The 101,234-nt window shown below is 45.8% G+C and overlaps 2 protein-coding genes across 2 annotated transcripts; both read left to right on the forward strand.

Moving 5' to 3' along the window:
• Nucleotides 1–23,048: 23,048 nt before the first annotated feature.
• On the forward strand, nucleotides 23,049–29,045 carry ACTB (actin beta). Its single transcript, XM_077827671.1, has 6 exons — nucleotides 23,049–23,169; nucleotides 25,549–25,677; nucleotides 26,033–26,272; nucleotides 26,861–27,299; nucleotides 27,617–27,798; nucleotides 28,328–29,045. Exons 2-6 carry the CDS (start codon nucleotides 25,555–25,557, stop codon nucleotides 28,469–28,471), a joined length of 1,128 nt encoding a protein of 375 aa, XP_077683797.1. The 5' UTR covers nucleotides 23,049–23,169; nucleotides 25,549–25,554; the 3' UTR covers nucleotides 28,472–29,045.
• An 18,005-nt stretch (nucleotides 29,046–47,050) lies between these two features.
• FBXL18 (F-box and leucine rich repeat protein 18) lies at nucleotides 47,051–71,161 on the forward strand. Its single transcript, XM_077829090.1, has 5 exons — nucleotides 47,051–47,144; nucleotides 49,970–50,170; nucleotides 51,379–52,925; nucleotides 56,680–56,898; nucleotides 71,005–71,161. Exons 1-5 carry the CDS (start codon nucleotides 47,127–47,129, stop codon nucleotides 71,159–71,161), a joined length of 2,142 nt encoding a protein of 713 aa, XP_077685216.1. The 5' UTR covers nucleotides 47,051–47,126.
• Nucleotides 71,162–101,234: the final 30,073 nt, after the last annotated feature.

Below are 101,234 nucleotides of genomic sequence, written 5' to 3' on the forward strand. Positions count from 1 at the left end.
ACTGCCTTCTCCTAGTGTTGGGCCTGAGCGTGGGGTGGGGAACGGGGATTTCACCCCCTGGCTCCTTCACACTGGATCTCAGTGCCCCCGGCTTTCCTCCTTCCGGAGACGGGCTCTTTTCTTTGTTGGCTTTTCACCCCGTCTCTCAAACCTAGCAGGAGGGAGTGAACGTTCCCCAGTCTCTCCGGTTGCCCTGGCCCGGTTCACGGGTCCCAGTGAGAGTGGACAGGGGAGGGGGGAGAAAAAAAGAAAACATTCCAGAAATGGAGAGAGGGGAGCTAGAGCCAGGCAGAGCCAGGGGGAGAGCGAGCGTGAGCTGAATGTGTAGGCAGGGGGAGATAGCACCGCAGGGAGAGCACAGGAGAGAGAGCAGCCCGGCTCTGGAAAGTCCCAGGGAGATCAGAAAGGAAAGAGAAAGAGAAATGAAAGGTGCACGGTTTCACTGGGCCTCGCGGGGCACCTGAAACCCTCCCCACCCCCAGCCCAGGATGCTGCTCTCCCTTGCCTGCCTCTGGGGTGGTGCGTGGACTTTTCCCTCCCTATCTTTCCCCCCTGCAGGCTTGTGAGTTGGGACCATGCTCCTCATGTTGTGTCCTGCATTCCTCGCATTCCCCTCCCCTCCTCCTCCTCCCCCCCCCCACCCCGGGAAGCTCTCACAAATGTATCCATTTATGGCCAGGAGGTTAGGTCAAGTGGGCAGGGTTAAAGGAGAGCAGGGATCCTAGGGGAGTTGGGAGCCAGGAGGGGGGTGGGGAGCTGCTTTACTGGGGAAGACCGAGAAACTGGAGGGATACTGGTAGAAGAGGGAGGAAAACAATTAGCTACTCAAGGGCAGACAAGAAACGCCCCCCCCACCTCGCACCCCAGGTGATTTGAATACAAGGCATGTCAAGGGGATGACCCAGAGCCAGGACTTGCCAGCCAGTTTATCACCAGCAATAAAAACCCAGATTAGCTGTCGAACCAAAGGCCAGCTCAAAGTCCCCCTCCCCGCCTGCAGGTCATGTGAATATGCCACATGCAAATCTACAGGCACCACCCAAAACTGGGCCAGCTCAGGCCTTGCCTGCGCTGTGATCCCAGCCGCTGGGGTAGCTGCACCTTGTGTAGACATGAGTGACACCTGTGCTGTGTGTCTTGCCCTGGTGAGCTACCCCCGTGCACAGGGTGGCTACACTAGGTGCAGCTAACACGCCGGCTGAGGTCCAGATCCTCAAAGGTGTTTAGGCACCTATCTCCCATTGCTATCAATAAAAGCCTCGTGTAGACAAAACCTGGCAGGCAGTAGCTTAATGCCTCGGTCTTAACGCCTTAGGGAAGGCTGTCACTGTGGCTTCTGCCTTCCTATTCCTTGAATGATGGAGGCTAAGCTGGCTGTGGACTGTGCTAGACAGTCTGCCCCTGACAGAGAGCATGACCCGCCTCCTCTGGGACCCTGTTTGTGCCTGGAGAAGCACGAGGTTAATGACTAGTAACAGAACAGCGCTAAAAGACAATCAAATACCCGTGCCTGCTGGAAGGGCCCATGCTAGCTGGCCTAGCCCAAAGTGGCGTTTGAGCTAATGCTGGGGAACCAGCCACTCAGGAAATGGATTCTGGATTTTATTCAGTTTAATCCCACCCATTCCAAGCCAGTTCCTCTAACGCTCAAGTAGGGTCAGTGCTCCAAAGCCACAGAGAAGCAGTAGCTTCCTGCCCACATGGTTTGCAATCTGCAGGAGCGCAGACACCCAGCAGTGACCATTTTCCAGCGGCTCCCATTAACTTGGGGGTGGGTGGGGAGAGACGGTGCACTGGTGTAAGGGAGGGTCACATTTGACCCCACGGCTCTGGCATGGGCACAGGGAAGATATGCACAGGATAAGATGAATCAAAGGTGGCTTCCCATGATGAAAGGTCCTGATTAATTTGAATCCTTATAAAAATGATTCACCCAGTAGTACCCAGCCCTTGTGAGGATTCAGCCGTTGCTCAGGGTGCCTGATTTTGGCTTGACTTATACATACCCTGGGGTATCACTAAAGGAAGCTGGCCTGAAATAATCCCAGTAATGTAGACCATGGGCAGATAAAAAGGGTTCAGAAATGACTTCAATGGGCTGAATTTGGCCCCTGATTCTTATCCTCGTTGCTCTCTGCAGTTTGTTTAATTATCTATGGATGCTCGAATACATGGTGTGCGAGGAGGGGAGCCGAAATGGGCTAGCCGAGGCCTTGTCCACGTTGCAGCTGCCCCAGTGCAAACCCTCATGTAGACACGACTGACAGCAGGGCTCCAAACTGTGCTGCAAGCGATGGCTATATAAGGGTGTTGGGCTAGTGGTGAAAATCCCAGGGCCTGGTTCTCCTGTCCCTCACACGGCTGTACTATGGGAGCACAAGCCCAGGAGCTGCTTGGCCAGAGCATTCACTTCAGCCATGGCCTTTCAGTCCCCTTCAGTGCTTCAGTTTCATTAGCCCTTTTTGCCAGTGTTGCACTGAGAGCTCATGTTAAAGTGACCTATGCCCCCCCACCCCCACCCCGGTTCCTTCCAGTGTGACCAGGTGGTTCACATCATTCTGTAACAATAACCTGTCTCTTCATTATTCACTACTCCACCAGCCTTTCTGTCATCTACAAATTTTACCAGCAAAGAAGTGGTGGTTCTCAACCTGGGCAAGCGGCCCAATCAGCACATAGCACATGCAGCCCATGTGACATCCTCAGGGCCATACAGGTAGTATTGGATGTAGCCAACAATGGTAAATAGGTTGAGAACCACTGGTAGATCACTGATAAAAGTATTAATTAGTGTTGGACCAAGAACCAATCCCTGGGGGACCCCATTAGAAGCCACCTCACTCATTGATACCTCCCTGTAAACAACTTCATTTTGAGATCTATCAGTGAGCCATCTTTAATCCAGATAACATGTGTTTTTGAATTAAACCATCACTGGTAGTAAGTCAGATGCCTTGGAGAAATCCAGATGAACAATATCAACACAGGTTTCAGAGTAGCAGCCGTGTTAGTCTGTATCCGCAAAAAGAAAAGGAGGACTTGTGGCACCTTGGAGACTAACAAATTTATTTGAGTGTAAGCTTTCGTGAGCTACGGCTCACTTCATCAGATGCATCTGATGAAGTGAGCTGTAGCTCATGAAAGCTTATGCTCAAATAAATTTGTTAGTCTCTAAGGTGCCACAGGTACTCCTTAATATCAACACAGTTGTCTTTATCAACCGGACGTGTTAAAAACAGACAACCAGGTTTTTCTAACAAAACCATGAGGACCAGGGGGGTCTTCAAGCTATCACTTGATCCCTCATTTCACTCCACCATCTGGGAGGCAGCTGGTCAGTCACAGATGAGCGCTCTGCCCAGCTCCCACCCTGTGACGGGGGTAACTCCATTGAAGTCAATGACATTACACTGGGGTGAGTGAGAGAAGAATCAGACTACCAGAGGAGATAAAACCTGAGCCACAGACTTTGGTCCTTAACTTTCACACGGTTTGGAGGTGCTTCGATCTGGGGTTCTGATTCAGGCCCCTCCCTCGCTAAATCATGCTCAACTCAAAGTCCTCTTAATAAACACCTGCTACAGAAGCAACCTCTGCACTAGATTCTCATAGCTGGACTGTGCTGAGTGACTCTGATGTTTTGGATTCCCAAGGCTTCCCTAGACACCATAGGTCAAGATACTGAAATAAATAAGGAAAAGGTTCAATAATCCCAGTAATTAGTGTGTGCTAATTACAGACCAGCCTCATGAGAATCAATTATTCACTGGGTGTCCTTAATCAGGGTATATCCCTTTCATAAGACACTGCACTGCTCCTCCTTCAAGAAGGTGAAGGTTTCCAATACAGGGGATTATGGGCAAGGCATGACCGTGTTTACAGAAAGGGCACCAAGCAATCACTAGGCACCTTCATTAGCACATGGCTTTGTACAGCTGCTGATGTGAGTGTTTTGCTTGAGGGCAGGGCTTGGTTATCCATAGGTAAAGAAAGAGGGAGTCAGGGAAAGACTGAACCTGAGCAAATGATGCTCTTATGAAACTGACAGAGGAATAATACGACCCAGCCTTCTAAACCTCAGAGCGGCTCCTGGGAGCCGCCAATTGAAAAATAAAACTAAGGCAGAGTAGCTATTAGTCATTTTCGACTATATGATTGCATTCCTCAGGCGGGGAAAAGGATCTCTTTTGTTCTTGCACATGAAACTTGCCCATTAGTGGCTCCCTGCATTTCCATTGCTCCATCATAACTGATAATCTGTGGACCACATCCTCAGCCCTGGTCTTTCACGTGCCATTGGTTTGTCTTCAAAAACGCATGCTCATTTTGCAGGTGCAAAGATTTATCTGCCTATGTGCATCAGCTGCCCGCTTTACAAGTGCAAACACAGGGTCACGCCCACTTTTGTGGGCATGATCAAATGTCAGTGCTAAACTGGAAAATGTGGTTCTAGAACCTCCCAGTAGGAGGAGTGGGGGCAAACAGCCTCGTTAGTTTTAAGATGCAGGTTAATGAGTCTATAAATGGGATTGTATGACAGGGTAGCCTGCGATAGCAGGGGAGTGGAATTGATGACCCTGTAGGTCCTGTCCAGTCCTCTAAGTCCAGCTTTCCCGAGCATTTCTTGCTAGTGAAAACTAGACAGGAAAAGCGCCAGGCACACTGTGTCCCTAGAAAACTAACACAACACTTACAAGTCACAGGAATGGCCCTTCGTCATTAAGGACTTTGGCAAGGGTCCAAGCCTTTGGTTTCATGTCACCAAGATTGGCTGTTGCACCCTTTTTGTAATGGAAAGATCACTGCAGTCCTGATACTGTTGATGTCAGGTTGATCAAAGATCTGTTTTTCAGTATATATGGTCCCTCGCTGTGCCTGATCCACAGAGGAGATTTGTCTCCCAGAGCTGTCAATGAGGGGAGTTAGTCGTTTGGCTCAAGCTGTAAAAGTTCATGCCTTTAACTCTGGAGGTCCTGAGTTCAGTTCCCACTGATGGGCAGGATGATGGTGGTTACACTCATTCCAATGTGCTGGCACACAGCTCTGGTGTATTAATAGTAGTGCAATGATCTGTTCAGGACCATTGCTAGTCCTCATTCTGGTGTCTCCATGGCCATCACTCTGGTGTATAAATGGAGCTAACACCAGCGTATCAATTCTCTCAGATGTATCAATGGAGCCAAGTCTGGTGTATTAACCAGAGCACCGATGACGCTCATTTGGGTCTATCAACGGCGATCTCATCTGTCCCATTGTGTGAAATATCTTGCTGAGAAAAATAGGTCCTGGAAAAGAATGTTGAGAGAATGATTCAGTTCCTTTGGCTGGAGATGTATTGTAATTGAAAGCCATGGTACAGTAATTTTTCATACAAATGGGTGAAACAGTTCAGATGAAATAAGAAGTGGTCTGAACCTTCACCCGAAGCTCAAACTGAACCTGGGTTGAACTTTTTTTTTTTTTTGATGGTGGAAAAAGTTTGTGCAATGTTTATTTCATGCTTACTTTTCAGTTTTCTGCCTCACTGAACTGGAGGTGCCCAAATACCTCCAGAAAGACTGGCATGGGCGGGAGCATTTCTTGATGGGAGAGAGAGCACGGTCTAGTAGCTAGAAATAAGATAGAGTGGGGAGGAGAGCTGAGTCATTGTTGTATTGATCTTCAGTGATAAAATGCTTCCACTTCCATGCAATGAGATGTTCCATTTAAGATTCACCTTTCATTTCCTACACCAGGTAGGGTCCCCAGAATACAGAATGAAGTTGACTGGAAAGTCCTCTTCCCGGGGCTGCTGTTTGGAGTACAGACATTTTCATGTCCATTATCATGACAGATTTAATTAGTGCTAAAGGGAGGCATCTGTCTGCCACAGGCCGTTTAGTTGAGTGTTTTAAAAATAATCTCAGCTTTATTGTGATTTTTCATCTCTTGTTTCCTTTTTTATCCTGGTTTTCCTTTTCTCCCTCTAGCAAGGGGAATAATTGTATTCGTAGCCCTAAGTAGGCAGATCCTGTCCAATCAATTTTCAGTCACTTCCTTCAATACCTGTCTATCCTACCCCAGCATTTGATCCAGTACAGTGCAAAAACTAACTAAATCCAAAAATCCAAAAATATTTGGCAAAGAGGTTGACTTTGATCATTTTCATGCTCCCTTGTATGTTTGCTTTACTCATGTGTCCCAGAGAATGAGTTTACTGCAAGAATGTCCACAGAAACGACACATTTTAAGACAATATTGGAGAATGGTCACAAAATGCAAATTTCAACTTTGGGATCACAGGTATTCGCACTGGACAGCTGATTCTAAGAGTTATATTAATCCAATCAGGCACCAGAAGAAATACAGTCTGATCTATGTATCCAGTCAGAAGAGATTAATTTCTGAATATCCAATACTTATAGTGAACAGCTTGCGAACCATCTATTGACCAATAATTATTCAGTGACACTATCCACTTAGTTTTGAATAATGAGGAAGTGCAAGAAATTTGTGTACAGAAAAAGAGACCGAAGATGACAAGGAAATGACCCTTTGTGATTAGTTCACCCACCCCTAGTTTGGATCCTCAACTTATCGCTATAAGAGCTCCATTATGGCTGGATGCTAAGGCCTCTGGGAAATCCAGATCTAGGTCTTCTGCTTCCATGGAGTCCTCTCTTTCAGCTTCTCCTTATTCCAGCTGAGTATCAGACTGCAGGAGCCCTATGCTTCTCAGACACTGTTATAAGCAGAATCCTTTTTGTGCCCATATGAACTGGGCTCAGGCTAGAAAAACTGAGCATCCTGTCCCCTCCTAAAAGACCCTACCACACCTGGCTCCTCCCTACCTCTGAGTAGTTATTACTGGTTATTGGTAACAATTCATGAAGACAGGGGATTAGGCTATATTGATGTGGGGGATGCAAAATGGCGGACATTGGTTTTACTGGCTGGCTGTTTCCCAGCCTTTAGATTTTCATGCTCTCACATTTGGACTGTTGTTGTGGTTTTGGATTACATCAGGCGATTCTCAACCTGAGGGCAGGGAGTTGTGAACAGGTTTAAGGAGCTCACAATCACTTTCTTTATGGGAGAGGCACCCGGGAACCTATTGGAGAGGGATGGTCCCAAACCTGTTCTCAGTTGTAACATAGGGTCACAATACGGAAAAGACTGGGGAGCACTGAATTGTGCTAATTATTGAGTAGATAACGTTACTCTGAAAATGAAAACTGGCCTGACAACCAGTCACCCAAGCCAATAGCACCCAATATTTTCCTGTTGTCCCCTTCCTCCTCCACCAAACTTAGAGTTTATCCACAGAGTAACCTAGGAGAGAAATTGCCCCAGCCCCCCACTCCGCCATCTCCCCCGGAGTCATGGTAAAACCATGAGGGCAGAAGGAACGAGCTCATATTGTGCAGTTCATGCAACAAAGTGAGGGGCGGGGGGAATCCACCAGCCAATTCTGAGAGGGGAAAAGGAGGAAGAGGTGTATTTTTAATGTCGATTCTTGGCAAATGTACAGGCTTGTCAAGCAAGAAAGGGAGGGGAAGCTTCAGCCGCTCTCTGGTTTCCGGTTTCCGTTAACCCATTCGCTGAGAGAAGCTCAACGTCAGAACCTATTGGCCAAGCAGGGCTGTAACCAGGTTTTGCCATTTAAGGCTTATTTCCCGGACCAGTTAGGAAACAGGCTCCTGGCTGTGCTGACAGAGCTGCTGGTTTGGTTTGTCAACTGGTGGCAGCTCGCATCAATTTAGACTCATGCTCATAATGATGCAACTGTAGGTCAAAGCAAAGGGACCCCTGATCTCTGTTAAACACTCCTGAATGCTGTCTGCAATACATTAAAATGGAGGAATTGCTACCTGATTCCTCTGGCGACAGCCATGGTTTTAAAAAAGCGGGGGAGGGGTGGAATTTATTTTCTCTTGTGATGGGCTGGAATGGACCTGAGACACTTTTCCATAGCCTGCCAAAACACAACAGAACAAAGCTTTGCTCTGCCTAAACATTCCCGAATCCAGGCACGGAGCTGTGATACAAGCTGGGGGTGGCAGAGTCGAGCCACCGGCCCAAAGAGGCGAAGCTCTGACACTCTTCCTGTAGCTCTTGTCAGTTGCCTTTGCACTTAATCCCTGGCAAATATTAAGTAGCTGGGTCTGAATTAGGCCTGGGTAATTGGCTGCTGCTGAGATAGGCATGGCTAAGGTTGGGAAGGAGGAGGGAGAGGAAGCAGCAGGATTATCTCTGGGAACCACCATCAAAGTAAGGCCAAGGCACGTGCTGTGGCTCTATTCCCTGCCCTTCTGATGGGACTGGGCCAGGTCTAGTTACACTAATATTCCAGGCAGCAACTAGGCTGCTGTGGTCCATTGAGAATAAGGAACTGGGCTGGACTTTAAAAATAGACAGACAAGAACCAGCTTGTCTTGTTTACCCCTTGGTCACACCCTGTGTTGCCTTTACAAACCGTTGGGAAGCCTCAGAGGCACCAAAACCTCTGGGCGGATGGTCCTGTGGCCCAGTGCTTCTCTTCACGCCCTCCAGCTGAGGGGATCTGGCCTCTCTCTTGCTCCTTCTCCTATCTGTCGTTTTCTAGAGCTGTTTCTCTGTCTTGGCCTTAATACTGGCTGAGGCCATCACAGTGGCCTGTGGCCACCTCTTTCTGTTAGATACCACCTCTAACATGGGGTTAGCTAACCAACCCATGGAAGTTGTGGTTCAGGGCCCTCGTCTGTAGGGAGGACATACCGAGCGTGGGAGCCCTAATGCACAAGGTGGAACGGAGGAGGGTTAACAGCTGCCGCAAAAGCCACTGCAGGTATGTGGGATAACTGGAATGCAGGTGAAGCTATACAGGGACCACAGAGTGTGCACCTGGGGGTTGTGAATGTGCTACCCCAAGTCACCTTGAACCTTCATCCATCAGCAATGCAGTGTTTGTTCCACAGAACAGGCAGGACGTGTGAGAGCCAGAGTCCATTGTAGAGACATGGGGCATGACCGCCTCAGCTCGCAGCTGAGACTTCCTAGGGCAATAGCTTAGGAACTCCCTAGCCGCAGCCTCCAAGGACCTGCTCACTCACAGCACCATCGAGTGTGACTGCTTTGTGTCTTCCTCCTCCTCAGTCCTGCTGAGAACTAGGTAGGTTTTTTTCCCTTCATATTGAACAAGTCAAGGGAAAAGCATTTACAGTGAGTGCGCGTACTGTCCTCAGCAGTGGACGGTACACTGGGACCACACCATGCAGACAACAGCTGCCGGTTTTGCCAAGGGCTTTGTTGAACTTGGCTGGGCAGACACACACGCGCGCAGGTGCCCAGTAGCTGGAATCACTGGCTGTTACTACCCTAGGATGGCGACTGTAATGTCAATGGGACTGAAGGATTCTGACCAGTAGGTTTCTCTTCTGTGCTCAGATCCTGCCCAATTATTATCTACATGATGTTTGGCCTTCTGGAGCTGCACAGCTTCCTCAACTACCGGGGCTGTGTTGCTGACTTCAGCAATACGGACCCTAGCTGCAGAACAAAGGAAGAGGCCTGGAGCGCCGATAAGGCGCCAAGGGGAGGGAGTATCATCTGAGCACACAAATGCCTCCTCTTCACTTTCTCTGGGTCTCTGAATCCTGCTGGGGAAGTGGCTGCATTAGCCATCTAGACACTCAATACTCCCCACTGTGATGTGTACACACCAGCGTGAAATAACTAGAAAACAGCACCCATCCTTGGAGAGTCACAGCCCCGGCCACTGGAGAGGAGTGACTGCAAAGGGGAGGAGAAAGAACTGGCACTTTTAGACAGGAGGAGCAATGGGCGGGGGCGGGGAGATGAGGGCAGAGCCGGGAGGCAGGTGCAGGACAGTATGCCAGCCTGGACAGGTTCATGCCGTCGTGCAGTTAATCTCGGAGCGTGCCCATTGGGGCTGGGTTCTTTTGTCGCTGACATTCAACATGAAAATCAAAGGTGCAACCCCACCAGGCACATCTAAGGTGCATTTCTCCCCTCCCCAGCTCCCCTGGCTCCAGGGTATTAGTTCAGCTCTAGCCCAGGTCTGAAAGGAGCGCGTCTCCGAGAGCTGTGCAGAGACTGTGGGGAAGGAGCTGGTGATCTCAGTCCCATTCTGAGTGGCTATTGACACTCACAAGTCCCTCTTGCTGGTGGTCTGGGCAGAAAGGGTCGAGGGCTAAATGCCCGGGGGTGACTGAACTCTCCTTTCCAGGTCAGGACTGAGTCCCATTAGCAGGGCAGCACGGGGGAAGCTTGCACAGCTGCTGTCCATGCTGTGCATAAGGGGGCCTCTCTCTCCACTGCTGTCAAGCTGGCAGTTTGGGGCTCTCCCCAAGGAGCCCTCCCTGTGCAGAAAGCCAGCACAAGGTCAATGCCCAGAGGGTTACCTAGCTCCACATTGAAAGCAGCGTCTGCCAGATGCGAAAGCAAGCCGCTCTGATACCATGGAGGTGCTCCCATGCCTCTCTGGGTATATCTACATGGCAGTAAGCTACAGTGAGATGGTGTTTTACTGCAGTGTAGAGACACCCTCAGATGAGTTTAGGCAAACAGCTCTGGAGATTGAAGCCCCCCGGGCTTAAGTAGAATTTAACTGCTGCTGGCCCTCTCCCCTGTGGTAAAGTTCACCCTGTGTACACACACAAGGCATATCTTTGGATCATTCTCTCCTGGCCCACAAATGATGGGACTTTATCACACATGTGTGCAGGGGGCATAATTGACACACACGGACCTCATCCCCTGTGTGTACAGATTATAGCATCTGTGCACGCAGGTATTGGTGCAGAAAACTGTGCACCGTAGTGGGGTTGTGCAAAGTTGCCTTTGCACAAATGGAGGCTGGGTCAAGGCCCTGTCTTAGGGCAGAGTGACTCTAAAACTCACTAGATACATTTATCTGAACCTCTACAATTTAAAATCAAGTGGTGAATTTGTTGGGAAAGCTTGTGCTTTCTCCTTCTGTGTGTGTGCGTGTGTGTATGTATGTGTGTGTATATATATAAAGACTCTTATTTATAACTGTTTGTTATCTGAGTATGAGGGCCTCTTTACGAATCCCAAAATGAAAAAATTAGACTCATATCTGGTGGAGAACAGGACATAATATGCTAATGGATCAAGGGAGTGTTGATCAACTCAAGATGTTAACTGGTTTTGTTTAGCTTTCTACTAAGATCTTATCTTCTGCCAGAAAGAATGCATGGAATAAGCCAAAGTGGGGTCTAAACAAAGTGGAAGATAGGAACTTCTGGGGACATGATCTGGGATGAATGATAATAAAATGCAATTGTTTTGGTTTAGCAACCCAATATTGATGTCTAGACACACACAATCTGTAATAGGACAGATTTATTTAATCCCAGAATTTGTTTGCTAAATGGACCATTAGATTATCTTGGATGGCATTCAAATACACAGCAGGCCCACCATGCTCCCATTGAAGTCCATGGGAGTTTTGCAGTTGACTTCAATTGGAGCAACATTGGGCTCTTCTTTGGTGCAGTGTTGCCTAGAGAGAGATCAGGCCTGATTCTCTTCTCACTAGTAAAAAGAAAAGGAGTACTTGTGGCACCTTAGAGACTAACCAATTTATCTGAGCGTAAGCTTTCGTGAGCTACAGCTTACTTCATCGGATGCATCCGATGCTTATACTCAAATAAATTGGTTAGTCTCCAAGGTGCCACAAGTCCTCCTTTTCTTTTTGCCAGTACAGACTAACACGGCTGTTACTCTGAAATCTTCTCTCTAGTGTAGCTCCACTGATTTCAGTGAGTTACACCTGATGTACACTGGTTTAAGAAAAATGCCCCCATACCTGGCATTGGGTGAAGGTCCCACTGCTCTCCTAGATTTCAGAGTAACAGAGTAACTTCATCCGATGAAGTGAGCTGTAGCTCCTAAAAGCTCATGCTCAAATAAATTGGTTAGTCTCTAAGGTGCCACAAGTCCTCCTGTTCTTTTTGCTCTCCTAGAGTGAGTCATAGTGTGTGTACTGCTTATAGGAAACAAGTTACTGGCATTAAAGGGTGTTAGGTGGAGTTCAGTGTCATTGGTTCCAGTAAAGAGACGAGTTGGTGCACACTGAATTGTCCCAAAGGATTTCTTTCAATAGGGGACTGAATGCAGGACTGGGACACAACACTTCCATTCCATTCCTCTGCCACTGACTCTGCGGCCTCAGGCAAGTCACTTAAGGGGGAATTTTCAAAGGCACAAAGAGAGTTAGGCACTTAACTCCCATTGACTGTTAAGTGCGAGTTGGGAACCTGCCTGCCCTTTGTACCTTTGTTATCCTCCCCTCTTTAACCCCTCTGTGCCTTGATTTCCCCATCTGTAAAATGGGGATAACAACAATGCTCTGCTCCACAGGGCTGTGACTAAGTGAATAGGTTTTCATGGCAGTTGAGTACTTGCAGCTCCACTGTGTTCAGCACCTCTGGAAATCACTCCGCGTAGTCAGGCGCCTCAGTATAGATTGAGATGCCTAGCTGTGGGCACTCAGATTTGAAAAGGTGGGTAGTAGTCACTTGCCCAAAGACAATGGCAGGGCCAGGAAGAGAGCCAAGCTATCCCAAGTCCCTGTCTTTTGTACAAACCACTAAGCCATCCTTCCCTCCCCTAGCCCGAGTTAATTTGAGATTAAAACCACCACATCAAAATCACAATAGTGCTTAGCAGTTATACAGCCTTGTGTATTTTCAGGGCACTTCACAACTCTCAGAACACCTTGAGATGTACGTTTTCAAATGCTGGCTTCAACCCCTCTGCACCTCCATTTCCCCATCTGTAAAATGAAGATAATGCTCTGTCCCTAAGCCTGCCAACAGTCCTGTGAGGTCATCCTGTCATCTTTGCAAGGGGCTTTAAGATCCTGGGAGGGAAAGTGCTAAAACCCTGGTTATTGTCAGCAAGTTGAGAGGAGATTAGACTGAATCCAATTTTGAATATTCCAGTATCTGTTTCATTTCCCATGTACACTGATAGCCAGCAGAGAATTCCATAGAGCATTATAATGCTTTTTACAACACAATTTGCAAAGTAATTAGAAAAAAAAAGATGTAAAAGATACTGTGTGGGATGAAAGAATCAATTTTCACTGTTTCAGAGTAACAGCCGTGTTAGTCTGTATTCGCAAAAAGAAAAGGAGTACTTGTGGCACCTTAGAGACTAACCAATTTATTTGAGCATACGCTTTCGTGAGCTACAGCTCACTTCATCGGATGCATACTGTGGAAAGTGTAGAAGATCTTTTATACACACAAAGCATGAAAAAATGGGTGTTTACCACTACAAAAGGTTTTCTCTCCCCCCACCCCACTCTCCTGCTGGTAATAGCTTATCTAAAGTGATCACTCTCCTTGCAATGTGTATGATAATCAAGGTGGGCCACTTTCACTGTAACAGGTTGGATCACAGAAACGCCCTGGGAGCTGCCACCTGATGTGCCAAGACCACTTCTGCTCCTGCTTTCCTGCCCTGGCAGCTTAGGACATCAGTGTCCTGCCTGGTTTGAGCCAGACCCCCTAGCCTACTGCAAACCCAGACCCAGGTCTGAACCATGTCCCCTAACAGCTGTAGGCTTAACTGAAAGCAGCTTACAGAAGTGTTCCTGTCTTTAACACTCAGATGCCCAACTCCCAATGGAGTCAAAACCCCAAATAAATCAGTTTTACCCTGTATAAAGCTTATACAGGGTAAACTCATAAATTGTTCACCCTCTATAACACTGATAGAGAGATATGCACAGCTGTTTGTTCCCTTCCCCCCCCCCCCAGGTATTAATACATACTCTGGGTTAATTACTAAGTAAAAAGTGATTTTATTAAATACAGAAAGTAGGATTTAAGTGGTTCCAAGTAGTAACAGACAGAACAAAGTGAATTACCAAACAAAATAAAACACGCAATTCTAAGTCTAGTACAGTAATAAAACTGAATACAGATAAAATCTCACCATTAGAGATGTTTCAATAAGTTTCTTTCACAGACTGGACGCCTTCCTAGTCTGGGCACAATCCTTTCCTCTGGTACAGCCCTTGTTCCAGCTCAGGTGGTAGCTAGGGGATTCCTCATGATGGCTCCCTCCCTTGTTCTGTTCCACCCCCTTATATGGCTTTGGCACAAGGCGGGAATCTTTTGTCTCTCTGGGTCCCCTCCAAAATGGAAAAGCACCAGGTTTAAGATGGATTTCAGTACCCGGTGACATGGTCACATTTCCTGTGAGACCCCAAGCCTTCATTTTTCCCAGCCTGACTCACAGGAAGGCCTGCGTGCAAACAGAGCCATCCACAGCCAGTTGTCCTGGTTAGTGGGAACATCAAGATTCCAAAGCACCATTAGTGGCCCACACTTTGCATAATTACAATAGGCCCTCAGAGTTATATATCATATTTCTAGTTTCAGATACAAGAGTGATACATTTATACAAATAGGATGACCACGCTCAGTAGATTATAAGCTTTGTAATGATACCTTACAAGAGGCCTTTTGCATGAAGCATATTTTAGTTACATTATATTCACACTCATCAACATACTTTTATAAAATCATATAGAGTGCGTCACATTCACATCTTTGTGATACGTTTTATGGGCCACGTAACAAATCCATGGAGAACATACTGTGTGAGAAAGTTTCCAAGCAACTACGACACTGCTGTGGCAGATTGTTGTTTAATCCTGACTGGGGAGATGCAGGGTTTGAGTTTCAGGCTGAATCACTGGGGTGATGAATGGTTCCAGGGAGCTGACACATTTCAAAAGAAGCCGGGGTGCCTGCTATTTAGTATTACCCTCTTGTTCTCTCATTCCCCCTATTTCTAGATGGAGGGATGTCCCCTGAAACTTGGACTCAGGCTAGTGTGAGGGGAAATTTATCAGCATAATTATACTGGACTAGGAGGGCCTTTTTCTGATCTAGCTCAGTGGTTCTCAACCAGCGGTCCGCGGCCCCCTGGAGGGCTGTGAGCAGGTTTCAGGGGGTTCGCCAAGCATGGCCGGCATTAGACTCACTAGGGCCCAAGGCATAAAGCCAAATCCCCGCCGTGCAGGACTGCAGCCTGGGGCCCTGAGCTACAGAACCCAGGGCTGAAGCTGAAGCCTGAGCACTTAGCTTTGCGGTGCTCTTGTGGCATGGGGCCCTGGGCAATTGCCCTGCTTCCGACCCCTTAACACCAGCCCTTGCTTTTATATTGGTTGGAATGAGAGGGAAAGAGCAAATAATGGTATCCCCAAGTTCTAACTGTGTTAGGAGGAGAAAGTCTGTAAGCAAAACATACATACATACAAAACCCTTCCTTTTTTCTAAAAAGGGATACAGATAAAAAACATGTATGCGACGGGGACTCCTCTCCTGTGAGAATGCTGCTCTCCTGAATTGAGTGAATGGCTGTCACACTTGACCAAACATTTGTTGTTCCCCCGTCTTTATTAATGAGCTGGAAATAAGGGGTAAACAGCGCAGTGATGAAATTCACAGATGGAACTAACCTGAGAGGAGCTACAAACCCCAGACGGGACAGAGAAGCTGTGCCTAGAGAGATTTGAAATGGGGGCAGCAAGAGACAAAATGAGTCTTAGCTCGGGAATATACAAGCTATTACATCTAGGGGGGGTTAACACAAATGCAGAGGATCTGCTCTCATATTGGTGCAAATCAGGAGTGACTCCACTGGAGTCAAGAGTATTTCACTGGTGTGAAACCGATTTAAGTGAAAGAAGAGTCAGGCCCATCTCTTCTATGGGAAAAAGAAACCAATGATGCCTTACTGCTGAAAGAAACATGGGATGGAGGATAGTGAGTTAGACATGAGCTTTCAAATGTGGTATTGAAGCCAAAAGGCCAAACAATTTTGGGCTGTAGATGGAGTATACACCTGTTGCAATTTTAAACCTACCCATGCAGAAGCATCAGGTCACAGAGGGGATGGCCCCCGCTGCATACAGCTCTGCAAGGGTAGCTGCATACAACTCATTACCACAAAGGCACTGATCAATTGGAGCGGCTTCTCAGAGGATCATACTGAGGCACTGATGTTTGAATATATAAAGCTCAAGGCAAAGATAATAGTCTACAAATACTAGAAGGGGAGGAGTTGTCTGCGGTGGCACAGGGGAGACACTTAAATTAATAAGGAAAAATGTGACTGTCCCTACAAAGCTTCAGGCTAGAGAGACTTCTTAACACCTGCGGGTGCGATGGAAGCCCCACTGCCTGGGATATTTCAAATAGGTGGGACGACCCTGTCAGAGATACACTGTCGGGAACAATCCCATGCTGGCTTGACAAGAGGAAGGACTAGCTGGAGTGACCAAATCTCTCCCATCTCTAATGCCCATGGACCAAACCCGGAGGTCCTTGCTGAGATGCCCATTGAAGATGATGGAAGTTTTGCGGGACTGAGGACTACTAAAAGTGAAGTAAGGAACTCAGGATCTGGGCCTGCAAATCTATGAACTAAGATGTCATGGGCTGGGCCTTCCCTTCCGCCCCACGAGCACAAGAGGAGGGAAAAGCCAATGCTAGAAAAAAAGCTCTTTGAGGGGATTTTATTAAAAACCCCACTTGTTCATTTCAAAAGTTTCCAGGGGTTTCTTAGCATCTTTTGGCTCAGTGTCACCATCTCTCTTCCTCATTGTGGCTAGAGGGTGGAAAGTGAGAGAGCGAATGAGCGTCCGTGTAGGGAAGGGGCGGAGGAGAGGACTCCAGAATGCATCTCCTCAGAAGGGGCAGGGGTGGGCTAGAACAAGTCCGTCTCATGTCACCCCCTGTCACGAACCCCCTGCAACAGTTTGGGAAAGGAAGAGTCTGAAGGAATCCTTGCATGGGACACAGCTTCGTTTGGGTTCTTGCTCCGAGGTTCTTCTATTGGGCATGGGGGGAGGGGTCGGAGCTCGCCCTCAGGGGTCTTTCTCTCACATAATAAACCGGAAAGTTCCATGGAGGCACTGCCTGGCGGGGAGGAGGGAGAGAGTGCGATCTGGAGGTTTTGAGAAGGCTAATGGCCAGAGCACATGATGAGGGAAAGCAAGCTCTGATTATGGGAATGGAAGGGACAAGCTGAAAACAAAGTGGATGCAGTGTCCTATGAGTGAGGCTGCCCGGGTGTGACATTTCTTTTAAAAAGAGCAAGAGATGGAGATGAAGGCAGAGCCGTAGAATATAGTTCCTGAGAACTAGGCCCCAGCTGTATCAACCACAGCAGGGCACAGAGCATCCTCCTACGGATGAGTTCACCATGAGCCAGGGAGATCCAACGCTGCAGAGCAGGCCAAGGGGAAGTCAAGGAAAAGTGAACTGAAACAAAGAAAACTCCTAAAGCCTACATTGACGGTTTCACAATGCCTGCTCATGGGAGGAACTTGTGCCTTCAACTGCCATTGGCTTTGACAGACCTCATTGTAAAGCCTGTTCTGGTATTTAACCTGTATCTTTCTTGGCTTCTCACAGCAGCACATCTCAGATGTCAAGGGCCTGGCTGGACATAGACAGGTTGGTCCCCTATCCCGAAGAATAACAAAATCCCAAAGTGAATGTGAGTAGGAAACTGACCCTCCATTGCATTTTCAGGACAAGATCCAGCCTTTTCTGTTGCTCCACGTCCAATTTCAAATTGTGGCTCGCTCTCTGCTATATCCCTAAACTCACCCTTGAAAACGTTCCCACCTCGCCCCTCTTTGTGTTACTTCCTTGCAGGTGCAGATAGTGATGGGCAATCTAGTCCAGGTGCAATCCGAACCGTCCATGGAGCTTTGCCTCAAGCCAGCATGGAGGTGGGTGTGAAGTTCAGATCAGAATGGGAGCCTTTGACACCCACTATCTACTCACCTGGCCCACGTGTAAATGATGATGCAATGGAGACCCAGGCCCTACAACTCTGCTCTGACCTGCTGCAGAATGTGCCCATCGCATTCCGTTTGCCTGGTCTCTTCTGTTTAGGTTCCTGTGCCACCCCCATCGCCATGGTAGATGAGCGCCTTACACACGCCACCAAAAGCTATTGGGTTCGTTTATGTGCTCGCTGATATTAACCTGGAGTCTCTGGCCAGTCCCTTCCTTGGCAGTACACGTAGTACTAGTCAGTCTGGCGTGGAGAGGACCTTGCTATCTGTCTGTGATCAGCAGCCTCAGTAAAGAATCCACTTTGTATTCAGGAGACTTGAACCCTGGCTTTTCTCTACCTCAAAGGAAATGACCGAAGCCATGCTGCTAACTACTTATTATGGGCCCACTCCTTGTGCAGGCAAAATTCCCATTGCATGAAAAGGATTTAAGGTTCAGGGGTTTTGTTATTGTTTTTCCAGTGTTTCCAAATTGCTTTATGATTTGCTCCAATATTCCTGGATGTTAGGTGATTCTATCTGGCAGGTATTTCCCCTTCCTTCTAAATGATCCAACCTACATCTGCCATCCCCCATCACACCTCGCCCTCTCAGCATGACTCCCCAAATACAGGGGAGCTTGGTGACTCCTCTGCTCAATCCCTCTGCAGGGCTGATGAATTGCATCTGGCCTGCTGACTGATACACTTCTTATCTCAGGAGTCTTTCACTTGCCTCTTATGAATCCTGATGTTTCTAGTGCCCCATTAACATTTATCTGCCTGAGCCCCCTGCTCCTTTCATCCTTTGTTGCTGAGAACAGCAACAAAGCAGATGTTGACCATGTCAGCCTCCTTTAGAGTCCCTACTATGGGAGTTCTCTGTTCCCTTCCCCCAACAAATGGTAGTGCTTTTTCTGGTCCCTTATCAACTCTCCCATGTAACCTTTCCCCTTGCCTCATTTACTCCTTGGCAGCCATCATTCATCCAGGCTGTGGAACATCTCCTATTTGACAGATAGTACTCACCAAGCAGTCTTTTCAAAGCAGTGCATTAATTATTCCCTTAGGAGGTAGGGAATTAACCAATTAGCCCCATTTTACTGATGAGGAAGATGAGACACAGACAGATTAAGGGACTTGCCTAAGGTCACAGAGAAAGTCAATGGCAGAGTCAGGCTTTGAGCTCAGGAGTGCCTGGTCCTTAAATTCCTATGCTCAGCCCCCTCTTTCCCCTCTCCACCCCTCCTTAAGGAAAACCCTGAGGTTTTTAAGTAACCTTTATTTCATTCCTTATAGCTGGACATTTTTGGCAAGGTGCTTTTGCACTCACCAGGCTGTATTCTGTATGGTCATAAGAGGAGATCTAGGGTAGGTTTGTAAGAACATTATCAGTGTAAGCGGAGTGCCTCTTTGCACGTGTATGTGATCACAGTATCATTTAAGAGCCCATCCATAGTGCATACACCAGTGGTCTATTGTGGCTTATGGGTTCCCCTGCATAGCGTAATTAACAGAGCACATTCATGGTGCAATATGCATGGAATGTGGTTGTCAGGTTCATGTGGCATACTCATGTTCCTTTAGGCAGGTTCTTGATACCATATGAGTTCTCCTGGATAGGGTGCACACTGTGTGTATCTTCAGAGCCTAACAAAGCTAGTACGGACCCAGGGGAACCCCCTCATAGCTAAGAGCACAGTAATAACACAAAGGGCCACATTCTGCTCTCAATGACACCCGCGTAAATCTGGAGGCGCTCCATTGATTGCCCTGGAATTACTCTGGATTTGCACCAGCGAAGCCGAGGGCAGAGTCTGGTCCAACCTTTCTACATGGCAATGTGACCCAAGCCAGCACAGAGTTTGGAACAGAGCATCTGCCGTGTGGTGGAGCAGGATGGTCCTTTCACAGCTATGAGACAAAGATACCCTCCTCTCAGCCCCCACCTTCCTCCTACCCACGATGGCTGTTGGTGGCAGCAGCAGCAGTTCTCCTGGTGCTACCTGGGGCGGACGCAGCCCTTTCCACCCCTGTCTTAAGAAAAGAGCTCCCTCAAAACAAGGGGCTCCATGCACTGTGAGTGTGGGGGGCACACTGCCCATTTACCAGGAACCTGAGCTTGCTTAATATTTTCTCCTGGCTATCATGCCCTTGACACATGACTAGAAATCGCTTGTGGCTTGAGTTCACCAGCAATACAATCCTGCAGTGGATCAGTGTGTCTTCCCCCCTCTTAGGAAGCCATTGGCCCCACAGGCTGTTCTCTGGGCACCTCAGCACTAAGCCACAGGAAGAAGAAAGGAACCAAGGCCTGATGCCACCAGCCCTTCCCAACTCCTCTGAGAATCCTGCAGGATTCTGGATTCTGGCCCCATACAGGGCTACTGCTGGGCACAGACCCTCTGCACAGGGTGAATTCAAAGAAATAGAACATAGGAAAGCAACATAGGAAATGATAGGATGGGAACAAGATCCTGGCCCAATCCATAAATGGGTTGATACAGTTGTTACATCCCATGGTATCCCCCTCCCCAGGCAACTACAGAGCTCTGTTTTGAAGCTGTTTACACAGCTTTCCCTGCTGCTTTCTTCCCTTGTTTGTTCCACATAGCAGAGATGCCATGATACATCTTACCTGGGGAGATAATGTACTTACCCCTCCCCCACCAAAAAAAACAAAACAAAACCCTCAGCCTGCAGGATCAACGTTAAATGGCCGGAACAGCAATTCCCTTCAGGCATCCTGTTAATTGAATGAAGGCCCAGTGCTGCACACCTCTACTCAGGTAGTCTTTATTCACCTGAGTAATCTCCTTGACTTTCCTGTGACAAAGGGCTTTCAAGGAACAGGCTGTAAAACTGTCCCAGCAGCCCTTCCCATGACGTGGTACCCCATCACCCCGTTGTCCCTCTGCACCTGAGCCTCACCTAACCATATGATCAGGGCCACGCTCCTTTGGGGCATCCCGGCTTAAAGGTACCAGTTGGAGGTGTCTGATAAATAGCACACATTGTTAGCATTTTCCAGGGGATTTTGTGTTTTAAACCACTGGGATTAAATCTGAAAGGACCTACATTTAAGTAACAGTAAGTCTGTGCTGCCAACTGCAACAGATTGTGAGTTGAGGCTGACACTTTACTTACGCTACTGTTTAATTAACTTGATTAATTACTTAAAGTTTGTACAGTGCTTTGAAGATGCAAAGTGCTATGTAATTGCTGGGTATTGTTACTGTTATGATGGCCTAACCTGTATTTTGAAATGATGTTTTATTATAATAATGAAACCCAGAACTGCAGAAATACAATGCAGTGAGGAACGGTTCACACAAAGACACGTTTAGCTCGGCACCAAACAGCTAAATGGAAAAGGAACAAGAACTCCCAAGATCCAGCTAAGTCTGATCCTACAATGATCTGTGTGCAAATGAGTGGCTGCAGGCCTCCATCTGCAGAGAGCTCAGGCCAGGATCAAGGCCTAAGACAACAATCACTAAGCACTACTCAGGCCAGGCCTGCACTATACACGCCCTGAGCAACAATCATGCCAACCTATCCCCAGTATAGACACTGCTATGCCGATGGGGGGGCTTCTCCCATTGACATAAGTGACTGTCTCTCGCGGAGGTGGATTCATTACACAGACTGGAGAAGCTCTCTTGTTGACATAGTATCATATTCACTGAAGCACTCCAATGGTATAGCCTCACCGGTGCAGATTTTTACGTGTAGACCTGCCCCCAGTGGGTGGGATTCACAAAGGTATTTAGAAAAAAGAAAAGGAGTACTTGTGGCATCCGATGAAGTGAGCTGTAGCTCACGAAAGCTTGTGCTCAAATAAATTTGTTAGTCTCTATGGTGCCACAAGTCCTCCTTTTCTTTTTGCAAATACAGACTAACATGGCTGCTACTCTGAAAGATATTTAGGTGCCTAACTCCCACTGTGACACAGGGAGCAAGCAGATCAGGTGCTGGTACCATATCGCACATTTACAGCAAATTCAATCTTAATACAAAGACCTTTCACAGTTTTTGTAAGTTACCGTAATACTCCTTGGGTGGGTGAGTTAAAGGGCCACCTTTACCAATGATGGCAGCAAGAGCAGCTCCATTATGTCCACTGCCTTGTGGGGGTGAATTTGCCCCTTAAATTCAATTTTAAATTGGAATCTGTTCTGGATGATTATTACTTGCCTGGTGCCAAAGGCACGTTAACAGTCCAGCATATGGACAATAGGGTCCAATTTTCCTTTGCCCTATGACCTCTTGGTGCTGCTTTCCCAGCATAAATGGGCCATAAAGTCAGCAGCTCTGCCCACTAGGAGTACCCCTAGTATAAGCGGATATAACCAGCTGTAGGCCATGCCTTTTCACAGCTTGGGGTGTAGGGGATATTCCAGGGGTACAGTTGGGGACAGGAACTCTGCTGCTGCCTGAGGCTACTCTAATTTAGCCTGGGGGACCAGGAAGGCCCATTGGACATCCCCAGAGTAAGCCGCCTTGGCCTTTAACCCCTTCCTGCACTGAGGGGGACCTCAGCTAGGCCAGAGAAGTGGCTCTAAGGTTCCGGTCCAGAAGACCTTGCAGTCTCAGGGCCCATTCGCAGCTGAGTGGCGTGTGGCCCAGTGAAGGCCAGGCATTTCTTCCAGTAGCCAGCCCCCTGCAGCGTTCGCAGGCTCAGGCTCTAGATAACCTCTTTTTCACTGGAGTGCGGAGGCGGGGAGGTGATTTGAAGGGGACACCTGTGGGGCACCGGGCGCCACACGACCAAGCACGCCACGCTCCGTCGAGGGCGGCCAGGGATCGGTAGCAGGCGGGTGGGGTGGGAGACAGTAAGACCCCCAGGCCCTGGAGAGCCACAGTGGCCTGGGCCACTAGAACCCTTCCCCCCCAGGAAAGAGGCTGGTGCACGGGCAGGGCAGCAAGGCAGCCTCTGCCTGCACGTTTCGTTATGAATCCACCCTGCATTGCTATGGCACTGAGCGTGGGCTCAAGCCTGGAAAGGAGCAGCCTGGGTACTGCACCCACAGGCAGCCAGGAGCAGCCCTCCCCCACCCCTCCTGCTTCTCTCTCTCTTTTTTTTTTTTTTTTTTCAAGAGGGGAGGAAAAAAAAAAAAAAAGCCCTGCTGCAATGTGCAAAGCGGCTCGGGAGAGGCAGCGGCCCGGCCAATCAGAAGGGCTAGCTCCGAAAGTTGCCTTTTATGGCTAGGGCGCTACCGCTCTGGCCCCATAAAACCCGGCTCGCGAGGCGGGCTGGAGTCGCTGTGAGCTCCTTCTGCACGCGCCGCGTTCCCCCCCAGCCAGCTGAGCCGCCTCTCCTCGCCTAGGGTTTAAACTTGCAACTTCCTCCAGGTAAGGGAAGGGGGGCAGGAGCCCTCCTCAGAGCCGCTTTCCTTGGGGGGGGGCACACAGAGGACGGGCTGGGTTTCTGAGGGCCCCCTTCTTAGCTAGAGGCGAGAGGGGACTCGATTTCATTGCTCTTGCCCCATCGAAAAGCCCCCCAAGAGGGGCTGAATGCGGATGGCTTCCAGCTAAACGCTGCGGCTGTCTAATGCTGGCCCCCCCCAAGGGAAAGCCCTTGGAAGGCTGTTGTGGGGTTGCTTTGGTTTTTTTTTTCTTGCAAGATTTATGTAGGGGCTGCTCCTTTTCTGGGGAGAGGCTCGCTCTTGGTGTGCAAAGCTAAAGTGCCCAAACCAAAATGGGAAGGGCTGAGCATGGAGGGGCGCGATCTTCCTTGTCCATGGCCGTAGCTGGAAGTGGGGATGGACTGCATGGTGAGCTTGCACAAAGGGGGGATGGATCCACGGATTCTTTTGCATGGCTGTGACCAGGGGAGGTTGGGGGGGGGGTGCGGTGGAGTTTGCCTCCAGTTAATCTGAGTTTGTGGGTGTAGAGTGTCTCTTGGCTTGCAGTGTTGCTGACACGGCTCTGGGGCTGTGATCTGGTTTGCTTGCTTCGGTGCCTAAGAGGGCTTTGATGTTGGACTAGAGGCTGGAGGAGGAAGGGAGTCCAAAGCTTTACATGGTTTAAGAAGTGGTGGGTTTGGTGGGCCACTGTTGCTGCCCAAAAGAGGGGCTTGGGCGAGTGCCTCTCAGCCCCTTCCCCCCCCAGGATTTGTCCAACCCCCTTTGGAAAGGGAGATCTGTTCGCTGCCCCATAGAGCTGGTAGGGTGTGACTCCAGAGCTGCTGCTTCCGGTGGCAGAAAGCCGGTACTCCTATTGTATCAGCTCAGCACATGCTGGGTGAGGGTGGGGGAGGCAGAGGGAGGATCCTCCCTGCACAGGATGGGGAGGGGGGAAAGCCATGAATCAGTCTCCTGGCCCATAGGCGGGGAGGAGGGGGTCTCTTTGTCTTGTTGAAGGCACACTGGCTCTTTCTGAGAGGTGGCTGCCTCTTCTCTTCCCCCCCCCGCACCATCCATCCTATGCGGTGGTTACACTGGAGACTCCTTTTTCTTAGGGGGCTCTAAGGGGTCGGTAGATCCAGGAAGAATGATCTGAAACCTGATTCTGCTGAGGGCATTGTCCCTAGTGTCTGAGAAGGAGTGGGGTCCCAGTGGGTCCAGATGGCTAGTGTCTCTGGCCTTGGAGCCCAGATCAAGGGTTATTCTGCCTGAGAATAGGGGGAAGAGATGTGGTGTTTTATTGCTAGTTTGGTTTAAAATACATTTTAAAAAAAACCAGGGACTCATCCCTGCCAAGCCTTGCTTCCCTCCCCAGACAGTGGGGTGAAGGAACTAGGTTCCCAGACCAACCTTGTTAGGTTGGTACAAGGGGGTGGGGGGCAGGCACAGGTGGGGAGAATCTGAGTCTTCAGTTAACTGGTGCAGCTGCTGCTCTAAACCTGGCACTTTGGTCTCAGTACTTACTGAGTTCTCCTTGCCAGAGTGTGTGTGAATTGCATAATAGCAGTGTCTTAATCCTCTGGCATTGGCATATTCATCAGTGTCTGAAATGTAAAGGGTTTTGAGGCTGGTGGGGAACCTGCAATTAAACTTGGCTAGCTAATTAAATGTATATAAAGCAGGCTTCTTTCTTAGGGTTAGGTCAGTGGGAGACTATTTCAAAATGATCTGTGAAAGCTAATGCAATTGCTTGCATGACTGGTCTAACTAGTCATAGAGCCAGTGTGCCCAACAGGGTGGGATCCAGGGACATGCTGCTTCTCTGAAGCAGGGTGTGGGTAACTTCCCCTTTTTAAACTGGTTCAGTTGTCCTCTTAACCCTGTGCTTCAGACACCCCTAGTGCTGGTACCAGGCACACTCCCTCTTGCAGGGAGTGGCCACAGCCATATGCCTCATTTGAAAAGGGAGGGGAGTGGCTTGTCTCCTTAATCAGTACACCAAAAGCTGGCTACATACTGCACTACTGGCTTCTTGCAAAGCTTGCTCTAACCATTGCCTTTTATGGTAATAATGTGAGACTAGAGCAGGGACTTCCTTTGTCCCAAATCTGTGCAAAGGCAAAATATGCAGTGCTTTGCACCATCTAGTGGCTGAAAGGGAGAAGTCCAGCAGCTTGCAAACAGGAAGTGAGAAAGGAAATGGGTGGTGCACAAGCAAATGGCTTAATCTTACTGCATGGGGTTTTCCTCCCAAACCATGAGACACTCGCTGCTATTACAAGTTTATTTTCCAGAAACCCTGGAGCATAGGGAGACTTCAATAAACTAAAGGGCAACGTCTGTTACCCAGCTAATCAAGCTTGCTGACATTCTCATTCCTTTACAGTTCGCCATGGACGATGATATTGCTGCGCTTGTTGTTGACAATGGCTCCGGTATGTGCAAAGCCGGTTTTGCTGGGGATGATGCCCCTCGCGCTGTCTTTCCATCCATTGTTGGTCGCCCCAGACATCAGGTATGTAATGGAGTAGCACCTTGCCTGTCTTGTGCAATGAATCCTAAAGCTCAGAAGAAAACACTGCATAGTGTCTCTGATCTCTGTCCTCTGTGTACACACAGATGCATGGCTGTGTAGGGTCGAAAAGGAATGACCTAGCTTGGTTCATCTTACTGTCAGCCAGTAAAACGTCCCATCTCTACTGGGATGGGGAAGTTTTGTACCTATGGCCTGGCTTCCTAGGTCCTGTAACCTAAAGAGAACGCTAGCTGCCATGGCTGAGGAACAGGCCTGGGGTTTAGTCAGCCAATGGATTGTCTTCAGAGTTGGTGGATCAAGTTTGACTAATCGGCTCTGACTTTTCTCTCTCCAGGGTGTGATGGTTGGTATGGGCCAGAAAGACAGCTATGTTGGTGATGAAGCCCAAAGTAAAAGAGGTATCCTGACCCTGAAATACCCCATCGAACACGGTATCGTCACCAACTGGGATGACATGGAGAAGATCTGGCACCACACCTTCTACAATGAACTCAGAGTTGCCCCTGAGGAGCACCCTGTGCTGCTCACAGAGGCTCCCCTGAACCCCAAGGCCAACAGAGAGAAGATGACACAGGTGTGTAAGAGGGCTTTGGTCCCCAGTCTCCATCATTTGGCTCCAGCTGACGAGATCCGCTGGCCAGCATTCCTCCCTTGCGTGCTTTCATCTTTTTTCCTTTGCCATTCTCTACAGGGTTTTCCTTTCCTGACCTGAGTCTTCTCTTTGCTGGATCTTGACAGGTTTTATTTGCTCTTCCTAAGCTGGTTTTTCCTCTTGCTGACTCTAAACTAGCAACTCATTTAACTGCTGTTTCTAACGTGACACTAACCCATTCACCTGCCCTGAGTGACTTCTGTAACATAGCTTTCTAGAGCTTGTGAGAAAGCTAAGATGTGGATAGCAACAGTTGCTGTGTTGCAGCTGCATTAGTCCATATTTTCCATTCATCTTTCCAAGGTTTGAGCTTGGGTTGGTGGGTTTGCTGTGAGCTCAGAGCTGATTGGTACGGTCTCCTATTCCAGAAGACCAAATCCTGAGTCTGCAGACGCCACACTCTGCAGCATAAGGACATTTGCATGACTTGCTGCAAACTGTTTCTTGTGAGTGCTGATTGAGCCTCTTGGTCACGTCCTGTCAACTTAACCTCTTCTCTTATGTCCACAGATCATGTTTGAGACCTTCAACACCCCAGCCATGTACGTAGCCATTCAGGCTGTGTTGTCCCTGTACGCCTCTGGTCGTACCACTGGTATTGTGATGGACTCTGGTGATGGTGTCACCCACACTGTGCCCATCTATGAAGGTTATGCCCTCCCCCACGCCATCCTCCGTCTGGATCTGGCTGGCCGTGATCTGACGGACTACCTCATGAAGATCCTGACAGAGAGAGGCTACAGTTTCACCACCACAGCCGAAAGGGAAATCGTGCGTGACATCAAGGAAAAGCTGTGCTACGTTGCTCTGGACTTCGAACAGGAGATGGCCACTGCTGCGTCTAGCTCTTCCCTGGAGAAGAGCTATGAACTCCCTGACGGTCAGGTGATCACCATTGGCAACGAGAGGTTCAGGTGCCCAGAAGCCCTCTTCCAACCATCTTTCTTGGGTAAGTCTCCATTGTGTAGGAGAGGGTGGGATGGGCAAATTATACCCACAAAGCTTTAGTGGTGAAGTCCTCCTCCCCATGAAGTGACTCTGAATGGCCCATAGCTTACCACACAATGGGTCTAGAATAATTGTAAGTGTTGTGAAGCCAAGCAAGAGTTCTCTTTTTGGCTGAAAGGAGCACTTGCCTCTATCCAGTGCAGGATTCTGCGTGATGTATGCTTGAGGCAGTCTTAGTGCATGCTAAATTACACTATTTTAGGCTGTGATTAGCTAGTTGGTATCTTACTGACCTTACTATTGCCTCCTTCCTCTTAGGTATGGAATCCTGTGGCATCCATGAAACTACCTTCAACTCCATCATGAAGTGCGATGTGGATATCCGTAAAGACCTGTACGCCAACACCGTGCTGTCTGGTGGTACCACCATGTACCCAGGCATTGCTGACAGAATGCAGAAGGAGATCACAGCCCTGGCACCTAGCACAATGAAAATTAAGGTATGTTGGAGACTACAGAACTTATGCTCTCTGCTCATGTTCCAGCAGTGGGTGGGGTTGTCCTAATTAAGAGTTAAGTCCCTGGGATGGAAGAAGCAACGAGTTCAAATTATAGATATCTTAGATGGTATTTTGTTGACAGTGGTACCACAATTTCTGGGGCAGGTGATGTTAGTACCACCATGTGAATAGTCTTCCTTGGCCAGAAGCCCTGGTGCAAATGGGCTGACAAAGAATACTGTTCCGAACTTGAACATATGTGGGATGTTGCCACTCAAACATTGTTCACCATTAATGCCATATGGTGGTGAAAAGTGAATTCAGGCTACTGTGGGTCTTTTAATGTGGCAAATCTAGTGGCTTGCAACAGGCCTGGTCTTAATCGTTATTTAGTGAACCAAAGGTTTTCATTAAGTTGCGGAAGCACTTCGGAAGGGGTGTGTCCTGTTGGATATCACCCAAACTGATTCAGCATCAGTGGTGGTGGTTGGCAACTGATACAAGCATCTAACTTCCTTGTCTCCTACAGATCATTGCCCCCCCTGAGCGCAAGTATTCTGTCTGGATTGGTGGCTCCATCCTTGCCTCTCTGTCCACCTTCCAGCAGATGTGGATCAGCAAGCAGGAGTACGACGAATCCGGACCATCCATTGTCCACCGCAAATGCTTTTAAACCGGACTGTTACCACATCCCACCTTTGATAAAACCCATAATTGCGCATAAAACAAGATGAGATTGGCATGGCTTTATTTGTTTTTTTTGGCGCTTGACTCAGGATTTAAAAACTGGAATGGTGAAGGTGACAGCAGCAGTCTTAACGTGTTGGCGCGAACGTCCCCAAAGTTCTACAATGCATCAGGACTTTGATTGTACATTTGTTTTTTAATAGTCATTCCAAATATTGCATAATGCATTGTTACAGGAAGTTACTTGCCTCTGTGGAGGTAGCAGCCCAGCTTGAAGGAGCTAATGCCATAATGAAGGTGTTAGAGTAATGCTTGTCGGTAAATTATGTAACCCAACAAGTGTCTTTTTGTATCTGCCGCCTTAAAACAAAACACACTTGATCCTTTCTTTGATTTTTTTGGTCAAGCAAATGGGCTGTGTTCCCCAATTCTAGATGTGAATGAAGGCTTTACAGTGCCCCTTGAGAGTCCAATGAGAAGTGGTGCCAGTATGTGGGGGAGGGGAGGGGCTATCTGTACACTGACTTAAGACCAGTTCAAATAAAAGTGCACACAATAGAGGCTTGGCTGGTGTTGACTTTTTCTCACTTCACTGCACACGTGGATCATGTCCAGCTACTGGGTTTGGGGAGAACACCCATTCCCAGCTGGAGTGAGGGTGGGTGGGAAGGCAAGCTCAAGATGTGGTGCAGAGCTCAAACGCTGGCTGCACCTACTCCAGAGCCTACAGCAAGAGCAAGTCTCTCCTGGAACCTTCTCCGCTTCATTCCTTAAATCCTACCAAAGGCCAGTCCTGAGCCATTAGGTGCCACTAGGCTAAAGCAGGCAGACTTCACCAGGGGTGACCAGTTTGTGTCCTTAAACTGTGTATGCACTCCCTGTTCTGCTTCCACTTCCATCTGCTTGCTCCTAGAAGAATCCAAGCAGAGATGGCCAATACTACTGTCATAGTGAAATTAAAGCAATCCTCCTCCTGGCTCATTGTGGGGAGGAGGAAGAAGGGTGTGGGTAGGTCTGCTACAGCCAAAAAGCAGAGGCATGTTGCTGTCACACTGAATCTCTCCTATTGTGCCCTCAGATCTGTAAGGGGCAGAATAGTTTCCTTGTGGGGTTAAAGGGCTGCTTAAACCCAGCAGCCAGGAATGGACCAGAGCTGACTTCATTTCCCTTCTGTTCACTACACTTCTCTCCACTTGCAACTCCCTAGTTGCCCTAGGACACAGATGACGGTGTAATGCAGAACTGAGCACCCACACCTCCAACTGCAGGTTGCTGAACAGCTCTGAAAATCAAGCATGGAGGTAATGACATGAGCAGGCTCCCCAGCAAGCTCATGCCAGAAGGGGGGAGAGAGGGTGGAAGAGGAGTTGCTACAGTAGCTCTCTACCTGCCCTACACTCTAGTAATAAGATGTAACCCTGGGAACTCTGATCTTGTGTGGGGTGAGATGATGTGCCCCAAGCAGAACTGAAGTCTGTCACAATGCACTTGTAAGATTAAAAATGCCATCAATTACATGCTCCTATCCATGCTAAAACTACCCAGGAATCTGGTACCTAGCATAATTAAAGCCTCATTATAAGCAAAACTGATTGATAGTAGCTACATTATCTGCAAAAGGCAGTTAGCAGAGGCATTAATCTGCTGCATACCTCTTGGCCTGGCAATGTAAGAGTAGATACATGAAGCCCCTTCATGCTTAATCCTAGCTTTAATGACTGTCCAGGCTTGCAAACACTAGTTTCCCTTTTGTCTGATGTAACCACTGCTAAGGAAGTCAATAGCAAAACTCAGGGAAGTAGGGGTTTTATTTATAGAGCAACCAAACTGGGCTAGGCATGGCCCTGCTATAAAGAGCCATCCATTTAAAAGGATGGCAGTGAGACAAGGGAGAGATATACAGGCCATGTAATTGGCTGGTATAGAGACCCTGACAGAGATCAAGCCCCAATTATTTTGGGTACTGTGCAAACAACCCCTGCGCCAAAGAACTTGCCTAGACAAACAAGACAGGCACAGAGGGTGAATTGGCTAACCCAGGGTTTCTTTAGACACTGCAGCCTCTCCACTATATACACTGTGAGGTCTATATTAACTTTTATTTTTTTTACACTATAGGTAGCCTTGAGGGATTCAAAGGAGGACATTCCAGCATGAACAATGGCACAGATCTGTGGGGTCAGGCCCTCACCTCTCTCATCCAGTTGAGAGCAACTGACTAGAAACTGAGGCTGATCTAGTCTCTGTAATGATTTTCTAAGGTTTTTATAGCCTACCAGTGCTAAAGGACTGCCAGTTGATCACCCTTTAAAACAGAATGAAGGCAGGAACCAGTTTGAGGCTAAAATTCAATCTTTATCTGGTTTCAGAGTAGCAGCCATGTTAGCCTGTATCCACAAAAAGAAAAGGCGTACTTGTGGCACCTTAGAGACTAACAAATTTATTTGAGCATAAGCTTTCTTTATCTGCTCTTTCAGCCTTAGTCCTGTTTTGCCTAGCTATCAAGCTGCCTACAATATAAACCATCTCTCAGCTTGCAGACCTATGCGTTCTGTCTCCATGAATGGCAGTGTATTAACGATGGGAGCTCAGCTTACTTTTGGGTCTGCTGGTCTTGGTCTGTCACCCTATTAATATATACTTACTTACAGAAACTCCGTTTCCAAACGTGTTCGGGGGATAGAGGATGAGCTAAACCCATGTCTCTTAGCTTGTCCTTAAAGCGTGGTGATCCCACAGAGTTCGTGTATAAAAGTCAAGCTCCTGCTTTCCTTTCTGACTGAAGAAGTTACTGTTGTGGTGGTTGTGATACAAATGGAAGATGGTGACATAAGAGGTGCAGGGGAAAGAAACAGAAGGAGGCAGCTTATTTATGAAGATCTAAGTGGCCAGGCAACTATCCTCAGCAGTAACAGACGCAGGAAGAGCATATATACATATAGCGATGTAATGAAACAGGGGAATTGTTTCACTAGAGGATGTTTTTTGTAAGGTGGCAGCACTTGTGTTTCCTGCTTCCGAGGGCTGGCCAGTGAGGTCAGGGTTAGCAAAGTGGTTTGGGAAATGCTTTTGCAAGGGCTTCTCTGATTCTTTTCCCTTGCAGCTACAGTCAACCGACCAGTGAAGTGCACATGCTTCTTACAAGGTTCTTCTGGTATGGCTTATCGCCTTGGCTACCCAAGAACTTCATGCGTTATGCCATGTCGAAGCAACATAGAATCATAGAATATCAGGTTGGAAGGGACCTCAGGAGGTCATCTAGTCCAACCCCCTGCTCAAAGCAGGATCAATCCCCAATTTTTGCCCCAGATCCCTAAATGGCCCCCTCAAGGATTGAACTCACAACCCTGGGTTTAGCAGGCCAATGCTGTATAGATTCTTATTAGGTTCCTTGGATAAGGCTTGGTAATTGTGTCTCTTAGTGATTACATGCTGGAGAAAAGAATTTTGTGTCACCCTGGGGAAAACATTACTCACTACTCAGGACTCTGAACTCCTGGGGTGTTTTCCTTTAGCGAGCAAGGGGATGTTTTTTATACATAGTCATCTCTTCCTAACGCTAATTAGTGTTGAGCTAGATCTGGGAATTTATTTCTAGCCATTTCATAGGTTTGGGGGTAATATATCTTTCCACTGACTCTAGCCTCACTGAATCACTGGCCACTGGAAAAATGCGTGTCCTTAATCAAAAGTAGTCCTGCACCGTGCACTGTTTGTGGCAGAGGCCTGGGAGTCAGGAGATGTTGACGCAATACCCTCTGCTCCCACTGACTCACTGTGACCAGGCGCAAGTTCACAATCGCTGTCCTGCTTCTCTTGGCTGTAGATTAGAGAGAACGATACCCACCGTGGTAGAGTGGCCGTGAGCTCCTTAGAAGAAAGAGGCTATGGAAGGGCAATGTGTTATTTCCATCATTGCGTGAGTTTGTTAGTGAACCACGACATGGATTCAGTGCTACATATAGTATATTTATTCATCAAATATATTTGCATTTCAAATAAGGCCCTCAGCTTCCCAGATGGGTGAGTCCCTCTTGTTCCAGTCTCTGCTTTCTCACTTTATACCTAGCTGGGCCTTCTAACCCTGGTCACTGATCAGTGAACAGGTGCTCCTCACGTAATGCTGCTGGGACTTGCTCAGCATATAGACAATACAGAATCCAAGTGAATTCCTTTTTTCTTTGGCCATTGGGTAAGTCGATTTCTCAGCCGTACCTGGTATGTGTGTCGGTATTGTGGGTGTCAGTGACTAGGATCCACCCTCATTTGGATTTTTTAGGGGATTTTTCCATATCCTTCTGGAAGGCCCAAGAATTCCCATTTGCCTTAGCTTCACCTTCCTTAACTGTCTTTGAGACACCATGTCATGGGTTTAATCCTCAGCCATCTAGCCTTAACTCAACTTCCCAGTCAATGCCACACTTCATTTGATTGGGAGAAGAAGGCTAACTGGGCCCAGACTTACCTGATCTTTCGTCCTTCTCCACTAAGAGTGTTCAACTTTCACCAGCAGCAAGATATGTGATCTGTAATCAGCTTGGGAACAAGGAAGTCACCTCACCGATCAGCTTACGGGTGCAAGCTATCAAAACAGATTAGTGATGTCCTTGGTAAAGGAGATTGTTTCTTCTTTTGGGATTTAGTTCCTGCACTAATTGATCATCAGCCTCCTTACTTTTCAATGTTTCCCAACCACCTGGAATATTATTGGGTGTCACCAGATGGCGCTGTTACAGATGGCCTTACAAGCTCTAGTTAACAGAAAGTATAGCTAGTTAGGGTGAAGGTGCAGAGCTGTTGGCTGCAGGTTAAACTCATGCAAACAAACTAAGTTATCATATGGTGTCAATGCATTATGTTAGGATATAGATATTCAGGCCTGTCTATAAAGGCCTATACTCTAAGAATTTAGGTGTATTCTTATCACTTGGCTAGTGATAGAGGTATAAAAGAAAGAATCAAAACCACTGTCTGCCAGTGTAAGGGCCTTCTCTTACTGTGACAGTTTGTGGCCCTGTGCTTAGGCTCAGGCCTTTGGCTAAGCAGCAGAGGCAGCCATAAGCTGGGAAGCGAACGGTCACATCCTCACATTCCAAACTAGTCACACTGAAATAAGGTGCTATTGGGCTGTTAGGCACTATCAGGACAGGATAGTTCCTATCACCTCCAGAGAAAGGGAAGTGCCTAGACAATGTAAAAGGAAACTTAGTTTGATAGCATCCTGTCTGGCAAGAACTCACTTATCAATAGCTGGGATGTGAAATCCTCACTTCTGTATTGTTTTGTCATTATAGTTCCCACTTTGCTGTTGTTTGTCTGTATAATCTCTGTCTGGTTCTGTGATTGTTCCTGTCTGCTGTATAATTAATTTTGCTGGGTGTAAACTAATTGAGGTGGTGGGATATAATTGGTTACATAATCATGTTACAATATGTTAGGATTGGTTAGTTAAATTTCAGGAAAATGATTGGTTAAGGTATAGCTAAGCAGAAGTCAAGTTTTACTATATAATCTGTAGTCAATGAGGAAGTGACGGGGTGTGGGTGTGGGTGGGGGTGGGCATGTGGGTGTGTGAGATGGGAACAGGGAATGGGGGTAAGAAAATTGGAATCATGTTTTGCTAAAGGGGGAAATGGGAACAGGGAATGGGAGTAAGGAAGTTGGAATCATGTTTAGCTAAGGGTAGGAATGGGAACAGGGACACAGGTGTAAGGCTCTGTGGTGTCAGAGCTGGGAAGGAGGATACTAAGGAAGGAAACTGGAATCATGCTTGCTGGAAGTTCACCCCAATAAACATCGAATTGTTTGCACCTTTGGACTTCGGGTATTGTTGCTCTCTGTTCATGCGAGAAGGACCAGGGAAGTAAGTGGGTGAAGGAATAAGCCCTCTAACATCTTGGTGCCAGTGACTCGGATGCATCGCATTGGATAGGTGAGTGGCAGCCTGTAAGTCCCCCTCCCCAACAGTCCGCGCAGCTGCTTGGAGGGGGTATCGCGAACTCTCGTGATGGTAGTTGCGGGTTCTGGCAAGCCAGGGTAAAGGATTTTTTGGATGAATGGATAAGGGAGGACCAGGGCCCATACCAGGTACAGGGGTCAACCTGGGATAAGATTAAAAAGGAAATGGAGGAAGTGTTAGGGGACCCAGAGGTATGGGGGGTGGCTGAGGAGCCCACCCTCCTTGGTATATGGGTAGGGGAAGAAGGTACCTGCCCATGGGGACTGAATGCCTCCCAGGGAAAAGAGGCACTTCAGTCTGCTTGAGAGGTTTGAAGTAAGGGCAGCATTATGGGAAGCTGCCAGTAATCTTTCAAGTTTGGTGCTGCTTCAGCAAGGGCTGCTGAAGGGTTGTAAATTAGTTAGGGGTAGTGAAAGATGATTTGGCACAAAAGGGTTTAAGGTCAAAAGCAGAGTTAACAGACCACCTTTAGAGACTGGATCTGAGACTTGGTCCTGGGGGAGTGGAGAAAAAAAAAATAAATAAAAGTTTCAAAGTGCAACCTGCCTTTCCACACTCTTTTGTTTTTCTGAAGTTTTAATGGAGGGTACTTTGGATACTTATGTGAGATGTCAAGAAGGAAGTTTTTGTTTAATGATAAAACCCAGTTATATAAATGTAACTGTATGTGCAACTCTGGGCAGTCACATTGGATGGAAGCTTGGTAATTAGATTATCCAAGGGGGTCAGGTCGAGTGGCTACTACCACCACTATGCTTCTGTCCCCAGAAGCCTTTATAGCTATTCTGAGGGGAAAATCGGCCCTTTTCCCACAGAAATGGTCTATAGGGGACTGCTGCAGGCAGCAGGCAGAGAGAGAATCTGAGCAAAATTATTTGACTATTGGGTAATGTAATCAAAATCACTAAAGGATGGAAGAGGTTTCTTTTGGAACTTAACTTGGCTGCCCCTAGTTGTGTCTAGTTGTACAAGATGGAAGTGTAATCAGGGTACAGTTGTGTAAAAAAGAGTAATCACAGTGCAAGGGATGTTAGGCAAAACAGAATTTTGTGTGTGTGTGCACAGGTAAAAGAAAAGGAAAAGGGGAGGAATGATGGGAACACTGAGCCTTGGGATGGCTCTGGGGGATTAGATTGTTGCTTTGGTGGGTGTGCATGAAAACTCTGTAGGCATGGGGGAGGCAGTTATACCTTGTGTAAAATTAATTTGGCTAATATGATGTTATGGAGGTTAAACTATATGGAAGGAATTTGCATTTTCCCAGGACATGTGCAGTGTATATTGAAAAAGGAGTAAAAGAAATGCAAATAAAACATGGTACTTCATTAAAATCCTAATAGGGCTCCGAAAGGAGCCACAATAGGTTGTGCTTTCTTTTTCAGATCGTTGTGTTTTGGAGCAGGAGATGAAAGTGGAAAGTAATCAGAACTCTGGTGGAAGTAAAATGCTTCCCTTTTAAGACAGTGTCTGAGCTGCTAACAGCTTTGGATCCAGAAGCAAGCTAGTAAGCCTCTGTGTGCAAATGCAAATTACCTAGCTGATGGGCACAAAGGAGCTGCAAATAACTGAATACATCTGGTCAGCAAACAAGCTACTAGAAGACTCAGATTATGGCCCTTCAGGAAAGGGAGGTGAAAAAAAAAAAACAAGTCAAGCCTGAAAATAAGGGGGACAGGTTAACCTTAAGGGGTGTGTGTGTGTGTGTGTGTGTGTGTACAGTGCTAAAATCTGAAGCTGTGTCTCAGCTATTACCTGAGAATAAACTTAAAGCTTGGTACAGCAGAGAAACTATTGCAAACTTGGTCTGTTGTACAAGAGGGGAAACTGAGGTACACCATCTCATGAATTTCATAAATGACCAGTGAGTGAGGTAATTCACTAGCCTGACTATAGAACAAAATAAGGACAGTCTGGAGGTAATTCTTCTGTTTTTCCTGCAAGTAGCAAGGACATTTGTAAAAGAAAGTGGTATTATTATTAAGCAATAATCTGTCCCCACCATGGGGAAGGAAATTGTTTCTTTTGTTTTTCAGACACTCTACAAGCAAGCTGGCGCCAGCGGGAAAAATAACCCAGAATACCATGGATCTATGTTTTGTGTTGTTTGTCTGTGGTGTTTGTCTTGTTGCTAGCATTGTTGTGTTTTAATGAACAGAAAACCTCATGATATGGGTGGGGGGTGGCTTCAAAAGGCTGGCCTTGGGGGGGGAAGATGTGTATGGGAATGCAAATTCTCAACTAGGAGGCCAGGACCTGTGTAATAGCTACCGTGGTACCTGGAAATGGAATGGCAACTAAGGTGGCCCCCACAAGCCCTATGGAAATAATGAAAAGGGGAGGAGCTCACTGGGAATTAATGGAGGGGTATGTAAAATAGTGTAAATCAATAGAAGATGTTTGGATGTGCCCCTCTCCTATGACTATAGAGGAGCAGGATCAATGGCCTATGCAAGGGGTGGACAATTGGGTGTACTGTGTATAAGGTGTTTTGCTGGGAATGTACGTATTACTGGGGGCACAATTACACCGGCCCATAACCAAACTACACCCATCTACATGCTGCTATATGGACTTTGGTGCACAAATGGATCTGTGAATCTTATTGCTGTGAATAAGCCAGTGCCTACTGCCTGATTCCATACCAAGTGGTCAAGCTGGTTTGGACAATATCCCATTTCTCTGTGAACATTCAATGGACTTGTGATATGGACAAAAGCATACAAAACTTGCAGGAGCAGCTTGTTGCAACTGCCAGCAACTGGACACAAGATCGTGACCCCATCGAAGGAGGAGAGGCAGTATTTTGGGGGTGTCTCGGATGTTGGACCATACTGCAGTGGTCAGGACTCGGTGTTGCTGTGGATTTTGTATTGTTAACTATACTTGTGTTACGTTGCATAGGGAGATAACCTATTAGGAATGTAATAAGCCCTCCAAACCCTGCAGTGTACTAGACAACCCGGACCCAACCTTCTCAGGCCCACTCTAATGGGAAGTCTGGAACACTAATTGGAATAAGTGTGGTATGCCCGTATGAGAGAAGGTGCAGGGCACAATACTACACAAGGGGCAGTGGGACAAATGGAATATCGACACCTTCCACCTTGATGCCTGGCCCTATCAGGAAATGTGTCGCCATATGTCCTATGCTTTTCCAGGGATACCTGGGCAGGAGGATCCCAAAAGAAAAAGAAAAAAAAAAGGGGTGGAGTGTTAGGATATAGATATTCAGGCCTGTCTATAAAGGCCTATACTCTAAGAATTTAGGTGTATTCTTATCACTTGGCTAGTGATAGAGGTATAAAAGAAAGAATCAAAACCACTGTCTGCCAGTGTAAGGGCCTTCTCTTACTGTGACAGTTTGTGGCCCTGTGCTTAGGCTCAGGCCTTTGGCTAAGCAGCAGAGGCAGCCATAAGCTGGGAAGCGAACGGTCACATCCTCACATTCCAAACTAGTCACACTGAAATAAGGTGCTATTGGGCTGTTAGGCACTATCAGGACAGGATAGTTCCTATCACCTCCAGAGAAAGGGAAGTGCCTAGACAATGTAAAAGGAAACTTAGTTTGATAGCATCCTGTCTGGCAAGAACTCACTTATCAATAGCTGGGATGTGAAATCCTCACTTCTGTATTGTTTTGTCATTATAGTTCCCACTTTGCTGTTGTTTGTCTGTATAATCTCTGTCTGGTTCTGTGATTGTTCCTGTCTGCTGTATAATTAATTTTGCTGGGTGTAAACTAATTGAGGTGGTGGGATATAATTGGTTACATAATCATGTTACAATATGTTAGGATTGGTTAGTTAAATTTCAGGAAAATGATTGGTTAAGGTATAGCTAAGCAGAAGTCAAGTTTTACTATATAATCTGTAGTCAATGAGGAAGTGACGGGGTGTGGGTGTGGGTGGGGGTGGGCATGTGGGTGTGTGAGATGGGAACAGGGAATGGGGGTAAGAAAATTGGAATCATGTTTTGCTAAAGGGGGAAATGGGAACAGGGAATGGGAGTAAGGAAGTTGGAATCATGTTTAGCTAAGGGTAGGAATGGGAACAGGGACACAGGTGTAAGGCTCTGTGGTGTCAGAGCTGGGAAGGAGGATACTAAGGAAGGAAACTGGAATCATGCTTGCTGGAAGTTCACCCCAATAAACATCGAATTGTTTGCACCTTTGGACTTCGGGTATTGTTGCTCTCTGTTCATGCGAGAAGGACCAGGGAAGTAAGTGGGTGAAGGAATAAGCCCTCTAACATCTTGGTGCCAGTGACTCGGATGCATCGCATTGGATAGGTGAGTGGCAGCCTGTAAGTCCCCCTCCCCAACAGTCCGCGCAGCTGCTTGGAGGGGGTATCGCGAACTCTCGTGATGGTAGTTGCGGGTTCTGGCAAGCCAGGGTAAAGGATTTTTTGGATGAATGGATAAGGGAGGACCAGGGCCCATACCAGGTACAGGGGTCAACCTGGGATAAGATTAAAAAGGAAATGGAGGAAGTGTTAGGGGACCCAGAGGTATGGGGGGTGGCTGAGGAGCCCACCCTCCTTGGTATATGGGTAGGGGAAGAAGGTACCTGCCCATGGGGACTGAATGCCTCCCAGGGAAAAGAGGCACTTCAGTCTGCTTGAGAGGTTTGAAGTAAGGGCAGCATTATGGGAAGCTGCCAGTAATCTTTCAAGTTTGGTGCTGCTTCAGCAAGGGCTGCTGAAGGGTTGTAAATTAGTTAGGGGTAGTGAAAGATGATTTGGCACAAAAGGGTTTAAGGTCAAAAGCAGAGTTAACAGACCACCTTTAGAGACTGGATCTGAGACTTGGTCCTGGGGGAGTGGAGAAAAAAAAAATAAATAAAAGTTTCAAAGTGCAACCTGCCTTTCCACACTCTTTTGTTTTTCTGAAGTTTTAATGGAGGGTACTTTGGATACTTATGTGAGATGTCAAGAAGGAAGTTTTTGTTTAATGATAAAACCCAGTTATATAAATGTAACTGTATGTGCAACTCTGGGCAGTCACATTGGATGGAAGCTTGGTAATTAGATTATCCAAGGGGGTCAGGTCGAGTGGCTACTACCACCACTATGCTTCTGTCCCCAGAAGCCTTTATAGCTATTCTGAGGGGAAAATCGGCCCTTTTCCCACAGAAATGGTCTATAGGGGACTGCTGCAGGCAGCAGGCAGAGAGAGAATCTGAGCAAAATTATTTGACTATTGGGTAATGTAATCAAAATCACTAAAGGATGGAAGAGGTTTCTTTTGGAACTTAACTTGGCTGCCCCTAGTTGTGTCTAGTTGTACAAGATGGAAGTGTAATCAGGGTACAGTTGTGTAAAAAAGAGTAATCACAGTGCAAGGGATGTTAGGCAAAACAGAATTTTGTGTGTGTGTGCACAGGTAAAAGAAAAGGAAAAGGGGAGGAATGATGGGAACACTGAGCCTTGGGATGGCTCTGGGGGATTAGATTGTTGCTTTGGTGGGTGTGCATGAAAACTCTGTAGGCATGGGGGAGGCAGTTATACCTTGTGTAAAATTAATTTGGCTAATATGATGTTATGGAGGTTAAACTATATGGAAGGAATTTGCATTTTCCCAGGACATGTGCAGTGTATATTGAAAAAGGAGTAAAAGAAATGCAAATAAAACATGGTACTTCATTAAAATCCTAATAGGGCTCCGAAAGGAGCCACAATAGGTTGTGCTTTCTTTTTCAGATCGTTGTGTTTTGGAGCAGGAGATGAAAGTGGAAAGTAATCAGAACTCTGGTGGAAGTAAAATGCTTCCCTTTTAAGACAGTGTCTGAGCTGCTAACAGCTTTGGATCCAGAAGCAAGCTAGTAAGCCTCTGTGTGCAAATGCAAATTACCTAGCTGATGGGCACAAAGGAGCTGCAAATAACTGAATACATCTGGTCAGCAAACAAGCTACTAGAAGACTCAGATTATGGCCCTTCAGGAAAGGGAGGTGAAAAAAAAAAAACAAGTCAAGCCTGAAAATAAGGGGGACAGGTTAACCTTAAGGGGTGTGTGTGTGTGTGTGTGTGTGTGTACAGTGCTAAAATCTGAAGCTGTGTCTCAGCTATTACCTGAGAATAAACTTAAAGCTTGGTACAGCAGAGAAACTATTGCAAACTTGGTCTGTTGTACAAGAGGGGAAACTGAGGTACACCATCTCATGAATTTCATAAATGACCAGTGAGTGAGGTAATTCACTAGCCTGACTATAGAACAAAATAAGGACAGTCTGGAGGTAATTCTTCTGTTTTTCCTGCAAGTAGCAAGGACATTTGTAAAAGAAAGTGGTATTATTATTAAGCAATAATCTGTCCCCACCATGGGGAAGGAAATTGTTTCTTTTGTTTTTCAGACACTCTACAAGCAAGCTGGCGCCAGCGGGAAAAATAACCCAGAATACCATGGATCTATGTTTTGTGTTGTTTGTCTGTGGTGTTTGTCTTGTTGCTAGCATTGTTGTGTTTTAATGAACAGAAAACCTCATGATATGGGTGGGGGGTGGCTTCAAAAGGCTGGCCTTGGGGGGGGAAGATGTGTATGGGAATGCAAATTCTCAACTAGGAGGCCAGGACCTGTGTAATAGCTACCGTGGTACCTGGAAATGGAATGGCAACTAAGGTGGCCCCCACAAGCCCTATGGAAATAATGAAAAGGGGAGGAGCTCACTGGGAATTAATGGAGGGGTATGTAAAATAGTGTAAATCAATAGAAGATGTTTGGATGTGCCCCTCTCCTATGACTATAGAGGAGCAGGATCAATGGCCTATGCAAGGGGTGGACAATTGGGTGTACTGTGTATAAGGTGTTTTGCTGGGAATGTACGTATTACTGGGGGCACAATTACACCGGCCCATAACCAAACTACACCCATCTACATGCTGCTATATGGACTTTGGTGCACAAATGGATCTGTGAATCTTATTGCTGTGAATAAGCCAGTGCCTACTGCCTGATTCCATACCAAGTGGTCAAGCTGGTTTGGACAATATCCCATTTCTCTGTGAACATTCAATGGACTTGTGATATGGACAAAAGCATACAAAACTTGCAGGAGCAGCTTGTTGCAACTGCCAGCAACTGGACACAAGATCGTGACCCCATCGAAGGAGGAGAGGCAGTATTTTGGGGGTGTCTCGGATGTTGGACCATACTGCAGTGGTCAGGACTCGGTGTTGCTGTGGATTTTGTATTGTTAACTATACTTGTGTTACGTTGCATAGGGAGATAACCTATTAGGAATGTAATAAGCCCTCCAAACCCTGCAGTGTACTAGACAACCCGGACCCAACCTTCTCAGGCCCACTCTAATGGGAAGTCTGGAACACTAATTGGAATAAGTGTGGTATGCCCGTATGAGAGAAGGTGCAGGGCACAATACTACACAAGGGGCAGTGGGACAAATGGAATATCGACACCTTCCACCTTGATGCCTGGCCCTATCAGGAAATGTGTCGCCATATGTCCTATGCTTTTCCAGGGATACCTGGGCAGGAGGATCCCAAAAGAAAAAGAAAAAAAAAAGGGGTGGAGTGTTAGGATATAGATATTCAGGCCTGTCTATAAAGGCCTATACTCTAAGAATTTAGGTGTATTCTTATCACTTGGCTAGTGATAGAGGTATAAAAGAAAGAATCAAAACCACTGTCTGCCAGTGTAAGGGCCTTCTCTTACTGTGACAGTTTGTGGCCCTGTGCTTAGGCTCAGGCCTTTGGCTAAGCAGCAGAGGCAGCCATAAGCTGGGAAGCGAACGGTCACATCCTCACATTCCAAACTAGTCACACTGAAATAAGGTGCTATTGGGCTGTTAGGCACTATCAGGACAGGATAGTTCCTATCACCTCCAGAGAAAGGGAAGTGCCTAGACAATGTAAAAGGAAACTTAGTTTGATAGCATCCTGTCTGGCAAGAACTCACTTATCAATAGCTGGGATGTGAAATCCTCACTTCTGTATTGTTTTGTCATTATAGTTCCCACTTTGCTGTTGTTTGTCTGTATAATCTCTGTCTGGTTCTGTGATTGTTCCTGTCTGCTGTATAATTAATTTTGCTGGGTGTAAACTAATTGAGGTGGTGGGATATAATTGGTTACATAATCATGTTACAATATGTTAGGATTGGTTAGTTAAATTTCAGGAAAATGATTGGTTAAGGTATAGCTAAGCAGAAGTCAAGTTTTACTATATAATCTGTAGTCAATGAGGAAGTGACGGGGTGTGGGTGTGGGTGGGGGTGGGCATGTGGGTGTGTGAGATGGGAACAGGGAATGGGGGTAAGAAAATTGGAATCATGTTTTGCTAAAGGGGGAAATGGGAACAGGGAATGGGAGTAAGGAAGTTGGAATCATGTTTAGCTAAGGGTAGGAATGGGAACAGGGACACAGGTGTAAGGCTCTGTGGTGTCAGAGCTGGGAAGGAGGATACTAAGGAAGGAAACTGGAATCATGCTTGCTGGAAGTTCACCCCAATAAACATCGAATTGTTTGCACCTTTGGACTTCGGGTATTGTTGCTCTCTGTTCATGCGAGAAGGACCAGGGAAGTAAGTGGGTGAAGGAATAAGCCCTCTAACACATTACATGCCCCCTTTGGGAAAAGTCTATTGTCAAGCAGCAGATAAAGAATGTTTTGACCGGGATTTTGTCATTGAAATGGGTTGTAAATATTCTTTGTGCTCAGAGGAAGAGTTCCATGTTCTGAAGCAAGCGGTGTCTGTTTTTTTGCAAAGTGGCTGCTAAACTACATTATAGAGTTGCTAGACATGGCATTGTGCTCTGGCTGGCCCCCTACTGCCCATAATTCCCAAGTAGTTGGCAAACTGGTGGCGAGAGGAGTGGGGCCATATCATATGCTATTATAGCTATTCCGACTTTCATTGCAATGCCTGGCCATCACCGGGGAGATTGCTGTATTTTACAGCCACACCCAGCGTGCCTAAATTACACTGGGAGCCTTAATGGTCCCTATAGCAGCCACATTCACATTCCCTCCATCTTCACCTTCTGAACAACACCTTCTGGAGGCACAGAACAGGCGCTGCCCTCCAGGTGTTTTACGCCTATCATGCTGGCCCTGTTGTTTTAGTTGTTTATTTTGCCTGTATTTTACATTGGAAATTCAGGTCTTGTCTACCCTTTTTTCCTGAAAAATTATATGGATGACTAGAGAATGGGCAGGTTAGTGATCTCACCCATACTAAGCAAGTCAATCCTGATTGAGTGGCCTGCGTGACTGTTATTTGGACTTTAAAATATCCTTTTGGTTTGGTTTTGATAACTTCTATTTAACTCCAGCACCTGCCAAACAGTGAACTTAAAACATGACTTGTAAAAGATGCTACGCTCTCTACCATCAAACAATCAAGGGTTGAAAGAGCTCTCACTCCATAGCTCTGGGCCCTCGAAGGGACACTGCTAGCAAAACAGGTATGACAAGACTTAAGGCTCCTGATATTTCTAAGTTTAAAAATAGGTGCACCCCCCAGTCTTTTAATGCCTTGTTCATGACTTCAGAGAGAAACAGAGCAACTACTCATTTTTGTCCTTTCTAGGTCATCTTTAAGGACCCCTTTATATGAAAACAAAATCTAAAATCATACATGTAGCTACAGAAAATCCATCATTTTGGTGGCTTCTGTACTTGAGATTCTGCCATCAGTACCCAGCAATGCAAATGAGGTAACTTGCACGCTCCATCTGTTTGAAACTGTAATATAACATTCCTGGGTGAGTTATCAGTCGTGGGGATTGAACCCTATAACTCTGAATCTTAAAGCGTCAGCTGCTGCACCTTGTGCTAAAGAGGTGTTTCTGTTAGCTGATGCTATAGAATATAAGAAGAGCCAATTGGGTCAGACCAATGGTCCATCTAGCCCAGTATCCTGCCTTCTGACAGTGCCAATGCCAGGTGGCTCAGAGAGAATCAACAGAATAAGGCAATTCTGAATGCTTTATCCCCTATCATCCAATTCCAGATTCTAGCAGTTGGAAGTTTAGAAACACCTTGAACATGGGCTTGCGTCCCTGATCATTTTGGCTAATAGCTGGTGATAGAAATGAACTTATCTAATTCTTTGCTGAATCCAGTTATACTTTGGCCTTCACAACATCCCCTGGCAATGAGTTCCACAGGTTGACGGTGCACTGTGTGAAGAAATGCTTCCTTATGTTTGTTTTAAACCTGCTGCCTATCGATTTCACTGGGTGACCCCTAGTTCTTGTGTTATGTGACAAGGTAAATAGCACTTCCCTATTCACTTTCTCCACACCATTCATGATTTTATAGACCTCCATCATATTTCTCTCCCCCTTAGTCATCTGTTTTCTAAACTGAACAGCTCCAGTCTTTTTAATCTCTCCTCATATGGAAGCTGTTCCATACCCTTAATCATTTTTGTTGCCCTTCTCTGTACCGTTTCCAATTCTAATATATCTTTTTTGAGATGGGGCAACCACAACAGCACACGGTATGCAAGACTTATCAACCTCTGCACGTGGCCCAGTCACCACAAGAAGGGGACAAAATGCCACACCAAGTGGGCGTGGGTTACAAAAGTAGGGTGAGCTCTACCTTAGCTTTCTTTGTTTACACTTGAGATTTGCCTCAGTGCAGCTGCTACGCTTGCTGGATCAGGGGTAATTCCAAATATTGGCAAGGCCTTTGCATTCCCTCCTGAAAATGGATCCTGATGGAAGCCATCGAATGAACAAATTCATTTGTGAAAACAAAACTGCAATGCCCTGCAAAGCTAGATGTGTTAATAGTCAAACTTCATTTGAATACACCAATCAGAACAGGAAGGAAGGGCCACCCGGTGACTCATAGGCGGAGCCGGAATTGTGCTGGAGGGATCAGTAACTGCTGCCAAGGGTCATTTTCGATGACTTCTCAGGGGGTTGATTGACATATGCAATGCTGAGTCGTGGTTTTGAATTATGCTAGGAGTTTGTGAGCAACCTCTCGGTCTGTTTGGAGCTAAAGTCTAAGACGGAGTATCACTTGTGGAACAAAGTAGAGCGAGTTGCTGCCTTGCTCAAAGCAAACCACATCAGCATGGATCCGTTGCTATGGATGGGAGACGTGGGCTTTGGGGCTCGCTTTTCAGTAGCCCAGGCGCTGTTACCTGACACTATTTAAGATATATTTTAAAATTTCACTGCCCCCCTTGCAATCTTTCTGGGCACAGATACAGTGAAATCTGTGGTTTTGTCATGGTCATTCACTATATATTTGCACAGTGCCTAACTCAATGAAGCAATGAAGTGACTGCCTCAATTGCGATAGCGGTTTCACTACATATACGTTTAATAATAATAATACATTTAGCTAAATACAGAAGAAGAAGGTTCTCTTACATGCATTGACCCATGAGGATGGATTCTTGTCTAGGTTTTACTGCTCAAAAATTGTTTTAAACAATATAAAGGTAACTAACTGAAGTCAAATTAAATCTAAAGAAACTTAACCCTACAATCAGCTGTATGCAGTCTGTATGCCCCATTTTCAGGTCATTGAGCAAAACTTGACTAAACAGATCGGTTTAATTTTTCCTATATGTCTATTTTTATTTCACTTGATATTGATTGAATGCATTCCCATTCATAATACTATTATTTTTGTGTAATGTGATAGCACATAGAGGCCACTGATGGGATCCGGGCCTCATTGTGGCTTGGCATCTCACAATTTAAGGCCACCACCCTGCTGCTTGATACACAAACTGCACGATCCGACTGCAGGATTGAGGCTTAATTAATTAATAAATGCCTGAAGTGTTGTCCTCTGTTTGCAACAGGGTACAATAAATGCTTTCAATGAGGGAGTAGCCTGTGATAGCAGATAGACAGGCCTTCAGGCAAAGTCCTATACAATTTAATAGGGCTGAATCCAATATGAAGCTGCAGAAATTTCACAGGGTTCTATAGACACGAAGCTGAAACCAGCGTTACCAACTCTTATGAGTTTATCACGAATCTCACCATATTTGCTGCTTGTCCTAAAGTCCCAGCTCTTGGAGTCATGGGATTATGCAACAACCCTGGCTTTCATTTAAAGAAAAGAGTAAATTATTAGCTGTGATAAATGCTTGAAAATGTGATTCCCTAATGGCTCAGAAACTGGAAGGGAAGTTAAAAGACCCCTTCCCCCAGGTATTACTTTAATAACATATCTTGCTTTCTAAACCAAGTTTATGGGGGTTTTTTGGCACCTGACTCATGTTGCTTGGGGTTGGCAACACTGAAAACCCTATGACTGTTGTATGGAATGATGAGATCTTTTCTACAGGGAGGTTTTGCTGGCCCAGGCTATCAGGACCTATGGCAGAGAGTCTAGAGACGATTCTCCGTGTAATCTCATATCATGGCTCGAAGAACGTTTGGAAAAATTGCCATAAAGAATCAGGGATTGCCCAGTGCCACTCCCAACATGACAGCTAGGAAGGGGGGCTAGAGCCACTGCCACACTCAAGATGGCGGCACGAATGAGCGGCCAGGCCACTCCCAATATGGCGGCAAAAGGACGGCGCCACTCCCAAGATGAAGGCGAGGGGGAGGGGGCTGGCCCAGGAGAGAGAGCGGAAGTGAGGTCAGAGGTGCGCCGGAAGTGTGGGGGTGATCCTGAAGCCGGGGAAGCGGCTTGTTTAAGCGGCTCGGCCGGGCGGGCCGGGCTCTGGAGGCGGCTGCTGGGGGACCATGTTCGACCCGGGACAGGTAACGCTGGGGGCCCGGCCCCGTAGCAACCCCCGCCCCTCCCTCTCCATCCGACTCCGCCCCCTCCTGCCTGCATCCCTCCCCACAAAGCCTCTTCCCTAGGGGCCCTGCGGCCCCGCTTCCCCGCTACCGTCCCCTCGCTTCCCCGTGTATTCCGCCTCCCCCTTCCGCTCCCCCGCCGCAGGGCCCTGTCCTGAGTGGGCCAGGGAGGCTGAGCTCTCCTAGCCCCCACTCTCTGGTGGGGGTGGGGGCGCCGCACTGATGCCCCCTTGCTCTGGCGGGGGCCCTCGAGGGCAGGCTGGCGCCTTTCCCAGCGGGACAATCCCCATTCCCCGCGTGTCATAGAATCATAGAATATCAGGGTTGGAAGGGACCCCTGAAGGTCATCTAGTCCAACCCCCTGCTCGAAACAGGACCAATTCCCAGTTAAATCATCCCAGCCAGGGCTTTGTCAAGCCTGACCTTAAAAACCTCTAAGGAAGGAGATTCCACCACCTCCCTAGGCAACGCATTCCAGTGTTTCACCACCCTCTTAGTGAAAAAGTTTTTCCTAATATCCAATCTAAACCTCCCCCACTGCAACTTGAGACCATTACTCCTCGATCTGTCATCTGCTACCATTGAGAACAGTCTAGAGCCATCCTCTTTGGAACCCCCTTTCAGGTAGTTGAAAGCAGCTATCAAATCCCCCCTCATTCTTCTCTTCTGCAGACTAAACAATCCCAGTTCCCTCAGCCTCTCCTCATAAGTCATGTGTTCTAGACCCCTAATCATTTTTGTTGCCCTTCGCTGGACTCTCTCCAATTTATCCACATCCTTCTTGTAGTGTGGGGTCCAAAACTGGACACAGTACTCCAGATGAGGCCTCACCAATGTCGAATAGAGGGGACCGGACCCCAGAGAATCTAGTGTCACTTCGTGGAGTCCCCTTCCTTGCAGACTTTTCAGAATCGGCTGAACAAACATCTGTCAGGGATGCTCTAGGTTTATCTGGGCCTGTCTCAGGGCAGGGGGCTGGACTCTTCCCTTGCGGTCCCTTGCAGCCCTACCTTTCTATGAGTCTAACCTCACGCTCCCTGCTCCCCAGTTCTTTTGATCCTATTGGTGTTGGTTTGGCTTTGTTTTCTTTTGAGACCCAAGGACTGTTGTCATACTTGTTCTTGATTAGAACAAATGAAAGCACCATGGAAGGGATTAGAATGTCAAAATGAATGGAAAGGAACCTTAGATCAAGCTAGGCTAATTCTGGGGCCTGCTAGGTGATCCTTTCACTTCCATGTTTGGCGATCAGTGCCCGGCTGTGAGTTGTTTAGTTAAACTGGAAGGGGAATTGTCTAGGATCTTACTCGTGGATGAATTCTTTCTATGAGTTAGCAGGAATGTATAAATTGTGATCTTTGCTTCATGCATCTTTCATTATCCATGAGAACTGCATAATCACGGTTTCTGAAATGATAGTTAAAGGAGTGGTTCAGCTGTTTCAGTGCTCTAGCTGTAGTGTAGTGTGTTGGTGGGATATTTGTCCATGTCTGTGCTGGGTATTTATTTTTCTGTACTGGCTTAAAATGTTTTCTCTGTAGTTTAGAAAATGTACGTCTAGACTCTTAAAACAGGTTTCAGAGTAGCAGCCGTGTTAGCCTGTATTCACAAAAAGAAAAGGAGTACTAGTGGCACCTTAGAGACTAACCAATTTATTTGAGCATAAGCTTTCGTGAGCTACAGCGTCTGATGCATCCGATGAAGTGAGCTGTAGCTCACGAAAGCTTATGCTCGGATAAATTGGTTAGTCTCTAAGGTGCCACTAGTACTCCTACTCTTAAAACAGAGTCTGACCATAGGACCAACCAAACTCATATATCATATATATTTAGGATACTGCATGGCTTTCAGTCAGTTCAGCAAACTCAGTTTGAGCTCTTTTAAAGACAGGAGAAGAAATCCTGGCCCTCATCAAAATCAGTGGCAAAACTCCCATTGATTTCAATGGGACAGGATTTCCGTGAGGGTCTTTAATGATCTAGTTTGGTTCTTATCTCTGTGTAGGCATGCTGTAAACGCCATGCACTCAGGCCTGGGTGGAGAGGGAGAATGCAGTATCACTTTGCTACAGAATCATTCCCAGTGGCTGCTGCAGTGTTGATGAGCTCTGGGATTAATAGTCTGTTACCTGGGAATTCTTGCCATGACATCTGATCTCAAGGGAGAGGATAAAAAGGAAAAACAGAGGTGAAATATGGCTTTGTACTGACCGTAGAGGGAATATGGCTCTGCAATTTCTGTAGTTTCAAATGATGTAAACATCTGATGTAAAATGTACAAATAAACTGAAGGCAGATGGTGGTATAAAAGATGAGCCAAAGTAAGAGATTCTTTCTTAGGTCAAATGTCTTGAGGGTGGGGGGAATAGAGGTGATAGCTTGCATTTCTGAAGTAGGGGAAATTCACTTTCCCAATTCCAAAGCAGGTCTTGGGCAGTACTGGGAATTAACTAGTTTAGTAACAACACCATAGCAATAAACTACAAAAGCAGAATAAGCATAAAGGGGTTTTATTCTGTTTCTAAATCAGCACTTAGAAGGAGGCTGATGAATTGGCAAAACAGGGAGAAGACATTGCAGTATTGGCAAGGCAAGAGTGCAAAATCTGATCTCAAGGAAAGTTTGGCTCTGTAGACAGTAGTAGCCGATAGCTCAATACGTGAGGCTTCATCCATTTCCACCTTGGCTTATTTTATAAATCCTGTTCTTCCCAGGTCTGTTTTTTCTCCTCTGTCTCTCATTAACTCCATGAGGCTTCTGAACTGACTTGCTGCTCTATCCTTTCAGGAGATGCTGAGTGCAGAGATTGGGGAGGACAGTAATGGCATCAACCTGATGGAGTTCTCAGATGAGATCCTTTTGCACATCCTGAGCTATGTTCCTTGCACAGACCTTGTTCTGAATGTGAGGAGAACCTGCAGGAAGCTGGCAACTCTTTGTCTTGACAAGAGTTTAACCCACACGGTGCTACTTCATAAAGAATATCAGGTAGGGAGAAGCTGGTTTTATGCCCAGATGGGGCATGGGGATTGTGGCAGGCTGCCAGAGGGGGCTGCTTCTGAGAGTATGAAGACAGATTGATTTCTCCAAGTACAAAACAAATCATAAACATAGTTATATCCTTCTAGCCCTGACTTGGAGGGAAGGGGGGGATTTCTTAAGAATTAGAACAGTTAGTATGGCTACTCCAGAGACCTAGTATCACTTGGTTTAGGATGTAATCCAGAAAGCCAATGTTACAACCACTTCTGGTTTTCCACAGTGCTGTTTTAAAAAAAATTCTTAACTAGAATGTACAGTAGAACTATTTCAGAATGTTAGTTGTATTCCAAATCACTTAACTATATTGTAAAAAACCTTAAATTGTATGTAATAGCCTGCAGGTGATAAACTAAAGGGATAGTAACAAATTGAAAACAAGTAGCTTTTAAAAAAGTTAAATGTAGATTTGATCATTTCTGTCTTCCCAGGATGATAATGTTAAGATGTCATTACAATGTTTCTTATTTCTTTAGAATTTGTTTCTCTTCGTGTTAGTGAAGCACCCACATGAACAGGGGGAAATGACTACACAAAGTGCTGTCAAATACACAAAGTAAACTAAAACCGACAAATGTATTTTTCTGTCTCTTGGTTATAGAAAATATTAAGTGTTGTAATGATAGTAGGTAGTAAAAAACTTCCAGGTAGAAGTGTGACTTTTAAGTTGACTGTCTCTCTAAGTGTAGGAAAGGGAGAAAGCATATTTCATCTAATGTGGAATGGGCTGGAAAGTGGATGAAGCAGAGAGAAGCAGCAGTTGTTCCTCTGTCAACTTGAGCTGTTCTACAGATGCATAATTCTGCAGACATAGGGCCTGAAGCTGAGAAGTGGTGAATGCCCTCAGTTCCTGTCAGTCATTGTCACTTAGCACCTGTTAGGGTCAGTCAGTAATGCAGACTCAAACTAGAAACTAAATGAAATGTAATCTTCAAGATCCTAAGTCTGAAGGGTAAAACAAACTACCAGCAGTTACAACAATATGATACTTAGTACTTATATTGTATATTTATATATATCCAAGGGTCTCAAAACACTTTAGTAGAGGGTGTGTGTGTCATTATCCCCATTGTGAGATGGGAAACTGAGGCACAGAGAAGTGAGGCAGTATAATCATCCTCTTCAATGTTACTGAAGCAGTTTGTATTTAAATACAGGTCAACAAGGACAAAGTGAAGCAGCTTATGAGGGGGATTGGAAAAGAGATCCACCAGCTGAACATGGCTGGCTGCTACTGGCTGCCCAGTTCGACAATTGACTATGTAATACGATGCAAGAACCTGGTGAAGCTGAACTTGTCTGGCTGCCATCTCACCTCCCTCCGCCTCTCCAAGATGCTCTCTGCTCTCCAGCACTTGCGCTCACTGGCAATTGATGTAAACCCTGGTTTTGATGCCAGCCAGTTGAGCAGTGAATGTAAAGCCACACTTAGTCGTGTACTGGAGCTCAAGCAGACCCTTTACACACCGTCGTATGGGGTGGTTCCATGCTGCACCAGCCTTGAGAAACTGCTGCTCTATTTTGAGATCCTAGACCGATCCCGAGAAGGCTTCATTTTGTCTGGCCAGCTGATGGTGGGTGAAAGTAATGTCCCCCACTACCAGAACCTTCGTGTCTTTTATGCTAGGTTGGCTCCTGGCTATGTCAATCAGGAGGTGGTGAGACTGTATCTGGCAGTGCTAAGTGACCGGACCCCAGAGAATCTTCATGCCTTTCTCATTTCTGCCCCTGGCAGTTTTGCAGAGAGTGGAACCACTAAAAACCTTTTGGACTCCATGGCTCGAAATGTATGTTTGGATGCTTTGCAATTGCCCAAATCCTGGATTAATGGATCTGGCCTCCTTCAGCACTTGAAGTTCAACAACCCTTTCTACTTCAGCTTCAGCCGCTGCACCTTATCTGGTGGCCACCTGATCCTGCGGGTTATTAATGGTGGGAAGGATCTCAAAAGCTTGACCAGTTTGAATCTCAGTGGCTGCATTCACTGTCTGTCTTCTGACTCCTTGTTTCGGAAGGCAGAAGATGATATTGACAGCAGCATTCTGGAGAGTCTAGTTGTTTCCTGCTGCAATCTGAGACATCTGAATCTTTCTGCTGCCCATCATCACAGCTCGGAAAGCCTAGGGAAGCATTTGTGCCAGCTCCTGGCACGGCTAAGGCACCTGCTGTCTTTGGCGCTGCCAGTTTGCTCCATCACAGATGTTCCTACAAACACAGACAAGCTACCTGTACAGTCTGTGACTAATGTGGTGTCCCCAGGCCTTGGAAAGAAAATCCGGATCGGGGTGCCAACATACGCCAAGAACTTCTTGGAGCAGTCAAATCAGAAGTCTCAATCCTCTGTGTTTTGGACTCTATTGGAGAACCTCCCATTTTTGAAAAACTTGGAGTTAATTGGGTCCAGCTTTTCCTCTGCCATGCCCCGGAATGAGCCAGCAATTCGGAACTCACTGCCCCCTTGCAGCCGGGCACAGAGTGTTGGGGATTCAGAGGTGGCTGCCATTGGCCAGTTGAACTTTTTGCAGAACCTCACTTTAGCACAGATGCCTAATATCCTGACTGGTTCTGGGCTTGTTAGCATTGGATTGCAGTGCCAGCATCTGCGGACTCTCTCGTTAGCCAATCTGGGCATGATGGGAAAAGTGGTCTATATGTCTGCCCTCATGGACATGCTGAAACACTGCAAGTGCTTGAGGGATCTCAGGTGAGGGCCTGTTGTTGATCTCCATTTTCATTCATGCGTGTCTAGAAAGGTGTGTGTGTGTGTGTGGAGAAGAGGGGGATCTTTTTGGACCAACGTAAGGAGGAGAGTATACTAGTTTCTAGGTCCCAAGGAAGGAAGCTGTGTTGGCTTGAAAATTAGAGGGTTTTCCTCCTGAATAGCAGGATTGTTGAGATGGGCGTGGATGGTGTGTCCTGTATTGTCCTTGAGAAGCAGAGGTAGTCAGTATACCCTCAAGCCCCTGTGGGCTCCAAGGAGGACATATTCCTAAGACTGCGTCTTGGCAGTGCAGAGCATTACAAGTTAACATGTTGGTCTACAAAGAGCTCTCTTATCGAACCTCTGGTTAGATCTCTTAGCTGGTGTTTGCTCTATGCTGCCCAGCATCACAGAACATTTACCCTCCAAAAGCTGTCTTCATTGCTGCTTCTGAATTGGCCTTTCTCCATAGAGTCTGAATGCTTTAACTCTCCCAAACAAAGGTAGCAAGTCTCATCCAGGTACATAAAGAAACCTCAGCTATAGCTAAATAACAGTGATGAAAATGACATGGTGTAAATTCTGTCAACATTCTCACAACAGGTTTCTTCATGAGGTCTGCAGATGGCATTTAGGTCAATAGAACTTTTTCCTTTTAAAGGTTTCAGAGTAGCAGCCATGTTAGTCTGTATTCGCAAAAAGAAAAGGAGGACTTGTGGCACCTTAGAGACTAATCAATTTATTTGAGCATGAGCTTTCATGAGCTACAGCCCACTTCATCGGATGCATACTGTGGAAACTGCAGAAGACATTTTAAAAGACATTTTTAAAAACATCTTTGTGTTGGTGAAAACTGCTGGATTCAGAGCTCTGACTGACATCTTCTGTCTGTAGCAGGTGCATACACAGCGGCAGTAGAAGACAGGAGAGCAGCTTAGCCTTTGGCTTTGTCTACACGAGGGGCTTTTGCTGGCACAAAAGACAGTGGCGTGATTGCTGGCCGACATAGTTATGTCAGCAAAAATCCCTAGCGCAGATGCAACTATACTGGCAAAGCTACAGATATAGCTTATTTCACTTGGGGGTCGGTTTTATGCCAGTACAAAGCACAATTTTGTCATTATAGCTATGTCCACAGTACGAGTGTTTTGCCAGTCTAATGTACTGGTATCCCTATACTGGTAAAGGGCTTCTAATGTAGAGCTAGCTTTTGAGAGGCTAAGCATCTCCAAAAAGAGCTAGTTGCATCGCAAAACTAATCTTTGGAGAAAACAATTTGACCTGCAGTGGTCGCTTCCATTTGGCCAGGCCCAGAGAACTTTGCATCCAGGGACTATGGTATGCCTGTGCGCCACAGACTGGCCACTCCTGAGGAGAGGGTTTGTACAGCTTCCCACAAAGGAAAAGCCTGTGTGTCTCCCATGGCAGTGCCATAAGAACACTCTACTTAAGAAAAAAGAACAGGAGTACTTGTGGCACCTTAGAGACTAACAAGTTTATTACAGCATAAGCTTTCGTGGGCTACAGCCCACTTCATCGGATGCATAGAATGGAACATATAGTAAGAAGATATATCGATATAGATATACACGTACAGATAAGTTGGAAGTTGCCATACAAACTGTGAGAGGCTAATTAGTTAAGATGAGCTTATTATCAGCAGGAGAAAAAAAAACTTTTCTAGTGATAGTCAAGATGGTCCATTTAGACAGTTGACAAGAAGGTGTGAGGATACTTAACTTTTGGGAAATTGATTCAATATGTGTAATGACCCAGCCACTCCCAGCTGGGTCATTACACATATTAAATCTATTTCCCTATGTTAAGTATCCTCACAACTTCTTGTCAACTGTCTAAATGGACCATCTTGACTATCACTAGAAAAGTTTTTTTTTCTCCTGCTGATAATAAGCTCATCTTAACTAATTAGCCTCTCACAGTTTGTATGGTAACTTCCAACGTGTGTGTATGTATAATCTTCTTACTATATGTTCTATTCTGTACATCCGATGAAGTGGGCTGTAGCCCACGAAAGCTTATACTCTAATAAATTTGTTAGTCTCTAAGGTGCCGCAAGTACTCCTGTTCTTTTTGCAGATACAGACTAACATGGCTGCTACTCTGAAACGCTACTTAAGGTGTCATAACTTTCCAAATGGAGTTGGGGAAGGTTTTATCTGGAGGGGCTGCTCAGCATTTAAAATCTGGCAATAAAGTCTGTTGAAAACCGGATTGGGTGTCATTTGGCTAATTCCACCACCACCAAGAATTTTCTGCAAGCCTAGAAATTCAGGTGATGTTACAAAGCAGCAGTGTCACCTAGTGAATAAAATAGAGTATTACTAGTATGCATTTTTCTGCCACTTTCCCTACCTGTGTTTGGAAGTTATTAACCCAGAAAATGGGAGCCAGTGTGTCTTTGTGTCAGATTCACATTAGGATGATGACATATTTTGGATAAATCAGGCAGGTTTCTGATTTTCAGTTAACACAACCGGAGAAATGAGTGTAATGCAGGATCTTCAGTGACAGCCAGGTATTGCTCACCTCTATGGTGAATTGCTGGGTAGCTATCAAATAAAAACACCATTCCACAAGCGTCCTTACTGCCAGAAAGTTCTGGACTCGCAAAACATGACTTAACAATTATCAGGACGAAGAGTTGCTCAGATATGCCCCCATTCCACGAAAGGCTGGATAGAGATTATCCAGTTCAGGGTGGGATTGCCTGCTAGTTGTCATCTAATGGATTACACATCTCCAAGCTCCTGGCTCTGCTGACCCAATGACTGAGTCTCATAACGGCTTTGAGATCCTTCTAGCAAACCTGGACTGAGCAGCCATATCTTCCAGGTGACACTGACCTTTTGCAGTGGAGATACTTTCTGTAAAATTATTATTTTGTACATGCAGAATCTGGTTAGGCTGCAAGTTACAGCATGGAAACTGATAGCTTCCAGAAACTTCCGAAAGGGAGGGGGAGGTATTTAGTACTTTCCACTGTGTATTTTCAAATTGACACATTTCTTTCTGAAATAGTCCATGTGCTGCAGACTGACTGTCAGATTCCTTTACTTAATCAAATCCAGACCAACTCTTCAGCCCATGTGAAATATAGAAGAGGTCACATAGAAGCTTGTGCTGACAGATTCTTCTCTGACCCCTCTTCTTTCTCCAGCTCCTCTCTGCTGACCTCTCAGGGCTTGAAGATGTTCAGCCGCGTGGCTCAAAAGCACTAGGTCTCCATCAGTGTCCGTCGTGAATCAGTTTTTCATACTTGGTTCGCTCTGCCTGGAGTCTTACGTTGAGGTTGTTGCCTAGAGGATGGTGACTAGCTTGCTCAGCATTTGGACCTCTGGAGCAGCAAGGCCCCATGGTCCATGCCAGCTACTAGCCTTCTGACCAGATGCCACGTAGCCAAGTCTGGGCCTGCCTCAGTCTCTGTTTGCCGCTGTCATGTAAACAGCTCATTGCTGAAGGGTAGCGCTCTGTAAGCAAGAGGGCTGAGATTGGAATATCGCCTTTGCTATGGTGCTCCCACTTAGATATGAGACTACCATGTGTACTGTGTATATAGATAGTGCCAGGCCATTCCTGATCTCTGAATCCACCAGCTGTTTTCAAGTGGGAGCAACACATGGCTAAATTGGAGACACTTATTGCACCATTCATAGCCCCATACGAATGCTGCATCCCCCACTTGTTTTAAAGCAGAATTAAAATTCATCCTCTGACTTGTTTGTGTTTTTTCTTGCAGGCTAGAACAGCCGTATTTCAGTGCTAACACCCAGTTCTTCCAGGCACTGAGTCATTGTTCTTCTCTCCAGCGCCTTTGTATCATCTCCCGGAGTGGGACTCTGCAGTCTGATGCAGTGATGTCATTCATGGCCAACTGCCTTGAGGTCATCATGTGCCACATGTTTATGGGAGAATCTCTCACAGTTTGCAAAAATCTTCAGCAGTCCATTGTACGGAGGTGAGTGAGAAAGGGGCTGAGGTGGGATTTCTGGGGCTGTTCAGGATTTATCCCCATTGCCTTTCCCTCCATCTTATATATGGGTCAAGTGTGGGAGCACTGTGTAATGTTCTCCTGGCCTTTTAGCATGCTAAGAAGCTGACAGGTGAAATTTAACTCCTTGGCACAAAGGGTGGCCTCTCATTTTAATAAGAGCCAGTCAATGAGCTACTTGTAAGTATTCTGTACGGTTTTTTTAATCCGCTTGTCCCATCGTGATTGATTTGAAGCTTCAATCATACAGTTACATGATCAAGTGACAACTTCATGTAAACAACAAAAAAAAAAACATCTGGCAGCATTTTAAGTACTGAAGATGTCCGACTTTGAGCCTTTCCTCCTTCCCCACAAGTAACTACAGCTCATTCACAGACCGCTAATCCCTTGTGAATGTCGCTTTCTGATAGTGCCCCAGTAGAGCATTTCAAAGCCTTCTGATTGGCTAAGGGGGGTTCTTTTTGGTGTAGCCCTTGCATCTTTGGCAGTTCTTAAATAAGTCTTGCCTAGCCCCTTGCAGTGTTCTGAAGCTCACATAGTGGGAAGCGTTTGTGTATGAACCGTGAACTCCTTTTGAGAATAAAGCTTTTAATTACACTTGGCATGGTGGCAGCCAGCTCACAAAATATTTCCCATTCAACAGAGACTTCACGCTATTTTCCCCTCTCCTTTTTCTTAAGGCATTAGGTGTGTTTTCTTTATTACATTTTAATAAAAATTTCAAATCAAATGGCATTATTATTATTTATTATTGCATCCTAGATGGTAGCTCTACCCCAGCCCTTCCCCAGCTTCAGACTTGTTTTCTAGGATTAAATCCAGCAGAGGCTATGACTGTGTTATCTACCTAGCAAACTATGTATGAGACTGCTTATTACTGCCTCTAGGAGCATGCCTGTTCCTTTGGGATAGTAGCTATTGGAAAACATACCAACATCTGAGTAAATAAAGTCCCTGTGATGTGTCAATCATTTTTTGTGTTTTACTGGGCTGTCATATCTGTAAAGGCATTTCTTTATCTAATTCATTTGTGTGCCATGGGGATCTTTGGAAAGATCCAAAAATCCCCTGTCCGCTTTCTCCTACATGCCTGTTTGAGATGTCATTGCAGTGTTGGCCAGAATTTTAATATCATTTTATTATGCAGAACTATGCTATTCCTCACCCGTATTGCAGATCTCCTCCTCCTCCTCTTTTCTGTGCTACATATCACTTTTGTAAATTCTGTGTCTCTTTATATTTTAACACCCAGTAATTTTCCAAAGAGCAGCTGATGCCTTGTGGAAAATGCTGAAAACTGTCTTATATTTAGAAACAATTCTGCCTGTCATATTATTATACTTCCCTTGTGTTTTATTAATAGGGATGTTTATATGAAAACAGGATCTTTGGGGGTTTTTTAAAGAGAGCATCTGCTCCTGCTGTTAATTCCCCACCTGAAGTCATAATCCTCTGACACTGTAATTGGTGGCTCTGGAAACTATTTTGATGTCACGTAAGATTATGACTTCAGGAAGAGGATAAGCAGCAGGAGCAGATGCTCTCCTAAGCAACAAAGATTCTGTTCTCGTGCAACTGTCTCTAGTAATAAAATACAAGGAAAGAAATACAGAAAATGATGTGTAAGCAGAACATGAAAGCTTCCATGCCACATCAGCGAGTCTTTAACCATGTGACTTCTCCAGTGTTACCATTTTAGTCCTTGTACAAATATGCCTTCAAATGGGGTCAATAATTGACTCTCTTGACTGTGGTTTATCCGCAGCTGCGAGGGTAAAAAGATATACAGTAAAATTGAGACGAGCTTATTTTTGCTAGCTAGTTCATTGCTAGGTCTTCGGATGATGATTGTAGCTTGCCCAGTGTAGCTCTTTAGCATGCTGGTATTGTACCCCCAAATCCAACAATCTAATACTACAGAAAACACCCAGCAAGTATGACATTAAAATATCTTTATTCCAGAGTAAGAAAATAGTGATTTTGCTTTGGAAATTATTTATATGGGCTCTGTAAGGGCAGAAAACATGAAGGGCTAGTGTGTGTGGGAACAGGGCGCGGACTCTCAAAGCTGAATGTTTCTTTTTCTTCCCTCCCTCTGAGCCATGTGGGAGTACATTGGGACTTTCTCTGTCACTGCTATGGACTAGATGATTTGGTTTGGATTCTGGAGGGTCTTGGGGTTGGCTAGTTTTGAATGGGGAGGTGCACCTTAAGTGAGATTAATTGTCGTTTTAAAGCAGGCGTGGGCAAACTTTTTGGCCCAAGGGCCACATCTGGGTATAGAAATTGTATGGCGGGCCATGAATGCTCAAAAGATTGGAGGTGGGAGGGGAGGGGAATGAGGGCTCCGGCTAGGGGAGTGGGCTCTGGGGTGGGGCTGGTGGATGAGGGAATTGGGGTGCAGAAGGCTGCTCTGGGCTGGGACTGAGGGGTTTGGAGGGTGGGAGGAGCATCAGGGCTGAGGCACCGGGGGGGTTGAGGGCTCCAGCTGGGGGTGAAGGCTTTGGGGTGGGGCTGGGGATGAGAGGTTTGGGGTACAGGAAGGTGCTCCAGGCTGGGACCAAGGGGTTTGGAGGGCAGGAGGGGGATCAAGGCTGGAGCAAGGGGCTGGGTCGGGACGGCTCAGGTGCAGGCTCTGGGCAGTGCTTACCTCAAGCAGCTCCCGGAAGCAGCAGCATGTTTCCCCTGTCCAGCTCCTATGCGGAGGCGAGGCCCATCTGCAGGCACCGCCTCTGCAGCTCCCATTGGCCCCAGTTCCCGGCCAATGGGAACTGTGTGGGGCAGCGTTTGGGGCAGAGGCAGCTTGCAGAGCCCCCTGGCTGCCCCTACATGTAGGAGCCGGAGTGGGGACATGCCGCCGCTTCCGGGAACCGTGCGGAAAGCCCCCGACTCCGCTCGCTGGCTGGAGCGCCGGAGCGGGACAACCCCCGACCTTGCTCCCCGGTGGGACCTCGAGGGCCAGATTAAAAGTTCTGATGGGCCGGATGCAGCCCGCAGGCCATAGTTTGCCCATCCCTGTTTTAAAGGGATTTGGAGACTTGAAGGGCGACTCTGGAAAAGCTTACTGTTAAAGCTGCAGAGGTGATCTTGCTGGAGCCTTTAGAGTTTGGAGTGCTCAAAAACATGGTCTAGAGCAGTGATATTTGGATGCTGGTCCATGGTCGCATGCTGGTGATCCGGGGAGAGCGGACTGGTCGTGTGGTGCTGTTTCTCTCTCCAGCTGCTGAGTTGCATTTAGAAGAAGCTGAAAATACATTATTTTTCTAATACTATTTTTCTGTGTAGGTAATTGCTGCAGCCTTCACAGGGATGTTGATTGACTGTCAGCAGGAGGGGAGGTGGCCCATAATCATAAAGAGGAATGTTGGTGTTTAGGAGACACTGTTCAAATGTCCAAAGTTTAAGAATCCTTGTCTGGTAGATGGACTGCAGGGGGAGTGGAGCCAGGAACTCTGGTGTTTCAATACCAGCTTGGTATGGCCTTGCTTTAAGTCCTCAATTAATTCTCTTCAACTTTCTCCTCATCTGTACAATGGGGATCATATTTGTGCCTAACTCGCTGATTGACTAGTGGGAGGCCCAGAAGTTTAGCTCCTGTTGGGTAGAGATGAAGAGGTTGATAATTGTGTCCTTTCAGTCTCGTGGCTACTATAGGCAAGAAGGTGTGTAGGCCCAGCTTTTCATGGACTTCGTTCTATGGTAAGGTTCCTGGATTCCGCAGCACTATGATGTGAGCTGGGAGTTCTACAGCAGGATCATCTCATTGTCTTAAGTGTAGGCTTTTAACAAATGAATTTTCATATTTAAATCAGTGCAGTACCCTCTCTGAATGCACTGGTATTCAATTCTATTTTATGTCCCAACATCTTTGTTGCACTAGAGATGTTCAGATGAACAGAACAGTTGTAACATAAAAGTTGCAGGGGTGAAGCTGAGTTTACTGGCAGTTGACGGGGGATAGTTGGGGTTTTTGTCATTAGTGAAGAAGAGGTATTACAGTGATTGGATGCTTATGCTATAATGATTAGTGAAATAGCTAACAATGTTGCAACTTAAATTATTGTCAGTCATAAGATTTGGACAGTTCACACCTCTCAGAGCTATTGTGTCAGGCTGTCTACAGAGTCAAGAAGAGATTGCTGCCTCAGTTTACATTTGGTTCATGTTTTCAAGGTTTTCTTCCCATCAGAAGGGGTAGAAACCATTTTTATTTTAAACGAAAACTTAAATTTTGGAGCACAGCTCTGTGGTAGGGGGTGCCTTCCATGGCTGTGGAATATATTGGGTCCTGACTCTTGACAACTTTATAACTGGAAGGTTTTGTGTAAATGTTGGCGTGTAGCCAGCTTCAGAAATACAGTTGTCCCAGTTGGTAGCTGAGTATTAATGGTCTCTATGCATGTAGTTTATTTCAGTCTCTAATGTAGATGCATATTTGTGAGCTTTTAAACATTGGTATGTTTGTGGTATTCGGTTCTAGCTTCCTTCACCTGTTTGCTATCCATGTGTTGGCTGTGGTGGTCACCTTTTCCTCCAGATGCCTCTGATATAATTTTGTGTCCACTGCATTGGCACACAGTAGAGATTGTAGAACTGATATGGAGCCCCCCTCCCCCCCCCCCCCGATAGTTCAGCAAACAGGATGACGAGGCCACATTCTCCTCTGAACTGCAGAGGAGACTAACTATATCACTGTAAGCAAATATGTTTGTTGGCATTTGGGGTGGGATGGGGGAAGAGGGGTGTTGTATCATTCACTTCTCATGTTGTCCAAGCACACGAGTCCCTCTTAGGAAAGGAAGGGATTAATTAGAGCATTAATCTGGGACTTGGGAAACCCAGGTTCGGTTCCCTGTGCTGCCACAGACTTCCTGTGTGTGCTTGGATAAATCACTTAGTATCTCTGTGTCTTCATTCCCCATCTGTGAAACCGGGATCGTGGCTTTGCCTTACCTCATGGAATGTTGTGAGAATAAATATATAAAAAGATTGTGGGAGGCCCAGATTCTTTGGTGATGGCGACCATCTGAGTACCTAGCTAAAAATGGAGCGAATGAGAATACTGCTGTTTCCTTTTTAGATTTGCACATTACCACAACCAGAAATACACTTTTGAAATATTTCACTCCAGATGGGCATTACATTTACTTAAGTAGGCGTTCCATTAACACTGCTCCACGTGTTAATTCTAGAACCGTACTGTAAATATTATGTTTCATGAATATGGAGCATGACGGTTTTAGATTCCAGTCTGACTAATTCTGTTGAGCAAGAAAGTTTCCTCGGGTGGCAAAATTAAATGCTTCCTTCTGGGATTTGTTTTACTAACTCTTGCTGTAGATTTTAAAAATAGTTGTACATAGCCAGTGTGTCAAATCCTATTCCAGCCAGACACTTCCATAGCGTTAGGACATTGCTTTCTTCTCCAAGCTGCTTTCCCAGAGTAGATTTTTGAATTGTAGTTCTCATAAAGCTCCACTAGATAGAGCTGTGGTATATAGTAGATCTACCACCAATGTTGACTTTTTTGTGTGTTGCGGGCCATGTAGTTCTTCACCCCAGAAATCTTGCAGAAAAGGATGGAATTCAAATCACTTTTGCATAGTACTTCTACATGGTGCCATTAATGGGCATGGTACTTCACAAATGCGGAAGAGAAGTTCCTTTTCCTGCGGAGTTTACCAGCGAAAGAATGGACTGCAGAAAGAGGTGTGGTATTAAATGTTTGGCAAATGTCTTACTGGCTCCAGAGACTTTTTCCCCCCAGTTTATTTTTAATCATTTGCAACTGGTAATACTCAGTCTTTAGAATATTACACCTATAGCACCTATCACTGCAGCAATTTTCAGCCACGCTTCAATAGTAAATAGTAGAAATCTCTGAAAAGTCCCTGACAAAACACCATAGAAATAGACTGGAAAGGCAACTATATCTCAGCGATTAAAAAGGCCTTTATCAGAGAGAAGTATCATTGAGGATTTTTGGAATATAAAGCTAAAACATCAAGGAATACATTAGAGTTATGATATTTATAGTAATGAGATCATTAAGTTAAGACTGAGATGTCAGATCAGAGCTGGACAGCTTGTGGTTTCAGACTAACTGCAGTGTTTTGAAGAGGTATGTGATGAAGGGTGGTGATTGCACTGCCTGGTACAGTTATTTGTCTCGAGAATGCATTACTGTAGTACCCTATACTTGCTGCGACTATTGAAGTCTGCTGGCTAGCGAGGGAGTGGCCAGCTACTCTAGCAGCATTAGTTACAAGGTGGTCTGGGGGACTGATGCAGGATTGGGAGCCAGACACTCCTGTTTTCCAGTCCTGGCTATATAACTGTCTTGCTGTTGGCCTGGGACAAGTCAGCCTCTCTCCCTCTGTTTTTCCATCTGTATTGGTTACCTGTCTCCATAGAGGTGTTGAAGATTGTTTATGCAGTGCTTTGTGCATTTAAAATGTTGTGTTTAGTAGTACACCAATGCTGCAAAGTGACTGACTCCACAATTCTATTCCTCTAGCCACCACTGTTCCCAGCCCCAATTGTGAATCCTAGGAACTGGAGACTGGGGAGAGAGGAGGAAAAGAAGTACCAAGTCACCTTTTCCAACCCCATGCCAGTGTAGGGTTCTTCCCAGCATTGTAAATGGAGTGCCGTGTCTAGTTTGAATGGACTTCGGCAATAGGACTCCTACCACTTCCCTGGCATGGCTATTCCACAGTCTGATTAGACCTCCCTGTTAGGAAACTTTTCTAGTATTTAGCCTAAGTCTTCCTCTGCTCACTTTCATCCTTTTCTAACCCTAAACTCTTGGATCCTCCTAAATACTTTCTCCTATGTTGACGGTTACACCCAACATTTTAAGTTTACCCAATTCCCCTCCCCCTGACTCTCCTTAGTTGTCATTTAGTCTAGCTTATGACTATTTAATTCTCACTTTCCTCAGATGTCAGTCCCTCCACCCCATTAATCATTGTAGCTGTTCTCTGAAAGTCCCAATTGGTCAACCTCTTTCTAGTGAATGCACTTTTTTGACCCAGTGGATTCTTATTCCGCATGATGCTCAGTTCCAATTTTGGTTCAAACTCTGAATGGCTCCTATGGATGTTACCTCTGACTTGCAGAGCTAAAGCTCGGGGGGGCGGGGGTGTGTGAAATCCTGTGAGGGTGAGAAGCTAGTGCAAAATTACAAATCTTCCTTGTGTATTCTGCAAAATTCTCCACCATTCTCTTCTATGCTGCCCACCTGGATGTTAGCGATTACCTTGACATTGCAAAGAGCGGGTATTACTGCCTATGGCTTATGCTAGATTGAAAGCTGAGTCTTTGCCTTCTCTTCTCTCCACTTCTTTCTGACCTTGAGAAACGACCTCCTAGTACACTGCTGTTCTTTGTGAACCCAGTGTTGGCACGTTAGCTGCCAAACCCACTTCACTAGCCTAAGTATATTGTGGACTCAGTCTCTGCCTCTGATTGCAAGAAGGCTTAATGTATCGCTAGACTGGCATAGTGAATCATTCAAACCTTGTTCCAGCTTTCATTATCTGTTTGTTTCCTGCTCTTAGAAACCCCTGAATCATCCTGTCTCAGACTGAATTAATAATAAACTGCATCCTTGTCCACTTACATTACCTGTTGGAGTGCTTGGTGAAATTTGACTGTATTCTGGGCATCATTAGTACTGCCTAGCTTCGACATGGGCCAGATATGGATATAGCTCTATGGGCAAGCTGATCTGATTTGTAGGTGCATCCCTGATGGCATTTTAATGTTTTCTTTTTGGGGGCCACCCATCTGTCCCCTTTCTGGCTGCATTCCTGTTGTTAGCCTGCACCACTCCTCCTAATTACTTGTATGCATGCTGTGGCGGGTACTCAGTTGGGGAAGTGTTAGAGGATTGCGTGGTCTGGACACAGTCTTCCTCAAATAGATCTATAGCCCTGTGGCCTGTGCAGCATGATCTCTTACTTTCTCCTGGCTATGCAGTCCTAGTGGAATCTGTGCCCTGGTGCCTCTTTGCATACATGAACGTGGGTATGAAGAGGTTTGAACAGAAACGTAGCTTTAATGTGTTTCCAAAGTAGGAAATGCACTTAATTGAGCAGCTATTGCAATAACATCTTAATCTGCGGAAGATGTTAAGAAAAAACTTCCCAATGCGTTTCAGCTTCTTCTGGCAGAGTGCAGCTCTAGGACTTGTGTGGGGTGCGCTGGCATCTTTCCTTTGGTTCTCGTCTCTTAATCTCCACTGCCCACTCATGTTTGACTGCTTGGTCTGCAGCTCAGTGGGCATAGTAACTTCCACTTCTTCAATACCCCAGAATCTCAAAGCACTCTATTGTTAAGCCTCATGGCACCCATGTGGAGTTAGTGATGTATCATCCCCATTTTACAGATGGAGAAACCTAGGCACAGAGAGATGAAGTAATTTGCCCATGCTCAGACAGTGAGTGTGACAGATCTCACTGCCTGTTCACGTTTCCTACCCACAACACTATCCTTTCCCTGCTGGGAAATGACATTGTGTCGCTGAAACCTAGGGACAAGCAGCAGGATAATCTGGCTTGTCATTACTTGACTGGCTTCCAAAGAGTCCTGTCCACACCCATTGGTCAGAGTTTGGAGGCTGTAGTTGAGTCTTAAAATGAGGGAAATTATGGGGTTCCTTAGGATGCTATTGGGGACAGCTCGGTCATAGCAGATGTGGGGATGAAGAGACCTGGCTACCAGAAAGTGCTTTCAAAACAGAGCTGTACTGTAAATGTGGCTGGTTTTGCTGAATATGAACAAATTGTGGGTATTTTAATGAACCCAAGAATCTTGCTTTCCTGTGAAGCTCTTGACTGCAACTCCTGCTCTGGGGTTATGAACTGGAGTCTGCTAATCATTGATATTCCAAAGGGTCCACAGCAAGAATGGCACGGGGGAATTGGCCCACTTTACAGTGGCTACAAACCAGCTTTGTACCCCTCTCGGGAGACTCGGTGAAGGACAGGTAGATGTAAATGGAGCTCTCTGTCTCATGAAAGAAGGCACCTTGGGGATAATTATACCAGCACGTTCCAGGGAGCCAGAGCTTTGGTACGGATGGAAATTAGCCCCATAGAAGTTATTGGGGTAGGGAGATGTGTGTGCGCACGCATGCATGTTTGTTTTGGAGACTGTCATAGCAGGATATGACGACTGACATTTCCTAGTGCCAGTGGAATGTGCTGGAAAGGACCCAAGCAGCAGACCCTAATGGTATGTATGCTTGGTGTGATTGGAAGGAGGAGAAAAATGCATATATGTCATGCCACTTAAGATGACCTGTCTAGCACTCTGGCTCGCAATCTTTTTTAATACTAAATTAATTCACTATGAACTGTGTGCCCTGCTGCTCATGTTTTCTTTGTAGCTTCTGCCATGCCGCGCATCAGGGAAGGGGATTTCAAGCCCTGGCATCGCTTATAGGCTTCAGCCCGACATTTAAATCACAAGTGTCTCTTCCAGTGAAAACAAAACTGCTGGAGTTTCTGGTTTAAGATGAAACAGCGTGCACATATGTACACATGTGGCTGAAACAAATTGATATGACCAGATATAGGGCAAAATTTGAGTTGTACTGAATTCCCCTTTCCTGGTTAATTAGCTGCTTTCTGAAGTAATGCTCCAAAGTTAGAAGTGATGTGTAAGTGCTATTACAAAATGGTAAGTGGGTGTAAAGGAGTCTAAGATTGTATAATTTACACACTGAGAGGCTGGCAGAAGGTAAACCAGAGCGTGGTAGGATTGGAAGAATAGTGGATTAATTCTAAATGGAGACTGGATCCAGTTCAACTAAAGGGTACCCTGCTCCCCCCAAATCATGGCATTCCTGGCTCCCTACCAGTACTACTTCCTCCCTAGTCTCCATGTAGGGTCCCAAAACTCCTAGATGGTATCCTCTCCCTCCCCCCGCCCCCCCCCCCCCGTGGATTTAAATTTGGTGTCTTCGTGACCCCCGTAGCCCAGGTCCTGAATTTGTGGATTCATGGATCCTGCCATAATCTTCTAGCAGAGGAGCTAGAGGAGTCGTCCTTTAGCTGCTTTTCGTGCTACACACCTCTCCTCCATCCCCTCGTTGTGTAAGTTATACCAGCTTAGCTGCCCTTACACCTACTTACGGGCATGTGTGAAGTGATGTGCCAAATTCAGAAGATGTGTAACATACAGAACCTTTGTTATATTCCTCTGGAGGTCTCTGGGAGATTTGTTTCAATGCAGGATGTCACCAAGTCCCTTCAAAGTTCCTCCTTATAACCAAGAGAAAATAAGTTGGCACAGTGCCTACCGCATTGGGGCCTTTTTCCTAATGACAGTCTCTGGGAGCTACTGCAATGCAAATAACTAAATTGAGGTTTTAATAATCTGTGCCCTAGTGTTGCATAATCTTTGCTAAACTTCGCTTGTTCTCAGCTGTCCTTTCTATGCAACTTTAGTAGGTGGAGTTTAAGGGGCTCATTCTGTTTCCACTTTAAAAGTACATCTGACAACACATCTATGGGTGTTTGCCATGAGATAATGAATTCAGCCTAGTGACTCTTTTGTCCTGCAGAAAATCAAGGAAATCTGATTGAAGTACAGATTTGCTTTCAACTTTTCCTTCCTTTTTTGACTTTGTCCATGACCTACATATTGGATCCTGCCGTGCCAGTTGGAAATAATTGAGATTGTAGTGTAGGTTATTTACCAGACTGTTCCTTTGAAAATACTCTTACTGTGCCCAGTCCACGCTCGCTCTGACATAATTTTGGGGCAGGCAACAAAGCTCCATTAACCCTTTTTGGCTAACAGCCTTTTTCAGTACATTAGGTGTAATTAAAGGACGGGATAGGAAGGCAAGGGTCCTGCTTTTGCTAATGCCAGAATGAATTTGAAGTGTGCCCTGCATCACAATCGGTGTGTCCATTTTTGAGCTCCAGGGATGACTATAGCCAATTGCAGATTTTCACATCCAAATTTACATAATCTTCAGAAACCTGCTTTTGCATAAAGTGCTACTGAGCTCTTGTTGGTTTGAGGCTAAGTATACTGGATCAGAGGCTGCTATGGAAAGCTTGTCCTTTTCTTTGTTATCCCAGAGATTTCCCCCCCGCCCCTCCCAAGGATAAATATTAAAGAGCCAGCTAGTCAATTGCATAGAAAACTTACTTTCATGTAATTAATCATGATGAGTCTAGTTTGGAGATTGATTTGTAGGAGAAAGCAAGCAACATTCACAATTTTTGGCTTGTTTTCCTTGGAATAGAACAGGGATTCAAGTCTGGAGCTGCAATTCTTTTGTCTCCCCAAATCCACGTCTCCCTCCATCTGACAGGTTTTCACTAACCACACCATAGACTTTCAGAGGTAGATCCAGTTTGAAATTCATCCAAGTGTGGAGTGAGGGAAGAATCTTCAAGAAGATTACAGCAGCTATGCTGCAACTCATTAACTCAATCTCTTCCCCTTCTCCACCCCATGCCTGGGGTCTTTTAGTGCTAGTACTAAGTGCTGTTCACTTAATCTAGCCCACCTGGACAGGTGTATGAAGAATGGAATTGCCTTCCGGCAGAGGACTGAAGGAACATACATACAGCATCTGTAGAGGAGTCTGCTTTTGGGAAATGCTAATCCCATTTTAGCATTGTGACAGCAGCTCGTTAAAAGTTGTTTTGAAATTTGCAGCTAAAGCAGCGGCTTTGCACGCACACATTGCTGAGAATAATGGTAAACAATGTGCGTTTCATTTTAAATTGTGCAAATCGAACATGGAAAGAATTCGCAGGCATAAACTGGCTGTGGTAGGCAATTTATAAGTTTCAGAGCAACATACAGTTTCCAGTTTTAAAAAAATACAAATCACAAAATTCAAAGGCATATTTTGGCTTTTTTTGCTGCAGATCAAGTTCAAAGCTCTTCAAAAAATATTTCCATAAATCCGGCTTCTTGGAAGGCATATTTAATGTGTATTTTTCCAGTACTCTGAGGCAAATTGTGTAAACTTGGTTTGAGTCCCACTTTTTAACTAATGTATAAATATAGTTTGTCGTTTGTGTGGTGGTACGGTAGCATCCAGAGACCTCAACTGAGATTGGGGCTTTGCTATGCTGGATGCTGTACAAACACAGAAATAGGAGATTTTTTTTTTTTTTCGCCATGAAGAACTTACAATCTAAGGCACCAGTCCTAAAAAGAGATCTGCCTGGGTGGGTGGACCCCTGCACTGAGCCCCAGTGAACTTGTGATGGGGGGGGAGGGAGTGAGGTTATTAACATGGTTCCTTCTTCATCAGGATTGTGGGTCTTAAATGACTACCGTATGAAGAGCTGAGGGGGGGAGAGAATATCCAATATGTTTGCTATATTCTAGAGTTCAAATTACATAAATACCAACTTTACCCAATTGCCTTTCGCCTAGCCATTATTTGTTGGCTAATTTCTTGCAAGCATTGCTGCAGAAATAGGTCCTGAGATGGGAATTGGAGGCAAGAGTGACGGGTTTATGGATTTGTTTCGGGACAAGTTTCCGTGCGTAAGAGTTGGCATGGAAGGAAGCACTAATGCGTTTGTGGGAGGTGCTCCTTAGGTCCGTCACCCAGAGAGAAATGCGAGCCTCTTGTGGATCGAACTGCAGCATGATATATCTGCCAGCATTAATCTTTAATCAGGAACAATTACTCTGAAGTTTCATGTGGGATTCTAGCACCTGAACTTACGATCACTCCTGCAGCCCTGTATCACCATGATATGGATAATAATTTTAGCGTGATGGGTGTGCTCAGAATTGTGTAGACAATAATCTTGGTCTACAGCGGACACCACTACAGTTCAGACACATGATTCACAGGCTGAATGTCAAACTAGGCTCTGCCTTAGTGGGTTTATGTTCTAACGTGGATCCAGCCTACCCTATAACAGTTAAGGAATAAACTCTGGACGCACTGCTCAGGGAGATTGCTAGCAGGGTTATAGCAATAACCCATGTGTTTTAAGATATGGTTGCATGTCTATTCTAATAACAGCAACCTAGACATGGCTCTACTCAATCAGCCAATCAATGCTAAAAGACTTACCTGTCCTCATTCTGATGGTCTTCTCTTACCCTGTAATCTGTCCTCCCTTTCCCCCCAATATCTGTGTTCTTCTGTTACTTCTCTGGGTTGCTGTCATGCATAGTACTTGCTATCTGGGCCTGCTTTAATTTCAAAAATATTGCATATGGATTTAACTTCTGCTGTTTTTCCTGCTCTGTAATTACAACCCTGCTGCTCCTGTCTCTCCTGTTGTCACACCAGTCTGCTCTCCATCGAAAGGTCTGTGATGCTCAGCGTCTGCTGAACGAGGTGGCAAAAAAATTAGGAGCAGAAGGGGCTGAGGCTAAAAAGATTGGTGTAGAAAGCAGTGGAGGTAAAGGGCTAATAGATTTAAAAAGATAGTAAACCAAAATTCTAGTGGCAAATGTGGCTGTTTGCTTTTGGGTTTCCTCAGGACTGGAACTGTGTGTATCTGTCACAGGCTGTTGTGACTTTTATTAAAAATGACACTGTTGCCAGTGTGTTATTCTAACGTGGATAAACATTGAGTATCTGCAGTAGTAGAGCTTTCCTTTTTCTCTGACCGCAGCGTTTGTCCTCCATGTGCTGTACAACTGACCCTTCAGTGATAATCCCAGGCCCAGTCCTAGGGCAAATCCCAGACAATTTAGTCCGGATTTTGCAGGCCGTACAACCTGCCATTGTTAGTGAGAGCTTAAGTGGCTACCCACCAGCATCTTACTCAGCTAAGGAATCTCTCATTCAAAGTTCTGAGGATCCTTTCCTCCTCTTGTAAGAGCTCCATGTTGTGGTTCCCAATCTCCATTTTGGATCAGGACTCCTTTCCGATGCCTCCTAAATTAGCCACATGGACCCACTGCAAGGTAATAAAGTCCCACACAGGTGGGAAAACTTGATTTCCTGTCTCGGCAAGACTCCCCTTCCCCCTCTGCCGCCTCCTACTCTACCCGTGCAAGTTTTTTCTCTTGTTGCAGAACTAGCATTTCTCCTTGGCTAATAACTTGTATCTGATTTAGTTTCCAGGCAGACCGCCCTGCATTAAATGTCATCATTTTCCCTCTACTACATGAGGACTTGACGGAGGTCATCAGAGATGTCCCCATGATGCACTTGGATGAAATTACCTTGTTTAAAAGCAGAGTGGCTGAGGAACCTCCAAACCTGTGGTGGTGATTATGCCATAGCACATGTAGAACAGTTGGGATGAACGTGTGCAACAGCTTCTTATTGGCCTGGATCCCCTTCTTGAGCTTATGGCCGCCTTATGGGATGCTGTACAATCACTTTAAATCAGTGCAATCGAAAAGCAAAAGAGCCTGGGCAAACATTGCGGTGGGCAAACAGACCTTGCACAAGAATATACAATATCAAAGCCTTTTGGAACCATATGGGGATTTCCTTGTGGTTAATAATGAATTCCTCTTTTACTTTATATTAGTTAAAGGTAAGAGAAACCAACTTAAAGAATGCTCCCTTTCTTACCCTTCTCCCCTTGTTGCTTGATATATTTCTGTAGGGGTCCTGTGTACTTTGGTGGTATGTGCTGTTGTTTCCTCAGTGATCATTCTTTGCTTGAGTCTGTTATTAATGGCAAAGTAGAGGGCCTGATTCTGTGTGAGTTAGTGTCCCTCAGTTACAATGGGCACAAAGGTGTATTGTTTGAATGAAATGCATCATAGCTCTTATTATAGATGTGTGTACATAGTTACGCACGTGTGATGAGAAGTATTTCAGGGTATTATCTTTTGAGAGAAGTACCTCAGGTTTGTTTCCGCCCCCCACCCCACCCCAGTAGCAAATCATGATTGTTAACCTTTCAAGCCCATTGCTACGTTCTTCTTGCTGTTAGTGTTTGGACCGTTTGGCTTGTGGGGAAGAATTCCTCATTTGTGTCTTGAGTTTCTCCTCTAGATTTCACAAACTCCGTGTTACCAAATCTCCAACCTGAATCCCATCTACTCTAAAAATAATAAATAAATCAGCGGTGGTCTAGAGACGTTAGAACACCGTTCCAACTTTCAGTGTAGGTGGGAGCCTAGTGGACAGCTCTATCCCCAAATCATGTGGATGAGCACACACTAATTTCAGAGATTATATGGAGCATTTTCAAAGGGTAACTTCATAAGACTTGCCTGCTCTACTGAATGTTCTTAAGAATTTGTAGTGGGCTGGATCACTTTTCAGAGTGCCTTATTGATCTAGCACTTTCTAAAGTGTCAAATCGCAGTGCCAAAAGCCAAAGTGCACGTATTTAGTACAAACGTTCTGGGTGGTGGTAGGATTTCCCTTGAAGTGGAATATTCCATGGTCAAATGTGGGGCTAATCTTTTCCTTAGAGGTTATCCATTTGAGTCTGAACAGTTTCTATCCAGTGGTATGCTAAACAGCTGTGCTGTGACATCACTGCTTGGGAACTCAGTACTTCTGTGGGTGACATCACAGAATCAGCTAGTCAGTGTTTCCTACAGCAGTGCCATAGTTTCATAAGCAGAGGTTACTGGGAACGGTGTCAAAAACATCCTGGTTTCAAAGGGTGGATTGGATCGCAGAATACATCTTTATGCAGGTTTCAGACACTATTCTCTAGTCCCCTTCCCACTGCTTAAGAATTTCCAGACTTGTTTATCCTGTCCGACACATTAAATCATGGGCCAGCCTGATGTAACCCATATGTGTACAAATAGGACATAACTACACGTGTGCTCATTGATGCTTTCTCAGCATTAGCCATTTATTAAGAGTGAGACTGCATATTACCAGATTAATCCATATGAGCACATTTGTACTCTGCTTTGCTTTAGAGCTCACCCTTACCTTTAAGAGCATCAAGTTGTTAATTTTTGCCTTATCTTTCTGTACACTTACTTTTCAGCAGCCCCTTCACTGAGTGGGACTTCCAGATCGAAGCTCTCCTTTCCTTTCCCTTCCCACGGGACGGATTGGCTAGCAAGGGTGTGGGAGTGTGAGCTGCTAGTCTTGTAGCTATTAAATAAATAAGCAGATGTGTTTTATGCTTTTACGTGAAGCAGGTGCCCTGTAGCATTTCAGCAGCTTTAGCCAGAGCCCTCACAGCTGGGCCACTGGAGGAGGTGCTTCAGAACTAAACTAGGTTTCCAAAATATCCCTGACTTGTGGGAGGTTTCCATTAAGCATGGGTGGGTCAGTAGGTAGCTGTTACCCCTTCACTGGGGTCCTACCTCTGTTTTCTATCTAGTTATCTCCAGAATCCTGTCTCTCTCTTCCAACCTCTTCTTGTATCTGTGGCTTCGTCGAGCCCCTTTCTTTGTCAGGCTAGGCTCCTTTCTCCCTCACAAATCAGATGTACTTTTTCTTTGGGGGGGGGCGTGACGGGGGGGCAGGAAAATAAGTTACTGCTTTGTCCAGGTGATGCCACTCTGTGCAGTTGCTGAGTAGATCCCTTCTCCAACACAGATTATGGGGGTTAGGCAATGAGGAGATATTGAAGCATCACTAAAGCTGCATTTCTTTTCCTCCTGAATCCTAGCAACTTCAGCGTGGAGCAGAGGGAAAGCTGAGTGGTTACAGGTCTGGAGACAGTCCTCTGCTATTCAGTCCATAATGGGAACTATCCTAGCCAATAAACAACGTCCTCAAGTAGTGCATAGTGTGGTGCCTGAATGCTATAGGTAAGAACGCTTTTGCACTTGAGCAGGGATTTCTCTTTCTAACAAGCAATGGGGCACCGTTAAGAGATGGCTCAATGGATTCTAGTCACAAGGAAACTTCCAGCTCCCATTTTCTCCCTGCCGGAAGGATCTGATTTCTGTGATATCTGCTGAAAAAAATCAATTCAGATCTGGCTCTGTTGTTCAAAAAGGTGTGTTCTAGTAGGTCAATGCTTTTCCTAGTCCTTTCTTTTAAAGACTGTGTTGGTGTGATAAGATATGCTTCATGTGGGTCAGTTCCTTTGTAAAGAGATGCTGTACTCTTTCTTACCTCTAGGTAAAATGGGAGTGGATCCCTTTATCAAGTATGTATACTACCATTATTGTATTGCCTGTGGCATGATGCTTAGACATCTGTATTCACGTGAGCAGGTCTGGGTTCTTAATGTGAACCGTAACGTTCACAATAAGGGCTAGGAAAGGCCAGCCACTCGCACCTCAGATTGTGCTAAAGGGACTGAAAAGAATCCCCATCCCCAAACAGTGGGACCGTGCTCTGCATCCCTACTACAGATCCTCCTGACTGCGAGTGAGAATTTCCACTGCTTCTGCACTCCAGGCAGGAGTCACCAGATGTTAATAATGTGCTTATTTTCTCTAAGTGCTATTTTGGCATCGGTGTTAATTACAATTTATATTCTGCAACGTTTACACTGGGAAAAGAACCCACCCTAATAGTCCCCAATTGGCAGTGCTGGGCTATTAAACGTAGCACCATATGTTCTGAGCAGAGAAGTATAAAGGATTCAAAGCATAGTCAGCATTAAGGTTCCATGTGCAGTTTTTGGGGAGGACTTTTTGTCGTCCTTGTTCTCAGTTTTTCTTTGATACAAAATGCCCTTTTTTTCTTTCCTCTCCATCCCCTCCACTGCAAAAATCCTTCCCTGCCATCTGTGGAAGTCTGGATGGGACGATCTTCTGACTGACCCCGTTCTCTTGAGCACCCTGAACCACATCAGGTGCGCTTCCCACTGGCTGCTGCAGCTGGCCAGGGAAGGAGCACCGGTTTTTCGATCAGAACTCTGACCGCTCCTCTGGCAGTGGGCTCCATTGCTAGCAAACGCACTGGGCTGGCCAAAAACTCCCGTTCTTTGCACGTGTTTGGATGGATGCATTTTGACGCTAACTGGATCGGATGCTAAAGTTATATTAAGAGTTACAGTCACAGGATCATTGATGCCAAAACATGTTTAACAAAGTGGCTTTCCATTCCTGCTGCCTGGTGGGTTCTAGGCTTTTTTTAAAGTGGTTTTATTTTTTGGTAAGGAGAAGCTGACTGGACCAAATATCACCTGAGTCGGAAAAAGGCACCTTAAAGAGGATGTAATCCTGTTAGGGTCTCCTCCTCTGCCTTTTGGCAAAGCTCAGTTTGGGCTCTCTTTTGGCACCTTGTTTAAAACCCTCCCACCCACCCACGGTACAGCAACAATACGTCACATCATCAGGTTTCCCGAGCGCAGGGAATGATGCGAACCTGTCACCATGCAGCATGGCACATCAGCGGTAAGGAAAGAGATTAAAGAGAATTGAGACAGCTTGATCTGTTGGCTGGAGAATCAGACTGGGAGCTGGTTTTCAGTTTCCTCTTTGCCACTTGCTTATTGTGTGACCTTGGGCAAGTTGTTCAACCTCTCTGTGCCTCAAGTCCCTCATCTGGCTCCCAGCTCAAACTAGGCTATTGTAAAGCTCTAAAGTGTTGTCTGTCTTGGAGGACAAACAACTGAGGACAGCGCTAATTTAGAAGGAGGGGGGAAATGGGATGAATTATAGCAGCTGTCTTGAGTTTCCTTACGTGGCCCGATGTGGAGCAGATCCCTGGTGCTGCCAGCTGCAATCCCAGTATCAATATCCTGATTGTCTCAGGTGACAGAGTTAAAAACACAGAATAAAAAGGGCATTGGGGAGCTTCCCAACAATGGAAACTGCTGTTGAACATATCCATTCCCAGTGAAAGACCACATGAACCATATACTACTAACACTCCCGTAGGCAGTCACCTTCTGTAACTGTCTATTACTGGACTTATCCTGCTGCTGGCAGCAGGCTGCCCCATGACTGCCAGTGACTATGGGCTAAAAGAATTCTCCATTGCTCTCCTCGTATTGAGAGGAAGGGATGAAAGTCTTGCAGATGAATGCTACTATAGGGCTTGCCAAGAGCCCTCAACTCTTGTTTATCCCAATGAGAATTGTGGGTGCTCAGCACCTTGTAGGTCCAGCCTTTCACCTTTTGCAGTGGGGTCTCCTAACTTCAGAAACAAAATCCCGATACTTAATTTACCAAAAAATTAATACTCCAGGTCGTGCGGTAGTTTGTCTGATCTGCTCATGGGAGACTAAATCCAGCGCTGATCCTGGCTGATGCTGTGTACAGCCAAAGCCTTTCACTCTTACCTGGAGGAGAATAAGTCTGTAAAAGGAGCAACGTGAACATGACTTGGCTGTTGCAGAGGAAAATCTCTCTCCATTGCAGGGTCTGTAGGCTGCCTCCCTGTTCGATTACATGCATAGGCAGCCAGGGCTCTCTAGCAGGAGAATCATTTCCATAGAAACCGATTGGGATGTTGTAGAGGGAATAATGATTAATAGTGAAGGGACGTTGCCTCAGGCCTTTTTCATTTTTTCGGGGGCAGCGAGGGACAAACCAGAATGAAGCAGAGCACAGGTAGGGGGAGATGCAGTCACTAATGAAAAACATCTCTTCCATTAATTTCCAGGGCAGCTCCCCTCTTCTCCCTCCCTTGGCGGCTGCTTTCCAGCTTCCTTTGAATTTTCAAAATGGCTAACCTGGTTAGAAATAATGATAAAAGGATGGATGAGGCCTGGCTATTAACATGGTTGCTGTTAGCAGCAGGATCTCAGCCATAAAACATGAAGCAAGGGAGACATTGACCTTTCTGCTGTTTTGAAATGAATGGAGACATCAATATCTATTGTTTTCAGTGGCATTGACCTCTGACACTCACTTCTCCTTCTCCCTCGGTCTTTTATTTCCCCCTGACACTTGGGGAGAGGGGTCAGTTTGTACCATCTATTGATCCTGATCTTACTTGGTGATAGGGAAATAATTAGAATTGTAAAAGATCTACAATGAACGAGAACTATCTATCTATCTATATACATACATGTGTACATCCCCCCACCCCACCCCTCATGGAAATTGAAAACTCCTAGGTCTGAAAGAAGGCCGATCAATTTAGGTTTAATTACTAAATGTTTTTTATTTTAGCTTTGTAAATGCTCAAGTGTAGCGTTTTATGTTACTGTCATCCGAGTCTGGATGCTTGGTGCCTTGTTTTATTTATTTTTTTTTGTAAGTAGCCCCTCTTATGTGAACAACTTCTCCGTACTGAGAATGTGAAATCGGGCATTGCTAATTAGCTGTATGACAATTAAGTAATGTAGCACAAAACCATTAGGACGTCGGATTTGTTTTTGAAGTTTGTCCTTTGAAGTGGAAGCTGCAACTCTGCCCAAGGCTGCTAGGGAAATGTTGTTTTGTCAGTGTAAAGTCCCTGTTCTGTTGAGAATCTCCTGTATTCACTCCTATATAAACAGAGGGTGAAACTTTGTTGTCATAATGTTAAATTAAATAAAAAAAGGACATTTAAGGAACAGTTGGTCTCTAAGTAACACCCACTTTTTTGGTGTAACTGTTACCGAAACCGTTGTTTCAGCTTGCCGTAAGAGAATTGTATTACAATGAGAGTGAAGACGTATGTTACACCAATGACATGAAAGCTAGAGGAGGCAGCCACTCCCAAAATCTGTGATGTGCTAAGTGACACCAGGAACCCAAGCAGCCGGTTTGCAAATGACTGACAAACTCAGTTTTAACAGCTCCATCTGTGCACTGGTTTTACACTTGTATTTACAGCTCGCTCTTTGTTCATAATAGTGAACCACATTCTCAATGTGCAATTTTTCATGTGCATTTGTGGCATGTAAAAGATTTCAAATAAAGAGTGAAACTGATTTTAAAACAGGTCCAGTTCATTGCCTCCTGCCTTGTTATTGTCTTCAACAACAATGAGACCGGGGAAAGAAATGTGTTGCTAAGAAGCACACTGTTGTGTTTAAAGTTAACAGAAGCTATATGGTTATGTTTAGGACCACCTTGGTACTAGCTACAGCCAAGCATGTTGTGGGTAGGAATGTTCTAAGCGTTCGGACACAGCTGTGCTAACCCACTTCAGTTTTGACTTGGAACCCCCCTACTGTTTGCAGTTAGGGGCTCAGTTATGTATTTAATGGAGACTGATGTTGGCTTGTATTTATATAGCACCTTTCCTCCCTGGATCACAAAGCACTTGACTAAATGAACTAAGCTTCACAATGCTGCCTGAGGCAGGGACTACTCTCCAGTTTACAGATGAGTAAACGGAGACATACAGAGGTGAAATGACTTGCCCAAGTTCACTCAGTCTATGGCAGAGTCTGGAGTAGAACCAGAGCTCCTGACTCCCAGACCTTTAGTCTTATGGCACAAGCCTGGATTTTCAGAATTACCTATGCAAAAATGCACCTAATCATGGTAACTTTGTGCACAAAATGACCAGTTAAACCTGTAATTGCTAACTGGTGTGTGCACTATTGCAGGGAGAACAATGGTGACATCACATGAAAATCCGGTCTTGAAAATCCTCTCCCTTGTGTCTGTCTGGCACCAAGCTGAGACTGTAACTTACATATGAACTTTGCCACCCTAAATTTGAGCCCAGGTTCTCAAGGTAGATTAAGTAATGCATTGCAGCCAGCTGGTCCCCATGCCTTAGCCAAGCTAAATAATGTGAACTTTCAGAGACCTATGTGCTTGTTACCATAGCTGGAGGGGAGAACCTCTTTGAAAAGATCTGCTTATTAATGTAGTGCCCCAGCAAGCATCCTCACCAGTACAGGAAGGAGCTGACTAATCTGACTGCAGCAAAATGTGACCCAGGGGGTATTAGGAGTCAATTTGTGTAGCTGAGTGAAATTAGACCATCTTTATTTCAGAGACTCATTTGACCTGAGATCATTGCAGTAACGGAGTGAGAGAGAAGGGAATCTAAAATTTAGTAAATAAAACCAGGAAATACAACGAAATGGTGAAAGCATTAAAAATTAATCAACTGTCTGAATCGCGACTAATCAAACCTTTTTCTGTGACCTCCCAACTGGATGAGGATTAACCTGGATCCGCACCTCTGGGTCCATAACCTCCTCTTTGCCACCTCAGATAGAATCCTGATGTCTGGTTTCATGAGGAGCCTGTGTAGGTTGTTGATGGTGTATGTTTGTGCCGTCAACTGTCTAAGGCTGATGGAGGGGTATTTTTGGAGTACTGTACCAAGTCCTCCTCATACATAGTAACAGCTGGAGTGGCGGCAGCCTCTATCTGTCTACAGTAGGACAAATAGGCTCTAACTATGGTGGTAAAAATTCTTGCATCCTCTCTATACTACAGCTTCCATCATTGTTTCTCCATTAATGACCAACGGCTATGCAGTTTGCTAGAGCAGATGTCTGAGGCCTGGTCCACAGTCAGAGTTGTGCATATTTCACTAAAGGTGTGATTTTAAATTTGAAAATGATGTAGCTACATGTTTGCACATGCTTAAATCATTGAAATTAAGTGACTTGCTAGCATGAGAGAGGCCCAGCTGGGAGCAAAGTGTATCTGGCTTACTTGAGTTTAAATGTTCCGGGGCAAGCTAAACTGAAACGTAACCCAGTGTGGACACTTGTTTAAAACTGGTATTTCACCAGTTTAACTAAACCGATGTCAATTTGTGTGTAAACAAGCTCATAGAATATTGAGCATGTTGCATGCGGTGGAATAGCACTAGGGAGTGACACAGGCAAGTCTCCTGAAAATGGCTCATGGTTTCAGTGACCTTTTTCATAGAATCTAAGGACAAAAGGAACATGTGATAATTTAGCCTGACCTCCTGCATACCACAGGCCATAGAACTTCCCCAAAATAACTTGCTTGAACTAGAGCATATCTTTTCCTTTGCTGCTTTGGCAGGTTTGACCTAAGGTGCAACCCGTGAGGAGCCTCCTCTACATTTCACTCACAAATGCTTAAGTTATGGTTTTGTTTTATCATTCCAATAACTGTTATCTAAATGTGCTTTTAGGGGAGAGGAAAGAGATAAGAGAGGAGGAGGCTGAGGAAGGAATGTGCTGTCTGAGTCTATTATAGAATGCCAAACGTTATTGCTGAGGTTTGCTGCATTGTTTCAGCATTAATAATCTGAGAGGAGGAATTGGGGAAAAATGACAAACGTTTTAGCCTGCAACTCTAGCATCAGATGTATTGGCAGATGAGGGGGGAGTCCCACTAGGATGGAATGTAAAGGAAACATATGCCTAGAGACAACTAGCCTTCAAATCTTTTACTGGTAATAGTGCCTTTCAGCAGACTATCTAGGAATGCTTTACCAAGATGGCAAAAAGAAAAGGAGTACTTGGGGCACCTTAGAGACTAGCAAATTTATTTGAGCATAAGCTATTTCCCCATGTTTATTCCCTCCTCCTCCCTTCTCCCCCCCCCCCGCCCCACGACGTTCTTGTCAACTGCTGGAAATGGCCCATCTTGATTATCACTACAAAAGATTTCCCCCCCCCCTCCTGCTGATAATAGCTCACCTTACCTGATCACTCTCCTTACAGTGTATATGGTAACACCCATTGTTTCATGTTCTCTGTGTATATAAATCTCTCCCCTGTATTTTCCACTGAATGCATCCGATGAAGTGAGCTGTAGCTCACGAAAGCTTCTGCTCAAATAAATTGGTTAGTCTCTAAGGTGCCACAAGTCCTCCTTTTCTTTTTGTGGCTATAGACTAACATGGCTGCTACTCTGTAACCTGTTACCAAGATGGGGTGGTATTCCCATTTTCCAGATAGAGAAACATGCACAGAAATTAAGGGACTTGCCTAGTATGAGAGAGGCCCACCTGGGAGCTGAACTGTTCTAACCTTTGACTATCTTTCCATTCTATCCAGTCACTTCTGTGCTACTAAGTTTCTTAGCTGTCCCGTAACTTGGGCAAGGGAGATAAAGAGGCTCTGCAGCTACTTTTGGAGAAAAGGGGAACGTGGTAGTTGTATAATAGCTCTCATCAGTCATCCAGCTGTTTAGGACACGGAATAATATTCCGGAAGGCTACCGATTCACCCCTTGAGTCTGATGCCAAGTGAAGGCCGGGTGAAAGGTGAACTCTGCGCTAGATTCCAGCACTAGGTAAAGATCATCATGTAACTGGTTCATTGCCCACCTATCCGCCCTAAGAAGCGTGTCAAAGAAAGCTCCCTTTGCGAATGATAGAGAAGGAATGTGTGAGTCTCTAGGTACAGCTACTCGGAGTGAAGCCTCCAAGAACTCTCATCGCTCTCCAAATGAAGTAGCAGGAGGACAGGTTGGTATGTTGCAAGCTGTAGGGTAGAGTGGGAGAAGATGGTTGTGCCTCTTTCATAAAATTTCCAGACAGGAAAAGTTGTTGTGCCTGCCAGGCAGGGGCTCACCTTAATTGTTATTTTTTTTTTTTAAATAATCTGAGGCTGATGTGCCTTTGCCCATGCAGATTAACAGCAGCCTGTCCGCATGCTCCACCCCCACCCCTCCGCTTTTCTTTGTAATTACTCCTTTGTGTGAAGTGTAAACATTTCCAGATGTGGAGGTCTGTCTTGTTTGTTCAGTCTCACTGGACTGGGACCATTGGCTGGCTCAGAAATAGGCACTGTCCCTAGCAAGATGATAGATCAGGGCTGCCATTCTCAGGCCAAGGGAAAGTCAGGGTGTCAGGCACAAGGAATGGGCCTGCACAAATATTTACTGACAGAGCTTTGTTTGGAAGGAGACCTGAACATTCAGAAAGTCATCTGCAGACAAGATAATGAATCTAAGTATCGAAAAGAAATCACCTGGCAATGAAAGCAGCCTGGACTATGCACAAAGAAACTCAGCTTCTTATCAATGGCTGTGCAAGGTAGGGAACAATCCCTCATGGGTGAGAAGATGGAGGAGATGAACGAAATCTCTTCCATCCCTGTCTTCCGTGAGATCATCTCCCAGTCTCCATACTGTTGAATTGGCTTCTTGTGTTGTCATGCACTCTGAGAAACAGATCTGCTCTCTCAAGAGTGCAGTGAGGCTGTGGGGCTTGCATTGGTGCAGGGAATGGCTCCTGTAGACTGCATGTGTTAACTTCCTGTTGTTTCAATTTGTGTAGCCCTGGTTACCCACCATGGCAGATTCAAACAGAAAATTAAGGAGGCAACAAAACTAGAATTTAGAGCTACTGAAACAAATGTCTTGCATCCTGGCTTGAATATTGGAAGACATGGGCTCTGGTGGACCCTCAAAGACAGTGAATTTCTAAGACAGGATTCTTTGGCTAAGAGCACCCATATTTGATAGTTCAATGGTTCCCAAACTGGGGGTCACAATCCCAAATGGGGTCGCACCACTAGCACATGGGGTCATGGCAATCCTTAGTGTGTGGAGGACACCATTTTGCTCCGCACACCACGACCTTGCATGTACAGTGTGTGTGAGGTCACAATGCAGGGAGGATGCCATTTTGCTCTACAACATGGGGTCCTCTGCACAGTATGACCTCGCATGCACCACATGTATGAGGTCACACGGTGCGGAGGGTGCAGTTTGGCTCTTCTAAATGGCATACTCCATGCTAGCTGGAGTCCCCGCAGGAAATACTTCATTTAAATGGGCTGGTGCTGGTAAAAGTTTTGGGACTCCCTGCCATAGATGGAGGTCAGTGCAATCAGTGGAGTTACACCAGGGCTGAATTTGGCCCAAGATGTTTAAACGAGGAACCTGCTCTTAATAAATTAGAGAATTGGTCTGAAATCAACAAGATGAAACTCAATAAAGATGGAGAAAATCAAATGTACAAACAAACTGTGGAATAACTGGCTAGGCAGCAGTACTGCAGACAAGGATCTGGGAGTCAGAGTGGATCCCAAACTGAATGAGTTAAACCATGATCTAGGAGGAAAGGCTGAAAAAATATCGAGCACGTTTAGTCTACTGAAGAGAAGGCTCAGGGGGACGTAAGTCTTCAAATATGTAAAAGGTTGTTATAAAGAGGACAGTGATCAATTGTTCTCCGTGTCCACTGAGGGCAGGATAAGAAACAATCGGCTTAGTTTGCAGCAAGGGAGTTTTAGATTAGATATTAGGAAAAAGAATTCTAGCTCTCAGGATAGTTGAGCACCGGAACAGATTACCTGGGGAGGTTGTGGCATTGGAGGTTTTTATGAACGGGTTAGCCAAACACTTGTGCATTTGTCAATCTCTGTCTGCCTCGGTTCTGCATCTGTAAAATGAGGCTAATGAACATAAGAACATAACAGCCATACGGGGTCAGACCAAAGGTCCATCTAGCCCAGTATCCTGTCTTCTGACAGTGGCCCATGCCAGGTGCCCCAGAGGGAATGAACAGAGCAGGTGATCATCAAGTGATCCATCCCCTGTCGCCCATTCCCAGCGTCTGGCAAACAGAGGCTAGGGACACCATCCCTGCCCATCCTGGCTAATAGCCACTGATGGACCTATCCTCCATGCATTTATCTAGTTCTTTTTTGAACCCTGTTATAGTCTTGGCCTTCAACATCCTCTGGCAAGGAGTTCTACAGGTTGACTGTGCATTGTGTGAAAAAATACTTCCTTATATTTGTTTTAAACCTGCTGCCTACTAATTTCATTTGGTGGCCCCTAGTTCTTATGTTATGAGAAGGAGTAAATAACACTTCCTCTAGTGGTGTGGTGCCTTACCCCTGCGGCGCCTCCTGCTGGTCGTCTGGGAATTAACTCATTTTCCAGCCTCCGGAGCACCCTCTGCAGGCCTGTGTCCTGCTTGCCCCCGTGTCCCTTCCAGACCCTGGTGCCCCTTTTACCCAGGGTGCTGCCCCCTGGCAGTACCCCCAAAGATCTGAGTCTCCCATCCCCAGGGTATCCCCCAATCCTCTACGTCCACCTCTCCTCAGTCTATGGCCACTGCCAGTCATCACCTAGCCCCCGTTTCCTGGGGCCGACTGCAGTGTAAGGACCACTCATCACAGGCAAGGGGGGTTTGGACCTGCTGCCTCTGCCTACCTTTGGCTGTCCCCTGCAACTCCAGTACCTATTTGGCCTTACTCTAGGCCTCCAGCCTGTGGGGTTTCCAGGCCGGAGCTCCTCTGGCCTTCCCCCAGCCCTGCTCCACCTCTGGTATGCTCCCCAGCAGCCAGGCCCGTCTCGCTCCACGGCTAGAGGAGACTCTGAGCATCTGGCTCACAGCCCTTTGATAAGGGTCAGCTGTGGTCTGTTTGGGGCGTGGCCCCAGCTGTGTCTACTTCCCCAATCAGCCTGGGAGCTACTTGCCCCCAGGCACAGCCCTCTCGTGGGCTGTTTTAAGCCCCTCAGGGCCGGAGCGGGTGACCACCCACCCCGCTACACTTCCTTATTTACTTTCTCCACACCAGTCATGATTTTATCATATCTCCCCTTAGTTGTCTCTTTTCCAAGCTGAAAAGTCTCAGTCTTATTAATCTCTCCTCATATGGCAGTTGTTCTATACCCCTAATCATTTTAGTTGCCCTTTTCTGAACCTTTTCCAAGTCCAATATATATTTTTTTGAGATGGGGCGATCACATCTGCATGCAGTATTCAAGAAGTGGGCATACCATGGACTTCTATAGAGGCAATATGATATTTTCTGTCATATTCTCTATCCCTTTCTTCATTATGCCCAACATTCTGTTTGCTTTTTTGATGACTGCTGCACATTGCGTGGATGTTTTCAGAGAACTATCCACAATGACTCCAAGATTTCTCTCTTGAGTAGTAACAGCTAATTTAGATCCCATCATTTTATATGTATAGTTGGGATTATGATTTCCAATGTGCATTACTTTGCATTTATCAACATTGATGCTGCCTTTCTGCCACTCTTTGCCTGTCTTGTCTATTTAGATTGTAAGTTCTTTGAAGCAGGGACTGTGTCCTACTATGCATATGTGTTAGCATCTGAAGAGGAGATATTGGTTAGGATCTTTAGGTGCTATGGTGGTTTTATGCAGATTAACATCGAGTTCACTGTGTAACAGGCAGCATGAAGATAGTACAAAGAATAGCATTGGAAAAGGATGCAAAGGGCTCAGGTGGGCAGGAGACATGGGAGGAGCTGGCTGGGAGGAAGTAGGAAGAATTGGAAGCAGAGATGTAGACAACACAGAGCCCTGCAGAGCCTGACTTGGATAGTGAGGGAGAGGGGAAGCCTGTGAAGGGCTCTGAAGAGGAGAGTGATGTGCTCCCAGCATCAGGAATGGGAAACTGTTTCAACAGCTGCAGTTTAGGTAGGTTGGAAGAGGATGAAATGGGATGAATGGGGGGAGGCCAGAGAGGAGCAGGAGAAGGTGGTTGTCGTGGTTGGCACAAGCAATGGCCAAAGCGTGAAAAGGGTTTTAGTAGTAAAATTAGGACAGCAACCTTGCTCTCAGTAGTCCCATGCTCCCCCACCCCCGATCTCCTACCACACATCCACTCCCCACCTTTGGCTGAAAAATGAAGATCCTACTGGAGATTTTGACTATCTGCCTGCTGTGCTGTACTTGGCTATCTTCATGCCATATCCTTTTGGCTCTTCCTATTCATCCATTAGATGGACTCAATCCCTAGCCTCCAAGGACACTAGTGACTCAGATCAAGAGGCCAGGTGCAAAGTGCTCTGACAATTATCATTCCATACCCTGTTTCATGCTGGTTTTCTTGTTCCAGTGGCCTCCAGTTCCTGTTTTGTTTGCTTTCTGGGTAAAGCCTGAAACGAGGAAGGCAGGCCAATGCCCTGAAGATGCGGGATAGGAAGATGAGATTGATAGCGCAAGCACAGAACTTATTAATGGATGGAGACATATTTCCCTTTGAACAAACAAGGCTCTCAGCAGCACTTCCCAGAAGCCCCATTATCACAGAACCAGCACTACTTTCCCCCAAATATATAAGAATTAAAATATATAAAAAAACCCTTTTGCTGTCTGCAGAACAAATACCTTGAAAATGCTAAAGGACATAAAGGGCATTCATGAAAGGGCTGGATGGTTGTTATTGCAGCAGGGGGAAAAACATTATTTCACTGTGCAGATAAAAGGAAACGGAAAAGCGGCATATTTATAGCCAGGGAGCCTGGATTCCTTGTTAAGCCACTGTTATCAAATTAATGTCAAAATGCATCAAACAGGCACGAGTGTTCTGGGCTCCTTATGCAAAGTGCTTGCAAATTGGTTACAAATACATTTGTTTACAGGGTACGAAGCAGGAGCTCACTAATTAGTCATTGTACCAATTTTTTTTGGCAGTTACACAAATAAGCTGTTTTGAAGTATAAATATAAGAGATTTTATGGCCCTCTTTTTTTTTTTTTTTACCAAAAAAAAAAAATAAATTTTTTTTTGAGGGTTTTAAAGTGAGCTGTGTGGTGCCAGGTATCCTAGGGTATGTAGTGCTGGCAATCCGTGAATTGGAAATCAGGGGACTGTTTTGAAGTACTGTAAACTGACTAAATGTCTGACACTGTGTTTCAATGAGTAATGATGGTATTTGAAGAGGGAGATGGGTTGGCCTCTGGCATAGCTCCAGCCTTGTGTCTGGGCCTCTTGCGGGTCCCTGTTCCTCAGATAGGGGATGGGAGATTCTGTGCTGGAACGTACAGGAGTTGTCAGAGTTACAGCAGGGATAGACTTGGCCCATCATGTTCATAAGTGTCGAGGTCACTTTCTCGCCTCTGCTGCAACATGATGTGCTGTGTAGCCACAGGCAGCAGGTCGCAGCAAATGGGAGGTGATGCAGTGTTCAGGGGCAAAGACGTGACCTTGCACATCATGGCAGATATTTTCAAAATACACATTCAGAAGTGGCAGGTGCCATAATGCTCTGGCGTTTGTGATGCTGCAGCCTGATCTTCCATCACACCACACACTTGCTCAGGCCTGCCCTTCAGCATGGGGCATGCAGCATGCGTGCACGTCACCCTGGAGCCATCTCTGCGTCCACTCAGCTGAAGAGAAAGACCTTTGCTCTGGTAACTGAAGTTATTTCATCGGCTGGGCATAGCCATAAGAAAACCAAGGACCACCATTCACCACAGATCAGTTAAGGCCCCTGTAATGTGGCCTAGGGGATAAGGCACAAGGCTGGGTGGCAGGAGATCTGGGTTTTCTTCTGAGCTCTGCCCATGACCAGCTTGGTGATCTTAGGTAAGTCACCTCTGTTGGCGCATCTGTAAAATGGAAATAATACTTGGAAGCAAAGAGCTTCAAATGGCATCTGTGACATAAGTACAGTATGTTTTGTTTTTAGCTTCATGTATACAGTGTGAATGAAGGATCAGTCTTCACTGCCTAAGGGCCATTCTTTAGCTTCATGTACCCCTAGGATAGCCATAAGAATACCGTATTAATGTAAATGGTCACTGCGATCTCTTTTTGTAAGGAATAAGGCCTGGCATAACCACCCTGGAGTCTAGCTAGAACCTAACTAGCTAGACACTGACTGTGCCACCTTTAAATAGGAAACATCGTAGGAGAGATTGCCTGGCTTATATGGATCGGAATAGGCAGTGCTTAACTTGTAATGAAAAGGTGCCAGGGCTCAAGCTGTTTAGCTGGAGAGTGGCGGTTGCAGGCCAGGTGCCCAGCTCTAAAGGCGGAGCCACCGCCAACAGCAGCACAGAAGTAAGGGTGGCATGGGAGGATGTATTGCCACCCTTACCTCTGTGCTGCTGGCCTTGAGCCCAGAGATGCCAGGGCTATGAACTGCCAACCCTAATGGTGCCGGGGCAAGAATTATGCACTGGAAATGGAAGTTTATCCTGGTCAGCCAATTCAGGGTGGGGAAGCTGGGCCAGTTTAGGAAAGAATAAGGCTAAAAATTTTAGGGGTAATTTTAGGATAGAATGAGGCTAAAAATCCATCTTTATTCATCCTACACACCAGCACCATAGCCCCCGGACATGGGGGAGAGCCTAAATGAAACCAACCTCCTGGCCAGGGAGGATATAGCTGAAGGCTTTTCAATTTTATAGGAAAGAGAGAAGGAAAGGCTAAATATTGCCTCTTTACAAACCAAAGCCTCAGGATCTCCACTGGAAGGAATGTTAATAGCTCTGCGGTATATTCTCCCTTTGTATCATTTCTGGTAAATTGCCCTTCAGGCTGAAATAGCCTCCCTGACAGCGCTGGCCTCTGTGGCACTGGGCCAGGCAGGATCTCCACTACCTGAGACGCTGGGAACATTTGAGTTTAATGCCGTCGTAAAACACTGCTGTGGTTTCCATTCCCTGCAGTAGCCAGGCATGAAGTCCAATTTCGGCCCTGCTTTCACACAGAAAGGCATGAGTTTTCTCCACAGCAGAGTCTACATAGCATGGACAGGTGTAGCATGCACAGATGGGGCCTCAGGAATTAGACGACATCTCGGGCATCTCACCCAAACAACAGGGAACTGCTCTTTGTGCCTGTGTTCTTGGGGTTTTACTTTGGAAGGCATTTGGACCTGTCGCTGCTGAATAGCCACTATAGCAGGCCTAGAAAAGGTCACTTTATCTCCCTGGCAAACCAGATGCCTGCTCATCACGGGCTGCTGGGCTCTTGACGTCCCCCTAAAACCAAAACTCTGATCCTGAACCTTCATACCCTAAATCTCCATGCCAGCCCTACATTTCATTGACAACATGTTATAACCACACCTACAAATCTAGCAATATTTGTAACCATAGCTTACGTGTATCTGGAACCTTCCATCCTGAAGACTCCCAAAGCCTGTCACAATACATATAGCACACCACTGAAATGCAGCCACCGCTGGGGTGGAGGGCAGCAACCAACTAGCAAACAGCAGGAGCAGAAATTATGGCCCAGGGGACTAGTTTAAGCCCCTACTGCTCTTTCCAAAATATCACAGAATCTTGGCTAGCCACCCAGGACTTTGTTCTTTTACGATCTTGGGTAACATTTTTAAAAGGGCCCAAGTGACTTCAGAGCTTAAGTCCTGTTTTCAAAAGTGTCTTAGGTGCTTTGGAGTAAAAATCTCTGATTTTTGTAGGTCAGTTTTCCTTGGAAGGACAACTGTTCCTGTTGAGATTTAAACGTGATTTTCTTGCTTTTTCCAGCATCAATCTCCCAATCGCCTAACCCTTGGCCTGGAGATCTGTTATGTGTGAGTCTGACTCGGCTTCAGCAGTCTGTGTGCATATGTTGGCCAGCCAGCTTTACTTAGGACACTAGGTTGTTATAATCAGAAGGTGCTGCTCATTGTTTTTTCTAGGGTTTTGTTATTGCTTTGAGTTCTCTGCTTTCCCCAGATGTTCACAGAGGAGCCTGTCTGTGAGGGTTTCTGTGGCATGCTGTCACACCAGGGGTTATTACTGTAGGTAGATAGATACATGTGTCCCTTTTCCTGAACAGCAGGTCTTAGGATTCCAGATATTGCCATGTGCTAGTGGCATGTGCCTTAGGGTGAGGGATGTGTATAATAAAGGCCAGCAGAAGTTGGTGGCCAAGTTCAGCTTCCCTCCCATTACAGTGATTCATACAGAGACTGCAGTAATCTAATTAATTCAGGGGAGCTCTATTAGTGACCGTATAAACTGCAAGGATGGTGCTAGAGGCACCGGACCCCAGTGATGGAATTAATTCCATGAATCCAGCACTGTTTGCAATTCTATCAAAAACCCGAAGAGAACATTAAAGTTGCACAATTAAGTACTCGAAAGTCAGGGTATGCCGGAGAAAGTTACACATGCAACCTTTTCTTGGCATTAAGATGCAGCCTTTAATTACATGATCACATACCATTTTAAAAAATAAAATAGGATAATACAGTTCTTGCTGCAACTTTAGTTACATGTGTAAGTACCATCTCCTCATTTGTATCACTCTGTGTATACCAGACAAATAGAGACTATGAAAGTCTCTCACAGAAATGCATCATGAATGAGGCCAGGGACTCCTGCAGAAGCCTGCTTTATTCCTCTCCGTCTTACAAGCTGCATCTTTCAAAGCAGGAGAAAAAATGGTGTATTGCCTTATGTGAGAAAGACCATGTGATCATGTAACTGAAGAAGTGTATGCACAAGAGAGCAGAGTTTAATGTGCATCCCTTAAATGCTTAATTGTGCAACTTTAACTTTCCTTTAACATTTTTTTTTAATGGGATTTCTTAAGTTGTTTTTCTTGAAAGGGAAAAAGATCAGTAATCTGGAATTGTTTGGCCAGGCACCACTGGAACGCCCTGGCCGTGGCAGGGTGAGACACTATGAGGCAAAGTCTGATTCAATGTGTACGTTGCTCAAAGAGTATTTGCTTCACTGAGGGCTCTTTTTGTGCAGTTGAAAACTCGCAGTACCTGCCACACTGTAGTTTTCATTACATGCCATCTAACAGGTTTCAGAGAAGCAACCGTGTTAGTCTATATTCGCAAAAAGAAAAGGAGTACTAGTGGCACCTTAGAGACTAACCAATTTATTTGAGCATAAGCTTTCGCGCATCCGATGAAGTGAGCTGTAGCTCACAAAAGCTTATGCTCAAATAAATTGGTTAGTCTCTAAGGTGCCACAAGTACTCCTGTTCTTTATGCCATCTAACGTTCTTCCTGGTTAGACGACATGGAGTTAAGTGCCAATAATATGCAGACGATGCACAGCTCTGCCTATCCTTCACAAACACCCCACTAAGTCAAGTTGGCCCAGTGCTTGAATGATGTTGTGGATGAAGAACAGCTGGTTGAAGCTTAACCTGAGCAAGACAGAGATGATGCTGGTGGGCAGAAGAAAGCTTTTTGACGAGTTTTTGCCACAGTGTGGGTCTTCTTTGTCTGAAGGTACACATCCACACTTGATCCATTAGATCCATCGTGTAGATTCCTAACTGATGCTGTTTTCACATTGCAACATCTGTGAATAATGCTTTCTACCACCTCCAGTTACCTAGGAGACACTATTCCGTCCCAGCAAACAATGCCCCCGCCTCAATTATTCTCACCTCTCAGCTGGACTACAGCAATGCAATATACCTGGGCATTAAATCTTCAGCACTTCGAAAATGCTGAAGCGCGTCTTCTCAGCAACCCAGGCCACCACAAACACATCACATCTGTCCTCCGCTCCCTACACTGGCTTCTCATAGAAGAGCGAATCAAGTTTGAGTGTCTCAGTCCTTATCTAAGTGCTCTGTGGCCTGGGCTCAGGGTATCTAAAAGATCATCTGAAGCTCTGGGATGAAGGCTGTGGTTGACAGTTCTGCTGCTCTGGCACAATAAGGGTAAAGCTCGTCTGCACAGGAGACATAACGTTCTTGGGAGTCAGCCCAAGACTGGTGAATTAACTCCCCCAGGAACTAAGGACCATCACAGACCTCCCCACTGTCCACTCCAAATGCCAAATGCATCCTTTGACCTTGGCTTCTCTAACATACATGTGTCTATATTATAATAAATTTCAAAACAAAACTCTCCACTGCACACAGTTCTCCCTCTGGGGAGAGGTGGAGAGAACAGGCACACGACAGCTGTTAGTCACGTTGCTTAATGCACTACGGGAAGGCACTCAGATACTATGATGATCAGCGCAGTATAAGAACCTGAATAGAATAGAAATAATGGCAGCGAGAATAAAAGTCGAGGCAAGGGGGGAGCATTTTAATTTTCTTGTTTTCTGATGAAACGTGAAGATCATTGAGATGGAGAAACAGAAGGCTGCTCCAGAGGGTCGGAGCTGCAGAGGATAAAACTATCACTCTAGCAGTGACTAATAGAACAGAGGGGAGGCTGGTGCTAGATTTTTCTTTCACAATGTTAATGAATGGAACAAAGTTGAAGACATTCTTGGAATGATTAAAGCCATAATTGGTTGAGTCAAGATAACGGGATGGCAGTGACTCAGAACTGCCATTTGAACTGCATCCCTTTAAACTACAGTTCCGAAAATGCTTATGCAACTGGAATATCGGTTAGCCTAAAGCAAGTCACTGCCCATTGTTCTAATGGCCGATCAGCGCATTGTGGCTGTTCAAAGCATGGCTTACTGCACAATCCTTGTCACAATTCACTATAACTTTACATTCTGTAAGACATGCAAGAAGCAACTTCCAGCTGAGACAATCTCAGCATGGCTCCTCGTGGCGGGTCCAGAGGACAGCTTTGCTGCAGCTCACCTGTTTAAGCTGCAGCCTGTGGTTCTTTAGACCTGTAGTAACATGCCCAGGACACACACAAGGGGTCCAGACATAAGAAGTGTAAGACCTAACTGTTAGAGTACAAGAGGGAGTCAGGAGTGCTAAGTGCTGTTCCCAGATGTGCCACTGTCCGGCTGTCAGACCATCGGCAAGTCAGTTAACCTTGCTGTGCCTGTTTGCCCACTGTAAAGTGGGGATAATTATGCTAAAATGAGAGGAAAGCGGGTGTTGTGAGTATTAGTGGACTGGGACTCAGGATATATGGGTTCGTTTCCCAGCTCTGTCACCATTTTCCTGTGTGGCCTTGGGCACATTTCTTAATCTCTCTGTGCCTGTTTCCTAGCTGTAAAATGGTGATACTGATACTTCCTTTTGCCTACCCGTTGTCTGTCTCATCTCTTTAGACTGCAAGCTCTTTGGGGCAGGGACCCGCTATTGCTATATGTTTATACAGTGCCTCGCACAAAGGGGCCCTGAGCTCAGCTGGGGCCTCTAAAGTGCTACAGTCGTACAAAATAATCAATACCTGTGTAGCTGGGCTCTTGGGAGGGTTTCTAAAATGTGTGGAGAGTCTCAAATTGAAGGCTAAAGTGTGGTTGTTGCCTGGGAAACTCATGAGGCTGGATTTATTGATCCAAATTAATCCCTGATGACTTCAAGGGAGTTACAGCAAACGGCTCGTTTCCAGGCTGAGGGAATTTGCTTATGTATCATTTAATTGTTACGTGACAAAGCTGGAGTAGAAGGTATAAAGTATGGAGGTGTTTATACACGTGTGGGAGGGAAGGGGGGGGAGATGAAATGCCAGCACAATACAGAGAGGTGGCAACTAGCTCCTGGAGACAGCAGTGGTATGAGTGTAGACCAGAGAAGCGTCTGGATTAAGTCCCCCAAAGCCAGTGCATGGAGACTCCCTCCTTCCCCGCAACAGCGCGGTCACTTCCCAAGGCTCAGATCACCAGCCGCTGGGCAGGGGGCATTCCTTTACAAGCTCTATTAAAGCGACAATTAGTGTTAGCTGAGTGTCACAGGTGGTGAGACACTTAACAGATGCTGAGCATCCAGTGTCGATCTCATAAGGAAATGAGCGTGATCATGGTTAATATTAAACAGGTATCCTCTTTCTCCTGAAGATGTGCTGAAAAGCCCAGCGCTCACAGGTATTAGAGGGACATCCCAGAGCTTTGCACCGCACCAGCTCTCTGAATTCAGCAGTATGTGTTGAAGTGGGCAGGGCTAAGCGCAGGGTGTGGTGTGTACCTGGACTCTAACGAAAAATCCCTCTGGTTTATGTGTCCTGAGATTTATTGTTCTGGGGATATGGGGAAGATGCCTTAGTTTTCTTTTCGGCAGTTTATAGCAGCTCAGCTCAGGGGCAAAATCTGTTTCCTTTTCCAGCCAGGTCCTTGCTTTTTCCTAATTTTACAGGTGGGTTGACTAAGTAACGAGGAAGTTAAATGACTTGCCTGAGGTCCCGGTGACTCGAGGCCCTTTCTGATTCCAGGGCCTTAGCAGAACGCACTAGATAACACAGGTTTCAGAGTAACAGCCGTGTTAGTCTGTATTCGCAAAAAGAAAAGGAGGACTTGTGGCACCTTAGAGACTAACCAATTTATTTGAGCATAAGCTTTCGTGAGCTACAGCTCACTTCATCGGATGTGAAAGCTTATGCTCAAATAAATTGGTTAGTCTCTAAGGTGCCACAAGTACTCCTTTTCTAGATAACACAGGTTCCCATTACTCTACCTGCCTTTCCAGTGCCCATGTGATAACTTGCAGCTGGGCACGGTAACTTGGGCAATGGGCTGAGTCAGCCAGCGGCCTTTCTGTGCTGATGCAATGAAGAGCTAAAGGTTTTATCCGAGCCGGGCCTTTTTGGCCCAAAGTTTCCCGCTGCTGTTCCCAGGGCTGCAGGTGTAGCTAGTGGCTGCAGGCAAGACCTCTTTTTTTATAGATGAGGGTGGTACCAGTCTGCTCCCTTGTATTCAAACTGGCTGCAGCCCTTGGGCTCCTGGCGAGTTAACAATAATAGCAGGGCCTGGCAGTTTTAGAGTGAAGCCAGAGGGTGGCTTTGAACCATCTGTGTGTCCTTGGATTCTGGGCTGGTTAGGCTCCTGGTGCTACATAGACTGAGTAAGTGCACCCTTGCACAGCGGCATACATGGGCTGGAGCAGAGAAGGGAGAATCCCTCCCAGGGAAACCGAAGCACAGAACAGTTAAGCAACTTGCTTAACAATACAGTCAAGGAGCTTAACTGCAGAAGAGCAGGAAATAGAACGCAAACCTCCTGATTCCCCATCCTGTGCTATAACCACTAGATCCGGCTTCCTCTGTGTCAAGCTGTTCCCAATGTGAGCCCTCCTGTCATGAACTCTTTGATGGATGCACTTATCTGTTCCTTTGGAAGCACCAATGAGCGCCTGGAGGTGTGAAGATCCAGATGGCAGAAGGAGGGAATTTCACCACCCTTTGTCACCTTTAATAATTTCATACAAGCTGTACCATGTGCTTCAGTGGCCTGGAAGGCCCACAGTCCCCAGAGAAACGTCTGTCTCTGTGAATCAGACCTTGTTATCTCACCTATATAGCATGCTTGGTAGGGTCCAGATCTGCAGACTTTTGCCATCCAAGCAGGACCCATCATGATGGAGAAGAGTTGTCACTGTGCAAGGCTGCCTTGTTATTTATATTCCTGTAGCTTAGGGCCCCATTCTCTAGGCACTCTAAAATCACACAGTTAGAGACAATCCCTGCCCCAGGGAGCTTACAATATAAACTGATCGGACGGCCAAAGGGTAGCGTTATATCCCCATTTTACAGGTCGAGGATCTAAGGTAGAGAGAGATAAAGTGACTTGCTCGAGGTCACACATGGAGTCTGTGATAGCGGGAAGTTGAACCCAGATCAGAGTCCCAGCCCAAGACCACAAGACCAGGTCTGCAATGGAGAAGGGGCCAGTGCCAGGAAGAGCTTGAAGACCCAGTCATGCCAATTGAAAATGCAAAGCATTCTGATCTGTTTGTCTTAGGCACTTCCCAGAGCAAAAGCCTTTCCCAGCCTTTGAGCAGCCACTCTTCACTGCAAAGAGAGGGCCTGAGGCTGATCCCATTGACATCAGTAGCAAACCTCCACTTGCCTTCAAAGGGAGCAGGGTTGAATTGGGTCCGTTGTGTATCTTTTAAAGCCTTTTTGCTCAGTTCTCTGACCTGAGCTCTTCGACGGTGACTAAAAGGGAGAGAGCAGGGGGAGCCACATCTAGACATCTGATGCTGAACAGACTCAATAACCCACCACGTTTCAAACCAGGCCAGGCTGTCGCAGCAACTGTCTCCTTCAAAGCCCTGCCAAGTTCCAGCACCAAGCTCCAGCCTGGCTCAGAAATAAACCCACCTGCTCTTCAGTTTGTTTTTGTGAAATAAACACAGTTGAATGAGCAAAAGGCCCGTTCCTGGGAGGGAACAATAAAGCCAAAGATACATCCTGGCAAGACCAGCTGGAATGTTTGGCTTCATAGATGCAACAAAGCTTTTTAACTCTTTGGTGGTTTCCCCTCCTCTCTCAAGCGCTTCTAGGCTCTAAGCCTGTCAGAGACACAAGTGAGATGAATTTGCGGCTCAGGACTGATTGTGGCCCATCTCCCCAAGATTGAGGCCACAAAGCAAACTGAGCCACACACTAAGCAGGCTGTAATCTATGCTGCACAGTTACTTGGTTAGGAATCGCATTTGAGTCAGGTCTGGGAATGCCACACAACGTAGGAATCCCGTCCCCACCTCTCCAATACCTCTTGGAGGAGAAGAAAGGCCGTGCGTAGCCACCATGGTTCATTCCAAACTTCAGCCTCTGCTTGGGTGAGTTTCCGAGGCCTTCTGTTTTGTTTTAAATGCAGCATGAGGCCCCAAACAGTTCCCGAAAGTCCTTCACGTACCATATTTTATTGGCATGTGAAATAGTTCTGGCTGGTTTTAGGTCTGGCTGATTTTTAATCTCCACCCCTTTGCTACTCCCAGAAAAGAGTCAACAACTGTGATCAGACAAGGGAGGCCCAAACTTAACCACACTTGTCTTTTTCCTTCTTCCCCCTTGTTCCGAGAAGGCCCAGCTGTGATTTTTTGGACGTAAGTTGAATTGTAGTTTCAATGCCTATTTCATATACAATGTTCTTTTTGTTTGTCCTTTTCTCTGGACGTTTCATCCGAGCCTTTCTGAGTGCCTGCATCAGTGCAGGGCCCATGAGTTACCTCTCTTAAATGCCACCTCCCCCACTCTGTCTGAGTTTTTGCACAGAGCCCCTTGGGGCAGGAAGAGAGGGGAACTATTGCTTTTGAAACCTGGTGCGTGCAGGAGGAGGCTTATGATGTCAATAGGGGTTCGTAGGAATGAAAGCTCTGGCAAAAAGCAGAGGCAACTCCCTTTCATGTCAGTGGAAATTGGGCCAGCTAGTGCCAAAGCTGGATGTGGAAAGGAGCAGAGTGAAAACCACATGGACTTCCTTCACCTGTAGGTGTAGAACTCAAAGAATGAGGGGGAGCGAGCCATCCTGTCAAGGCCCTGGAGTTTCCAGTAACCCTGGCTATCAAATGGGGTGGGAACTTAGCTTCCTGAGGAATCTGGTACAGGCAGCAGAAACAGACAAACAAATTAGCTTTAGGTAATCCAGCCTCACAGAAAGACCGGTTGCATTTAAGCTGCGACACCAGTATACACGTGGTCTCCACGCAGCCCCCAGTGTCTCTACCTCACAGGTCCATAATTCTCTGTTTGTGCCTTAAGAGGATAAATACATGCAAGAAAGAAACTCCTGGCTGGACCCTGCCTTCATAATACGTGGGCCTGGTTTGGGGTAGGGTGCGTGTGTGTGTCTGCAGAGTTCTTATTACATCTATAAAGGGGACACTGGCAAATCCTGCAGGCCAAGAATGTCACATTCCTTCCTTATTTATTAGCCGGTAAGTGCTGACACTCAACATTCTTTTAAAGCCTGTTTCATGTGAGAATGTGCAGCTTCTAATTGCAATGGCATGGAGGGGGGCTAGTTATATTGATTCTTCCAGCACTGCATAATTAGACATGAAAATTAGCATTTACTTCAGCTCTTGTAGCTAAATGAAACAGCTTGTGGGTGCACGCTGCTGTGGCAGGGGAGGCCAGTTTGTGCAAGGAGCAGAAGAGATGGGCCTAGCCCTAAACTGCAGATGTGGGTACCCTGAACACATGGTGGGAAGAGCGGTAGGAATCTGATGGAGCCTGATCTTGCAAGTGGCCCCGAGCTTCATAACAGATCAGTCCTTTCACCCCCAAACATTGGGGAAGTTTGAAAGCCAGATCTGCATCCTCATTTTTGTATTGTGGACCCATCTCTAGGAGTCTGTAGCACCCAGGCTCTCACAAAGTTCACCCTGAGTTCGAGTCCTATCCTGGGTGAGCTCATGGCCAATGCCGACAATGAAAGACTGGGTGCTGCGCTTTTAGAGGTGAACCATTACTCTGAAATCATGACTGTTGGCTGCTGCTGGATCTGTCCTAGATGAATGTAGAAAATCTTGCTCCTGACTTGCTCCCAGTGTAGACCAACCCCAGGAAACTATTCAGTGGCTTTTACTCATTAGAGGTTTGTAAGGCCCACAAGTGCCCCATTAGCAAGTCAGCTCACTCAGAGGGGCCGATGCTGAGGGCACAAAGAAATGCCCTTGGCTTTTGGATGAAAACTTAGGAAGACTCTTTCTTCCTTCTGAGTTGCTCATAAAAAGAGCCCTCCTCTCTCACTGAACTCAGCAGGAGCAGAGGATGCTTAATACCGTCCAGGATTGGGAGTCAGGACGCCTGGGTTCTGATCCTAATTTGTGGCATAAGACTGAGCAAGTCACTTAGCCTCTCTGTGCCTCAGTTTCCCCAGCTGTAAAATGGAGTTAACACTTATCTGCCTCATTGGGTTGTTGTGAACCTTTGTTCACTGGTGTTTTTATAGAGCTCTGAGACCCTCTCATGGAAGGTGCTATAGAAGGGGAAGGTACTGTTATTTCATGCACTGAATCTAGCTTTGTTTCACTTAATGATTATTTTGCACTTGTATAGCATCTTTCGGCCAAGGAGCTAGAGCTTACACCGTACCATCTCCCTTTGAGGTTGGGATTCATACCCGATCCTACAGTAGGCCAGAAGAGAGAGAGCAATCTGTGGCAGAGAGCCGTGAAGTCCCAGCTCCAGCCACTAGACTGCACTTAAACATAATTCAGCTGCACTGGGAAATTAAGAAATGGCCCTGCAGGGTTTGCAACTGCATGCGTGAGTCTGCAGGCTTCAAGATACGTGAGCTGGGATATCTCACTCCCCACACAAGCCTCGATGAGAGTTACCACCTGGATCAATACTCATGTTTAATATATATTAACATTTTGTACCACAATCCAAGCTCACAGGCTCAGCTGCACCCCGCCCCCCCGAAATACACACACAAAAACTCCACAAATTTCCCCCATCCAGAAACTTCACGTCCATTTACAGCCCAATACAAAGCCCATTAAAATCAATGGAGAAAACACCCTTTGGCTTTAGAAGGTTTTGGATCAGCTTTTGGATCAGGTTTCTCTGGTACCCTACACAGCGAATAGCTGTTGCCTCTTTTGCTACACTAGTAACTGGACCCTATTAGTGACCTCGTTTGCCATGTTACTATGCTCCTGGTAGAATTGTTCCTGTGACTTTTTAAGTGTGACTGACAAATGGAGGAAAAGAATGTACTGTATTTTGAACAAGAGCTTATTATTATTCAGGATATCAATATAGGGGGGAGGGGGAAATGTTCCTTTTGTGCAATGCAACATCTGTCAGGAAATAGTCTTGAAGATTTCTTATTCTTTTCTTATTTTCTCCCTATTTAGTTTATCCTACGTGAATATTAACCCACAATAGCCTGTAGCACTCTGCTCATTTAAGAACCAGTCTGCTTAAAGTCACTGCAGTCTTTCAGAAATGCCATTTCAGCGTATATTATGTGCCCTCTGCCCCTGGAGGGTATGAGTCTGTGACAGCTCCCAGTTCGGGGCTTCGGCCCACATTCTCAAAGGTATTTAGGCCTCAAATTTCTATTGATGGCAATGGGAGTTAGGTTGATCGGGGCCTTAGTTCTTTAGCTTAAGCTGTATAGGTTGCTGCTTTTAGTTCAGGAGATCTGTGGCTCAACCCCCAGATTGATCAGGATAACAGTTGTTGCACCAGCACTTCATAACTATAGTGCCACCTTGTCTTGTGGGGCAGCAGATATCAGAAAAAACAGATATCAGGTATCAGAAAAAACCCTTGGACACCTCGGCTGTTAATTTGCTGCACACAGTGGCCTCTCAAAAGTAGCAAGGATAGAACGCCAAACCTCAACTCAAAACAAAACAAAGCAATCCCCTATCACTTGGGCTAAAAGAGAATATTCACTAATGGTTAGGAGTATAGGAACAATGCCACACAGTTGAGCAGTTCTGAGTCCATTCAGTAGAGGGCAGTGTTGCTCATACCTACCAGCCCGCACATTACAGTGTTCAGTGATCGCTGTAGATCACAACAGCACATAAAAATGAGACCGTTTATTTATTCAGTGTTCAGGAGGGTGAAGAAAAATTATACACAACTGAAAACCAGACGCGCTCTCCGTGCGGGGACGGTTTATGCTCCAGCTCAGCAGCTTTCTAAACTTATAGCAGGCAGTACCTAGCTTCAGCTGGCACCAGTTTGGGTAAAGTTGCTTCCCATGTCTGGATATTACAAGGGCTCCAGTTTCACTTTGCAGGAGGAGTCCGCTGTAGTCAGAAGATGTAGCTTTGCCAACCCCAAGCATTCAATAATCATGAGTCAGGTCCTAAAAGCATGAGATTGTCTTAAAAGTTATGAGATTTTTAGAAAATAATAATAAATTTTAGATTATTTTTATTTGCCTTGTAGTTTTTGAGCTTTTAAAAGCCATGTTTCCAAGCTTTTCTCTGCATCCAGGAGGGCTAGAAACTAACTTTTTTTTATTAATTATTAAAAGCTGATATTTTCACATAATCACCTAACTCCAGGAGCTGGAGCTTTAAGAAAAGCACCAAATTTGGTGAGATTGGTGATAAAATTATGAATCAGCAACACTGAATGTTTAAAAACAAGGTTTTGTTTTAAGTCTTCTCAGTTAGTAATATTTTCCCTCTTAAATTACAAAGGATACTGAACTGTCGGGGGCTCCTTAACTGCTATGGCCAAACACAAACAAAATAAGAGCTCCCTTGTTATTACAAAGGGCTTTTCTGCTCTGGGAGTGGGAGGAGCAAAGCCTCCAGTTTCTTGTAAATATGAGCTGGTTCAGCAACCCCATCCTTAAAGGGACCACAGCCACAATATTCTATCTCGTACTAGTCCAAATTTATGTCAATTCTCCAGGTAACAGATAATCAAATATACAATCGCACCCTTTTTATTTGTGAATTGGTTCTATGTGTCAAGCAAGAATGTGCGTCTTCCATTTGAAATAACTGTTCAAAACTTCTTAAATTCATTATGCAGACAAGTTTATATTTTTGCCCCTTATTTTGGCTGTAGAAACAGAATCTAGCCTATTGGATTTAGTAGCAACAGATGACTCCAATGTGAATGAATTCTATTTAGCTTTTGTGTGTGTTTTCGTGAGTTATTAGAGAGAGCAGGGTGAACACCTTATTTTAACAACTACGTGAATATTCCGTCAAAGCAAAACTTGAATTTGCTTTGCTTGAGCTCTCATCCCTTTCACGTTCCTTTCTGCAAATCTTCCAGTGAACGAATTTAGCGGCAGGAATGTTTGCAGGAAGCAGACAATTTTAAGGAGATATTAAAGAATATTCATGGGGGGTGAATGTGTGATCAGGAATGTTTGCACCAGAAATGTGATTATTCTGAGTGTTACAGTCAGCCAGTCAGATAACAAAAACCCGTCTCATTTATTACAGATTGTTACACTAGCACAATGGGATCCAACCTGACTGTGGTCTATAGGTGTTACCACAATATAAATGTTAAATAATAATTATAACAATACTGTATATCCAATCCAAGCTAACCAAACAGCTTTATTTTTTTAATTTCGGGTATCGAGTGCTTTCCATAAGCATCTCCTTAATGATGTATAAATCAAGAATGATTTGTCTGAATTATTTAGCTAATGATCCTGAGTAACAAATAAATATGGGATAATTGTAACCAGCTCATGGACAGTTCACTAACAGAGAGAGGCTAAATTCATAGTGAATAATTGATTCACTATGAATTATTCGCTCAGCTCTGTTACTGAAGAACAGCATCTTCCCAGCCTTTGGCTGCCAAATGGTCTGTCTCTCAC

This window comes from Eretmochelys imbricata, chromosome 10 (assembly GCF_965152235.1).
Source record: "Eretmochelys imbricata isolate rEreImb1 chromosome 10, rEreImb1.hap1, whole genome shotgun sequence".
In the NCBI taxonomy this organism is placed as follows: Eukaryota; Metazoa; Chordata; order Testudines; family Cheloniidae; genus Eretmochelys; species Eretmochelys imbricata.

Coding starts and splice junctions, on each gene's coding strand:
- FBXL18 (XM_077829090.1), top strand. Junction 52,926..56,679: donor AAGTGCTTGAGGGATCTCAG/GTGAGGGCCTGT, acceptor TTTTTCTTGCAG/GCTAGAACAGCCGTATTTCA. Junction 56,899..71,004: donor CAGCAGTCCATTGTACGGAG/GTGAGTGAGAAA, acceptor TATCTGATTTAG/TTTCCAGGCAGACCGCCCTG.
- ACTB (XM_077827671.1), top strand. CDS start 25,555: ATGGACGATGATATTGCTGCGCTTGTTGTTGACAATGGCTCCGGTATG. Junction 25,678..26,032: donor TTGGTCGCCCCAGACATCAG/GTATGTAATGGA, acceptor TTCTCTCTCCAG/GGTGTGATGGTTGGTATGGG. Junction 27,799..28,327: donor CTAGCACAATGAAAATTAAG/GTATGTTGGAGA, acceptor TGTCTCCTACAG/ATCATTGCCCCCCCTGAGCG.